Source organism: Hylaeus volcanicus, chromosome 4 (assembly GCF_026283585.1).
Source record: "Hylaeus volcanicus isolate JK05 chromosome 4, UHH_iyHylVolc1.0_haploid, whole genome shotgun sequence".
NCBI lineage: Eukaryota > Metazoa > Arthropoda > Insecta > Hymenoptera > Colletidae > Hylaeus > Hylaeus volcanicus.
Window position 1 is genome coordinate 20,010,205 of NC_071979.1, and position 144,179 is coordinate 20,154,383.

Genomic DNA, 144,179 nt, shown 5'->3' on the forward strand with positions numbered 1-144,179 from the left:
GGGTTACCCGAGGAATTTCTATGTTTAAGCAGACCCTGTCGTAGACACGACGTTCGCGCGAGAATTTTATTTCTTACCCGCGAGGGAGCTGCGCGAATTCGCTGGGAAAGAGCGTGGAGAATACTCTGGGCGATGACGCAACTAGGACCGAGGATATTAGTTTAATTCGAATTTTCGTCTACATCAATAAGTCGTATATTTAATAAATATGATTGAAATACTTGACAAGATTAATTGAAGTACCTTATTGTTCGAATACTGAGATATTAATCACGGACTACTCGAATACCGTTCCAATATTTCAGTATTCGATACTTTCTGTATTGGTGAAGTATCTGAATAATGACGAGATTTTTAAATATTAAAGTAGTATTAGTCGAATATCCATAAAAAGTGTGAATACTGCTATTCGAATTGTTATGAAACATTCATATCTTGCGCATTACTCGAATACTAGTACTCGAGTGCTCATTAAGTATTTGAATGCTAATATTGAAGTACTAATATTCGAATTTTACATTAATCGAATTGTCTCACGTCTAGACTCAATGCGCACTGGGTTTGCTCATCGCACATAACGTGTTCACTGGAAGGTGTTTCAAAGTTCATGCGCGATTCACCCGGAAGCTGGTCAATACATTTTGAACGTGTGCTTGCGATTTGCGGGTTCATCGATTCAAACCCACAGCATTCAGGGAACTCGCCCCGGATTTCTATATTACGTTGTAGGCAAACGTTTCCATCATCTGAAAACAAAGCCCTCCGGAAGTTTTATATTCGAGGTTAAGTTTTGTAACGTGATTTTTATCTGCGCCTGACATTTCACGCACACACATATTTTAGGTGAGTATATATTCTTTCGTATTCATTAGTGCATGAATGCGTGCCAATGAAAAATGTCTATTAATAATAACGAATCATAGTTGGCAGAAGAAACGATACATTTTGAAAAATATTCTAGGTAATGCTAGTTTATATCTATAAGAATGATCGTCCAAAGCATTGTAGCGTCGTAGTAAACACAACAACTATTTGATAAGTAAAGTATTTCATTTCTTTATACAAAGTTAGAAAGAAAGGTCATTTTGCCAACACTTTACGAGTGTTTATTTCTTTAATTTGATAACATTCCACCCTGTATCGCGTTACAGAGAGTCTCGGTAGTAACGAAAGCCGCTTGCAAATAAAGCTCCGTTTACGAGGTACGCGAAAAAAGAATGATTTCTAAGAACTAGCGAGCGCTTGTTATTTATTGAGGAAAAAATACAGAAGAAAAGAGTAGTCAACCTCAGGCGGTGCGATAAATTTCGTCGTTTATGGTCGCTTTACGACCCTACCCACCGTAAAATTGACCATTAAAATTAGCCCGGAGATTTGCTTAGAACTAGCTTCGTCCTCTACCAGAGTGCACGAAATAAAAATCGGAAGGTCGACGAACCAACGCTACAGGGTTCGCGTGCAAGGAAAGGGCAGGAACGCTTCACGCATGCACAGGTATCCCAGTTCGGCTACCTCTCGCCATCTTTTCCATCGGGCTCTTCGTAGCCCCAGTCACTCACATTTTTGAAACATTTTGGTAATTGCGTTACTCGCAGGTGTTGCTAAAATAGATGTCGGTACCTCCTGAACCAGCTGTACAAGTAATTCGATTACGTTTTCATAAAATTTTTGATAGTGTAGTGAAAGACCTTCGTGGATTGGTACTCCTGCGTTGCGTCAAAGGTTGCTCTCACCCTATCCTTCACATTGAATCAACTCCGGCTTAAACATTTTTAAAATATACATCAGTAAAAGTGGTTGTAGGTAAAATTGTGCTGCATTTGCTGCGCAAGATTACTATAATTTTGTCCATGAATTGAAGCTATAATTTAACGCGATCATCCATCGCACGCACGGTTTTCATTGACTAAAAGTTTCCATAACGACGCCGACGATCGAAGACTGGAAAGTTATCACGCGAGATCGTTTAAATTGCCCCGACTGTCTAATCGTTAAACGGGAATGACTAATACAACGAGGCCACGTCATCGGAAAGAGGAAACGCGTCGGGTAAGAATGACGTCTGGCGTTCGTATTACGTGTTGATAACAGCAAAGGAGATAAGAGGAAGACGTAATCCGCGGCACGCGTATCCGATCGACTGCCGCCTCCAGTAAATTCTCGATCGGTTCATCCACTGTCTCTTCGGGTTTCCTGTCGAGCGTCCGTTTGGCTGTCGTAATCGCCTTGCTCTACTTAGAAGTGTCTGATCGGAGCCCCACTTCCACTTAAAACCACGTCGACTTAATTTTGCCACTCAAGGTCGTCGATCTGATATACTCCACCAGGATATATTATTTCCCCCACTCTCTCGCTTCAATTTCTACGCATTTATTCAACAATTTTTAATTCCACTTGCAAATACAAAATTAATTTAAATCGACTGATACAAAGTGAATTAAAGTTGAATATAGTTCGAGAAAATACAGTAATTAAACGATCGAAACGTGGTCTGGGAACGACGAACCGAAACATTTGCAATTGTTTGTTAAACAATTTCATGCCCGATGTTTTCCAAAGTTGCTCGATTTTGCGATTGGTTGTTGAAATTTTCACCGCCACAAACAATTGCTTTACGTATTCCCAGATGAATCGGGGTAAAGGGGGATGGTAAATAAACTGCATAATGGGAAAAAAACGCATGTGCGGTGGCCACTCGTTAATTTCCTGTTCATGGAAGGTCTATCGGGACCGTCGACGGACGAAATTACTCCAACCAGTAGCCGCAACCTCGGTCGATGTTACGCCGCTTTAACATGACGAATATTTAAAAGACCATAATGAGATGGACGCGCGTCGATTCCTGTTCAATTTCTAACCTAACCCTGCCACTTGTCGAACAGTTTCATCATTGAGCATCAAATTATCGTTTACTTAACTAAACGATAATTTATTTGTATTTTCTACATTGCAACAGTCAAAAATATAAACATAACAAATTTAATATTTACTTGTTCTTCAGTATAGAATATGTGCATACACGTATATAACATAAAAGTGTTCTACATGTACGTAAATGTTCTTTCTTTACATTTTATTAATATACATTTTTAATATTCATGTGTTAATATACATTTTTGTACGATTAAATTTACATAGTGTTCGACGTAAGCATAATTCGATTCTACAAAGGTATGTAAAAATATTGAATCGGATCTATCTAATTTATAGTTATATATAATAATTAACAACAATTTAGAGATTCTACCGAAGATGCGCGAAACGTGTCGCCAACCGAACTCCTGGCGTATTCGAGTTCGCGGAAGATCCGGGTCACCGGAAACAATACTTTAAACCGATAGTATCGTTAACTTCCTGCGTCACAGCGTATACGATCGCCGAAAAAAGTATGGCTGGCGAGTCAGACGAACGAAATGCTCGCTGGGAATAACTGCGGTCTTCCCAAAGAGTCTCAGAAAGCGACTTCCGGCGACCATCTCTTCAAGAGTGCACTTTCGCTTTAATTATTCACTTTTTACATTCCAAATTGACTCGCATCTCTCGAAACTAACACGAAGGGCTGCACGCGTACCTCCTTGCTTGTGCAAATTCAATCTCATAAGAAGATTCTCTACTCCAAAGTAATTCTTGCTTTGATTAAAAATAATTCGAGTGATACATAGAATTAATTTTTAGACGATACCATGTGCATTTGATTACAAAATTGAAGTACATATACTCTATAGAATTAATTATATTACTTTTGTCAAGAATGGGACACTAAAATATTTTTAAAAAATCAATCACAATATATTTTTTTTAAATTCTCAACATCGCAGCGTGATAAATAACGAAGCCAAAAGAATGCAGTGTACAGCCACCGTATTCAAAATGGGAACCATCGAAAATATTTGGGAATCCCCCGAAAGACTCTGCAAATTTGCCCAGCAGCTACGCCATTTGGGAGATTAATTCCAATTCAAAATTTCCAAATCAACATCGGTGTATCGCCCCCGCGGTAACCGGGACGTGGGGGCAGAGGGAATTTAAACTTCGTTGCAACCCGGTTCCCGGAATTTCGTGCATCGGCATGTTCCCCGAAATTCCTGCGTGCAACAAACCCGAAGAAGAGCCCTGGAAAATGGTGGTCCGTCGGGCACCCGTATGGGGAAGTTGGTCGCCGAGAATTCTTGAACCTGGGGTACCCATAAACCATTCCCGCGTATATCCGCAGGGGGTGGGATCGATTTAGATCGAACCGTCAAACGGGATGGCTCGCGAGGACGGTCTCGGCTAAAATGCGCAAGCAACTTCCTGCGGGGGCCAAAATGGAGTCCACCAACTCAATTTTGCGCAAGTGTTCTCTGCGGTTCCGTTCCAGCAGCCGTCGTTGTTAAACCGTCAACTATCCCCGTGGCTCGTTTTCCAGTAATTTCGGAGACACGTTTTTCTAGAGGCGTTCAAATTTAATATGGAGGATCGTGTTAAGTTTCTGGTACCTTTTTCTGGTACACCACGAATTTAAACAAATGTTAGAGTCAAACTTTTGTAGACTGATACATTCGTAGATTTGGATGAAGAAAATCTGTATAAAAATGAATTATAAATGTATATATAGTGTATGTAGATGTTGACTCTTTTATTTAAAAGAGTTTTATTTAAAAAGTGTTAGAAAATGATGGAAATTACTTTGTTGATTATTATTTAAGATTTCTTTAATAAATAAATGTTGATAAAATTTTGATTACTTTTCGGCCCCCCTAATATTTACAATGAAAAATTAATTTAAACAAATGTCTTCAATAGACATAAAAGGTACGAATACTATTGACTATAAATATGTTGTATAGGTGTTTATTTAATTGCGACCAGAGTAGGCATGTATCATATAATACGATCGCGATTATCTAGACAACAGCGTCGTAACGCAACAACAAGGAAAGAAGTAATAAATTTATATATTTTTCAATAATAGAAGACTTTGTGTGTATACCTCGTCCTTGCGTATTTGTGAAGTACCTATTTTAAACGATATATTGACACATGAAGTTCCTTGCAAATTCCCTATAGTACCAATCCAATAAAGTAACTCGAAAACAGCCATTTTCCGATATCGATCGATTCGAGTTTTACAACACGCACTCCAAGTTAAAAATTCTAAAAAATTCGCGCAATTTTTCGGAGGATTGACGCGACTAGGGCAACCTGCCACGGAGTGAGAGAAAGAGACGTGGGTTTCGAGGTGGCAGACGCGCGACCCCTTTTCCACGTGTTGCTCGCCCCTTCGTCGTCCCAGTGCACCGCTGGAGTACCGCTAACGAGGACCCCGCCCTTGTGACGTCATATCTGCTCGCGCTTGCGTGTGCGTGACCCATCCACGCACGCACACTTGCCCGCGACACGCGTGCATGTTTCGTGGTCGTAGGCGTCCCGCTCTCACCCTTCTCGTTTCATTTCTTGCATGGTCTTTTCCCTTTCTCATCGACTCGTATTTTTGCTCTCCATTCGTTGTTCTTTCAGCTATTCACGTGCTCCCTAACAAGAGTCCATCGCCATTTGCCAGGCGTCGATCCTGCCGAACTATTATTAGGAATATTCGTCGAATTATCTCGTTGACTTCGAGGGAGAGAACCCTTTGTCTTTGAACTCGCCACTTCACTTGCGTCGATGTAACTGCGAGATTCTTACAGTCTCGAGACTTCCTAAGGAGTCTCGGATCGTTTTGCAAAATTGATTGGATCGAATACGCTTTGTCGAGATCTTTTTTTTCATCGATATCGTTTTCCTTTGATCCGATTTCATACCACGAGCAGAGAGAAATTCCTCTGTGTCATGGCGACAACGACGGACAATGTCGCGGATGTTAGAAGCGCAAACGTTTCAAAAGGGAGCCGAGGCTTTCAAGACTCTCGAGACTCTCAAGACTCTCGGAGACTTTCGAAGCATTTAAAACATTCAAGACTCCCAAGATCGTCGAGAGTATTTTATTCTCAAGACAGCCTCAAAAGTACTCGCAGCTCCATACTCTTGACTTGCTTGAGAACCTGCGAAGGTAGCAGAGCCCCGCCACCCTGGTCTCTCCCTCCCTTAATTTGCTTACGCTTCTTCGTTACCTTCCATACATACTTCTGATGCGACCTATCGAGAGACTTTCATGAACCCGTGCTTGCGTCATGCTCCTCTCGACAAGAAGCTGGTAGGCCTAGAAAAAGTAATTGGGTTGGAAGGGATTAATAGCTCGGAAGGTATACAAAGTGTGCTATGCAAAGCCTGCTACATCTAGAAGTCTAGTCCACCCCATGAACGGATCGTTCGAACGATCCAACCCCGACATCTACTCACCCCTTTTTTCCTTCTCGAGAAACCACTCCCAAGTTGTGTCATGTACATTATTTATTACCTCGCTCCCTTCTTGCCCTGACGTCTACCTCTCCCTTCAGCTTCTACAGTTACAAATCAACACCGTTTATCTGTCCCCACGACCCTTCATCCCCAACGTTTCCCTCTATTAGGTTAGAATACCGGCATTAATTTCTTACCAACCTAATGTTCTAGCACGATCACGGTGGTGTGACCTATCTACATTCTACCTATACTTCAATTTCCATTTTCCGAGATTTCTGACAACAATATCGTATGTTAGTCACAAAGCACCCCAATCATAGGAAAAGTTAGGTCCAGCTTTCTTATTCCTGCCAACAAATAGTCCTGAGAACGAGCGCCGTCGTTGCAGCTGAGTTCGATCCCCATAGTTCCAGCATGTACGAAAGAATTGGGTTGGAAGAACGCTATGCAAAGCGCATCACACCTGGAATTCAAAGCCGCCATGCCTATGAATGATCGCTCGAACGTTCCAACGCCGTCATCCCTTTCTTCGCAGTCTCGAGTAGCGACGTCTCGAGACCATTCCCAATCGTGTCATGCACACCAGCCGTTGTTCCCCTTCGCTCCACCGTGCGAGCATCCTACGTTCGGAATCCGACGGCGTTTATCTGTTCCACCCCCTCGCCCCTGTAACGGATACAGCTCCATTCGACAACTCTCTGGCAGGCGCAGGGGATCGAAGCAGGGCGGAAGACAAACGACGAAGAAAACGAGAAGCCACGTGGATCAGGAGAGAAGTCCAAAGAAGAAGCCAGGGTTAGGAGGGAGGAAGCGAAGGGTTGGTCGAGCGACAGAGGGGATGGGGGTGTATCGACCCCTACCAGATTCTTTCCCTTCCCCTCTTCGATGGAGCAGGGATGCAGTTGCGTTGGTGCGGCCGTTGGTAGGGGTTACGGTGACGTCACGGATACCCGAAAGAAAGGGAGGAACGGGCCAAGGGGTGAGTGGAGGTTGAACTTCGCAGGCTAGGCCAACTCAGGCACACACACGCGCCCCGGTTACGCGCATCTCTCGCGTCGGAACCGACTCTCGATCCCTCGGATCGATCCGTGATCATGCACCGCGCCACCCTTGTCGGTGAACAACCTCGCTGATTGCTTTTTGATGATTGAAACACCTGGCCGATTTCGAGGGAGTGCTCCCGCTGATGAACCCTGATGGCCGATAATGGCGGGAGATCAGCGCGAGATCCACGCCGGAAGAAAACGTCCAGTCGATAATCGAGGCGCTCAACGTTGAAGGATCGTACCGACGTTTTGGATTCCTGTCGTTCCAGGGAGACGTATGGCAAGCGAGGATCCGTGATGGCGATTCTTCAATCATTTTACGGGGCCATAAGTTTCGGTTTGCGACGTCGACGCGAATCGGTTCGTTAACGAGGAGCATCGCTCAGTTGGAGAGCTCCGGTCTGGGATAAGGGTTGGAGGGTGGAGCATTGAAAAAGTGGTTGATAGGGATGTCAGCCTCATAGGTGAGGATGAAATGGCTGGTTAGCCGGACATCGCGGAAATTAATGGTGATGGAAAGGCGGGAGGGTGTGAGAAAAGAATCGGTTTCTAGGAACTGGTAGATGGCGACACTGGACGCGATCAGATTGTGTTAGACAATTGAGCCGTTCACTGCAGAAATAGATCGACTCCACTTTTTGAAAAATCTTAAATTTGTTAAGTGTCAAAGCACTTGGTATAGTCAACTTTCTATATTTATAATGACTTTCCTGAATAACAACGATTAACGCCACTAAACACCAAAATGGGACTGAAAGGTGATATCTGCTGATTAATATTGGTAACATTAGTCCTAATACAAATATGTGAAAATGAAATTAAAACGTATTTATTTTCACCCTAGTATATTCAGGAGTGGTCTTTTCTCCAGGTAAAGCTTGCCCGAGTTATCTCGGGAGTGGTGCTTAAGCAGTTAAACAAGACAAGTACCCAGTACAAAACATTCATGAATAATATTTCCCAAATATCCAAGATGCAATATCACGCACGTCTTACTCTCAAAGAGCCCTTTGTTGTAGCGAAGGTGAGGCACAGGTTCCTCTCTTAGATCGAAGTACATCAGAAAAGGTTCTTAGGTCAGCCCCAACCGACAAACGCATTGCTCAGTGTCCCAGTTAATGCCTCGAAGACAGCAAAGTCGCTTCCCTGACCCAGGGATTCCCCGTGGCCCTGAATGCTTAATTTGGCCCGCGACAGAGACACTCGGTGAGCCATGGTAGGGTCCAAGGAGTATTATTTTCCAGATAAAAGCGCCTCCGCGATGACTTTCCGAGTCCTCTTAACTACCGTCTCTAGCTCACGTCGCGGTAATTCAATTCTTTCGACGAAGAAACTTCCTCGAGACATTCGAGCGTCACAATTTTGGAGTCGCGTCCCTTCCCCTTCCTCGTGCACTCCGAGAATGCACTTTCGCGAACGCATTCCCATCTGTATAAACGCATTTCAGCTTTCTCGCTCCCTCGGTCGGGCAGAAGTCGCGCAAACGTTCGTTCAAATTGACGGAGTGGAAAGAGTAACGTTTATTATTGCTGAAACTCGGGAATGCTTTCAGGAGATCGGCTATAATTAGAGGGCAACCGTCCAACCGAGAACGAAATGTACTCTACGATGGCGTGAAATAAACATGATCGGAGAGGCGTTAATTGTTTCTCCAAAGCGCCGCGGAACAGCATAAGGGATTGTTGATAAACGGGGAACAAAGATTATCGCGAGGAACCAGCGACAGGTTCGAGCGTACTCTCGCGGAAAGTTCGCGGAAACTGCGGACTCATAGCAAATTTGTGTGTATAACGATATGGGGTTGTAATCTACTGCTCCGAGATACTTGTTTCGTGGCTTTCCTTCCAATTGAACGTTTCGCGCACGAAAATTTCATTTTTCTATTTATTTTTGGTAGAATTATTAAGCATTTACGAAAGGTAGAGCGTATATCGTGGTGTTCTTTTCTGTGGACTCCACTGTTCCATTTCAATTTAGTCGAATACACTCACTCCTCGATTTAAGTTTCTCTTTACACAGTCCCACCAACGTTCCATCTACTAACTTTACTTCGTTAAAGAAAGTATTGAAATTGTATCGCGTTTAACGCGACGCAAAAAGATGATAACTCCAATATAAATGGACATACCTGATCCGATGCATATATCAAGGGAGGGTTCCAAATACGTCGAAAGAAAAATTAATTTCCCTCGCTACCAGGGGATTCTTTACAAATGAATTTTATTCGGACACTCGAATCAACGGATCACGCGATCACGGAATTGATCGGGCTCGATCCCAGCGCTACCGGGGGTCCTCGACTCTCGACGCAGGGATCTCGAGTCGTCGCGGCGTGATTTCGCGAAATCGATTCGACGCGGTGACGCAAGTAGGGCCGCCTGTGACGCCTCCGCGTTGCACGTGTGTGCGCGAATGTACGTACGTGAAACGCGAGAGCGCGGAAACGGCAGAAGCGTTTCTCGATTAGCTTCTTTTCGCGGTGGCACGTCTATTCGACGCGAGCACTTCCTCGGCTACCGTTCTCGGTTACTGACAGCCAGTAAAAACTCCGCCAACAAGACAAATGCGACCGAGACCGGAACTGGAAAATTCGAGACCAGCTGCGGGCTCGCGAGCGGCCGATTACCTACGTTGGAAATGAAATTGGTCTTTCTCCCTCGGTAAAAAAAAGAACGTTACAGATACTTTAACCCTCGAAGGACCGTGTGATTTTTTTTTACACGTGAAATCGCATATTTGCAGTGAGTAATTAATTTATTCGCATGTAAAACTTTTCTTTCAATTTACGAAATTATTTCGATTTTATTTCAGTTTCTATTCGGGAAAGATTTTACGTAGAGTGAAAATTAAATTGGTAGATTCAATATTTTTTAATAAATGTTAATACTCCGATTTTATTTAGTTCGTGGTATTTTTATCAAGAGAATCTATTTGAATGTTTAAATCGTTTTCACATTAAAGAAGATTGAATATAAGATATGTTGTTTAACCATTTTCAATTTTTATTTTCTCAATCAGTCTTCGATTTCTATAATTGTATTTTGGTGTACTCCAGGATACGATGTTTTATCACAAATTTCACTGCAAAAATTCGCACTTTAAAATAGAAAATATAAATTATAAATGAAACTGGCAATCTTTCCCTCCATTGCCCAAAACCATGGTTATCGTGTTTATTATGCCCAAGCGTATAATAACTCTGTATGCCGAGCGTTAAATGTTTACAAACTTTGGGAGCAGAAATTCGACCGCGGTTATTCAACAACACGTGTCGTGCAGATGTTCGTCGCAAAATTAGAAGCACGGAGTTATTTCAAGCGCGTTCGTCGGGCAAAGTTCAGCGTTTGTTACGCACGCATCGTTCGAAGCTGCGCGACTGTTTGTCTCCTGTCGTTCGAGATCTCGTAAAATGCTCCAAGAGTTCGAGTGCAATCGATACCTCGCGTATCAATGCGACTCCAAGCTCGAGAATATGCGAAACATTTGGAATAGGTAAAGCGTTCCCCACGGTCACATTCAGTTTTCTATAATCTGCTCCAGAGATGGGCAAAATTCCTATTCGAATAAAAATTTGGCACGAACGAAACTATCATTGATTGGTTGAATAGAAATAGAATTATCAATCTGAAAATTTGTTTTCGTATAAGGCCACCCTGTGGATCAATTCTGCGGAGAGACAAACATAAAAGGTTTGAACTTTACTTTTCAACTTCACCTTACGTTTCATACTCATCTTGAATCGGATATACTTCTTTATTTATTTTGTACACTTTATTTTTTTTTTATGTTTAAAGACTATTGCATTAATAACTCAAGGAAACATCGAGCACGGTAAACATTCGTTTTTAAAGCCTTCGTTTTAATATTTGAATAGAAATTGTTACAAAGTCCACAGTTTTAAACGCAATCATACTTGAACGTCAGGCTTTGAAAAATGACACCGCGAGGGACCGAGACATTAGTCATAGAGGTATGCATAACGCGTCTGTCAACGTTCCAAATGACCAGGTGCGCGTAATTACTTCAGGTAGCGTCGGAGAGATCTTTAACTTAATGAAGGAAAAATGTCTACGGAAACGCGGTTTAATCCGATAGCGAAGCACAACTGTAATTTTAAAACGTTAATTGACATGACAGCACCAGAAGTCCGTTTCATAGTAGAATTGACAAACGTGACACTAATGACGAAGAGATGAGAATTAAAGAATTAGGTTTATTTCAACAAAGAATTGGCCTCGTAAATATTTTGAAAAAGAAAAGTGAGAAAAAGGAAGTGTTTAATACTCATTTAATAGATCCAAGATCAAGCAGAATAACGTGTCTATCTTGTTTTCAAATCTTCTGGAGCAAGAAAATAATGGCTTCCTTTGATAAATATTTTTGTTCGTTTATAAAAAAAAAATGGTATGAATAAGTAAACCATGTTTTGTATTGTAAATGGATATTTAAATATTTTGGGTTGGCCGAACGTGCCGGTAACAGATTTGACACGTTGAGCCATTGATTCTACATGGTTTCGCGACCCACCCCTCAACCCTGCAGCATTCAAATTTCGTCCCACAATGGGTGGCTCTGTAAATTACGAGCAAACCCGAATATTCATTATTGAGATAATATTTTGTTCAAATAAAGTTAACCCGTTCTATTATATTCCTTTCGCGTACGTAAAATGGCGATTTTCAGATTTATTTCATATACATTCACACAGCGTACAATTTTTTTATAAAATTTACTTAAATCTTCATTTATGGTAACACATTTTATTGTACTGAATGTGAAGCTTTGCAAGCTTATATGTTTATTAGTATAATTATTCGAAATGTATTAAGAGATTTATATTTTCGTGGAATGAATATGATGGTTGGAAAATTTCAAATTGATTGTAAAATTCATAATTTAATAACAAATTTATAAGACACATTGATTCGTATATCACCTTATCAAGGACGACGAGAAAAAATAAATAGAAAGAGTTACAAGAATATCACAAACACACAGATTTTGAATGAGAGTAAATACCTTTAGTATTAATATATAGAATTTAGTGGTGCCTCCTAGCGTTATAAATAAGACCTAATTCGCTACAAACTTGTGCGTTTAGCCATCGAGGGCGCTGACCATATATTTGAAATCAGTTTCATACGAATGTACATATACATACAGTCAGTGTAATAAGTATTCGTACAGCAACCCATTTAAAATAAATGGTTCTTCAAATCTGATTTCAAATAGTACAAATACTCTCTACTTTACGCAATTTTTAATTAACCGTGAATTAAAGCGTAAATTAAGCGTGATCGCGATCAGTTGTGGCAGGGATCAACTGAGCAGAGACAGGGTCGCTCCGAATTAAATCGTCGATCGAATCGGTAACGCGACACTGGACGAAACGGATACGTCCGCATGCGTCGATCGGCTCTAGAAATTGAATTGCTAATTCGGCCAATTATTCTCTCCGGTTGTCGGTCATGTAAAATTGAAACAGTCTACACGTCCACGTAGCGCGGTTTGCCAAATAAATTCACCGCCTTTCGATCCTCCTATCGATCGTAGATCTGACCCGCGAAGGAGAAACAAAATTGAAAAAGAAAGGGAAATATAAACGCAAACAAATAGCTACGCAACGAACCGTCCTGCTAAGCCGTCATAAAAGAGTTTATCACGCAACACGGTCTTACATTTTCACAACGGCGGACATTTTATGAGTGTTTTACACGAGGGTGTTTCACGCGACGTTCGTTTCGCGTATAGGGCGGTCGCGCGAAATGAAAATCCGCTCGACGAGAAGAAACGAGATCTTTTCATGGGCAGGGTGAAGAAAATTATTTGGGTTAATTTCTCAAATGACGAAATGGAGATAGACAACTGCTTGCAGCGGTACTCGTTATTATTACGAAAGGATTGGAATTTTAATCGTACTTATTTTTTGGGGAGGGAGGGGTCTTGTAGGTGAAGAGAAGAATTTTCAAATGTTGTGATAGACATAGTTAAAGTATGGTCTATTTATCGAGAAAGTGTCATTTTTGTTGCCGAGGAGTATTAGAAGTCGTAAAGAAATCACAAACAAACAATAAATATCTGGCACCATGGCTCTCAAGAAATGGGATGCCGCCGTAACATTGGGCCTTTTGCCATTCAAAAGCACTGACTAATAATGATAATACTAATATTCCCACAAATCAAGTACTCTATAAAGTCCAACAGAGCATAAAGAGGAACTAAGCATAATTCCAACAGCTTTGAACACGAATGTAGCAGGAATTGTACATCATCGGTAATAATTATGCTGCTACTGTCTATCTACCTTCATTTACCGGCTAGTGAAATAAAATGGTGTCCATTCTTGCCTTGAGGTGCTCTGTTCGGAGGACGCCTCTAAGAAGCATGCCAACGGCGACGTAACGCGCGCCTGTAAATAGAGAGAACGCCATTACCTAATTATCCGTAAAGTTTATCCATCGATCATGCCTGTTCACCCGTCATAAGCAGCTCTCGAGGAGCCTTCTCGTTCCGGTTTTCCAAATTTAGACAAAAAAATTCCACGTCGACTTCTTGCAAATGCCGCGCCACACAGATTCGTTTTTCTTTCGATAACTCCACCACGGAGAGCGCCCTCGGCCACGAGAACTTCCACTGAATTTCGTTCTTCGCGTCCCTTTTACCGCCGTTCGAAGACCTTCCATTCGAACGAACTTCGCTGGAACTTTACGCGAAATTAGAACCGAGATCAAGGGCTTACACCGGGCTGAAGAGAGTGACGTATTCATGATTCCGCGGGAATTTATTTTCAGCGAAAGCCGTGCGATCGAAATGCTTTCACTCGAGGCGCACGAATGCCCTTTGTTTGTACGGTACTTCAGTTTGTGCTGGGAGTTAATTTTTTGTTGAAAACGAGGGCTTCTCTTGATGCACCATCCTGGCTTCCATCGTGTCTGTGGGTAATTTTCAATTTTTTACGCATCAATTTCCAATTTGTTGATGGCTCCAAAGCTGGTGTAGTTTTATAGGTTCCCGCGTCGTGAAGTCTCTGGCCTCTACTTATACATAGACGCTTATCGTCACTTCTCGCGGGCCGATGCGTTAAAATATTCAAGGATACCGCGAAGAGGCGTCCATTTAGTGCGGTAAAAATTACTCGTTCATGGCAGAAAAGCAACAGCCTTGATGGAACCGTAAATAACTCGCGCGATGAAACAAGTTCGAGCTGGAGCACGCATAAGCGAGTGTAAATTCTTAAACCTGAGAGTTAATGAATTATGGATCGAGATATTTACGACTATATAGGGGAGCCTTTAAGTAAAGGTATGATCCTCGATAGAGGAGAAAATTACAAATTAAAGAGGCTCTCATGAGTGGATGAAATATAAGGATTAAAATGTATATTGTTTCGAATTGGTTAGCACTAATTTAATAAAATGACGGATAGAGGAAGGAGACAAATTAGTTGTCTCGGTAGATTTAACAAAAGGAATATATATATATATTTCAATAATATAGGAAAAATAATTTTTCTTCCGTGGAGAATTCGATGTACTGAAACGACGCGACGGTCCAAAACGCTGCGAATGGAATATCCAAGACTACGGTGTCGAGAGTGTCGTTCGCAGACATTATTTCACCGTAGTACAGGAACTCCAATATCGGTAAAGTCTCGATGGAACAATAGACACCTCCCACTCAGCGAATTCCGAATATTGAAAAGAAAATTCACCCCGTAGCAATTACATTATTCGTGAAATATTGTGTCAGGGGACTTTTCCGAAATACTGTTCTTTGTACAAGGAAAATATTCAAAGAACGTGGAGCATCATTCGATGTCCAAGCGAACTGTATTCTTTGGTTGTATTTTAGCATTTTGAATGTAGTTTCATTATTGGTTACCATTCTATTCGACTACATTTACATTTAGAGAAGAAGTAATCGAGCGCTGTACAAGTCATTCAAAAGTTTATTATTCTAAGTAGATTCGCCGTATGCATAGAATTTTTAAATTGGATCAACTAAATATTAATTTCTGACGATAGTTACACTAATTATTAACGATACTTATTATTTAAACAATGATGGGGAATATGATTTTTTCCAGTCGCAGCAACCTCCACATGGTGAGGCCTGGTAAACGGAATTATTCGTGACGAACAATCCTTCGTGATTGTTCACCAAGGATTTCTAACTCGCATCATTGATCAGTTCCTTTTGTGCAGCTTCGTGTGCGGACGGCCTAATAGATATAAACGGAATTATAGTAATAAACATAATTATTCAAAAATCGACTACTCCAACTACTACTACTGCTATCTATAGAAAATTACAGAATTGTATTTGGGCGAATGGTGATAGGTTAGGTGTGAGATGACAATTGTTCCAGTAGAACTGAAAGTGAGATATGATATACTACAAACAGATTCAATACATATAAACAGCTAATTGGGCAGACAACAGAGGTTATCCTTTATCCCGTATCGCAGACCATAGTGGCGATCCATTCGGGTGTGTCCATGCAAATTGGTTAAATTCATGCGATACTGAACCTTTCGGTGTCTAATGACGCACAACTGGGCGCGATGCATCGGCCCGATTCGGCACGTACGTCATAAATCTCGAATGCACCGCGTGTATTCCGATGCATCGCCGCGCATCTGAGGCAAACGACTATTCTCGCGGGGGAAATAACTATAATCGAAGTAATTTACCCCCTTTCCCCCTGTCTCCGCTCCTGTAGCCGTTTAATACCGCGTCGAATCAATGATCGCGCACACATGATTACGCTGTAACGCTGATATCGTACTCGAATGCGATTCGTGTCCCTCGTATCTCGCTCGAGTTTCTATAAACGATTCCGTAATTGATTCTTCCCTTGTGAACGGGCTGGGAGCAGTGATTCAGAATTTTCCTAGTATTTGGAAGGTGTACTCGCTTTGGAACAAGATTTCAAGGAAACGAAGCGAATTAATTTAATTTATGAAAGAAAGAATAATAATATTATGGTTATAAGGACGCTTTGATTCGACTTATTTTAAAACATGATATTCTGGATAGAGAAATTAGCACCAAGTTAATTTCTGAAGAGGATTGGATTTTCGTCCTTTGCTTTGACGATGAATAATGTTCGATACTTTGATCTAGAGGGTTCAAACTAGACGAAAATTGTTTTTTTTCAGAGTTAACGATTGGCGTTTGACGAGTCCAAATCGATTTAAGGGGCAATTTACACGCTTACCCGCCAACAGCCTTTCATCGAGTCCCATAGAGAAGGCTCATCCATCCTTTCACGTAAACACGCGCTCTTCCCCCTTTGTTGGCGAAACGCGTGGTCGGCATGCGGATATCCATCGGTATCCGGTGAGCATCACCGATGTCCGACACAGACGTTTATTATACGGGCGAACGAGTGGCCCGAATGGATGCCAATTTTCTGTACGGATGCGAATCGAAGGACCTTGTTTGCGCACCGCGCCGAAGGAGGAACGACGTGTCCGCCTCTGCGCGTGATATTTCCACCTCCTCCAAGAGATTGCCATCCATAAATCAGGGAAGTGAATTTTTTCCACCCTTCTCAACCCTGGATCATCTCGTGGCTTTTAGCCCCCAGCTGTTTATCTCTTCGCACATCCCGTCGTCCGTTCATTCGTATCAATTTCTTTCCTTTCCCTTCGATGCAATCTTCCTCTTCGACCCTTGCATCAAACAGCAGCGATAGGGTGACTAATAGAATTTTTCATTCAAAGCATATATTTCTGTTTGGTTCGTTCTTGTCTCTTATTTCCTTGATTCTATTATCCTCTGCTCTCCTTGTCTTCCTTCCTTTGAAAATTTATTTACAGGTGCACATGTCCTCCGAAATTGATTATATTACCCCTTTAACTTCATTGCAGGAGAGAGAAGGATCAGCTCGCTCCCGTATTTGTTCGACATTCATTTGCCCATGACGCAGACGTATTCGTTGAAAATAATGCTCCATAAATTCAAGGAGAAGTTTAATGTACCATTACCCACGGTTTGTGGTGGGGGTCGGTGGAAGGTAGCTCGAATAATAAATCAGCTTTTCGTCCGTGTGTGCAAGCGCGAGGATGAAATTGGGTCGACTTGTGTTTCGTCATCGTCAACGGTGTCGTTCTCGTCCCTTCGAGGCCGCTTTTAGCGTTCATCGGCGAATCGGAGATATCTTCCGCTGCGTCGGAAGCAAATCATGGAAACTGAATGGCCGCTAAATATATGATGAATTTATATATTCCTGGAAACTGTACGCTTCGACCTTGGGCCTGAGACCTCGACGGAAGGTTATTTCAGTGTGTTGGGGGATTCAGATAATAAATTATTTATATTAGTGGCGAGTTAATCCCCTTTACTTTCGTCAGAAACTACAAATCTGTCTATAGATTCGAGGGAATTGGGGCAATTTTGTTACAGCTGGGTTGTCCACGTCGCTTGACTTAAAATATAGCGGCGAATAAAGAGAATATATCTACACATACATATTTTTAAACAGTTTTTTTGAAGGAAAAATATTTGTTTCCACTCTTTAGTTGCGAATTTCACAAATCTAATTGTCTAAGTGACGCAGCCGTAACGAAAATAAATTTTACTCACGCTGTTCTTCATTTTCTAGGGAAGACAATATTGTTCCATTTCTGTCAGCGACTGCTCCTCTTACAGTTTTACCTTCTCGTCGTCATTGTTTATGTATAATTATTAAAAAATCAATTCTAAAATTATTTCTGCACAAAACTTTCGCCTACTCTCGATTCATTCAGCAAAGAAAAAGATCAATGTGTATAATATACCTGTAGGTTATCAATCTAACTTCGGCAGCCGCCCCGCTTTCAAGTGACCCGGTGATCCCGATCGTGTCTCCTGAACGCGTAAACTATCATATTCCCCGCGTGACGGCGTAAATGCCCCCTCGAAACACGCGAACGCGATGACCGCCATTCGTAATCCTCTTCTGGCACATACGGACGAGGCGGAAATTACAGTGTAATCCTATTTTTGCACGCGTTACGTGTTAATCTTTACCGTGCACGGGGGACCCGTTGCAATAAAGTATCCCCGTTCCTATTGGAATTCTCACTCGTATTCCGGCGCGCGTCGTAAATCAGCCCCGCGGACACTTTGGATTGCTCGTTTGGCCGTGCGCGGCCATTCGTCGTTTGCTTTGAAAATGTTGCGCTGGTTTCCCTGCCCCACGAACTGCAATGATTGAACGCCAGGAACTGACGAAAATTCGCCTTCCGAACCTCGGGCAACAATGGCTTCCTATACGACGATATTTACATTTCACCTATTTCTTCCTTTGCTTATCAGTCACGTGTATCCTAAGAAGGATTTCCGTCTATTTCGATGGGTATCAGAGAACTGTGTGGGTATAATCAATGTTCTCTAAGTGTCACTGGCTGAGCTCTGAGCTGCGACACTTAGACAATTGAGTATGTAAAATTCAATCAATACGAACCGTATAAACACAATAGTAAACGTAAATCGAGTTTATATAAGCTATTGTTCAAATCGTGATATAGATGTTAAGGTCGAGCCGAGTAGCCAACGAGGTTTCGTAGTCTTTGTATGTTGCCTAACTGCTCCTTAGGAACTGGTCTTCTGGTTTCTATCGGGATCGGTTCTCTAACAGCCAACGCCTGTGGTGGCATTTCCCACAGTTGGCTTCCGCCAGAAATCCCCAGTTCTGTCGCAAATTCTGGATTACCTATCTGCTCCTTTGTGTAGATCGTTTCAGTTTTGCCCGTGGCTATGGTGAAACTACGTACAACCTTATCAAAGATTCTTGCGACTAGAATAAAACTCCCTGTTAAAGCTTTACCCTTTGTGCCTGTTTTCGTTTCAGAGAAAATTCTGTGTGCACAGTTCTAAACCTAACTCTCTCATCAGAATTTGATCTCAGTATCTTGTACTACATTTTCCAACAATTCCTACATAAAATAGTATCGGCTTGACCTAGTTAACGTTAAACCAACCAACGAGGCGAAGAAGGGTTATACAGAGGCGAAGTGCGATTCCATCGATGAAATCGAATTAATCCAGCATCAAAATTGACCGAGCTCCACGGTTACCTTAAAAAGACATTAAGAATCGAATTAGAATTGTTAGCACATTGAATGCATAACCGATTCCATTCTCGTGAATCTTGATTACAGTGACTTTGTATCGAAGGAACAGTTCATTCTCATCCACTGTATTCCGTGGCGTTAAAAAGTTCGATCGTCGGAGAGGCCAGTGAAATTGCACGTGAAATTCTGCAGCGCTCGCAGTATTTGAACAGCAGGGAACACGTTTGACACCGAATAAAATCAAAGGTCTGATGAATAATCAAGGGGACTGTCTATTCGACGCCCGAGCACGACGATTTCACCCCTCGGAGGGAAATTCCCAATAAACATTCTGCAAGCGTCGAGAAGCCACGGGCTCCTCTTTTCTTTGGATTCGAGAGTTTAGCTCTTAATAGGATCACTTACTGTCTCTATATTCATTCGAGCGGTGCTTTATTCGGCCCCGAGGGTCCCGAAGTGGTACAATTATTACACGGAAACACGGATTAGCGGCCGGGAGCTAGTTCAACGAACTACTCCAACTACCGAAGCCCCTAGAAGTTTCTACAATGGTGTCTATAAAGGCATCGATTCGTAATGCAGTCGAGGTGATGCCTCTTGAATTAATTCGCGTCCCTTGCATAAAGAATCGTCGCTAGGAGATGGGAAACAATTAAGTGAATCGATCGAGTGCATTTGTAAATGTGCCAATAATCGAGACGAATTTTTCATCTTCAGTTTCTTATTAGGAACGAGGAGAACTTTCCACTCGAGCGCATTTATACACGTTTATATGCCTAATCGTATTAAATCTAGTAATTTGTGAAATTTAGAAATTTGTGAATGTCGTATCATTCTTTCTCCTCACTTAAAACAAGACTTCTTGTATAAAACCGGATTTTTCTTTTTATATACGGACAGCTAATACCAATATCGGATATTTTATGAGGAAAAGTCCTTTACCATTTTCCAATCTGACGCTTCGGTACCTAGATATAAGCAATTAAAATCTCATGGATTACGATAGGTTCGATGTGACTCCTAACGCCATTTTGACCCCAGTCAGCTGGTTGCTGCCCTCCACTCGCTCGGGTCACGTGTCCACGAAATTAACACGCGAAAAAACTTGCAATCTTCATATCTCGAGGACGATGTCTCGTATCGGAAAATGGAAAAGAACTTTCTTGTTCACAATTGCGGGCAAGAATTGAACTCCGCCAAAATCTCACATTTCTACAAACTCTGTCTATTCATATTCGTTTAAAAACCTTAATAGCTCCAAGTAGTATCCGAATTAAACTGTTCGACTATTCCAACACAGTAAAATACAACCAATAGTCTCTTTCCCGCCGCACGGGAAGCTTAATCCAATATTGATCGATTCAAGAGGAAAAAGAGAATAAAAGTTTATTATTGGCGTAACGGAAGGGATGGCCGAAATAGTTTCGCGACAAATACACGAGGGAAACGTTTAAAATCGTTCGTTCCTCTCCTACGCTTCCGGCTACGGACGACCCCATCCCACCTAGGCAGACACTTTCCCTCGACGAATCAGCAAGTCCCGCGCCCGAACTTACGCCGCGTTTACATTCGGAGTTTAATTCAGACGTATGCAGCCGTGCATACCGTTGAATTTCGGTGTTTCGCGCCCGGGACCTCTCCCGTCCCTCTACAATTGTCACTGTTTTCGATTCGCTTCCCCGTGGCATTCAACCCCTCCCCTACCTCGCAACCTCCGGTGCTTGGCTGTTTCCGGCCGAAAGCAAAGATTAATTCCTGGCACACATTCCTGCTCGCATATCAGGGCAAGGTTTAAACGGAATTGTACCCACCGTAGGCGAATCTCGCTCGTGCCAGCGACAGCTACCCGTGTGAGAATTGGATGCTGGTCTCCCTCAAGCATCCCTCGTTTTTCACCTTGGTATTTTGGAAAGGAGCGCCTTTGTATGTAGAAGCGTAAACGATTCGAATCGTCCACTGGTCACGGTTGGTTTGAAATTATTTACGCCGAAGGTGGCTCTCGTAGAGTGTTCTCTGGAACGTGAATGGCGTAAGGGATGCGATTATACATGGTGGTGAGACTGCAGAGTACAGAGGGGCCTGTTTAAGAGGCGCTTGCTTGTGTGCGAGTCATGGTATCAAGATGAGTATGTATTGCACATGTCTTTCTTCAATGTTCGAGGATTTATATTTGTTTCGAGAAGACATGGGAATAACCAGGTGGCTCTTAGAGAGGGACTCTTAGACTGGGCTCTCTACAAGGTACCATACAATATTGTTAGGACTACTTGGAAACTATTAAAATACTCAACTATACGAAACAGTATGTATATTATATTTTACCATTCGCAACACATGATAAATTATATATTATATGTTATACCGTGTGAACATCTGCGATTGAACACACTGCACCACTCGTGAAATATGCCACCCCATTTCGATATTATTATGGAACACACCGCCACATATGCTCCATTTTTTCAGGAACTAGATAAATCTCCCTGAAAGAAGGTATTTCTTTATAGCCGGTATTATATCATAATTGGCAGCACGAAGACTTAAGGAACCACCCTCTATACCTTTCGAGTAAACGTATCGACTAGGGTCTGCTGAAGACGTAATTTACAACCCCACGAATCCCTTCCAGCCATGTGCTTAGGACACCCTTGTCTCCGACCCCCTTTCTTTCTCTCACTTCCGCGCCGACAAACATTACCCTTTGTCTCTATATTTCTGGCCCATAACCAGTCGGCCATGTTCCGCCATTTTTGTTCATAAACACGTGCGATGAAATCCCCAAGATCATACAGAATAAAATATATATTGAAATTTCAATTGGAGGTACACACAATCGCAATAAACGTAAAAAACGAATTTGTTTAAATATCTATCGTGACTTACTCTTGGCAAACCCTTTAGTTCTCCCCAACAACGAACGCCAGAGCGTCCCACGTCGATAACCCGGCGCACCATGTTACGAAACATCGCATAACTCATCCGCGTGGAGGTTCACGCACCTGTAGGTGACGATGTCTCACGTGTACGGCACTCGATTACGCGATGTCTCTACAGGCATAATTCATCCTGATACGAGCACACACGCGTGTGACAAGGTTTGACGTCAAACAGGCGTTTCGACGTGGGGCGGCGCGCTGCCGCAGACGTGTTTGCCGACGGAGACACCGGAAATCGGTAGAATAAAAAAGAATCAACGAGCAAGGAAAAGGCAAACGGCTTCGAGCCGGAATCCCGCTGATTTACGACGGGAGATGTAGCAGAGGCCCGATCAAATATTATTTCGCTTTCTCGGTTCACGTTCCGGTCACGTTCCTGCGCAGCGAGTAACGGACTGGAATCGGTGGGCGGCTTGCGTAGCGCCGCTATTGTAAATCAACTCCTTAACTTCAACGGGAATTGATCGAGTTAAATATTTTTCTGAAAGCCTGAAGAATTCCCGAGCTCGCGAAACGGGGTGGGGGAGTCTCGGCGACCTCTGCGTTCCAGTATTTCTAAAGACTTCGCCGGAGGAGGCACGTCCCGGTGATTGTAGCGAAGAATGGGTCCTTTGTTGATTAAATAGCGAGTGAACTTCTCGAGAATGTAAGACAGGGGTGGGTTCGAAAATTCGAGGAATTTATATTCGAGTATTGTTTAGATACTTCGCCATTGCAGTTCTGTTCGAATACTATTATTGGAGTACTTGAATGACATTGGTAGTGTTTGGACTGTTTTGGAACAGTTTGACCGTTTGAATATACTTGAGGTACTTGATTGATTGAATTCTGTAGGGCGTGGGTTGGTTTGAAAATTTGGAAAATTTAATTCGAATATTGTTTGGATACTTCGCCATTGCAGTACTGTTCGAATACTGTTGGAGTACTTGATTTGCATTCGTAATATTTGGACTGTTTTGGGACGGTTTGACTGTTTGAATATACTTGGGGGTACTTGTTCGGTTGAATACTATTTGGAAGGTTTGACTGTTGTACTTATGTATTCGAATACGATTAGAGAAGTTGTGTAGTTGAATAATATTGTAGCACTTGTTGTTTGAAATTGTATTGGAAGGTTTGTCTATTTGAATACACTTGAAGTACCTAACTAATGCAATAGCATTGGATGGTTTAACTATTGGAGTACTGTTAGATTATTTGTGTATTCGAATACGATTGGAGAAGCTGTGTTGTTGAATACTACTGAGGTACTTGACTGTTTGAGATTGTATTTGGAGGTTTGTTTATTTGAATACACATCAAGTTCTTACGTATTCGAATACTTAAATACTGAAGTATTCGAGTACTCGAGTATTCGATCGCTGAAAGAAAGATTGAGGAAGCTGGGGCATCGAGACACGTCGCTTTGAAGTAAAAAATCGCGCAGTCACGCGGTTGGAGTGGCGGCATTTGTTTACGAGACCTTTATCGGCCGCTCGAGATGAATCACTTTACTACGCGCAGCTCTATCGGGAGCCGCGCCGCGGTGGCTGAGCGTGGAGTGCACGCGATTACGTAAGTGGTGAGCGAGGAACCGGTAGATGTGAAGACGCGTACGTGACGCTGCGAGCGTCGACGTCGTCACGCTTGAGAACAATCGGAACGCGATTAACCGAGGCTCAGACTGCATCTTAGGAGCGGAGTAGCGCCGTGGAATTTCCGTTTCCCAGAGAAAGGAAAATACGCGTAGAAAATAAGTCTTTGAGCGCATCCGTTACCGTAGAAAAATATTCTTCCGCGAGTTGTAGAGAAGAGATAGTCCCAGGTTCGTCTCGTAAAGACACTGATCTTGCATTTTCGTGGGAAAATACTGGTAATTTATTGGCAATACGAGGAGCTTCCTAGTTTCTACACAACAATTATTCTGTTCTTCATTACAGTGGTACCTTGGATATCGATCAAATATTCATGACGATCCTGAATCATCCCTTGAACCCTCCACTACTAACCGATCGTACTTTACCTACCAACCATGCATTGCTAATATTCAGCCGTTTATTTCATGAGCTACGTTTCCTCGGAATTCTGAGCTTCTTACTAAAGCCGGGTCCTCATCAGTTTGCTCAACGCAATCCTCTCGGAAAACATATTTCCGCGATGACGGCTCATCCTGTGATCCGTGAACTCCCGTTCGTTCAATCATTCATCGCCACTCTGTCCTTCGAGTTGCAACAGATTCCACGTGGTCGATACCGCGCACCGACGATATCCTTAATGTTTCCATGTGTCAAATTATTAATCAGTCAAACTAAGCCTCTGTTATCCCCTAAGTAGGCGCGCGGAGGTTTAACAAGCTCCCCGCTGGAATACATTATACGCTGCCTGGTATAGATCAGTTGCATCTTAATTAGATATACAGAAGTATACAGGGCGATCCTTATAAGGTGACCGACTCGATTATCTGTAAAACTAGAAATCGTATTGAAAAATTGTTCAGACGAAAAGTAACGAGTTTCATGGGAGAAAAAAGGTGGCGGTAATTATTTTGTTCTGGGTGGAGGCGGCTCCGAGATATGAAGGTCGTCTTCGTTCTTTTAAACGAAACGCAATATATTCTCTTCGCATTCAAAAGACATAGTGGACATTCATAGTAACAAGAGAATCACGCCTAACTATGATACTGGTTCTGCCTCGGTTGTTGAAGAAATCTGCGTTAGGGATACTTGAAATGGAGTGACACCAACCATAGTTTACATTCCTCCAGCTTGGTCTGTCAACGCAAATAACCAGGTGTCGTAAACAGAAAAGCACCCTGAACGGACTTCGAAGCGGTGCCGCTCGCCTATCAATATAAAAGCTACTAATCCCTCGAAGCTCGGATTTACAAAAAACATAGCTACTGCCTTCCTCTTCAGAAACAATCCAACGAACATACTTAAACCCCCTCGACCTATCGAAAGTCCCGTTCTAAGGTCTCCGAAGATCACGTTCAAATACCCTACCCTAGATGACGTCCTCTAACGAACATAAGCCTCCGTGTACCACGTGTACGGAGAGGTTGTTATCCAGCGAAGGTACAAGGGCCTCAGCCAGCACGAGAACCCCAACTGGAAGGTTAAATACGCAAGGCGCAATTCGGATCCGTCCCCAATTGAGGAATCGATACCGCGAGAAACTACCGCAACGATTACCTTCCAGCGGGACATCTATTATCGGAGCGCAACAAACGACGCCGTGTCTCGCTCGCGATCAGGACGTGATACTGACGGATCGCCCCCACGAGGAAACTGCGGCCGTTCCAAGACTCTGGCTGCGAGCAAACAACGACCGTCGAAAGATCAACCGCCTTCCACCCTTTGCTCGACTGCGCGGTGATCGATGGAAGACTGGTCGGTGAGCGATCGCTGAATCGGTCTAACGACGTGTTTCCCATCTGTTAATCGAAGCGAACTTTCGTGTCCTGGACTGCAGTTTCATCGACTTGAGGGAGGAGGGGGAACGGAGGACTTCGTCGGAGAGTTTCTTTGGCGAGTCTGTTTTTAAGGGAACCTGCTGTTGGCTGAGTCTAATGGAGATATCAGCATCGTTCCTTCTGTAGAGGGATTCTAGGTCAGAGGTTGGCTCAATTGTGGCTGGTTGATCTTCGTACTTAGTTCTTTAATAGATATATCGTGAGATTGTTTTTGGAGATGGTCTTGAGACCGTTAAAGAAAATTACAGTGTTCTGCTTGGAGCAGTGAGACCACTCAAGTTTCAACGATGAGTGCCTTTTGGTTGTATTAGTAATGGCGGATTGGTTGGGCTTTTCCCTGCTCATTGGAGGAAAGTTCTAGGTTAAGAGTTCCCAATAGGCTATAAAGACTATTCAATTCTTTCAAGTCTTTTTTTTTTATTTCATAAGCTTATGGCAACATCAACTTCGGAATGTATCTAGTGTTTGTGAAAATAGCACTATTCTCTAAAATTGCAACGAATTTTGTCTCTCAAGTTGCAATGGTAGCTTGCACGACATTATTTCGCTTTTTGTAGGTTAATAATTAGGTCGAAGCTGAATAGGCCCTTGACGTAAGCCATGCACTCTCGTGAACTGGTAAAGGGGGTCTTGTTCCTAAGGATCCAGAGAAGGCAGAGATGCCTTCTGGTAAGAGGACTATGGCAAACCGCATGGCACTTACCCCAGAACCTTGAAATCGAGACGTATGCTCTGCCAAATAATACAAATTCTAACAGACTCTGGATCAATGATGGCATTGATCGTCCTGCAACATGACAGCCGTGTGTTTGGTTGCTGGCAGTTGTAAGACTAATTGGTATAATAATTATTGTATATGGAAGACACTACTCGAATGATATCGTAATTCTGTTGAATATTGAGCGATCGCGTTGAGGTGAAGGAATTATAGACGCTGAAAAGGATTCGCACCTGCACAGGTGCAACTTTAAAAGAAATAATCGACTATAACGATGCTATTGGTAAAATAATTACGCGTCACTGATAATTAGTTTTCAACAAATGCAATTTCTGGTGCCAATATATTTCTTAATTATTGTGATCCGCGTATGTAAATGAAGCTGCTTTGTGCGGAGAAGAATAGATCTTCGAAACGATTCACATTATCGATTATGACATGAATTTTTCATTTTATTTGGAATTATTTTTAAATACTTTATGTGATTATTACAGGTCTTCATCAATATTCTCTAGGATCAACTTTGGGTTTCCAGAACATTTGAACATTGGTCGTAGACAATTCAATTCCAACTAGTTTTCGAATCAGTTTAATTCAGTTCACTTCGATCAAATACAATTCCATCCCAGTCTTCAAGTCAATTCCATTGAACTTAAGATAAAGAGTTGAAGAACACTACGTGCACGAAATAGGACAGTTATTTTTAAAAACTGATTCCATAATGCTCACAACAGAATTCGTTTCCTATTTCCACGCTTTGCAGGTGTTACCTAAAAGTCGCCACGAATAAAATAGTCAGAAAATGGGTGGAGACGCGTTATCCTAACCGCAGAACGTCGTTCCTCCGTTCGAGCTAATTAATCGGCCAGCGAAAATGGAAAGCGGCCTCATTTACTCGAGAGATTCCCGGAAACTGCGTATCCTTTTTTTTTCTCTCCTTGTCGCTGAACAGCGAGTCTGCCTTCGATTTTTCATTCGACGCGTCCTCGTTTCGCCGTAGCGGCGGAACGATCGCACAATGCTCGCGCGACGAACGTATCGTTTTACCCATTTTCACGCGAAGCCGTGCCGGTACGATCGTTACGCGCTAGAAAAAAAAAATATCTGGACGTGTTAAAAATCGCCGTTCTGCAAAGGCGCGGACATTCGATTAACAAGTGTTCGGTATCATCGTAGCCGCAATTCACCGCGAAGAGCGCCCGTCATATCGTTCCCCTTTATCTCGTGATCGGACTGTTGTTCCACCTCCTGATTCGGAAACTTTGACGATTGCTGCGAAAAGGGCCCGGTGTTCGGTTGGGACATTTTTGGGCGATCTTTTTTTATTGGAGTATTCGGGGAAATAAAATATTCGGCGGAAGTTGGTCGAGTAGTTCGATACTGTTCGAATATTTGACCATTTAAATAATTACTCGAATATTAGATTATTTAAATACCTGAGTATTCGATGATGCTTGAAGTACTCGTTTGTGTGTAAAGTATATTTGACGTAGATATACCGTAATTTCCATGAGTAAAATCGAATCAAAATGGTGGTGGTTATATTCGAGTAATATTGTGTTCGAATTATTGAATAGTCAACTATTCAAGTCTGTATTAAAACTGTATTCGAATTAAATTCGAATAGCCAACGATTGGTATCACATTTGAATAGGAAAGTATTTGAATTATATTCGAATAGTTGAGTATTCGGCGAACTGGTGCTAATATCGATCCATTATGGGCCAAGACAGATTCGTTAGGGGCCTAAACGTCAGGAGAGTTCCCCCGCGGTTTTCGTTAGGGATTTATTTTTAACTTCCCGCGGTGGAAACAATGCACGTCGGGAGCATGTGCTCGTGGACTGTACGTGCCAATAGTATTGCACCGCGGCAAGCTTGTCAGCCGTTCGGTTGGGTCCGTCGTAACGCGAACGTCGCAGCGTTTCTGCTTTTTAAATATACCACCAGCCGAACTCTCTCGACTTCCCAGTATTACGTCGTCGACTGACCACGACGCACGTCTTATAATCCGCGGGAATCGCTAGACGATCGCGCCACAGGAAGAGCCGTCCGTGGCTTTAATCGATCGAGGTTCGTTTCTTTCCCAACTCGTGCATTTCACACCCCCCACCTTTCTCTTCGTCGTCAGTCGTACCTCTAATCAGGCCAGCGTATCAATCTTCTGCGGGTACGTAATTTCTGATACGTCGATCGGAAACTTACCTGGTCCAGCCGTGAACGTAAACGTCTCTGCCTGGAGCTGTCTTCGTGATCGTCACGTGACCGTGAAAGAGACGTGAAGAAATTTTCATTTAAATAAATATTAATAACGAAGGAAAGATTCGCACGAACGGATATTGGAATTTATATTACGAAATTAAATCGTATGTCTGGGACGAATTCGGAGCTCTCGCGAGTTGGGATTCGAAGGAATAATCGTGATGAATAAATGAATGTACGATGTCTTCATTCGTCGTCTAATATTCCAATGAAATGTTCAGCTCACTACTGCAGATTTTTATTAAGTCGTCATCAACTTGGAAGTGATTAAAAAAAGTAAACGTTTCGAGTATTCGAACGATGACGAATATAAGTGACGAATGAAACCATTGTACATTTCTTCAATCGAAGCTTGATTGACTGCAGATTTTTATTAAGTCGTCATCAACTTGGAAGTGATTAAAAAAAGTAAACGTTTCGAGTATTCGAACGATGACGAATATAAGTGACGAATGAAACCATTGTACATTTCTTCTGAAATATTGAATTCTCCAATTTGAATTCCAAATGTGTATTTAACGAGCGACGTACGAGCCGGTGTTTATCTTTCATTCGTTATTCGTATATCCCTGCTACTGACCTTCCCCTTGTGAGTCATCGTTGATTCATGACAATGAAAGAAGTGAGACTAGTGACACGACAGTTCGCTTGAATCAAGCTGTTCAGACAATCAAACATCGCGATTCAGCTTCTATGCTTCACGCTTACTGCCGCTTTGCGTAACCGTGACGGGCTTCAGCTGCGAAAACATTCGCTGGCTCGAGTCCACCATAACGTTTCAGCGACTCATAAATTCGCTCGTCGAGAGCTAGCGTGGTCCCGTCTGTCGTTTGACGATTTTCGAGCTGTTCGAAGAACGGACTCCAGCGGACGAGCTCGTCACATCATCGATGAAATCATGGTTCCTGGAAACACAGATGGGCATGATTCTATTCTAAATAATCGTTTTCGAGTAACGGGTAAGAGGTAAAGGACCTCTTATTCGTTACTCATTGGGTTAATATTAGTATCTGAGTTTCGGTATTAAACGCTTCCGTTGGAATTGAACTGAATTGAAATTGAAATCGGATTAAATGGAATTAAATTGAGAATTGAATGAACTTGAACGTCAAATTTCAATTTTATTTGCTCTTCATTTTTTTAATAGAATATTGTTCCTCCTTGCTTAGAATCGAAGACGATTACGGTCACGGTGGAGAGAATAGCGACGCGATTTCGCGCAGAAGAAGCGGTTTATCGGCAGTCGGTTCATAAATTACTCGCCGGAAGGGATCGATAATGGATCCCTTTCTCCGATTCAACGCGTCTGGGATCCGGTAAAGTGGGCTCGACTACCAAGCCGGTGATTAATATCCGTCAAATTCGTCGGACTTTCTTTCAGTAGAAAATTTCTGTCGATCGATTGCTTCGGAAAGTTGAGAAATTTCGCGCGACTTTCAACCCCCACATTCGATGCGATGAATATAAATTTCACGCAACTTTAAATATTCTTCGTGCCTTATTAATAATTTTAAATTCGATTACGTTTACTTTTTCAATCCGTTTTCATTTTCTTCGCAGTTCCATTCGATTCGATTCGGTTATGCATTGATTTTAATTCGATTCCGTCTCATTTTCTCTGAATTCGGTTCAATTCAGTTCCGTTTAGCCGTCAATTCAATCCTGAATATAATTTGCTTTGAATACGACGCGTTGTAAGAAACGTAAAAATAAAGTACACTCAACTACAGAAACGATCTTATCGAGAAAGGTCGACCCCGTCCAATGAATCAAGCGTGTGATACTGAATAACAAATTGGCTCTATGTAGATCTCCACGCTTCGTGGAAGGAAAATGTTGCTCGGTGACCCGTGTCTTGCTTGCTTCATGGGCACTAGAGAGCTACGGCTCCATTTTTTCTTTTTTCGACTCAGCTCGAACAATCGAGCTACACATATGATCGTACTCTCTGACGCTACGTTCCCTCTACTCGAATTTCAAACACTTGGACACTGGATACAAAAATTCCTCTCCCACGCCTGGCGTCAAAGATGGACGAAATTTTTATCTGGATTAAAATTTCAAGCAATATTATTTACTTGGAGGTTAAATTGAAGGATAAAATTGAAGGGTAAATGGAATTGACTTGCCTCGAATTTAATTTTAAATAGAACTGAATCGAATTCAATTTTATTGAATCATCTGTTCGGTCCAATTGCTTATCTCGACCGAGTTCCAGTTCGATTCGATTAATGTTTCAATTCAGTAAAATTGCATTCCATTCATTATAAGGCTATAAAAAATGCTCAAGCTTGGATTAACGAAAAAGTTTAATTCTTCTCGTCTCCCTTTTGTTTCTCCAAAGCATCAAAAGCTTCTCCCATTGAAATTGAAATCACGGTTAACCGAGTCGATGCTTGGTTAATATTTTACACAGAACTTTCCTACCATTCCCGTACCAATTTTATCGAAATAATTGTTTGTCACTCCTCTCCCACACCCCGTCGCTGTCGTCGACAGACCATAAAGCGTTAACCGTTCCCCATGACTTGGCGAACAAGTCCCAGCCGTTTGTTCCCGTAAGCGGCGAATGGAGATCGCTGGTTGGAAATGGGATTTTTTCGCTGGCAGCCAAGCAAAAAGGTTCTTTGTTGCCTTTGAAAACAATCGCGGGCCGTGACCGAAACCGTTTCTCGATAAACGCGCTTCCGGTCTCGCCCGATTCTTGAGCGCGACGCTGCTTATTGCAACGCAACTTGATCGAGCTAACGAACCAGTCGAGCACCTCTGTTCCAAGGGAATTAACGAGGACGAGTCCAGTTTCATCCTCCTTCGTCCACCTACTGACGACCAGTGGCGGATTTACCCTCCACGGGGCCCTAAACAACGATATTTTTCTGAACCTTGTTGCGCGAACAAACTGGACATCGAGGAGACACTGGCAGATTTTAGAGAATTTTTAACGTGAAAAGTACACAGCGTAAAATGTCTCAATTTTGAATACATGAATATGTATACTTTGAAGTATATTTGGTGAAATTTTCGACGAGAAATATTGAAAAATAGCGGGGCGCCAGGTGTCATCATTGGCGTCCTACTAAAAGAGGAGTAGATGACTTGAATTCCTTTCAACTTTTAATTCAATTTACTTCGAGTGCAAGTTGAATCGAATTCTAGTTCGTGTTCAAGACAGTGCTATTTATTTTTTTAACTCGGTTCAATTCAATTCATCGATGAACACCATTTCCATTCAGTCAAACTAAACATGCCATAAAATACTTTCATGAAATAATAGAACTTCTTTTTTCTAATTAATTAGATTCAATCTGAATTGGAAATAGTTGAAAATACAATTGGTTAATTCTTCTACCAAAGCCTCCGATCCGGCCTTTGCCGTAGTCCGCCACTGAAGTCGATCGCCTCTTCTCCGTTTCTATCTCTTTGACTCCTCTCCCCCACCTCGATTCCTTCTCATCGTATCATTCCTTTTTCGCGCGTCCTCTCTGCTCCTTTCGTTCCATTTTTTGCTACACGAGAGTTCAGTTCGCCCACGCGCCGAACTCGTGCTGACGCAAGCGTTTCTAATCTCGTCGAAATTTTTCTATTGCGAAAAGTGAGTCGTAATTTCATACTTACCTCTAATTTTTCTTCTGATCGGTGTCGTGCACGAGCGTGTGAGAAATTTGTGAAACGATACCTCCTGAAAAATTACAACACGATTGTCTAAAATGAGTCGATTATCATCTACTAAATCCCTTTGAATAGTATCACCGGTTATCAAAGATTGCTCAACGTGCTGCAACATCGAAGCATGCCCTCTGGACCAGGAGTGAAATCTCGTCGCACAAAACGAACCAAATCGAGTCAGGGGTACACGTCGGAATAGTTAACGCAATAATTCGCTGCGTAAGCCAGCTTTGCCCGATTCCACGTGAAATTTCGCCGTTTTAAACACCGAAACTGGCGCACAGGACACAGGGTTCGGGCCATTAACCGACAAACCGAATGGAAATCGTGGACCGCGACGACCCTCGCCAGACGTTCAGGGATCGGTGGAACATGTCAAGTCGAATTTCTTTGTGCACAGATACCTGGAGGTCGACGAAGGACGCTGCTGCGAGGCTGCGAGCAGCGGCGGTGCGCCACTTCGGCGTGGGTCTGTCAGTCGAACGGCTGCTGGACGCAAGGCGCCTTCGGGAATGAGAGGATTGGGCGCGTAGAGACGTTGAACTTGGACCGAGGAGATATCGCAAGGTAACTGTCCGTTCTTTCCTTTCGCGAGTCGAGCGTGGCTTGGTCGATGGAAGCCGAATTAGTGTGAGAAAAATACCCTACGCGACGGTGAAATAGAATAGCGAAACAGGGGGATGAAGGTGGACGGAACTTTAAATGGTGACGGTGAGTCTGACGTGGAGAGAGTATTTTATTTTTTAAATTCAATTTTTCCTTGTGTTCGAGGCATTAGAAAGTACAGTTTTAGTATCGTTCTTTTCTAGCACCACCAGTCTTTTGAGTAACTGTGTTCCTATTTCATAAAATCAGTGCTTCGGTCTTTTAGATAATGTGTTCCAATTTCATTGAATCAGTACTTTGAATACGTGCAACATTTTTTGTATGCGACAGTTTTGTTACACAAGTTAGAGATCGGCCTGTGACAGTTTATCGAACCTACAGCAATCTAACCACAAATTTGTGCAATTCGAGGTCGTTACAATAGTACTAATCCAACGTAACCTAACTGTACTCGGATCGAATATATTCTAACTAAAAAGTTTCACGAGTCAAAACCGGTAGAAGGTCGCACAGTCATCGAACCCGTGATAATCCAACCAAAAATAGTCAGAAAATTTCAACTCCAACCTGAGCTAGCCACGAGGTTTCGGCTAGCGTAGGTCGTCGAACTTCCTTCATCGAGCTACGAGAAAAATTAACGTAATGGGAAAGGAATAATTGCACGTGTTCTGTTATATAATTTCCGCGAACGCACGCCAGCATTACGGAATTAAACCGGGGAACCATTTAAATTCTGAACGCTCGATTTTCGCGATGGAAACGCTGATGGGTTTCCATCCCGTGGATTCTTCCGCGTGCAGCCCAGCTATTTCCGAGCGCGCATTACGCGCGTACACGCGTGCACGGCCGCCTCTTCGGGACGAAACGAACGTACCTACGGATCTCATTATACTCGCAGATTCGTTCGATTGGTAGATACGAATTCCGGGTAGGAAACGCTCGGATATTAACCATTAGCATCGAGAACGCGATCAGCCGTCCCGATTTCAGGCCACGATTATTCGCGTCGCGTGATTTTCTATTGTGATCACTCGAGCCCCTCTGGAAATGCATGACGCGTAGCGACGTCTCGTCTCGGAGACCTAACCCTCGTCCTCCCAGTTTCACCAATCGAAAACAGGCCTCTTCTCGCTCCTTTTTCGCACCCTTTGTGCTCGAATTCACTTCTGGAGCCGTCGCGAGTAGTCACGTCTTGAGAACGTCACTTCAAAGCGGGGTAACAGGTTGGTGATATATCGATCGTGCTAGGGGAGGATTGAATTATATTTATAGGGCAATGTCGAGAAACGGCAACCTTGGTATTGTTGGAATAGTATAATTTTGTTCATTTTGAAGAATCTGGAAACTTCATCTAATTAATATAAGATTCTGATTTTAAAAGTCATTGACTCTAATATACAGGGTGTCTCAAAAATGTTGGATGTCCTTGAAAAGGGTGATTCAGGGGGTGATTTGAAACAAGTTTTTCCTTAGCGAAATTGTTGTCCGAGGCTTCGTTGAGGAGATATTAACAGAAAACACTGACCAATCAGAGCGCGCGGATACCGTTGGAGCAGCCGCGATAGCGATGGCTACGCGCTAGGTAGCGGCTCTCGTACGCGAACACGTGACTCGACGTGCATCGAAGGATATTGACGCGGCCGCTCGGCGCGTAGCCTTCGCTACTCCGGCCGCTCCAACGGTATCCGCGCGCTCTGATTGGTCGGGTTTTTTTATTAATATCTACTTAACGAAGCCCCATCCGACATTTTTGCAAAGGAAAAAGTTGTTTCAAATCACCTCCCGAACCACCCCTTTCAAGGACCTCCAACATTTTTGAGACACCCTGTATAGCCAATCCCAAAAGTATTCGTACCCTCTATGTCTATCGAAGAAGTTTGACTAAATTAAATAATAGTTTTGGTATTACCAAATGAATTTTTCATATTTATATATTTATATATACATCAACATGTTAATGAAAACATCAAACCTATCATTTAATTTAAACAACTTTCTTTAATAGACATAGAGGGTACGAATATTTATGGGACTGACTGTAAATATGCGGGAAAGTCTTGAGCACGTGTGTTGGCCAGGGGACGTGATTGGTGTAACGTGTACAGTGATACAGTGACTGTGTTCGATTAAAAATGTGTCGTGGAGGATATTGACCACTAGTAATCTACTATAAGGATTGTCACTTTAAAAGACAAAGGAAAAGATGAAGGAAATGAGAATGAACTTTCGCGGGAGCTTTTAGTAATTTTATATAAAAAAAATTATAGGAAACATTCCTTGATACTTCTCGTTGAATCGTATAAGGCACGTATATACAGTGCCAGCTTTCTGAAAACGAAACCTGTCTTGGATCATCGTCTTCGTCATGAATATTCATCAACACGTGAGGGAGAATCATGTTTCTCAGGTTTCTAAATTTGTCGGTCCAGTGTACACGTATCTAACGGATTCTCAAATTCGTTTTTCTCATTCGGAATGACTCGTTGGCCTCGTTTGACTCGATGACTGTATTTTGTAAAATCAATATATTTGTAGCACCAAGAATCATCCGCATGCCAGTAGTACCACCTATAATGGCGAAATGATTGTCTAGATAAAAGCTTCTAATAAACGTGTTTTCATTTATTACTTATTTCAAATAAGTCTAAATTATAAAAAGTGAAATAAACGTGGTAAGATTTTGAATGTTTTGAACGTTTACATGGACCGGGTACAAATTTACCCGAATTAATTCGAAACTGTACGGTCGAATAAATATTTCTATTCACCTGTTGTCAAAAGCAGTGTTTCACCAGTCTTTGTTGTAAAGCGACAAAGACTTCGGGCAAAGCAATGGGCAACGGTGCGCTGCCTCGAATAGTGCGAGTTCAAGATCGTCGCCAAACGGACCGAGGAGTCTGCGTTCCGAGTGTAAAAATAGTCATCGATATAGTACGCTCGAGAAATAGACGGTCGAGTTTGAAACTGTTGTCCTTCGCGCGTCACTTGTTTACCGCTCCACGGAGGCGCGTTCTACCTATTGGAAAACAGGTTTGCGTGGAAACGAACTTCCCGCCGGCGCCGTGGAGCCCTGTCCTGGTCCCGGGAGACGAATTAACTCGTTTGTTTCCGCGCACGGTGGCAACAGTCGCGTTGGAGGTCGACCGGGGGACTACTAGTCGAATGTTTCGGTATTAGAGTTCAACACCTCGATCGTTCGAGCATTCGGCAAATATAATTCGGATATTATAATTCGAGCACTCGAAATATTCGAATGCTAGTTGAGTAGTATTCAAATACTTGACTATTCGAATACTAGGAACCATTAATAATGCTCGACTATTCGAGCACTATTTGTATAGTTACCGAGTTCTGTTTAAATACCTTACTTTTTGAATACTATATGAATACTATCTAAATATTTGACTGGTACAGCGTTACTTAAATACATAATACTCAATCCCTCGAAGATTTCCCGCGAAAATAGTAAACCAACAACATCAACTAATAAGGCACCGGATGCTCCGTAATAGGAATGGGATCGTAAAATTACATTTTTTGCTACCCTTAAACACCTCGCCCCCGAGTCTACATCACGAACTAGATCAAGAATTTGATGGTACCGAAAGATATTAATGAAAAAAAATTCTAATAACGGCACCCAGCCAGATTTCATCTTCTGTAACGTGGCCTCCCTAATATCCATACTTTCCAAAGCGGCACTTTTTTCGTCGAGTTCCAGCCGTTGGGTCGCGTTAAAGAACGACGGTACAGGGCTCTCGGCCTCCCCCTACCCCATCACCTAAAAGTTTTCGCAATAATCGTCTATAAAAAGGTGGGCAACGAGCATCAGACGCCATCAAAAAGTCCTTAACGCGCGGCTGTGAAAGAAACGCTGTTACAGCGTACCTTCCCTCTGCCACTTCTTTGTTTCGGCCCTTCCTCGCGCTTCTTTTTACGCGAGGGACCCAAGACACCCGGTTCTCCCCACTGCTTATAGCGCCAGACTGGATTCGCATTACAAGATTCCTGCGCCACGTGATACATTCCCCGCAATTATACGCCAAATGCGGATGAAATGTATCGTACTATTGCTTCGGGCGCAAAACAAAATGGTCTCAGGTTTTTTCGACAGGAAAATGTCTCAGTTTGAGTGTTTAAGTACTATTCAAGAACTATTTGAATACTTGACTGTTTCAATAGCTTTCGAATGATGGGCTATCTGAATCCTTGACTGTTTTGAATGTCATTTGAATAGGTGCCTACTCGAGTATTCGAATGTCCCAATACTATTCGAATACTAAATTATCTCAATGCTTGACTGTTTGAATTTTACTTGAATAGGTGCCTACTCTAATGCTACTCGAGTATTCCAGTGTCCCAATACTATTCGAATACTAAATTATCTCAATGCTTGACTGTTTGAATATTATTTGAATAGGTGCCTACTCGAATGCTACTCGAGTATTCCAGTGTCCCAATACTATTCGAATACTAAATTATCTCAATGCTTGACTGTTTGAATTTTACTTGAATAGGTGCCTACTCTAATGCTACTCGAGTATTCGAGTGTCCCAATACTATTCGAATACTAAATTATCTCAATGCTTGACTGTTTGAATTTTATTTGAATAGATGCCTACTCGAATGCTCCTCGAGTATTCGAGTGTTCCAATATTATTCGAGTAAACTATCTCAAGGCTTGACTGTTTGAATATTATTGGAGCAAGTGCCTATTCGAGTTCTTGAGTATTCGACTCCTACTCCGATGCGTGAATGCCCCAATACTATTCGAATTCTATTCAAGTACTCACTGTAATGGCATCAGAGAAAGTTCTATCTGTATTTATCAATCAGAGCCTCGCTACAGATTCTTATCGAATTCCATCCATTACCGAAAATTGACACCTTTATTTTTATCATTCTATCTTCGCGAAAGATAACAATCGATCGACGACTACCCGATGACAATATGCCCAAACACGGCCCCATTCAATCTATTTGTTTGTATGATTCTCGAATGAGGAAAAAGTTCCAAAAAAGCTTGCCTATTCGTGACAATAAAAATCGTTCGAACAAGGTTGCGCTTGAACTCGTTTTTATCAGGGGAATCTCGCGAACCCGTCAAAAATACTCTTCCGAAGGCCTAGTGATAAATATGACGATTTTTAGTTTTGGTATTGAATGAGTCGTTTTGATCACACTCTAAACGAATGCTTTTATTCTTCCTAGTCAATATTCATGAAAAATCTATCGATAGATTGGCAACATTTCCCCAACGAAAAAGAGTCCAAATTCGATCCCATCTGGACTACATTTAATTATGCGTTGATCGAGCGACAAAAATTCGAAAAAAAAAAAATAGTCAATAAAGTGTAATTAAAAGTCGTTCGAATCGTTGTTTGGACTCATTTTCATTGGGGACATTTGTCGAATCTATTGCCAATACTTTTGCGAAAATATTTCATGATATACCGTAAGTGTAACAAATATTAACTTCAATTTGATTCTTTTAATCGAAATATTCCTAGATTATGGTTAATTAAACGACTCCCACTTGTTGTGAAAATTACCTCTTGCGTATCGAAGTCCTTTAATTCTTTCTTTTAATTTTCTCTTTGATCAACGCCAAGATTTTAGGGAAATTTGTTGTTGTTTTGAAAGCGAGTTCATCTAGATTTTCCGTACTTGTTACGCCCGTACCGAGTGATTAATCGTCCGTATAGGTGTTCGGCGTCGTCCTAGGCGTCCTCCGACAGTTTCGTAGTTACTTGATTCTTATTGTCTCGTGCTTTTTACGCGCGAAAGCCGAGTTCTCCTCGTTTTATTTAATCCTTTGCTTAGTCCTTTAATTAGAACGCCGCTTGTTTCTTGTCCGACGCGAAAAGGGCTGTGTCAACTTTTTGCGCAAAGAGCTTCGACGACAGGGACTTGTTTATTAAAACGGTAAAGCACAGTTCCACCGTCATCTCCGAGTTACAGAGTTGACGGATTAGGACAACAGCGACGATTTCAACGTTGGGACGTGCGCACTCGAAAGGGTGACGTCTGGCGTTAACTTTTTACCAACTTTGCCGGGGGAGGCCTCGAAATGGTTGAAGGATCATCCACTTGGATGAGTTTCTCGCTCGTTATAGCCAGAGCTTTGAAGGCTTCGGTACACTAAATACGAAATATTCCTTTCATTCCCGGTGTTTGAATGAATTCCCTTGAAGTGTCCAGAAAGTGGCGAGTTTTTAATGTCGGACGAAAGTCTGACATCGTACATAAAAGTGCTCTTTAGCAGGTTTACTCATCGTTAGGAAAGAAACATTGAATCGAATCAATACGATCAGATTTTATTACCTCTAGATTAGTTGTTCACCTGGCTAAAATGAGTCCAAACACGACCCCATTAGGACTACTTCTGATTATACGTCGGACGGCTGAAAAAAAGTTTTGAAAAAAATGTGACATTTCGATATGCTTAAAAATTGTTTCAATTAGGTCGTGTTTGGGCTCATTTTCATTGGGCAAACCTCACTACTCCAACAGTAATGTTCATATTAACAAAATACACTTTCTTGCAAAACCTGATATTATGAATAAAAAATTGTCCAAAGTACCACGTGTTTGGCTTCGTTTTCATCGCACAAGTCTTATCAATACATTGACAATTAACGTGAATACTAACCTATTAAAATTGTTAACAACCAAGCGACGACGTCGAGGAATTATCAAAATTTCTCGCGAAATAAATGTTGCATCGACTGATAGACGTGGTAGCGATTGCAAGCAAATATTTGCTCTCGTAGCGGGACATCGAAATCGCGAGTCGAGCGTACGTGCCGCGATTCACGATTCTTGCAAGCCCACGACGAGAATCGAAGGAAATTACAGCAACTGTCGACTTGTTTCTTTGTCGAGCCAGCACATTAATCACGTCCCGCCGCGGTGATTTTTGCAAATTTCTAACATGAAAACTATGCATCATGGAAATTTCAAATTTGAATACATAAGTGTATGCACTTTGCGGAGTATCATATAAAATTTGCATCGAAAAATATCGGACAGCTGCGTGGCACCAGATTTTTCACGTGACGGTATTTTATCAGCTCAACACGAAAAATTCTTGGAGACGTTTGATGTATTATGAGAATGTTTACCGAATCAAGTAGGACAGCAAATAATTTTTGAAGCTGCCTTTCTTTCGTTACACAGTCCTCTCGAGTAATTTTCATTTATTTTGGCCGTCTGCCAAGAACCTCTTCTTGAAATACTCGACCAACTTTCAAACAAACCAGTGACTTTTTACTATCTATCAAATATTTTCACTTCCCTTCTTTCGGGACGTTGTCAAATATATTTTCGTCGAAAATACATGGTTAAACACACGGGAAATTCGAAACAGGAGTGTATACGATTTTCGTTTAATATACAGAGGAGGAATCGTGCCAAGGTAATTGTTTATATTGCCGTGCAAATAGATTCGGGCCTCATAATCGCATCAATTCATTTATACAGCATTATATTCATTAATTATGCGCGTTTATTTTCCATATTCGACCATCTGTAGAGTAGATCACCCAATTATTGAATAATTGATGACAATGCGTTATTTGAAATTCATGTTATTTCGTCGGGGAAAGAACAGGATGGATAAAAGGTATAATAGCTCCTGCATCAAATTCAGCCAAGAATTTCTTTTGTCCTTAATCACCCATTTGTTGCACTTTGTCTAAAGATAATTCGATCAACTCTCCGTACATATCAAAATCAACATTGTCAGAATCCTGTATATTACACAATAAAATTTTAACGCGAAAGCAAAACCATTTCGAATAAAGAATATCAGTTTGAGTGCTTTAAATGTGTTTTCAATCGAAATAATCTATTCAAAACCTCGTTTGCAGCTCTCATACGACCGTAATAAAATAAATGGAGCGCAGAGAAAAACATGAAATGCATCGAACAATGAGAAGCTCACCGATGTACATTATCAATGAAACGAGTCACCTATTGAACTTGCATTCGCGTCAGAAACAAGGTCCAATCTTAATCCATTAAATTTGCATTGTAAAGTTCGTACCTCGTACGGTTGAATACATCCGCGAATTTTCCCTCATTTACACCACCCCCAACCACCACCTGCTCGAAGGGATGCATTTAGGGATGGAACTGCTCGAATAATTTAATATTCGAGTACTTTGTTGGTATGCGAGTGGAACGGATGGAAATCGAACAATTACAAAGTATCGCGAAGCAAGCGCAAAGTCTGTCGAGTCTCAACGCTCACGTGCTGGGTTCATGCGGGTCTAACTCGAGGAAGTATGTGGAATACTGTGCTACGGAAAAGCGTTCGTGTCCACGATGGTTATCTTGCGTAACAAATCTTTCGTTACTAACGGAGCACGATTTTCCGAAGACGAAGGTTTACTATTGTTTATTTTTCCTAGCGTTCGCACAACCGTGCTCATTTCTGACGATATTGCCGCCCCGTGAACTGATTCGAGAAACACGCAGCTGCGTAAACACGCGCGACCGGTGTTTGCATTCTTGAAGCGGCGGGAATTTTTCTGTTGTTCTTGACTTCTAATATTCGTGTTCGGGAGCGTAAACTCCCGTAACGATAAACAGTTCGTCACGTAACCGGAAATATTGTTGGCTGGCAGCGACAACAACGCAAGGAACGACGAGCAGGCGCGATTTTTTTTAGTACGGTGGAGGTTTGGCTAGTTTGGAGTTCTTGAAAATTTGAGATTTACGATTTTTTTTTTCGAAGAAAGTGATTGAATATATTAGGGGAGCCGAAAAGTAATCAAAATGTCTTCGATTTGGAAAAGTTTAGAAACGAAAAATCGAAAGACTTTTTTAGAAAGGGAATCGAACAACCGCCATCGCGCTGGCAAAAAGTGTTAGAAAATGATGGGAATTATTTTGTTGACTAGTATTTCAGATTTCTCTAGTAAATAAATGTTGATAAAATTTTGATTACTTTTCGATCCCCTGATATTAACTTCAGAATTGATATACAGTCAGTGTAAGAAGTATTCGTACGGTAACGAATTTAATACGAATACTTATTACAGTGACTTGTAAGTATTCGTCTATATCTTGTAAAGCTACAAGAATTTTATCAGGTGTAAATAATTAATCTTGTCGGAGTAATGTGAACTCGAAGAAAAAATAACAAACGCTCCAACTAGCCAGATGCTTCCATTCTTCAATTTCCTGATCTGGTCGCTTGGAAAACAGAATCGAACAAGGTTCGAGAAATATTCGCGGCAGTCTCGCAGTTCTTCTCGGATAAAGACATTAAATTGCGTAAAAAGTTTCAGACTTCAATCTTTTTAGAATGCCATTAAAAAGTTAAACGAAGTTATAACGAACGAATTTCCATTGAGGAATTGTTGTGCCACATTTAGTTTACGCAACGGATCGACAAGTTTCGTTTCATATCTAATCAGCTTTGAACTCGTCCTAAGCATGTTTTTTCATGATCACAATGGGCAATCCGATCATGTATACCCCTAACGTCCGTGCATGGAGACCCTGAGAGTTTGCGAGTGTAGAACCCATAAATCATTGCATATTAATCACCAAAATTCATGTTTGTAGTTCCCAGAGATCCGTGTGCGTGGACCGCAGGGATTCGTGCGCCTAGACCACAGGAATCCGTGCGCGTAGACCCCGGGGATCCGTGGGTGTAGAGCCCTCGTTGACACAATCGCAGCTTAATATTGCGTTATCATCAATTATATGCTGTCGATCCTAATGGTCAGCGATTCAGTCATCCGATTGAACTCCAGAAGTGTAAACAGAAATACGAATATCGAATTTTCCGCGAGAATATCGAGAGGATCGAACTTTTCGTATCGACTTCGATCGCTTCAACGTGCCGATTAATTACGATTACGAAACTTGTTACTGCAAACGGGCACCGAGTCTTCACCCCGTTGCATAAAGCGCATAGTTGCTGCTCTCACGTTCAACGATCCATCAACGAGTCAGAAAGCTGCGAAATTGATGGTGGACGTGGAAAGGGGCGTTCCTGGATTCCTCTTTTCCCATTCGTGGTCCTACGGTGAAAATTTATTTAGCCATCGATCGAATCACCTTGCTAAATGCAAATCGGAGATTCGTCGATTGGGCTGGCCTAAAAAATATTGCGCGATTTCATTCACTTTCTTTTTGTAGCTATTTTTTATACCGTCTATCAAAAGAAAGTATATTAAATTTTGTCTGACGAAAAAGTTTTGATGTATGCAATATTTCCCGGGATATTCCTGGAACCCTTAGGTTTTTGGCAGAGATCAATGAACAAGGAGCCTCGCGAGCGATGGACATGTGGCATTCTATGAAAGGATCTACAGAACAGAAATAAAAAGAAGTAGCGTTAACCTTGCGCCTCGGAGAACTGAAATTACACGTTTAGTGCGGCACGCGACGTACCGCTCGTCGCTTCGAGCGGATTTCATCGCGGGTTGCGCAATATTCTAGTGAACGCACTATAGGGTGTCCCACAGAGATGGGATAAAAAAATCATTTCCGAAACATTCTGAGATCTCTATTTTTAATTTTTATATCGTCATTGGTACTCGATCATTAATTACATCGTTTCGAAGACATATCGTCATAGATTCCTTTGTTAATAATAATTGTTATTAATCTAATTCGAGGTACTCACATTTGAAATCGATTTTTTCTGAAAGAAAGCTTCGGAAAACAAATGATTTTATTCCACGTTTTCAATTTGATTTTGCATGTAAGAGGACTTTCATTTTGATTGTACTAATTGGGGACACCCTGTATATTAACGATTAGACCGACTGTTTTTTTTTCTGGGCAGAGCGGAACAGAGCCATTAGAGTATGAATAGTTTCGCACCTGTCTTACAGCTGTCGTCACTTCAAAGAAGAACTTCATGCATCTCAAACTGATCATTCTTGTGAATTTGTATACAGTTTTTTGAGGTCAAGTAATATGCAAGATAATGTGAAGACGTGATTCCTTGGTTATTCAGTAAGAAACGGTATAATATATCCATTACGTTTTGGTTCGAAGATTTTACAATTAGTGTAATTACATTTTAAACCCAATAGAATCGTCATTAACTGAACTATGGTAATCGCCCTCAACTTGAGATGAATTGCAAGCCAACATACTTCACTCTACAGAAAAATTATGACATAACCCCCCCCCCCCTCCCCCCAATATCATATAGATTACAACATATTTCGACATCATAAAAATCCCTGACGTCTAGCTACAAAAACTATCAATTTGACATTGAGTCTCCTTGAATTGATATTAATAAACGAAAGATGAACAAAAGCTCCTGCATTATCGTTGTCACGAGTCCTTCGAAGCTCTTCGAAAAATTGTCCTGACGATTTACGAGGGCAATGACTCCTACCGAATCGGGTCACGCAGCACGATCGTTTGCAGCAAGTATCGATAACAACATGTCGATCTTATCCGTAATTACGCACGAAATCACGTGCACGGCGAATCGTTCTTCACGCATTAGCGACGGGGCGCCTTATCGGTTGTCGAAGTCACAAATAACAGCTAGCTCTCGCTCGCGGGCACTTGTTTATCTCAGTGAAGTACAGGGTGCTTCAGAAGAATGTTAAGACTCGTATCGATGCTACATTTCCAGGGAAACGGAACCGATAACAGCCCGTGCATCGATAGAGGGGCTTGAAAGTGGGGAAAGTAAGGACGCCCAGAAAGAAAATTCACATTTCACTTAACGGCCCCTCAGAAGCCATGCAACTTTCGTATATAACAATTCTACGTAAAACTCATAATTTGCAAGCTATTCAAGGTGGGCAGGTTTGGTGTCCCAAGCCTACGTGTACGCTTCGAAAAGTGAAACCTTGTTATCGCACTCGTCAGCAGCTATTCAACCGACTCGTCGCCTCACCCTTTTTTGAGTCGTTCGTCCCTTCGTGTCAGAATTTCCTATCGGGATCGCGAAGCAACTTTTGACCACCGTTAAACAAGCTCGTAATACCAATCCACCGAAGGCAAAATTGCGTGTTAATAATAAACCGAGGTAAGGCGGTTAATGACAAATATCATAAAATTAGAACTCTGACATATCCACTCGTAATAAGAGTCGACTCTAGTTTCATGCGAAATTTTTAATTAATAATGAACCGTGCTAAGGTATTCAATGATAAATATTGGAGAATCAGAACGTCTACAGAACTCTGTCGTATCTATTCCGATTAATAATTCAATTTCCCACGAATCGGTACGAAATTCTGAATACGTGTTTGCAGGTGCGCCTGCTTCCAGGAAATTCGATACAAAAAGGGAATAGACTTTTTCTAACACACCTAATGGGAATCCCGCCTTAATGGAGGGGTCACGTGAGCGGGAACCGTGCCACCCGCCTCACGGAACTCTATCCTCGTGGATCGAACCAGGCTCCGCTGCATGCGGTATTAACTCCGAAATTAGCGAGTTCCTCGTGAAATAGCCACTCTCGAGCCTGCGCCTAGATCTAATCAGCCTCGGGCCGAGAAGCCGCGAGCCACGCTGTAATTTGCGGAGAAGCGTGAGATAAGTCGCGGCCGTTGTTATCGCGTCGGATCGGCCGCCGTCGTCCCGAATTCGCCACGGTGCACCACGAAATTCCGAAGGAACGCTAAATCTACCCCAACCCCGTCCCCCGGGCTGGAATTATTTTGTCTCCTTTTTTCCTTGTTTTTCCCGGGAGATCTTGATCGCGAGCCTTTGGGATAGAATTTACTCATTCGCGGGCTAGATTGGATGTGAATAATCGTTGAAGACCCCTTGACAGGCTAATCGGTCGTAGCAGTTTTCTTTTAGGGACGTGTATTTTAAACCTGGCTTATCGTTTGGGGCGCACACGAGGGGTGAGATGAATGAAAATAGTAGAGAGTTAAATAGTTTGGGGTTATGTGTACCTGTCTTGTTCGTGACCGAGGAGATTGACCCCTGGACGAGTGCAACCTGCTTGGACTCAAGGTGCAAGCTCTCTGGATGCGAGTATTACAATCAAGTATCAATTTGATATTTATTTTATTTGAATAGTAGGGAGTTAAATAGTTTGAGGTTCTTTGTACCTGTCTTGTTCGTGACCGAGGAGATTCACCCCTGAACGAGTGCAACCTGCTTGGACTCGAGGCACAAGCTCTCTGGACACGAGTATTAGAATCAAATATATTTTAAATTATTATGACCGGTATAAGTGAGAGACTTTTTCTCAGGATCAATATATCATGCAAAAACAAATGAAAATGTCCTTTACTATGTTTAAATCCGAAGCATCGTTATCCAAATATAAGCAATCGAATTTGACTTATGTAACTCTTGGCGGACGCTATTTTCTGCCATCGGTCAGCTGATCGCGCGCATGCGCTTGTGTTCACACGCCTGAAAACTTCAATTCCGTATATCTCGATAACGAAGCCTCCTATTGTGAACGTTTCGATTCATAGTGACACGAAGAATCTTAAAGCAAACTCCGCATACTCTTGCTAAAATTCCTTACGTCATATTTAATTGAAGGAAACCTGTCAAATTTCCATACTTTTCATTCATCAAAACTTGAAGTTGTGGTTAAAGTAAATATCGGTTCGTTATCTAAATAATCACCTTTTCGACGAAAATTCTTGACCATGAAGTCCGAGACAGGTGCGATGAGATGGCGAAGAACGATCGTGAGGCTCTAGCGCGCTCGTTATCTTTTCCAGGCTTTTAAGCGTCGCGCACGCGTCATCCGCGGATGGGTGAATCATTCCATTTATTTTTATCGTACGGGAAAGCTGATAATCGCTCGAACTGACTGACGTGCAGATCGTATCAGTTCTGTTCTTTTTCGGACGAGGTGTGTTGCGTGTAGGACTTAGATTGTACGGATTGCGGGGCACTGTGATAATGAATCGCGTTCAGATGTGTGGGTAAAGGACGAGAAATCTCATCATTGGGAATTCATTCTCTTCTGTAGGGATATAATAAATACATAATGCTATTATTATTACATTCATCGCACACATAGACACAGAATTATTTTTCTATATTATTATATGAAAGTAATTGATGAACATGGTAAGAAAAAATGGTTATCATTGTGCTCATGTGTTTATTCGTCATTGAAGAATGACTACAAATTTTTTGATGACAAGAAAACTAATAGTTAAGAAGTTATAGTCTGCTCAGAGCAACGTTCAGGCCTTCCATTTGATCGACAAATGGTTGAGATTATATTCAAAAACGTCGCGGTTAATTTCCACAGGGATGCGATCCCCCGAACGATTAATCTCTTCATTTGCCAGGGGTTACCGAGGCCGTAACCCCAAATAACATAAATTTATTACATAATTCATACACCGGCTCGACGTATATAAAAGCACCCTCGAATCTTCGTCTGGAAATAAAAGGTCGGTTCTTAATATTCTCCCAGGTGTCCCGTGGGATCTGAAATTCAGATGGACTCGCTTCCTTAAAGACGCGAACTGTCCAAACAAACTCGCTCGGAATTAGCACTTTAAACGAAACCCCGGAAATTTTCGGTCAGGGGATCCTGGATTTCTGGAGGACATGGTTCGATTTAGTGCTTCGAGTGATAAAATAATAAATTAGAAGTGGAGATATTAATAATATATTAGTTATCGAAATGTAGAATTTTCTGCGTGAATTTAACCCGGTCTACTTATGAACCTGTATTATCTTCACTATAACAACGTTCACGAATGACACTAAAGTCTCCCCATCACCTTGCATCGAAGTTCGGACCGCGTGCAAGGAAAGGTTGAATACGAATTATGTTTGCAAACTCGAAGGCTGCAACATCGAGGTGTTTCGTATTTAATGGCAAATATTTGCGCCAATGTAAATATTCGGGGAATCATTTTATTGCTGTGACCTTTTCGAAAATGTGTAAGCTAATAAGCGAAGAGGATGTTTTTCAGCCATCGTTGATCCACAGATCTAACAGAAAGATCTTGCGCCGGCGAGGTGCAATAAATTTCTGTCTAGGTTAATATTTGATCGTATGAAAGAATTCCATCAAGATTTGTACATTTCCGTTGATATTTATTGTCATCGTTGGAAATGACATCGCGAGGTTATTTGAAGGTTGCGTTATACCATAGCGTCGCGTTAATGAATCATGGACACTCTGGATTGAGAAAAATGTGAATAACTTTAACAGAAGTGACAACGAAATTTTTTTGATGCTTCCAGATGATCTTGAAGTGTTGCTGGTACTTTCAACCCGACTTAGAATTAATATGGTGACTTCAGGGGTCCTTGAAACAACCTTGATGTTTCCACATGACCTCATAGTACCTTTGAAGCCACCACGTGACCTAGAAATGCCTCAGATGCCCTTCAAATGTCACTTCTAAATAATATTCTGATGAACCCCTTCAAGTTATCTCTAAGAATCCTTGAAACCTCCAAACAAGTTCCTCCTATAAAATTCTAACGATATTAACACGGATCGGTTCGGTACACCGTTGGCCAGAGATAACCTCGTTCAGATTGTCGGCGGAAGATTGCAAAAAGCAGAAGGAAACGTCAGGTGGGCGAAATCGCTTCGCAAAATGAACGTAAATCAACGAAGATCGTTGTTAAGGGTGGGCCGGGAAGAGCAAGAGCTATATCATCGTCCAATTCCGTCCAGGTCCTTTATATTCTTTCATCGTTCGTGGCAGATTCGCGGCGCCACGAAGTGGCGCGCTGTACACCGCTCGGACCATTTTTATCAATCCGTATGATTTACTCTTGAAATAACTGTAATGCAGAAAAATGCTCCGCCGCGAGGATCACGCGGACGAGGAATCCATTTGTACCGTTTTGTGCTCCTTCTCGGGATACTTTTTCTCGAGCGGTCCCTCCTTTCGTGGATTCGAGCGCTAGGAAGTATCGAGACGAATACCGACTAAGCGTTTAGAACCAATTCCTCGCTATATCCAACCCATTTTACTTGTAATTATCAGCATAGCGTTACTTTTCTGTTCTTTCCTTGGCACAGCAGGAGACTAATTATTTATAGTGAATAAATAGTGTGTCGGAACCTTTTCGAAGACATTTGAAGGCGTTAGGCACTCTCGAAGGTTACTTCGAGGCTTCAAAGACATTCGAAGGTCATCTATAGGCATCAGAACACGTGAAAGTCACCTGGTGTAATCGAAAACATTTTTAATTACATTGTAATCTTAAAGATGGTTCTATCGTCTTATGATAAACAGTATGTTTCGATGTGTGACGTCAATGGATAAAGTGTAGATGGAACGTTTACATTCGTTGATTTTAAACAAGCGCTCGTTACATTTGTTGAAGATCGGAACGGAATTGGATAAATATTTGTTTACCAATGGGACGATGGAAATTTTGTGCCGCTAGATGGATAGGACGATTGATAAGAAAAACATGTGGACAGTGTGATACGTCTAAATGGGTAAAGCGTGTTCGAAATGCTGAACAGAAATCCGCGATGTGTCGATAGAAGTTAGGGTTGCTGTGTTGAAGTTCGTGGAAGGCATGACGGAAGTTTGGAACGATGGTCTGTTGGCTAGAATTAGATGGATAAAGCTAAGGGATGTTTGAATCGAAATTAACAAACGTAATTTATAACGTAACCGGTTATTTTATTGTTTTATTATGGCAATAAAATAATAAACAAATGAACGTTAAGGTTCGAGAGGACAAATCACCAGTCAACACCTCGTGAAGGTTTTCTTCCCAGGGAAGCGTCCTTCGTGAAAGAACCGATGATTTACTGATTTACAGCGAAATTCCCACGTAAATACCACCAATGTGCACTTTTTAGATAAATGACCTTGTTTGCACGATTTAGGAGATATAAAGAGAGAGAGGTCTGTTTTGTTTAATTCTCTAGTTTACTAGGCGATTTATTACCTCGTATGATAACCAATTATTGACGGTATAATGAATCAACGCTCGTGTTTACCAGGGAATGAGTCGATTAAATACTGTGATATCACTCTGTTATAATACGTTGAACTTGCGTAATATAAAATCGCTACGTAGTTGGTCTGATCATGGACCGGGCCTTTCCACTCTGGGCCGTTTCTGCTTGAATCGCGACGTTCACTTAAATCGACACCGCACGCGATAGTCTACTGTTACAAACACTTTGCCTTGGATGGCTTTTCGACCTTTCAAACCTGATATTTTGTAAATAATCATTCATTTCACTTAACATTATTCATCAATCAATAAGGGTATACTTGTTTTTCCTGGTTTGAGAAATGAGCACTATTGGGAATTTATTTCGAATGTACGACACGATGGACTTACTCGAGATTTTTATCATCCATTTAGTGGTGCATTTTGAGATAAAAAATATTTTTTTTTGTGACGACAACGCGAATAGCGTCGACGGTATAATTAATTGAAAGAGGTAGTATCTCTATGGGTGGAAAGGTTATCTGCACATCAAATTCATCTGGGTCAAAAATTCCAAGTTTCTCGATTTACCAGCAAATCTCACAATTTCATTTTCGATATCTACTTACTCCATTTCTTCACTCGGGATAATTGTTTACAGAAACAAATCCCAGAGTTCACAGTGGATACATTGCACGTTTCGTTTTCCATGCAGTCTCCTGATAACGATATTGAGAAATTTGCATTCTCGGAGAAGTTCAAAGACCACTCACGTTGCGTATACGTTGACGAGTAACGTTCCAGGAAGAGCGTCCCGTTCCGCGTGACTTTGCGTTCCGAGATAAATCAATATTGTCCACACCTCCTCGATTTTAAATTGCAAATTAACCGCGAAACGCAGATAAGATTTGCGACTACTGGATAGGCAACACGATACAACGTGATATCAACGACACTGGAGGAAATCACATGTTTCCCAGACACGAGTAACATGTAATTCTCCGACTCGATGTAGTTTCGACTTAACGAGAACCGAGTAAACAATCGATTATCTCGTATTCGTTATTCGAATAGGAATCTCATTCATTTCTGGTTACATTTTGAAATTTCTTTTTCTTAGTTTCTCTAGTGGAACAACAAGAATATGTACTCCTATTTTGGGGGAGGACCAAAATCCATCATTGTCGAAACCAGTAAGAGAGTTACTTTGAACATTGTTTGTTTAGCCTTTCAATGATGATTCACCCGCAGAAATGCCAGTTTCACGACGAAAATAAAAAACTCGGTAAACAAGAAGATTACCTCCGATCCACGTGACCTGAAATTCCTCACGCGAATTACGCGACGAAGCTTCCACGTGAAACAAATATTTGCAAGAACGTGAGTGTGTGGATTAACGTGCTACTCGGTGGTTCCTCGAGAAAGTCGCGAAAGTCCGCTCAATGGGGCAGCAAAATTTTCTTAAGGCCAGAGATAGCCTAGGTATTCGTTTAAATCGAAATTCCAACAATCGAATGAAACATGAAAAGTATATTTCATCGAATAAATGCTTCTCGAGTTATTTATTAAATCGCCGCTCAAATTTTCTCAGAATAGAGTTGCGTATTCCTTATTCCTCGAACAAAACGGACGCAGATGAAATAATTTTATTTAATTACTATCTATTATTCTTAGATGGCGATAGCTTAATTTGTTTACATTCTTCGAAAAAACAGACGCAGATAAAGTAATTTTACTCAATTATCTATGTACAAGATATCCTGCTAGACGATGCCCGTCTCAGGTTTTTCCCAAGTCCATAATAATCGATACGGTTGAAAACCGCAGACCGATCTCTATTTTCCCATGAAATCACAACGAATAACAGAGTCACGGTTTGACGCCATTTAGATCGAACAGCGCACGTGAGCCACATCGCTCGATCGTTATCGCACACGTGATTATCGCACCTCGAAGCAAAAAGTACGGAGACTCGATTCGTTGACGATCACCATTGGGCTGAATCACCGAGTGAAAAACTTGGCGCGATGACGTCCATTCGAATTCATTTATACGCGGTCGATGATCATAGAATGCGGCTGTCGACGCGCGTCAAGTGTTGCCGAATGAATTCATTCGATTATCGTGGACGATTGATTCGCGAGAAATTTCAATTATGAACAACTGTTTGAGTCGAAATTTTTATTTGGTACTAAGTAGCTAAGAACTACGAAGTTTTCATGGGATTATAGAATATTTTTTCTTTCATTTGGTAAACAACATGCCTGACTGAATTTGTTATTTTACACTATTCACTGTCATATTAGTGGGAATGACAGTGATCTCTCGTAAACTGCGACCACCAGCGAAATATATCGATTGTAACTGTCAGAAACAGAAAAGGAAAATCAATTAGTAAATTATAACAACTGGATTATTAGTGTAACTTCAAACGTGATGATAACATCGAGCATTGTTTACACGAAAATGCTTTAAAGCATAATAATCTGAACGAGTTATACCTAGTATCGTTACTCAAACGTCGCGATGCTTTCTATAAATCATGATAGTCAATATTTGTATTGCAGTTATTCAAATTAGCAGATAACGCAGTGGCATTGTCACGCGTACTGCGACCCTGTACGTAACGCGTATTCTACGTTCAACTTTTCGTCTATGTAACCGAGTCCAATTTTTCATTTTCATCCCACGGCGCAGGCATACACTTCATTTCGTCGGTTAGACGCAGGGGAGCAGCGTAATTTTCTTTCCTGTCGGGAAAAATATTTGTAGCTGAAGACAGCCGACAGGATGACTGAAAGCCTAACAGCGGGAGCAGAAGAAGTAACATTATAAATAACCGAGTTAATTTTTGTTCGTTTCTGGATGAATCGATTCCATCAGTTTGGAAATAAAATGGTGCAATCCCCTGGATCCGTGGAAATTTAACAAAAATAAAATATTAGGAAAGGAATGAAAAGGGGAAGGAAGGAAATCATCATTCACTTTGAATCATTTATATTCCTTCGAACAATATTAGATTGGTTACGTCACGGATACACATACTCTGAATTTAATATTATTAAAATAAAAATGATTACAGTTAACATTTCTGTAAATAAATGCAATCTATACTTAAAATTTAAACGTAACGAACAATTAGAAAAGAGATTCATCTGCATTAGACAAAAATAGTGCGAGTTATAATGAAATCACAAGCACGTGAATCCTTAATCCTTGCATCTGATTCCCTAGGTAATGCAAGCTATGCGAATGAATATTTTTGGTTAATCGGTCGACCAAAAGGACTCGAACGTCGACCAAAGTAAACGATGCAAAATACGATCTCGGCGTGGCGTCGATAAATCCCATCGCGTAAATAATACGGGAGCATTTCTCGTCGACAAATTAATTGTCGAAGCGGAATACGGTCGCATCGGTTACCTGCAAAAACGCTCTCGTGTATAATTAACGGCGTCATCGATTGAAAACAAGTCGCCAGACGGCTTACTCCGCGGACGAGTCGAAATTACACACGTCTCATGAATGGGTGATTAGATCAATTCAACGGCACCCTCATTAATAACGATTAGCCATCATGGAAGTCGCTGAATGACTCAAACTTTTGCGTCTATTACATTTTTTGTCAACTTTTCATTCGATTTTCCTGTCTGACTCATTTTCAATTTGGTTCTTTAGTTATTTTTACCATCAATTATGACACACTCATAAATAATGACTAACAACCATGTGACTCCAAGTTTTGCTCTATTCGTTTAAACAAATTTCTCTTTCATTCTTTCTCATTCAATTTTTCAGTTGTAGGCGGTAACGTTTATAAATGAGAAACGAATACTTTAAATTGTTTTTCCCAATTTTTATCGTACTTCTTCATCTACAAATTTGAAAATTTTTTTCATACAAATCGATCAAGCTAATAAGTAACAAACACGATTGGGCAATCAGTAAATGGCGAATCAGGAATTTGCGATCGATCGCAGGTAATCGCGTCTGATTATTCAGTAACCATAATCACGGATTACATTTTATCCAGCACTGTTCGATACGTATCGATACGATAGTGCCGTGTCTCGTGGAGTCTCAAAATGTTCGTAATTATTTCGTTTAATGGATTAATACACGCGGATCGATTTCTGACGTCAATGTATCGATACGTGGTATCTGAACATATTATATTGCTAATCCCATCGATGAAGAAACGCTATCGCACTGCTTGGAATAGGTGAATACGAATTTACTGGTGCTACGAGTTCGATCCAAGGGAGGGAATTTAAATCACGTTCGATGCAGCGCGAAAAGTCGAGACAAACCCGAACTTTTCTGGCTTGATCTGGCCACTATGGGTCCCTAGTGCATCTGGAGGACAGCCAAGTGCAGTGTGACGCAGCGATGCGCAACGATGTGCCGTGGTGCATCGCAAGGATTAAGGGAATAATACACGACGGGGAAGTGTCGTCGGCTACCATTTTTCTTCGTAGGTTACATTAGGTAAATAACAATACTTGTGCTAAATTGTGGGTTTATTGGTACTTTTTGAGGTGTTATTGACGAAGGGACCAATGTACAAGTCGATAGATTCCTACTTTTAAATATAACTTCAACTATAATACTTCCGTTTTAATGGTCGTACTTCGAAGGATAAATTTACGTTCAGCATTCCTTGCTTCATAAATAAATTCAACTTCAGCACTCCCAATATATATGCCTACATCTATTTATTTAATACTCATCTATTTTTCATTGACCATTTATATTTCGAATGGATATACAGGGTGTCCCAAAAGTCGGGGAGGAGCCGGAAATGGGGGGTAGCTGAGACGATTCTGAACAACAATTTCCTTTGCAAAAATGTCGGATGGGGCTTCGTTAAGGAGATATTAAGCGAAAACCCCGACCAATCAGAGCGCGTAGCCTTCGCTACCGCGGCCGCTCCAACGGTCTACGCGCGCTCTGATTGGTCGGGGTTTTCGCTTAATATCTCCTTAACGAAGCCCCATCCGACATTTTTGCAAAGGAAATTGTTGTTCAGAATCGTCTCAGCTACCCCCCATTTCCGGCTCCTCCCCAACTTTTGGGACACCCTGTATTTATTTCCGAATCTGAAAATATTAAAAGTAACTTCCACTTTAACATTCGTACCCCGAAGGATAAATTTACATGTAGCATTTTTTGCCTCATAAATAAATTCAACTTCAAGACTCCCGCTGTACATGCATACATCTATTTATTTAATTACCCACCTATTTTTCATTGAGCATTTATATTTCAAATGACTACATTTATTTCTGAGTGTGAGAATATTGAATATGGAGTTATTCTTGAGAATGGAAACGTTGAAGTTAAAATCACCGTTGAATTAAAAATATTAAAAGTGAAGTATTAAAAGTGCAGTGTCGAGTAAAGTATTCCAGAGTAAAAAAAGTTCGGCTAATCCTTCCACGCGTTATCTCGAGTACGCGAAACGCGAGCGACTATGTAGATCCGCATATGTGTACCATTCGCATTCGGAGCACACATAATCGAAAATGCTTCACGGCGCGAAGAATGCCTATCATTACGTTGCAGTTGCTCAACCGACGAAAATAAACGTTCTGGCAACAGTATCGACACGTTAAATATACGGTACCGACTCTCCGCGTTCTATGCACCGAGAATCGATTCGACTCGTTCCGCGGAAATCGACGTTCGCGGTAGCCAGTCGGCTAGCGGCGCGCGGAGGTCATCGATTGTCCAATGAATTTCATTAGCCCGTGACGCAGAACGGCGCTGCTGCAACCGACGCGTCTCGAATTTTCTGTCCGTTCGATGCCCCATTACAGCGATACTAGAGTTCCCTGTACTGTTATTGACAACGTTGTTAATTATTCCAAATTTTTTATGCGTTCCCCCTCATTTATTACATGAATTCATCTGGCAATATTTCTATTCATCATTCGCGCCGTTGTGTACAGTTTCATTTGTAGAATATCATTTAATTGTGTATATCATTTCATTTATTTGGGAATATTGTATCAAATTTCCTTTGACAAGCTTCTATAAATAACCGATGACAAAGAAATTAGAGCAACGTGGAATAAATTTTCTTAGCAAATATCTGTAAAAATTTCGTACTATAGAAATGAAGTAGGTAAATTATTCTCTGATATAATATCCTTTGTTTTCTGAATAGGTTGTGTTTATCAAAGTTCACCTTTCAATTACTGGTCAACCGTCAGTGTTTATCAACGTACCTATAGTTTTTGCAATGAATTCGAGACAAGGGAACGCCATTGGAAAATACGTACAATCAGTCGGCATTAACAATATCGTTAATTGGGTGATCAGTGTTTATCACCGGGGGGTTTCGACTTCTTGATTAATGCTAGCTCGAATCCCGTGATTGATAGTGGCTACTGACGCAACGAGATCCTCGATCTCGCGCGAGCATAATGGTGCTCGAATAATATTCTTATCGGCGTTAATGAAGTCTCTAATTAAAGTGATATGTATGTTTCCCTAGCAGTCGTGTTGAATCTACGGATGTGGCATGCTAATTTTTTGTTGCATCGGCGTCCTTGGCCATTTTTCCCAGCTCAGAAATTTTCAGAAATAATTTTCAATTTCTCGCGTCTAGAATTTCCATTCATCTTGCTGAGTTTTTCAATTTTGATTCGATCTTGTCAACATATGAATCTAAAATTTTCAAACTTTCCATTTACATTCCATTTATTCCATGCATTATTTTCCTCAAACTAGAACACACACGTACAAATTCACATTCCATAAACCACCAAATTTAAATAATTTTCCAAACTTCAATGGTAATAAAAGTACATTTTTATTTTTATTTTTTTTATTTTGTTACACGTTTGATCAAGTTTCTAATTAAAAGCGGTCAATCAATTGTCACCACGTGATTTTCACTAAACCGCGACAAGTTAATTCCCACGACACTTTTCAACATAAATTTAGTCCGCAGTATTTTTCAAAAGGATTTTTTTTCCACCTGTTTGTAATTCCCCCGCGGCAATAGCATTATTCTAACAGGAATATTATTCGTTTGTCGGATAAACGAGAGAATCGTACGCTCCGTGGGAATCATTTACCCGCTGATGTTTGCTTTCTTATCTGAAGAGCATCAGCTGAAAGGCTCGTTACGTGTCGTTTATTTTTTCCCAGTTTTCCTCGATGTGCGTAACACCACCATAAACAAAATGTTTCAACGGAATATTGTTGCCTAAATATTGCGTCAACGGTAGTACCGCGTATGCACCAAAGACAATGCGCACGCAGAATGATTTAACGAATGTGTACAGATGCTTAACTGTTAAACGCTGTAGCTACGATGTGTGATCTAGACTTCTCTAGTTTATTGCTACCGGAGACGCCTTTCCGCTTTCTCTGGCAGTTGATTTGGAGAAACGTTCTTCGATAACAGTTTATCTGTTTTCTGAGAACCGCGAGCCGCAGTTTAAAAATCTGAAATGCACATGTTGCGCTTTTCGTCGGCAAGTCGTCACCGCGGGAGCGTTTCGTGCCACTTGGAACTTTAAATATGAGATCAGTACATGGAAATAATAAATAGGATTATATAAACATTTCTTTGTTTCGGCCTTGATGTCGAGTTGCAACCATTTTAATCTTGATTTATTTATATCTTCTTCGAAAGTGATAGTAGAACTTCTCGGAAGTTGAAGTGACGAGAGATAATCAATGAAAACTCTTCGCAAAGTATATTAGTAAGGTAGTATTAGTTATAAATGCTTCAGCGCAGTAAGATACTGTATTTACTGAAACATTGAAAACTATCACTGGTAGAATATATGTTTGTATAACCTTTTTTAATCATTTGTCGAGGCGTAAAGGTCTCCAAAAAATGACAGTGCTTTTCATTCACGTCTCAACTTCGTACCATAATTATCACACAATGTTGAATTGAATTTTAGTAGCAGTAAAAAAAAAAAAATGTCGTCATAATAATAGCGAAATAAATCAGAGAGCCGATTCGAAGCGTTCAGATTCTCGAAATTATGCTCGTTGGCCGGTGATCCTGTTCTCGAAAGCGCTTTGATTATGCGTAGCTGGCGCCGGTTTGAAAAAGAAAAAGATGGAAGCTCATGCAATATGCATACAATCTACCAGTAAAGCCTCGAGTGTTTGGCATGGTTTATTGTTAATCTCTGCGGGCCAATTACAAACACCCATCATCGCGCGCACGCGGATACGTGCGCGTTGCGGGGAAGACTTTTTCGTCGAGTTTGTCAGCTGCTGTCATTGGTGGAGCCTTGCCAATTTTTGGGTATTCAAACATTCGCATACTTCGGTGGTTCGAAGCTACTCGAGATACTCGAATGTCCAAACATTCGAATAGGTGGATGATGATAGCACGATGAGTGCTCAAGTATTTGGGTACTTGACTATTTTAATTCCTGATTATTTGAATAAAATTTGAATAGTATTTAGAAACTTTATTATTTGATTTTTTAAACATGACTGACTGAGTATCTTAAGAATGCGAGTTTTGGAATAGATATACATTCATATACATTCATATACATTCATCGATAATTATTCCCCAAAATTGTTTCTGCGTATTACATTTAAAAAATCCAAGTTACTTCTTCATACATCGAATAATCAAAATTTATAAAGTAACCATATTCTGTACCTCGTCCTACAAAATATATTTCCTTCTTTATCCTTTGTTTCGAGAAACACCGCATCCCTCCCCATCGAGCAACGATTCCTTCCTGGTTAATGTGAAAGCCGTCGCCATTTTCAAAGCGTAAATTTTCTCCCTTTGTTTCCCGTTAAAGGGACGCGACGATTTCAAAACCGGTGCCTGCAGAAAGCTTCAATTAAATTTGCAAGCGATCGCCATTTGCGGCGGAACCGCAACATTCGGCCAACCGTAACGGCGAAAAATTGGAATGTTTAAAAGCGAAGTGCTGTGAAACGTATCGAGCCGCTTCGCCGTCTGTGTTGCTCCTCCAACTTTTCGTCGTTAAACGGGTTCCGCCATTGGCCGACGTTCTCCCATTGTTCCTGCTCGCGCCCGCCACCCTCGTGCTACATTTTCGTTTTCTCGCCAACTTTTCCCTCGCGTTGAGTTCACTTTGCCCGGACATCCGCTTCGTTCAAGCCAGCGAAGTGCGACTTCGAAGTAGAACCCTCCACAGGTAGTGTTTCTAATTTGTCCCTTTTTCAGTTCCCTCGGCAACGCCAAGTCGAGTTGAATGAGCTTTGCTGGTATAGGGATACAGGGTGGATTTTTCATTAATATTCAGATGGAATTCGATTCGATTTGGTCTAAGAATTTTAATTGATTTTGATTTTTTAATATAGAGAAAGTCCAAACTGAATGTTGAGAAATAAGAGTGGAACTCCATTGTTTTTTAATTCATAGAGAATATTCATAGGGAAGAATCCAAATTGATTTCTTTTCTCAATTCGTGTGAATGAGAAATTCAACTTGAGGTATCTTTTATTATTATTATTACTATCTTTATTATTAAGCATCTGTATTCGTTCAGAAATGAGGGTTCCATTTGATTTTCCTTTTCGTACCATGAAAAATAGAGAATCAAACCGAAAGTTTTCTATTTCTCCAGAAGTAAGCAGTCGAGTTCAATCTTTCTCTGATTGTTCAGCTCAAAGAAAAATTGGCAGTTTTCCAAAAACCCTCGACCGCTCGATAGGAACGGAGAATAACAGAAAACGTTTCCGCGAGTTTTCACTGGGCCGCAAGTTTTCCCCAATACGATAAAAGATGAAAGTAACGCGGAAAAATTTCCACGCGATGTCATGGAAAACTAGAAATTTTCATTGAACGACTCTAATTGAATTCCTGCAGTCTACGCGAGTGAAAAATGTGTTGGTTTGTTGAAAATCAACTCCGAATGGAGTACATGAGCGTCGCCATGAACCATTTACTTAAAAAGAAATTAATGATTTAATCCGTTTAAGTACAATATATATATATATATTTGTATTTATCTAACGACATTGTTCGTTAAACGAAGACTGAAAATAAGGTGTAAACATAAAAATAAATTTTGTGTGTAACTTTACTCTCATTAGATAGAACGTGTTCGAACAGAGAGGACAGATATCAACGCAAAAGTGGGATTACGTGCGGAGGTGGGTCAAGGTTGATAGTTGTAGGTGGGACAGAGAGTACAGGAAGATAGGCATGACCACAGCGAGCGTGTCAAAACCACGAAAAAGAAACGTAGGATGACAGGAGGTAAACAAGGGAGAGATAATATAAACTAATTATACTCGAAAAAATTCCTGCAGCCTGTCAAAACATGATTAAAAACACATACAAAGTTTGAAATTGATATTCCCAATAGATTCCTCCAAAAAAATTCCTAAATATCATACAATCCTCGAAGTTTCAAACTAGAGATCCCCTTAAGAGCTAACCTAATTCAATAATAAATTCAACAGACTCGCTTGCTAATACCTGACAAAAGTTTCCACATCTACATAACAGAAACAAAGCCATACACAAAATTTGAAATCGATACTTTCAACAGTATCCTTACAAAAAGTCCCAAACAACCCGAAACTACTAATAAATTCAACAAACTCACTTGCTAATATCTGACAAAAATTCCCACATCTACGTAACAAATAAACAAGCCTATTCACAAAATTTGAAATCGATGCTTTCAACAGTATCCTTACAAAAAGTCCCAAACAACCCGAAACTACTAATAAATTCAACAAACTCACTTGCTAATACCTGACAAAAATTCACACATCTACGTAACAAATAAACAAGCCTGTTCACAAAATTTGAAATCGATGCTTTCAACAGTATCCCTTACAAAAAATCCCACGCAACGCCAAACTGCTAAACCTCCAAACTATCGACTCCTACCCCGATCCAAGTAAACTAAGCACCCGAGTGTCAACCCCTATTCACCAAAATCAAGTAGCTTATTCACCCCCAGTGCAACCCTTCTGGCAAAAGAAAAATAACCACCGTCCAAGATCCAACCACTCACCCTTCGTTTCCGTCAGGGGTCGAACCTTCTCGACGAGGTGCTGGAGAAACTCTGCTGGCAACGAGGTTCGGGTAACGCCACGTCACTGGGTGGACCGGATAAAAAGTGTCATTGGTCGGGGCAGCTGATCAGTATCACGCGGTTCGAATAAATTTGCGTCGGCCAGGCCCGCCGCCAATGAATCGCAATAAACGGCCAGCCGCGTCGAAACGGGCAAGCGACGAGTCATGGATTAAATTTGCGGCCCGCCAATTGTTTGTCTTGTGACTACCGTGCTCGTGACCGGTCGGCTTCCGTCAACGGGGATCACGTGCCCGCGAGAGCAGCGTGGCCGGTCATAGAGCGGAATTGTCGCTCTGTGATCGTCGAGATGGAGCTTACGCGAGCCTGAGTCACTTTAAACCGGTGCTGCAACAACCTATCCCATTAGCGAATCGAAAAAGTAAGGATCGAGTTAAGCGTATTGTTGAAGGGTATAAGAAAATGAACGAGAGGATAGCATTTGGATCGAGTGTATATTTTTTGGATTAATAGTAATTTTTAGGTATGATTCTTAGGCGTACGGAGAGAATTATTGATTTTATATTGCAAGTGAATGATTGGAATTGATGTAGCAGTGCTGTCTTACGTAATACTATTACGTAATACGAAACACCATGACTTTGATGAGACGGGGAGAATATTTCTGATCCACCGAGACTCCTAATGGGGTCTTAATCGCTGGCCAACTAAGCCAATGTTTGCCAAGAGAACACGGTGCACGCGCGCGCGTGATCTTCCGGTTCACTTGCCCGTGGCCCCTGACATTATCGATAAGAATAGTGGAAAGTTTCCCCGTTAACGAGCCCAGGGGAGAGTTGCCTAATGCATACCGGTCCCCTAAATTCTACCTCGTCATTGCCTTTATGGCTACCGAGCACAAACACAATCTAACAGAAAATACATGAAATAAGTGAACAATACAAATTGGTTCGTTTTTGTACAAATAGGTTCGTTGTGGAATATTTCACATTTACTTTATTATGATAGTTATCGAAGTCCTTATTGTGTAAGAATAGAGTGAGCAATTTCTGGGATGAACATAATTATATCGCATAATCATTGTTAACGGTTTAACATATATTTAACAATATATTAATAATAACAATAAATTGATAGACACGAATGATAAACATTATTCGGTATGTATCAAACTATATATATATACAGGGTGTCCCAAAAGTCGGGGAGGAGCCGGAAATGGGGGGTAGGTGGGACGATTCTGAACAATAATTTCCTTTGCAAAAATGTCGGATGGGGCTTCGTTAAGGAGATATTAAGAGAAAACCCCGACCAATCAGAGCGCGCGTAGACCGTTCGAGCGGCCGCGGTAGCGAAGGCTACGCGCTGGCGGCCGCGCTTGTACGCGAACAAGTGACTCGACGTGCATCGAAGGACATTGACGCTGCCGCCTAGCGCGTAGCCTTCGCTACCGCGGCCGCTCCAACGGTCTACGCGCGCTCTGATTGGTCGGGGTTTTCTCTTAATATCTCCTTAACGAAGCCCCATCCGACATTTTTGCAAAGGAAATTGTTGTTCAGAATCGTCTCAGCTACCCCCCATTTCCGGCTCCTCCCCGACTTTTGGGACACCCTGTATATACAAGTTTTGATACATACCGAATAATGTTTATCATTCGTGTCTATCAATTGTAGCCTTTTTGGCATAGGTCATAGTTTCGCACATTTTCATTCATATAAATAAACGTTGTTTAATTGTATCGAATGAAATAATTTGAGTAATAATAAAATAATATTATCGGAAATGCGAATTGAATTGTTTTTATAGCCACGAAAAATGAAATAGATCTCGAGTAGATCTGGAATCTTTTGACGAGTACGGGGACAGAACGACGAATTTCTACTGTAAACGTGTTTTATCGCGCATGATAAATTGGATGGCCTCATACTCTCCCTCTATCGTACAGTTTTCAGTTAATCGCGCGTTGCGAAAGAGTCGTCGGTCACGTGCGCGTCTCTTTTCATCTCGCCTCCCCGCGAATACCTCGTCAGGGCCTGTCGCTTTTGCTCGAGGACGTCGGGAAACGTGGAAGGAAATAATTGAAAAAGATGGGCGGGAAAGGTACGGCCGGCATCGGTGCATCTGCAACGCGGAATTAATCTTCGTGTTTTCTCTTTTTCCTGTTTCTCGGAAGACCTTCGGGACCATTAGAATCTCTCATAGTAAATACGTTGTTCGATCACGTATTGGAAAGTCGTGGCTTACTGGTGACAAGGAAATTTGGGAAAAATGGTTTCATCGATTTTCAGAGTTTAAAATACTTCGAAGGAAACGACTCCCACGTTTGAAAATAGGAAAATATGGCAAAGCAGGAGGTGTAAGAGGAAGGAGAAAATCAGGAAAATTGGGCAAAATTAGGAAAATTTAAGAAATTGCTATTATACATTACATTATTATACACAAAGCCGCGGATTGGAAAAAAATAGAAAACCAAGGGAAACAAGGGAAATACGAAAAATTAAAAAGCTACAGAGAGTCAGAAAAATTGTGGGCACGCAGAAATGGATGAAAATCCTCAAAGGGTGGACAGTTTTAGAAATACGCAAAAATAAAGAAAATCGTTATACCGGTTTTTTGTGAATACAGCTCGGAGGGCGTTTCAGCGCGATAATTTCGAGCGATTCGTGGGTTTCGCAAGTAGCCCCGAGCTCGGTGCATTGCTGTGCATCGCTGACGTTCCTGCGTTTTTGCTGATCCCTCGACCGCGATCAAAGATCGCAACGAACGCGATGCCAGCGCCGATACACACGGAATAATCGTCGAGAGGCGTTTCGCTCGACTTGGCTGCCAGTGAAGTCCGACGTGCTAGTCGAGTTCCGACGGGGGCAGCTCTGAAAACATTTCGTTGCGATTTGCACGCTCGATCGGATCGCTTTTGATCTAGCCACGATGCGCGCGTATCCCATTGGGGCCGCATCGTTCGCGTTCCTTTGAATCGCTAAAATGACTTTCGTCGAAAAGAAACCTCACGGGGAACTTCTCTCGAAGAAAACACGCAAACGCGACCGAGAGAAACGTATTCGAGGAAAGGATTGGTTAAAGCACTTTGGCCACTTCTGAAAGTGGTGTGGATTCAAGAATTGTGAACACGTTTATAAATTGTAATTTATAACTGTAATAAATACAGATGCATATAATTTATACAATTTATGAATGTATAATATATATTAATTTTATGGTATTCGTGTATTTAACACGTTGACTGCCAGGCTATATTCTTGAAAATTTCTGCCAGGGTTAAATATTATTTAAACTATTGGACACTACGTAATCAAACGTTTATGATAGCATTTATTTTTGTAACTTCACGAAAATTCATTAGCTTTATTTAAATTCGTTTCCTTTGATGCTTGACTGTCAGAATTAATTGTTTTAGTTCTTCAGTGAAAAGCCCATATATGGGTGAGATGGGCGATCCTATTTCCTGACACGAGCTGGGTTGCTTAGCATAAAGAATTCTTGACGTAAGGAACATTTCAGGATCATGAAAGTTTGCGAAACTATCGTAGAAGAATTTCGATAATTAGACAAATGAAGGGAAGGGAAGGGAAGGGAAGGGAAGGGAAGGGAAGGGATAAACGTGTGTATAACTGGAAGATTAGAAAAAGTATCGAGCAGTATGGTTGACTCTAGTGAGAGGTGCGACGTCGATGGATGACTTATCCCTGGAAGTAGTAGCCTGTCATCCAATCTATACCTCAACGAGTTAAATTGATTCACGTGTCATCCTTCTATAGTCTTATTTGCTTGGAACAGTATCTGATGGCACTCGCTAGCCATAGGCCAAGGCGATAGTCTAACAGCCTGATCTCCTCCCCACCAACCACTCACTATGCAACTCATCTATGCTCTTGATTCCCCGTCTCAGTCATACGAACCGATGCTTCGACTTGAAATAAGAGTGTCATTTGACCCTTGAAGAAACCAGCTTGCAAGTCCGACGAAACGATACCTTGTCTACGTTACACAAATTGCCAGAATCGGCTTCGTGGATGAATCCCAGATCGATTTATCTCGAAAACACTCGAACACCCACTCTGCTACACGTAGAAAGCCTACAGTAGAACAGCCTAAATCTACGTGTTCCTATCGCCCCGGAACACGCCGGTATTCGGGACGGCGGGCAACGAGTTGCGGTACAATTGCGAAAAAGATTAATCACAACGCGAGACATCTCGTAATGACAGGTGTTCCTGTCCTTGTGCAACAGAGTGTACATCCGAATTCGGGGTTTACACGGCACATCCCAGCGTGCGTTTCTCATCTCTTACCCATGCCGGAGCCTGTTGTTTTGAACCTCACGTTACCTCACGCCAACCGAAACAATGCGAGCCGCACAATGCGAAATGCTGACGAAAGACTCACATGGTTGGCGGTTGTTTTTAGCGAGGAAGCAGCCAATGAGACGGCCAACCGCGGCGCTGGATAATGCGACCTGGAGCTCATTGTGACGTGCACTTTGGAACAATGAAACGATGGCCTTCCTCCTTCGCGGACATTTGTCTCTTCCGTTTCTCCTCCTCTCCAGCCCACCCACCGTTTCGCCTTTCGACACCTTCCTCGTGTAAAATTTTTCTTGCGCCCTTTGTTCCTCGCCTCTTACATTTGACACGAAGACAAGGGAGCTGAAAACCTTCGCGCTCGCGCTGATAGCGCGCCACTTTGCCGCGAATCGGTCTGTGTGAAGCTTTTTTGTTCCCAGCCAGCGAACCTTTCTCGCTCTCGCGCTCGTACAGGACGCGCCACTCGCAGCAGTCCAGCCGAGTAACTTCTTTATTTACCGCTTCGGTATCGAGGAAGCATCGAAACTCGAATGAAAGATGTCTTGTATTCTGAACGGTGTATTATTGCTGATATTTTTATGTATTCTTGCATTTTTAGGACATACTTTCATTCGCCATAAGTGTATCGATATCCTCAGGCGAATTATAATTGAGTGAGGTGGCTGAAGGAGTGTCGAACAAGTACAACTGTATTTGATCTAGGTATTCTTATGTTATACTACTGTGGAGGCTGTATTTTTTTCATCATTATCGTCACGTACACGTACAAAACAAGTACAGTCGCAAGTATTCGCAACCTTCCATGTCTATTGAAGAAAGTCTAAATCAAACGATAGATTTGATGTTTTCAAATCAATTTAATATCAAATACATACATATTTATAATGAAATATTTATTTGGAAACATGGAAAAAAAAACACTTTCTTGAACAGACATAGAGAGTACGAATACTTACGCGACTGACTGTCAATCCTAAGAAGCCTTATATTTTATAGTCCGAATCTTTCGGTTGTCGACGATAATTCAGAAAAAGTATCTAGTATCTAACAATGACGTATCATTAATGATTAGTCCTACGTGCCGTTTTACCGACCGCTCGCTTGTTCGTTGCATCAGTGCACCTTGGCGACGTGAGTCACGACAACGATAAAGCTTCACAATGATTTCCTGAAAAGATCTTTGGTACCAAGAAGTCATTAATAGTTTCCCTTGTCAGAGCACACGTTATAAATCTCCCGAGAAGTTGACTTGTTCAACTCATCCTATAAACACGACGAATTATTGATCGTGAAAGCAGGAAGACAACCTGGAATTTCAGAAAATTTCATGAGACATTCATGTATATTTTCTTGGCGTCTCTGTTTTTTCCTATACTTCCAACTACCCATATTTTTCAAATTTTCTTCATTCTCGTACAAGGGTTAAGGATTCCATAAAAAAAAAAATCTGAGAAGGTATTAATCACTTTGCGAGAAAGTAAGACAGCGATGCTTCTTACCTAGAATTGCATGAAAATGTGTAATACGCAATAATTGCTTCAAGAGTTATTTAAATTAGGGAAATTAAGTGATTTAGAACGCAATAGGGTAGGAGAATTCAGGCGCCGATGGATTAGTGTTTTTCAGAGAAATTTCCACGTGTAGCGCCGCGTGTCAGTCACGCGTCTAAGTAGAAGGCTGGCGCCTGGTCGCTCGGCTGTAGAATCAGACCTTGATACCTGTGCGGACAGACCAGAGTCGAGCGAGGCGCCATGCGTTTCGTCGTGTCTGCGTCTGGCCGGCACAAGTGGCTCGTTCCCTTCCTTGTGATTTCACGTTAACGCGCCCATGAACAGCTAACTTGTGAGTTCGAGCTGAGACGATTAAAGCCAGGAAAGACACCCATTGACTTGGATCGAAGTTTCAGGATCGAACTAACACTGTAGAAACAATCGTTTCCAAATTCATTTATGGAGAATCCATTACTGGTTCAAATATAATTTTTATTTAAAAAAGAATTTTATATGTTTGTAGAAAGGGGTTGTAAACAAAAAACAATGAAGGTGAATTTTTAATAGGCGCATAAGGAGCACATTTTATTATTACGTTTCTAATATTCATTAACATCGGAGAAAAAATTGATAAATAAATGTTTTCAGCCCGAACGTGTAATTTTTATTTAAAAGAGAATTTTATATGTTTATAGAAAGGGGTTGAAAATAGAAAACAATGAAGGTCAATTTTTAATAGACACATAAGGAGCACTTTTTTAATACATTTCTAATATTCATTGACGTCACAGAAACAATTTATAAATAAATATTTCAGCCCCGAACAGTGATCCTCATGTATGGCATAGGAATTGTTTCATCATATAAAGAAATGGCACCTTCTTAACGTTTATTTATATCATACATATAGTAGAATGAGTATTTTCAACCTAAACAGTCATCCTCAGACAGAAATTGCTTCACCATCTATAAATATATGACGTCTTCAATACCACGTGAAAGATTCAAATTCCAACTGAAATTAGTATGACTATTAAATTTCGCATGAATATAACATGGGAGCTTTTGTAGAAAAATTGCAGAGATTCTGTATCGAAGGACATATTCATTTTTCTCCTTTGTTCGGAGAAAGTGTTCCTCAGTTTTTTCTCTTAATCGTTCGCGGTACGATCGTCTTTCCCCGATGATTTCATCGAGCGATGGAGGCTCGAGAATTAATTACCATACTAAACGAGTTTCGATAGGCACGCAGAAAACAAGTGGCTCGTGTGTCACATGCCACTGGGAGATATTCGCTGGGTTGTTTATGAGACCGATGTATCAGCTGAACTGGAGCAGATGAATTCAGTTATGGCATCGTTATTTGCATAATTTGTCACGTCTTCGCGATCTTCGTATCTGCACTGCAGGGGGTGGAGGACGAATTGCGAATGTTTAACGAAAATGTGGTTTTTCTCACGTTTCTCTTTCACCTTATCTCTTCTCGTATTCTCTTTCTGTTTTAATCAGTCTTTTTTGATTTCATAATTACTTTCTTTTGGTGGTTTCTTTTAATTTCCTTTAACATACTATGTTTTATGATTTTACTTACAAGCCAATCGACAGAATAAATATTTATACGTATTTGCATTCATTCGATTTTCACGCGATTTTTGTAGGTAACTTTTATTTCCAGGAAAAATTAATTTAACGTGTAATGGATATATATGGTAGATTTTCGCGCAATAATTCATCCTGAAATCAAGCGATTATTGAGATTGTAATATATGATTAAAATTCTGATAATTATTCAACGTTCCAACTTTATGCATCCCATCCGATACTTAAAATTGATGGTTAGGACTTATGGATGATTTCCTTATGCGGCGTTATTAATCGCTATTGGTTTGTGTTTTCTATGCAACGCATCGACTGAAATTAACATATTGTTACATATTCAAGCATTTAGACATTGTTAAGTTGCACAATAATCGAGCCAGTAACGTCTCCATCATTTTGGAAAGATTAGAAATTATTTGACGTACTATGTTTAACACTGCAGTAATTTAGAAAAGTGTTTGTTCCTTTTAAATATATTTATTATTTATACTTATTCATTAAAAATTTTCAAATATTCGATATATATATCTTATTTGTTTTTATTTGGAATTTAATGATTTCCAGACATTTTTATTGCCTCAATAATCGTTTCTTCGAAAAGAATTTCCTCCTCATGCATGCCCTTCTGTCGTCGAAATCAATGGAGATACTCGAGGTTCTATTGTTGAGTGAATATGCAAAAGTTTAAAGACCAGCACGAACAGCTGACCAGAAAAAAAAACAACACGCACACGCGGTAACCAAGTTTCTTTATCTGGAAGGATTCAGCTTGTCTCGTTAAGACATTAAACAGTTGAATCGAGATGCACAAGCATCCTCAACTCTCGAAAAATTGAGCTCCTCCGATAACCGTATCCTCGACTTGTCTCTAACAGCGCGAAGCTTCGCGCACAAGTCCAGACAGCTGTTTCTCGCTTATCGAAATTCAGGGAACAAGTTCTCTTCGGAGATTTAAGGAGCACGTCTAGTTTTGAGGTGACGCAACTACGGCTTATCTTGTACTCTTCTCGGAATTTCAACTGTTGAAATTATAATTTTAAAGTAACAGAATTGAATTTAAAAATGTTTACTATATATCAAGACTTCGAAGCGAACGATACATTTTCTTGAAAAGAAATAACAACACTCTCGATTAATGATTGAAGTAACATCGACTTATTGTCCACTCCTCTTCGAGTTTCAACTGTTGAAAATATAATTTTAGAATAATAGAGTTGAATTTAAATAATTCTACTACCTACCAAAACTTTGAACTGAAAAATACTTTTTCTTGAAAGGAAATAACAGAACTCTCGATTATCGATTCGTATCGCACGTACTCGAGGGAATACTGCATCGAGAATTCTATGATCCACGTATGGAATACCCACGGTTCGACAGGGTAGCGCGTTGAAAACACTCGCTGGGTCAATCGGCCGAGTGAAATGGGTTAAACGCAGCAAGGTAAATAGCCGCGATTGATTTCGCATTGTAACGTCGGAAACGAGAAGAGTCGAGCTCGAGAATACGTTACGCATGAGTTGGGAATGCTTAAAGAATTTTTGAATATTCGTTTGTTACAGCGATTTCAAGTATTCGATGAATATTACTCGTACATTGTTGGAATACTTGATTATTCAAGTACTAATCAAATATTATTTGAATACTGTTCAAATATCACTCGAATATACATCGAATACTGGATTATTTGAATGCTATTCAAATACTGTTGCAACACTTGACTATTCATACATTGTTAAAATATTATTGGCGTATCTAATTATTTAATTACTACTGGAAGATTTTACTGTTTCAATACTACCTACATATCATTGGAAAAGTCTATTCGAATATTATTAAAATATTTAGCCGTTTGACTTCTACTCGAATACTCGACTATATGATATAACAATATTCAAGCAATAACATTTAAATATCGAACAACTCGAACATCGTTCGTAATAATCGTAAAATATTCAGAAATTAAATTACGCAAATAGCTCTAATAGAGGTGGATCGTCGAAAACGGTAACGGTCGAGTGGAAAATTTTCGATCACCCCGCTCCGCCACCCCCTGACGGTAATTGTTCGCCTCGACGCATTTCGGAAACGAGCCGGGACGAAACAATAGAGTTGGCCCGTGGCCTTAAGTCCGTTGTTTAAATCCAAATTCGAGGTGAATTGGGAATAATCTCCGAAGGTTTATTGCGCTGGCTTTGTCTGGTCTCTTTAACAGTGAACTGCAATTCGTTCGCAATGAACCGTAACAGAAGTCAACGACGGGGACAGGAATTTTCCTTCGGGAAGCATGAAAATTCAATTTTCCGTTCCGCGTATCCGATGCTCCGTCATATTTTCAGCGCGGTTTGGAAAATTCGAAGCAGTTTGGAAACTCGTGTTTACGGTAGACAAGAAAAAGGTTACGCGTGATTGCGAAACAAGTAAAATCTTATTATTCAGATTTTCGTTGAGTACTCGACTACATACACATCACAGATACTCGAATGCTGTGAATGTTTGAGTTTTTATTTTCCTTTTAAGAATTACAAAATTCTGCGAGATAAATCGTGATCAAAATTGTAAAAAAAAAAAAAAAACCTTGTACCATACCGTTAATAAATCATCGTCAACTACATCGAGCTATTTTGCTTATTCGGAATATTCAATTTCATTTCGGTTCACTCGGCATGGAATACTAAAACACCAGAACAATTCTCCGTGACCCCCAAGTCGCTGGATCCGAACCGCACAGTCCACGTCCACGGGACCGACTAACGATCCTCGCCGGATCCAGGGGAGGCTGACGACATGCAAATGCCCCCGGCGAACGTTCACATGAACCGCCGCGACAAAGCGCTGATAAACAATATCGCGATAGACGCGATATGAAAAAGCTCGTCCCCTACCACTCTCACCCCTGACGCGCCCCTCCACTTTCATTCCGTCATGATAGTCAGCGTGTCCGTCCTCGTCTCGCTTCAGCCGACGATATCTCCGTCTCGCTTCGAGTCTTGAGCATAATAACGTGACGTGGTTAACGGTCGGCGTTAGTCAGTACTCGTGCCGTCGCATCGATCGTATCGAGAGGGACGCGCAAAATTGCGTAACCGGTCTCCTATACACACGTACACGCACACGGGCGCGCACACGAACGCAAACAAAACGTGCAATCTCGCACGACGCTCGTACACAAACCAATCCGCGCGCCTCTTAACGCCGGTTCGCGTGAAACCGTCGAACACTCCGCGAAATTTCAAGCCGTCGAGAATAGTCGAGTCGATTCCCCGCCGGACGGGAGCCAAGTCATTCGAGTTGTCACGCGGTAGATTCAAACACGAAGTCGTTAAACCCGAGCTGGACGGCAGCGGTTAACATCGACACCCTCCGTTTTCTCGGTACCACGAAGGACTCGAGGAATAAGGCAGAGGCGATCCAGCAGGAGAGTCCAGGATGACGATCACCGCGTCGTCCATGGTGGTGGACTACCTGATATTCGTCGCGTGCATCGTCGCCTCTTTCGTCATACCGTTGTGGGGAAAGTTGCGGGGTCGTCGCAAGGAAACCACCAAGGCCGACTATGTGTTCGCCACAGGAAGCGTATCCATGGGCGCCATGATGCTCTCAATCGCTAGAGGAACGCTGGGAGTCAGATCCTTCCTGGGCTACCCATCCGAACTCTACTACAGGGGCAGCGCCATGTGGGAGACCATCTACGGCATGCTGCTCGCGTACCCCATCGTGTGCTTCGTCTTCGTGCCTGTTTACTACAGTCTCGGCATCACGTCCGTCTATCAGTACCTAGACATGAGGTAATTATCTACTTGAGAATCGTGTTGTTCCTCTGTCAAGGGGATGGGGCGGATGGAGGACGACAGGGTGTTCCAGTATATATTACGCATTGCGGAAGCTCCAGTTTTTAACACGTTGGCTGCCGAACCGATTCAGTCTGCAGCCCTTAAATTTTGTCTCGAAACGATTACAGACTATAGAATCTAACATTTGTCGTATTACTTATTTTTGTATTCTCATAAAAGTTTACGAATTCTATCCCAATTTGATTTCGTCAACACTTAGCTTTTAAAATGAATCGTTGAAGTTCCTTAGCGAAAAACTCTGTCATCTATAGATGGGTGACGTGGCGGCCAACGTGTTAATGGCTTTGTGGATTCAGCTTTCCTTATTTATTTCGTGTTTTGGAGCAGTTTGTGGTTGGGCGTGATTGAAAGGCCTCAGTTAACAGGGTGTTGGAGATTTTTTTTAAGAGGATATCATTGAATTTGAAGAGTTTTTGGTGTATTTATTTATTCGCGTACTGTACAAACATTGAATATTTATTTTATTTCTTTAAAGAATACGCTTGAAAAGCAACAGAAACTAATGTGATTATAATAAAATGCTGAGTATTTTCTGGAGCACTCTAACAGTACATTTACAATACTTTTTTTTTTATGTAACGTTATTCATATTTTAATAGCATGTCTTTAAACACGACACCACAATTGCCGAAACATTATTGCCATATATAATATGCATGATATAGCGGTGAACGTGATAAGGGGTTACATCGCATACACTGGACTCAAAAGTAACATAATTCTTGGAAATGTTTTTCGAAGGCCTGTAAGCAATGCAATAATTTTGTTTGTCTATTAGACAAAAATGTGTATATTACGCTACAAAATCTATTAAATATTTGTGAATGTTGTGGTTGACCATGTAGATTGGCCAGAAATTGTTCATTATATTTAAGTAAAATATTGAAACATATTTATTTACAAAATTGTACACTTTTTCTTTGTTTTGTGGTTAAAAAGGTTCCGATCATGTACAGAGGGAACTCTATTGTCCAATTATAAATCGGTTCCAACGATCGAAAGACAGAGATTAAAATAAACACTAAGTATGACGAGATAATCACTAATGCAGATTATAGAAGTTTCTTATTTGTCATTTGTGAATAATCTCGTGATAAGATATTTTCTTTTTGGGTGTGTCGAGTAGATCTAATTGAGACATTCCACGCGATGAATCATTTCACTTAAATAAAAATTTCGCAATTAAAATCGAGAACCTTGTATAAAAGTAAAGAGAAATATTGGACAGTCCTATACGAGCTTTGCTATTTTTATGAATTCAATTTAATCGATATGTAGCTCGCTGTACATATTCTTAGATAACAGATAAATATTTGATGTAAATACCGTAATCGTCTTTCAAAAAAATGTCCAAGTATTAGATTAATTTTCACCCCGTGACCTTTTAATGGCCACGAAGAATAAATTCTCGAAGGAAGAGGGAGAATATTTGAAAATAGCACTCTTCAATCACGCGTCGCGACGAGATCTGATTTTAATTTGCTAGAAAAATTGATAAGTGTTGCTTTTTCTTTAATAAACTATACGGTGTAACATAGAAACCTTTCCCAGTTTGTTTTCATCTTTCCATTTGAATATTTCGCCAAGTTTGATTGACGCTATAATTACGTGTAAATTAATGAAATAGTAGATGGTACAGTTTGCATTCTCCGGCACAAGTAATCTCCCACACAAATTGCTTTAAAACTTTCCATCTTCAATATTTCACAATAATGGAAGTTACATTGTCCACGGTAGATGAAATATAACGATGAAAATTGCATTAAAAAACGGTCACAATTTAACAGAATTTCATTTAATATTTAAATACGTCCCTTGAAAATCCAATTCGATTTCGTTTTTCAAATCAGTTTGCAAATTCCATCGTACGAACAACGGAACGCTGTTTATTTTTTATTATTTAAAATTTTTATTTATATAAAAGTAACAGTTTCGGACATGTCTGTATTGGCACGATAGCAGAAGGAATATCACGATGGTTGACAGAAATAACACCAACGTTCAGAGCTTGGAAATCTCGTCCTTTTCAAACTGAATTCCTTCGCGAAATTTACAAACGTCTCGCTTCCAAAGTGTTCGAAGTTAATCTAACCTGAAAGAATTTTAATATCTTCCGTTCGCTGGCGCGGAATTCTGATCGAGATATCAACTTTCATGAGGGAAAGGGATCCACCCACTAGCTTCGCTCTGTTTTTCTATCAAAATGATGACACGTGACGGTTCGCGGAAAAATTTACATTCACCGCGTACGCGTTGCTCGTGCTGCGCGATACCGGGTTCGGTTCTCCAAAATCGAAACTGTTTTACATTTTCTGTTCGTCTCGAAACGCAGCCATAAATCGAGCCAACCTTCGCCGTGCGGACGATATGTTTCCACAGCTCCTCTGCATAAATAAATCGTCTCGTATCGCCGTCGAAACTTACAAAATAACAGTTACAATAATTGCTTTCTTGAAAGGAATGACCCACATTCGTTGCGGTACAAATTTGATTTTTATTAACCTCTAGTTAAAGAAAAAAAAAGGAACCGAATACATGAACTGGAACCTTGCGGATAATTCTGTTGAGTTGTTTTTTACTTCTTTATTTGTTATAATTTTATTGAACGCTGGGAGACAATGTAACTTTCCATATTAATTTTTCTTGCTTACGAGAGTGCAAGTAAATAAGTAATTTAGAAGGAGAGATATACATACATATATCAACTACTCGAGGGAAATTAGTTCTTATGAAATTCTAAATATTGGATTAATTAATGAGGTAGGTTAGTACTATTACTAACTCTAGTTCTGTAAAACTTTACTTACCACGACAGTTCAACTGTATTTATCTGTAGCTCAATTATTGTACAAGTTAAAATATCTATAATCAGCCACTTTTAAGAGCTACTCGTAATGAATATTCCTTATTTAAATTTAACTAATTACTGTAATTTTGAAGAAAGATATGTAAGTAGAATAACCAACAATATTAAATTGTTCTTAAAATGCCGTTGTTATCACACGAGTTCACGCACTGCAATTTACAATCTTTCCATGGTCTGAAATTTTGTATTGTTTCAATCTACCACAGAAATCAGAATGTATCACCAATCTGAAATGTTCGAATAAATTCAATTTTCATAAAATAAAAATAAATAATACGTCGTGGAAGATTGACCAGCATGGTTCGATTGCGCGCGATCCTTGAGACCGTCTTAGCGCTTAACGATTATGTCCGGAGACATCTTGCAATTATGCTAATCCCGCAGGTTCAAGTCGAAGCTAGTCAGATGTCTCGCGAGCTTCTCCTACGTGATACGCAGCCTGCTGAACTTGGCGGTAACGATATTCACGCCATGCGTCGCTCTGAAGGCGGTGATCGGGCTGCCATACTGGGCCAGCATCATCGGGATCACGACGATATCCGTCGTCTTCTCCATCATGGTATGTACGACATCGAACAGAAACACTTTGCGCGTGTCCGTCGCGAGCGTACCCGCGCCTTCGAGAAAATCGAATCATCTTCCCCTGGAAACTTTTTCCTGAGCGTTGCTGATGCCGACACTCCGGCCAACTTCAGTAAAATTTCGCCGAGGCGACGGAAAATCTATTCTTTTGATTCTATGGGACACACGGAGACTCGAGGAGTCACCAATTCCTTAACGCGACGAGTTTAGACAGGGTTGGGTGGTTGGGGAACTCGAGCGGCGAGAAACTGGACGTGGAAATTAATTTTTAGAAAGTTTTATTGGGCAAATGCATATTGGCGATTATTTCTGATAAGGGGCATCGATAATGAAAAATGTGGAAAGAGATAAGAACATTTAATGTTTCAAAAAAATGGGACAACCCAAACATATACTTTTCTGGCTCAAAAAGCAACCGAAAAGTCTAGTACCATTTTCGAATCTGAAGACTCGTTTACAAAATACGAGCAGTTAAAGTTTTCGCGTGTATCTGTCACGAGCACGGAACGCGCGCACGTGCGCCACGTGATCAGCTGACTGGGGAAATGGCGCGAACCCATGAGCCACAGCAATTCATTTCAATTAATCATATCTCCCGAATGAAGACTCATCATCCAAAATGGTTCAGTACTTTTCGATTCATTTTTGATCGAAGGATTTATATATACATTGTGGGTCACAAATAAGATTATTCATTCATGAAATATAATGAAATATAATTTTAGAGTCAAACTGATATTCTAATATTCCCTCTCTCTTTCCTGAAACTTGTACAGAATACAATAAATTCTCTTAATATCGAAATTTGTCGATAGAGTTTATCATTATTAAATATTAAAGTGAACGACCATGGAACTTTGAAACCGTTCGCGCCACATTTACGAGACATCAATTATTCAAAAATTGAGGAGAGGCGCAGCGTTCGTTGGGCATTTCCGGTGGAAAGGTTCGTAAATACGACACGCGCGTAAAGTTTCTCGCGGCGCGGAAAGAACACGTAACTTGAAAGCGACGCCGTTAATTCGCACGCATCGTCGCGAGGTCACATTTTAATTCGACGTCAAATCGGCGCTCGCGTGCGTCATCGAGAGCGGTTATCAATCTTGTTAATCGAATTAAGATCAAGTTCGACCACTTTCAGCTGATTTTGTCCCATTAACTGAAAATGATCCGTTTCAGGTGCACTGTAGACTACGTCGGACAGATTTTTTTCTTCGATGAAATTGTATTGCGTAACATGATGCAGTCTTGAGAGCGTAAAAGTTATTTTTGAACTAGAATGTTATCTATGAATTATTTTAATTTCATTAGAAAATGAAAGATCAAAGAAATTTAAGTCGTTTGGGGCACGTGCTCAAAGAAAAATAATAGATATTATGAAATAGTTCCTTGTTTAAAAAAAGAAAATTAACACTTTTGGTTTTCAGGGAGGACTGAAAGCAGCCATCCTCTCAGACGTTATTCAAGGCCTGACGATGATCGGTGTTTCGTGCGTGATAATCATTCATGGCGCAATTGAAATCGGCCCCGATAAAGTCGTGAATGTGACGCACGAGCGTGGTCGACTGGACTTCTTCGAGTAAGTGTACAAACATACAAATCGTCTTTCTGAACTTGAGGTTCGAGAACAACCTTTCTTATGTAAAGGCATTATACGGAAAAAACTAAGTAATAATTGATTCTTGAACTTTAAGATTATGAAATGAAATAATAGGTTTCTACCTTAAAAAAAAAGAAACAAAATTGATAAGCAAGAACTTTTGGAAAATTATTTAAACAATGCACGTGACGGTAATCGTGTAGAAATATATGCTTCGTTATCTTTTGCTCGTACTCAATTATGCAGTGCCAGGGAATGAGGGAAAATTAAGCCGAGTTTGAATGTATGAATTTCGTGCAGTGAACGGGGGTGACTTTGCACTCGTAGTGGAGTAGAGGTGGGTTCCTCCCTGTCGTTCCGTCATTTAGGTACGGAAAACCGAGCGGCAGTTGTCGCTAAGACCGGTAATAAAATTACCCGACATTCATCACGTCGTTCCAGTTCAAAACACCATTCGTACGAGGGAACAAAGGAGGAGGAACAAAGTAACCCCGATTTACGGCACGGAAATGAATAGGGTACCTGGCGGATTAGCCTCGGTCTACAGTTACTCCGAAACTTCGTGAATGGCTAAAACGATTGCGGCCATTCTCTTCGTAGAACCTCCTGTATCGGGGCGTCTTAGGTCGACCGTTCACGCGAACCCGCGAGAGAGGATTTATCCGAGTATTTTCGTTACTAATTGCCGGGAACGTTTTACTTTCAGCATGAATCTGGATCCTACGTTGCGAGTGACGACCTTATCGGCGACGTTAGGCCAGCTATTCATGAGCTTGTCCATCTTTGGGTGCCAGCAGAACTTTGTGCAGAGATACTGCAGCATGACCAGTCAGCGCAAAGTTGTCAAGTAAGTAGACATTTCTTTTGTGGAAACGTATGAAGTAATTAGCATGGAATAAGTGGAATTTGGTAATAGTAAACACTTCACGAGGGATCATTTGACACGCGAAGGCAAACAGAGAATCCAAATTTTCTGGTGAAAATTAATGTTTTTATTGTTGCTATACCATCCAAGTGGAAGTGTCACCAATAAACTGGTGAGATTTACCCGATGAAAATGAGTCCAAACACCATATAACTGGGACTACTTTCCATTTTTGTGAAATTGGAAATTTTTAGTCAAAATTTTGTTTCTGTCTTTGAACAACCTATACTTTGAATTCACACGAATGGGGTCGTGTTTGGACTCATTTTCTTTGGGATACCCTCACCAATTCATTGATACCCTCGCGAGGATAATGCAACCAATATACAAATAAGAAATTCTTCCAAATATCCTGTTCAAATCGTCAAACGATAATATTTTTCTAGGTAAAATAGGACACTGCAGTAAATATTTGGGCATTATTGGACCAGTACGTCGAATAACAAAAGTGCAGTTGGGATGTTTACAAGGATGAGCCAATATGTATTACGCGTGCATGTTTGTTTTATAACGCGTTGGGCAAAGTATCGGAAACCGAAAGAAATGAAACATTTTTGTGCAAAAGGTAAATAATACTCTGCTCCGCATTTTACAGCCTAGCTTGCGCATCATACATATTAGCTGTTCCTCGCAACCGTTCCAACTGTATTTTTCGTTATTCAACATACTCTCCGCATTCTATGCGAATATTTCCTGTAACATGTGAAACTTGTTTTATTTTTCAATGGCTGAAACGTAATATTTCACTTGCTATTCAAATATCGCCAATGGAAATAAAGTCTTTATCCAAACGATGAAATAGTATCAGCTCTGACAGAAGTAATAAAAAAAAAAAAAAAAAGACACAATAATAGTGGAGGTTTATCGCATAAAAATTTTGACAAAATAATTGACAAAGAGGGTGAAATAAAATAAAATAAAATAAAAAATGACTACTCGGTAATATGCAATCACTTATGTTTTCTATAAGTACGACTAAACAGTGACGTATTTAATTTAAATTGAACGTTGCTCGCAATTCTTGTCAAAATTAATTCCTCGGCCAGTGCTGACTATAAACATTCCTTTCCTCCGTTCAGAGTGCACTATCTCGTACACTGGGTATATACATTAACGGTAAAATTGCAAAACTCTTCGAGGAACCGTGAGGGCGTTTATCCGAAATCTGCACCGTCCTATCCGCAATTTCGTCCCGAAATTACACGGCTTTCGGGGCCAGGCCGTGAATACAGAAATTTCCAGAGCCACGGTTTCCCCCTTGTACGGCTTCGAAGCACGCACAACATTAGCATTTTACGCGTCAGATATGTAAACAAGTATCGCGGGGAGATAAACCGACGTGTTACGACGTGCAAAGATTAGCGCCGGAACACGCACGTGAAAACCACCGTTTCGGAAAACTTTATACCCAACAAAAACCACAGGCAACGTACTCCTCTGTTTACTCTCAAGACTGGACGATATTTTGGAGCGATCAGGTGATCGCCACAATTAGCATTTACCGATCGTTCTACGTGAGAAATTGCCTATGAGAAATGAGCAATATTTGGAGTTTCTTTGGGATGAAAAGTATCCGATATACCGAATTGAAATTTTGTATACTGTTTGGTGTATCCGCAGAGATATTGTGCGATTTTCTTTTAATGAAATTTACTCTGATAGTAAATAACTTATTAATACAATGATACCGAGAAGATTAGTTTCTACAGTCACGAGTTAAATACTCTGGAATTTTTTTCTTAAAATGTCCCCAAGATATTCAATCGAAACTTTGTCTACTAATTAAAATGCTTCCAAAGACGCGACATGAATTTTTGCACGTAGTTCATTCTAGTACTAACCGAATTATTTGTATTATCCTGAACTCAAAGTGCCCTCGAGTTTTAATCTGAAAAGTGCCTGCGATTCTTTTTCCTTTTTCTAATCGATACCGTGGGAGATACGCGTAAGAGGGGTGCGATGTATCGTTTTGCAAGTTGAAATCACGTCGATAGGCAAAGTGGGTTATCGAGAATGTTCTACAGTAACGTTGCCAAGCGCTTCTTCTTTGATTCACTTTGCCCTCCGACGCAGAAGAGTCAATTGTCCCGCGTGACTCTCGAAGTGGTCGTCTGGACTGAGTTTCAATTAAAAGGTCAACTGTGCGCGGGGGAGTTCTCGAAGTGAGTCATCGTCACGCTGTCGAGGCGCAAGAATTTTTGCCTGCCGCACGTTATCTTATCGGTTATTATTATGATCCGGTGGCATGCGTCGCGTGACGTTACATGATAACCAAGTCATTCGGAATTATGCAAATCGTAACACATATCGACTCGTTAATTTCATTTCCGATTGGCCCCTATCCGTTCGGCCCTGGTCCCCCGCATGGCACTTTCTCGACAACACATCGATTACTTTCCTCGAGTTCACCGATCGAATCGCTCCAGAAGCTCTTCTTTGAGAATTAATTCCTAGGAAATGAAAACAAATTATGAACTTTCTTCTTCCACGATATTTATATGCGTCGCAGAGACTATGAACAAAATTTTTTAGTTACTATATCTGCCCTGTAATTTCATGGATTACTTATTAACGGAAATTACTGTATAAAAATGTTTAACGGTCTCGTCGACGCTTCGTTATATGATTTTAGAACGAAATACGCAAGTTTACAGAGTAAAGCAGAGAAAGACAGAGGCAACGACCGGCCGAACGATCAGAAACAATTTATTCCAACTTTTCGAGTGAAATATCGACGCCACAGAGGCACGCGGAAATTTTTCCGCGCGGACGTTTATTAGAGTGTAAATCGCGAAATACGTCGCGGCGCACGTTGTCACGGTACAAACGTTCGGACGAACGGATTTTTATTAGAATATAATCGCGGCACGTCCCCGCGTTTCCTCGCGATAAAAATGTCCCGTGGAACGGATTTTTATTAGACTATAATCGCGAAACGCGCCGTTCCGTCAGTTTATTGCGCGGTTTTGAAAAATTGCCCAAGCGTTTCCTGATAAAATTTCCCACCGGTAACAAACAGTCACAGAGAGTTTCCCATCCGTCGATACATTGGGATTCGTTCAATTTTCAAATTGAAACTAGCTTTATTTGTGTATTCTGCGAACTGAAATAATTATTAATCAAAGGAAAAAGTAATTACAATTTCCATCTAATATTTTCGAATATTTCACAAGCACACAAATTAAAAAAAAAAAAAGAAAATATCGATGATAAAGTATCCCGATTCGATTTGTTTATTCGAGTAATTCGTTTGCCTAAACGACGTCGATCTGTGCCGTATCTATATCACATAGTCCCATACAGGAATTCCTTGGAAAGGTTTCCAGTTCACGAACTTCTGTCCGCACTTCCCGTTACCACATATTCAATGAGTCCCTTCCCGCTGCATAGGGGTGGAACGGGGGTTAAATGGCACGCAGCCAAACTCTTATCGGTAGATACTCTTGGACCCGAGTAAGGTCAACACTATCAGCACTCGACTATATAAGGAACGGCATACGGTTCCCGTTGATAAAATCTACTCACCTCCGGAGCTCGCCTGATTTGATGCACGAAAATAAATATCGATTCGCGGTGGTTATGAATTAATTATATTTGCGATGCAATACGGGACAATTTGATCGTTCTATATCGGTACCACGCGAAGGGAAATTTCGCTGACACGGTTGCGCCTATGGAGATCGTTTTTAATTTAGTTACTCGAGAACGAACAGTCATTAATGTTCAAGAACACGTACATGGATTACTTAAATTTGTATAAATATGTGTACAAAGTATTAAATTGACGGTTATTGTACAATTTTTTTTAATTGATGAACAATAAAAGACGTTTATGGACCCTCGTGTCCTCATGTGTAGAGTCAAGGGGCAGTGGTTGAGATTTTCTTTCTGAGAACGTCCAGAACACATAAAATTCAAACTTTCTATGCTTATTGGTATACTTGTCAAGAAACTAAATTAATTTTTTCATTGCATTTTCTTTAATATTATATTAGTTATTAATGCAGGAGACTCTACGAAAAATAGGGTACGGAGATTCGAAACCAACGGCCAATGTCACTGCCCACAATTTATCATTAAGTTTTAAAACAAAGGGTTAATAATATCTCAGTGTGTATCGAGAATGTCGCCAAAGTTATACAGCGCTTCGAAAGTACACTTAATCCCTTAACTTACATTCCTTAACCATTTTTAACTACGACGTTTGTTTCAGGACAATGATGGCCAACATGCCGATAATCTTCATCCTCTTCTCACTCTCGTGGGTGGTTGGAATGGTGATCTTCGCCAACTACGCTGACTGCGATCCCCTGTCGCTCGGCTACATCTCCAAGTTCGACGAGATCGTACCGTTCTACGTGGAGGACAAGTTCCTGAACATTCCTGGATTGCTGGGTCTGGTGATGGCCACGTTGTTCAACAGCGCGCTGACCCTGGCGGTCTCGAACCTGAACTCGCTGGCTACGGTTACGTTCGAGGACTTTTTCGGTCAGATGCCTTCGCTGAGGGATCTGAAAGATAAGCAGCAGCTGCACGTGATCAAGCTGATCAGCGTTATCTACGGCGTGCTGATAGTGGGCATCAGCTTTCTGGTGGCGATGCTGTCTGGTGTGATCGAGTCGTCGATGTTGATGACGTCCGCGACGTCCGGCCCGCTGCTGGGCGTCTTCCTATTGGCCATGCTGGTACCGTGCGCCAACTGGAAAGGCGCTGCTGCTGGGATGATCTTCAGCCACGTGACCACACTTTGGATCACTTTCGGGCATCTGACGATGACCAACACCGTGGAAACGTTGCCTTTGTCGACCGAGAACTGTCGCAACGACACGTTCTCGCCCTGGATCACGAAGCCAGGTTACATGGACTTCGGTGCTGTAAATGTGTCCGTGAACAGGACGGGCCTCTTGACCGAGTCAATGGACACCATGGGTCCCATAGAGTTCCTCTACAGTATATCCTACATGTACTATGCGCTGATAGGCAGCATGTCCACGGTAATCGTCGGCATAATAGTCAGCCTGATCACCGCCGACCCCAAAGGGGACATGTACGAGGAGCACCTGCTCCATCCCCTTGCGGTGAAGATGTCGAGATACTTCCCTGGAAGACGGAGACTCTACGCGAGCAGCACCAGGTTGCGGAACGAGCGCAACGGTGCTAACGCCACCTCCTCCTCCTCTGTGACCTCGATCGCGAATGGGGTGGAAAAGAACGGCACTCTCCAAGGGATCGTGGATGATAATGGGAAGCTTCACATCGACAACGGTTACATCGAGAAACTCAATGCTCTTAAGGCCGTCTCGTTGGACGTGACCAACGAGGTCAACAAAGGTACACGGCTGTGAGGTTCGCGATGGTGACTCGGGATGATTCAGGGATTGTTCGCCTCTGTGGCTCTGCTGTGATGATCGATGAACATTGTTAAGTAGCTGCGATACGGGAGCGACGAGGCCAGGACTTGTGGAGGATGGCGTTTCTTAGGTTTAGTTTCTGGTAGTTGAGACACTTTTAGAGTAGGACAGTCGGGGTGTGAAAGGGTGTGGCGGTCTGGCGGTTTTCAGGGATGAAGGTACCGTTGAATTTGATCTGAAGCTGTGTGGCCATAACCTGAAACTATATGAATCTGATTTGGAGCCTTCTGGACATCACATGATGCTACATGGTTTTCACCTGAAGCTACAAGGACATAAAGTCAGTCTCACGAGTACCCTTTATGTCGATAGAAGAAATTTCTCTAAATTAGATGATAGGTTTCATATTTTCAAATAAATATTTCATTATAAATACACACAGTCAGCCCAATAAATATTCGTACCCTATATGTCTATTGAAGAAATTTGTTTAAATTGAATGGTAGGTTTGATGTTTCCAAGTGTATGCTTGTATAAATATGTTGATGATTATGATGTCATTCGCAAGCTTCTTCAATAGACATAAAAGGTACGAATATACATTCGTAAAGTTTACTCATTTATAATGAAACATTTATTTGGAAACATCAAACCTATAATTTACTTTACACAAATTCTTCGATAGACATAGAGTACTTATGAAACTAACTGTATATGGTTCTAATCTGAAGCTACATAAACCTGACATCAAGTATGTTTACAACCCGTACCGTCGTTTCACCCTCTTTGACGGTCGCTGCCGTCGAATCGCTCTGTAGATCTTGATCCACGAGGATAAGCGAATCCACGCGTGGTCATCCTAACTCGTTGTAGAGAGTATATCCTTAGACACGTTGCGAGCAGAATGTTACAGGGTAGGCGCTAGTACAAAGACGGGGCTCGGGGCCCGTCGAGTCGCTTAAGAGCTGACACGTGTACGTGCATACGATGTCAGAACCTGTACATACGCGTATACTTAAAGAGAGTAATTGCGTTAAGTGGATTTCTAGAAAGATGCGTCCTAAGGACTACGCTCGCTCGGCTCGATCAGTTATCCGAGTCTCCGTATCGCGGTAGCTGCAGAATATACCGGGGATCCGAAGAAATTGCATCTGATTAGAATTTGGTGACATCAACGTTTCTCGGAAACATATTTTATTTTGCTCAGAATTTAGTTAGGCACCAATTAATAGTATCGTTATTATGAAAATAGAAAATTGCGGATTGGAGTCGCGAGGATAGAACCTGACATTTACCCTCCGATTTCAATCTGGTTTTGTAGGGTGGCGGAGTGTCGGGATATGTAGGATATTAGATGTAGATACTCCATAGTTTTAATAATGGAAGTTCAATGTTCCTTAGGTTGTGGTATCTGTATATTAACAGTTGCGTAAATGTAAATTGTGTAATTACCTTCATCGAAGTAGAGTTCGCGCCTCTATGAATTCATCAAGTATCTACACCTAATGTTCCAGGTATCCTATCAGAGATCCATGCTCCACCATCCTGCGAAAACACGTTCAAATTAAAGGAAAACAGTTCTTCTTGGATAGATGCATTCTTTGCAGGTCCTTGCAGTAGAAACGGTGGCATTTATCGGCGCGCGCAACGGTGGCGTCGCGCTGCGCTGCGACTACCGCTGACACGATTTCCCACCCTCTCGTTTCCTCTTCCTTTGACGTCCTTTTATTCGTCTAGGCTAAGAGACTGACGGCCACTTCGATCGACGAACTTCGTACGCGGAGCACTTAAGAAAACGTAGTTTCGAGTTCAAGGAACTTCCCTTTAACGTTTGCGAAGCCCTTATTTTTGTTTTCGCAAATATTGCCATACGGACACTGTACGTTATACGTACACGCGCGTGAAATACTCATTGTTCAAAGTCGGGGACAGGGTCGGTGGCTTCCCCGGAATTTAGAATATTACCGTGTGCCAAATAATCTCCACGCCCCGGAGACACGATAGAGAATTAAGCGGAAAGTGATTTGTATTAATTTGTGACTTGGCGAACGTTGGCACATGTGCCCGAACCTTGGCGAACGTTGTTGGCACATGTGCCCGAACGAAGCGCTTAGATTTCTTCGCTCTGATAACCAAAACATTTGCGCTGATAATATAATTTATAGCAATGAAATCTCTGCAACACTGATTCAAACCCCTTTCGTTCGACAAAGGGTCACGTTCTACGGGATTCTCTTTACAGGAGAAATATTTTCCTCTTCGTTCGATGGATCCGACACGAAAGGAACTGACATTTGGATTTAGGTCTCAAGTAATAGAATTCCCGACGTGAAGCACGCAGTCTTCCGTGCAGCCCCGTGTCCCGACCCGCCCCCGCGTTAGCGTGTAATGAAAGTATTGAATCGTGATAAGTTTGCGAGGAATCAAGTGGATGTTAATGCGTCGAATTCAGATTCTTAAGGTCAGAGTTTCTCGCGATGAATGATTCGCTAAACGAGTGCGAGAAACGCGATGACGTGGAACAAAGTTTCGCTTCGGTATGCGTGTGTCTCGCGTGCGGCCCCCGCCATCGACGATGTGAGGGGGAAGGGGTGCTCCGTTCTCACGATATTATTAAGTTTTATATGTACTTCCTAGAGCTAGGCACTATTTTTATAACGGTAGCGTGTAGCGGTCGTTAACGACGTAGATTGCGTATGGATCTGTACGAAATACTGTGAATATTTATTTTGTTCTTTTTTGCATACAAATATATAACGTTTTATAAGTGTTCTGTTGAGAAATTCCGTCTTCTTATTTTCATCGATTCAGTAATAATTTGTTGTTAAATTCATTAGAGAATCGTTACGTGAATTTCACAAATTTCGCGCTCCTGGTTCAAATTCCCACTGCTAATGCTATGACGATGGCTTCGGGCGGTAGATAATATCGTTTCGTTAATGCTTCATCGTTATTATTTAGAAAACATGAATTATAATGACGTGGTTTACTCTGTCGGTTATCATAGATACAGTTTTGTATGAAAATAGTGTTCGTTTAGTGCGTAGGAATTTGTGAATAAACGTCGACGGTAGTTATAAACGTTACTCGTGAAATAAGAATTTGTTCATGAATTATATCGGAACGTATAGTGACAGTTAACGATCACGAGAACATGCCATTAAGTCAGAGATATTCTGGGTGATAACGAGAAAATTTAGTGAAATAGAAAGGAGAATTTCTAGATGAAAGATCTGGCGAATCTTATCGATCGTGAGATTAAGTATTTAAATACCTCGGTGTGTAATTACATTCCAGTTATCGATCGATAGATTAGATATCGTTATCGCCTGTCCTCAACGACCAACTGTATTCAATACGCGTCTCTCAGTATATCACTATGAGATCCCTTCGATCGAATTTCCGGCATTAAATTTCATTCAATCCGCATCGATTAAAAATCAGCGTCAAATTGGTCGAGAGAGGCGAGACCGACCACGAACTCGCAATCAATCTAGCGCGCTTTAAATCGGGAACGGGAACCATCGTCGAAGTTCGCCAGGAAAGTTTCTCACCGCAGACCTATCGAGCACGTTGGTAGCGATAAATTTCAACTTGCAAATTTAGTGTCGCGATAGAGGGCTCGAATTCAAGGCGGTTCACCAGAAGATCGACAAAGAGCTCCTGGAAACCAGCCCATCTGTCAGAATCCACGAAACTAATCGCGTTATCGTCCGCCGCGACGATACCAAAATTCGATATAGGAGAACCATGTACTTCTGAACAAATTTATTAGGACACACGATAGATAAATTAAGGTAACGCCGTTTTTTACTATTGACATTTAAAAGGGGGGCGCATATTTATTTGGGCTGATGGAACGAATGTATTCGTTATTCCTTGTACTAAAGAAGGAAAATATATTCATTATTTTTACGACAACCTTCGATGGCGAGTAAATAATTTTCTCGCAAGGTTTAGTTGTCTTTAACACATCAAATAATATACAGCTGGTGAAGCAGCTAAACTCTTACAGAGCAATGACTAAACTATCATGGATATAAAAAAAATCTTACAGGAAAAAGTTAGAAGGTTCGAGGGGGTCTATCTTATGTGACTGTTGCTTTTTTTTGTGGTCCAGATGCTGAGGCTGCATCAAGGCCAGTGGCATTAAAAAAAAAAATGTTTAACCTTGAATGACTATGTACCATAGGTCGATGGTTTCGTCTCAACGTCGGATTTCATAATGTCCAAACAAAATACCATTGTTCCATTTAAAAAAATGGCGGTGGCCTTTGTATACCCTCAGTATCTGGATCAACGAGAAAAGCAGTGATTATACAAGACAGGTCCCTTCGAACCTTCTAACTTTTTCCTGCAAGATTTTCTTGTGTCCACGATAATTTAGTCCACGCGCGCCGTGACAATTCACCCTGTATAACAATTTCGCAAGCTGAAACTGAAGAGCCTCCACAAATATAAACAAAAAGATCATTCCATTTCCTGTACATTTAAGCTAAGCAACGAATTAAATCCACCGATATTACGTTAAAAGGCGATCGTCGATAGAATAAGTGATCACCGACGCCGCAGTCACGATTCGAGGCCTTCCTATCAGGTAATCTGATAACCCAAAGAGCCGTCGGCGAGGAGACCTCTGAAAGGAGCCAATCGCGAGGCTTTCCGTCAACTGGAAAGTAAGAGCAACCGAGGATCCAAGTGCAACGATCACTTCAGTCTGAAGCATGGAGCGACGAGCGTCGATTCGTCGCTGTTCTGTTTTCTACGGTTCGTGGCCACGTTTCGAGATCTCGAGATCGTGGTTTCCGTGTCTCATCTCGACGCCGAGGATCGTCCCTCTGGTCCCCAGGATTTTCATATCGCGAACGAACTTCTGCGATTTGATCTCACGTCGTCGTCGCGGTTGGAGCTGAAGGTTGATCTCTGGAAAGCAGAGAAGAGTACTCGGGAACGACGTCCATGACACAGTGTGGCACATCATGGCGGTGGAGTCGAGGTAAATTGTGCGGGGACCGCGATCGAGGGGTTACGTCCAAGGAAGATGGAGATAGGGAATTATTTGCGAATTTTCGAGAATGGCTCGACTTTATCGAATGATTGCTATTGGCGCTTCGAAGTGGGCACTTTCAGAGTTACAGGAGATCGAGCGTGTCAGGTTCTCGAAAGTAGTGGTTGACGTATTTCTTAGTTTTTAAAGGAAGACAAAATATTTCGTTAGGATCGATGGACGTAATTATTATTCGATTATTGAAATAGTTGGTGTATGCATTACTTCCATTATGAAAAAAAAAAAATGCAACCGAATTCACATTCAAATGCATATTATATATCCTTGAGAAATACAGAATTCAACGGGTTCAACGTCCCAGAAATCATTCACAATTTCCACCAAAAAATGTGTGATCGGAATCAGACGCCATGGGTACTCAATTCTCATGGTCCACCATGTATTGTTGAAGTTTGTGTCAGTTGACGAACGTTCCCAGCGGTCCCAGGATGGAAAGTCTCGTTCGTGATTGGCGACAAAGACAAAAATGTTTCAAATGCAGCGAGTTGAGGTGCGATTCAATGTCCCTGCCCCACGGGAGCGATTCGCTTGGCACACTTACGTCGCACAAAAGGATGCCGCGAGCCCCCTGAGTGCGAGGCTGTTCCGCGGCCCGCGAAAATGTCCCAGGAAAAGTGTCTTTCAACGTCGTCATGGACGCGTCTAACCACGCCGCGTGGGATTCGTTCCGCGGAAATAAACGAGAATTCTTTTAGAAAGCCAGCCATTCTCGCGGAATTTTCCTCGGGAGTGGTTCAGACAGGTAACACAATCTCCAATTTATATTTCAAAATACGGTTAAGGAGTTCTCTCCCATTTCTTTCAATGCTACTCGAATACTCGATTGGGTGAATAATACGAGGGCACCCGAATACTCGTGGTATTCGAATACTTGAGGATTCTATTATTATTCGAGCGACTATCTAGTAGCTTATATTTGTGTACATTTTCTGATAATTTATATTTTTTGAGATGTTACATTGCTTGTTTTCATAAAAATAGTAATCGAATATTCCAGTATTTGAGTAGTAGAATCCTCGAGTATCCAAAGGATTAGCACCTACTTGAACTCTTCAAGCATTCAAAAAATACTCCAACATAAAAAAAAATTAACCGAACAACGATTCAATGAGTATACGATTTTCCAAGGAAGTAGTATGAACGGAGGATTCGTAGCTAAAATATCTGAAACAGAGATGACGACTACCGAAGTTCCCAAGCGATGTAAGAAATGCGCGACTCGAAGCGTGTTTCGTGGTAAATCTTTGGGAGATCCTTTCAGCCGAACACTCACTTAGCGAACTGTTCCCCCGACCACTCGAGAAACACATTGGATTTATGTTTCGCGAGATTCGTATCGCTTCGTCAAAGTTGGGTAAAAGGTATCGGTTTAACATCGACGTAGATCGTTCCGTCGACATCCACCCTTTTAGTCTCTGCATCAATGTCCTGTTGAAAAACAAGAAATCACGAAATACTGTCCGCGCCGTAACTTCGCTACTCTTCTACTTTGATGTCGAATCGATACTGTACTTCACTTATTCCACTCTAATTCTTAGGGTTTCAACCGCCTACTTGTCGATACGTGTCCTCCAGAGCTCCTCGCGGAAAAACATCTGCGAGGAGTTCGTGGCCATCTCCTTAACGCATTCTCGCGCGTCAGCAGATGTTCCTCGTCGTTCTGTCGTTTTAATATCAATCTTGACTCCGTCCCACCATGATGGATTCCCTCGTTGGACCGCTCCATCCCTCTGTTCCAATTGTTCACTTATTCCACTCTAATTCTAAGGATCGAATTTCTCGACTCCTTTTGCTGCTACGAATCTCTTTCGATCGATCGAGCTACCGAATTCTTGGCCAGATTCCGTTTACCAAAGCACAACAATTCAAACTTTGAAGTATCACTGAAATCGATTGCAAAGGTTCTAGAATGGACCTCAATTCTGATAATTAGCTCCGGAGAGAATAGAAATCGAATGCTTTGTTTCTAGGGATTCTTTTCGGTTCGCCTGACCTAATCAGGCTACAGGTAACTTTATATCCGCGCGGAATAATTATTTCGACGCAGAAAAGGATTACCGCGTATCCCGTTTCAGATGGATGCCATGTCAGCTGAAAATCGAGCTGAACATCTGCAGCTGCGACTACGACGGCATAATCCTGGTGTCGGGCTGTGCGCCCGGCTTCGACGAGCCTGAACCCTTCAAAACGGTCCTGTACGCAGCGGCTCAGATCGATTCCGCTCTGGGCGTGATCGGAGCCGTTTTGCCCATCAATCTTCCTGCCAAAAGGCTTATTTACAGTCCCACTGGCCCGCTCAACATGGATTACCACGACGTCAGAAGCTTCGCCGAAGCGGCCACCAAGGGCGTCCAAAGGTATGCTGCACCAAACGTAAGTTTTATATAGTATTTCGAAAAATATGGATTTCCGCGTGCTTCGTTCTACTCTTCGTGTCTGTGTATAATTTTCGTGGACGAATACACACGTCCTATCAAGTCAAAGGGTTAATTGGGCGGCTTAATTGGAGGGGATCAGAACGCAGGGTCATTAGACGAAACTCGGATTACTTGTTTGCCGAATAACGAAGGAGATTTCACCAGCTCGATAACGCGGTTAACTTCGCCGTGTTAACGTCGTCCCGAATGTTTGCCTTCAGTAAAAGGGCGCCTTCGCGCGACCCCATCGAGGGGGTTGATAACTGAATTCACCAACAAACCGACGTCTAACGAGTCGCGCGAGTTCTCGAATCACCAGTTCGACCGAGAGATATCGCTCTTTTTCGCGAAAATCCCGCCTGGATTCGTCGAAACTCACGACACTTCGTCGGTAGACTATAATAAAAGATGTCTGAATGAGCCGTTCACAAATCGATCGACTCCAATTTTTCAAAAATCTTCAATTTAAGGGTTAAAGCACGTGGTGTAGTCATAACTTTTTGTATTTATTTTAATTTTTTTGAATAATAAAGATTAACATCGTTACAATATTTTATTTGGCCATTGAATAGTAAATCATTTATTTCAGAGGCCATTTCATCGCGTTTCTCAACTTTTTATTTGATGGAGTTAACCGATTTGTGCAATGAACGGCTCAAATATGTATCGCAATAGGTATTCTCCCTTGAATTGTTACACATACTCCGCAGGTTATCGTAAGGTTCCTGTAAAATGGGGTTTCAGCTTTCGGACGCTTTCAGACGTGGGGTCCACAATCGACGACACAAAATTTACTATCACGACGAACTATCGTTTAGAGCGCATGTCCTTATTTGTGCACACGAAGAAAGACCAGTTTTCGTTCTAAAAGACGCTGTTATAATTTCTGTTTATATTTTTTCCGTACTAGTTTTAGTCAAAGTTAACCCTAAAAATTAAATTAGATTTGTACGAGAAACAAAATAATTCAGGTCTGAAAGGGTTAAGACTATCCCAAAAATGAATCATTTGCTCGAATCAACTGGAATAATTTCAGTTATTTTCTCCCCGACGAACATTTAATTTCAATCGCGAAACCTATTTCATCAGGTACTATATTTTTGGTAGCACGGATTGCGCGTACAAAAGAACAAAAATTCCCCGCGTGTCGCGTGTCGCATTCGCACGAATTTCAGGTTGAAAAATGAAATTCCGCGATGTAGAGGATCCAGCTGTCGTGATCTTACACGGGGATTCCTCGTTCGCGTACGTCTGCGACACTCGCGATCGTGACAGGCACAATACCGTCGCGAAATGAAGAGGAAAGAATAACTTCCCGCGGCTCCGCATTGCGCGTCACTTCCTCTCCAATATTGGTTGCGTCTTTTGATTCCGTTTCTTGACTCCGAGCGACGGGGTGGAGCGACATCTGGTATTGTTGGTCGTCCAACCATCGAATAAAGGATCTTGGGGAAGACAGTGTGTCTGGGGAGGGAAGGGAGTTCGTAACTTCCGTTCGGAATGGGATATTGTTCTATTTATAGCGAATGTTTTACGTGGAAATGAGTGTTCAGTGGATTGCTGGCTGTTAGGAAACGCGGTAGTAATATCTCATCAATTGTCTGAGGTTTGGCGAAATCTTCGAGTTTGGTGGATCGAAGATTGGTCACTCTGCTAATTAATTTTATGAGTCGTTGCTGTTTTAGTGGGGAAAGCAGATTTAGCGAAGACTGGTCTATCTAAATGTTATAGATTTATTGTTTAATACTTTGTTCGATGATCGATATCCTCGTGGCTCTCTTCATCCAGGAGTTAACAATTAAAATTGTCGAAGTGAGGTAAACTTGCAATGTTTCCCCTTTCCACTGGGAATAATTGATGGTTTGGTAATTCGAATACTAATGCCAGATGCTTTCGTACCAGGACAGGGATTGATTTCGTTCATGGATCGATGAGTATTGAGATTGATCGTAATTTTCTCGTTTCCACGTGGGAAATTGACGTCGACACTGACGTGGACATTGATGCACTGTAGTTTTTTCGGATTCGTAATGGACGACGCGGGTTTCCGTTGGTATTTTCAGTCTTTCGGTTTATTCGACTCTTTTGTACTGAGATTCGATTTCTGTCGTTGAATTTTTTTTCTCTGCGACGCGATAGACATCCACGCGCGAATGTCAGTTGACCAAGAATTTCTATCGACAGAGCATTGAAAGCCGGCGTCAGGTGTCCGCTGTTCGCGCTTCTGCCGGACATCCGCTTCGAGAACGTCGAACTCGTCACGCTGCTCGGCGCTCTAGAGGGTCTGTATGTGGTGAGTGTCCAACTTACGTTTACAGAGCGATATAATTACATTTTCAGAATTTCAGAGTTCCAAAGTTTCAAAAATCCAGAGATCCAGAGTTCCAAAGTTTTAAACTCTCAGAATTCCAGAGTTTCTGAATCTCAAAATTTCAGAATTTCAGAATCTCAGAATGTCAGAATCTCGGAATCTCAGAATCTCAGACTCTCAGACTCTCAAAATCCCAAAATCTCAGAATCTTGGAATCTCAGAATCTTAGACTCTCAGGATCACAAAATCTCAGAATCTCGGAATCTCAGAATCACAGAATCTCGGTCTCTCAAACACTCAGAATCCCACAATTTCAAAACCCCAATATCTCAGAATCTCAAAATCTCAAAACCCCAATATCTCAGAACCTTAGAATCTCAGAACCCCAAAATTTCATAATCTCAAATTTTTTAAATTTTATTACTCAAAGATTCCGTCATTAATGATAAAATTAATAAAATAAATGCCTGCGCGGGCCCTGTCTTCGCAGTCCTGCCCGCCGGCCGTTATGGACAACAATTTAAAACAAAGGGAAGGGGTGGTCGGCCTCGGTATTCGACAGATCGAATTCCTTCCAGGGAAAGTAGAGCGGATGAAGATTAGTGAACGTCAACGTCGCTGATAAACGCGCGGCGCTCAATTGTAGGCAACACAGCTGGTTAAAGCGTTTCCCAGATAGTGGGTCGAATTGCGGTCGCAGAAGCGCCGTTTAAACCAATCAAACAGTGACAACCCGGGTTCAGAACGCACCATCAGCCTGTGCTAGACCAGGCTAGACAGCGACTACTATCACTACGATACAATGGCAATAACAGCGTCAACTACTACTACCAAAATACGGTAACCACAGCTGCAACGGATATCACTGCTACTATACGAGGAGAGGAATGGGGAAATGGTTGCTACTTATAGTATACCGACAGCTATAGCAACTGCAATCACTGCTACCACAATTAGAATACAATAGTTATTAGTATGATACAGTAGTACGCATCAGAAAAATGCATAGCAAACATGACTGCAATAACAGCTATGTACAACAACAGCAGCAACAGTAACATCGAAAACGAGAAGTCGAGAACTATTTTCCTGAAGAATTCAGACACGTTGTTCTGTTCGTGGCAAGTTTGATAGGCTGGTCGACTCTCCCCCGCTCAAACAATTTAAATCGAGCTCAGTTGAGCAACCAACGATGTCTTAATCCATAACTAATGACGCCAGTGTGCTCTCGAGTCACCCTCATTACATGAAATAGTAATACTTAGCAAACTCTTGGTCAAGCTGCTCTCCGTTAGTCTCAAAGTAAACGAGCGACCCTAACCGACGCGAAGCGCACACTCCGGATACACTTCGTTATCCCCTAGATGGTCCACGTTAATTGCCAAATGGAAACCAATCCCGCTAAAAAGCTCGATTTCTGGCTTTACTGCTATCCACGGGGTGGGACGTCACGAGCAATTTGTGGAAAGATACTCGAGTCGTTCTGGGTAGTATTGTTAGAGGCCGAAGACTGGAAGGGTAATTAAAATTTAGGTGGTTTACGAAAGGGCCATCAAGGCGTTCAAGATGATAGGATAATTTGACCATATGGAATAGAGAGTTCCAGAGTTTCAGAAAATTCCTCAGTTAACAAACTTGCAAATATTCGATATGAGTAAGAATCGAAAATGTGGAATCAAGGACAAAATATAATAGAAGCTTCAAATATTAGGGGGACCAGAAAGTAATGTCTATTATATATTTATATTTTATAATATATTTTTATTTTAAATCAACAATGTAATCGTCCTTGTTATCAACAATCTTTTGCCATCTAGTGTGTAAATTTTCAATACTTTATCGATAAAAATCAATTAGTGCATAGAGAGTTGATAAATAATAAACAATTATCGACATGGTCACCCCTAATATTTAATTACTCCTGCTCTGCAAGTGTTTCGAATGAACTTTGTACAGTACAATTAAAATTCACTTCTCTTTGATACTGCATTTTATCTGAGTCTTCTAACTCTGTCAATTTTTAGGGTTTCAACCGCCTACTTGTCGATACGTGTCCTCCAGAGCTCCTCGCGGATAAACATCTGCGAGGAGTTCGTGGCCATCTCCTTAACGCATTCTCGCGCGTCAGCAGATGTTCCACGTCGTTCTGTCGTTTTAATATCAATCTTGACTCCGTCCCACCATGATGGATTCCCTCGTTGGACCGCTCCATCCCTCTGTTCCAATTGTTTTCGCGGCTGAGGCCGACGGAATCCCACGCACTGGCCGGTTCGACGACATTTTGAGTAAACAGCGGCGCGTGACAGGTATCAGTGGCGGGACGCGCGGTCAACAGAGCCATTAAACAACACCTGTCAACGCCAGCGCGACCTGCGACTGATTGATAAGTGTATCTTACGACCAGAGTCCCGGCCGACTCCTGCTGGCCATTGTTCATCGATGTCTTCACAGCTGCGTTCGGACACGGTCCATTAGAAGTCGACGTAGCTGGCTCCAGGCGATGGAAACTGTGATTGAGAGTGTCTAGCCAGGGCTGTATAATGCCGATGAAGTGTCCTCGAACACTGATCAATCGTAGCTTCGCAATATTTCATCGATGGTATCAGGACGAGGTTTGGGAATGGATGACGTGGATGGATTGGTAAAGTGTTCCCGTTCCTCTGATGGCAGTCCGAGGTGAGGTTTGTTAGTTTCTGAGAAGCGAGGGTTCTTGTTTAGCTCGATGTCCATTCGTAAGTGCACTTAATCTAGCAGCATTTGTAATAGCTGCAGCTAAGGCGGCATCTATTGATGTACTGTCAACTGTTGGGCGATGCAGTGTCTCCTAGGGAACCACTAATTCATCCTTAACCGTCTCTGCGTATCCACTAGGGGAAGACATGTCGGTTCCCTATGGTATACTGCGTATACTGCGTATGTCTGTTGAATGCATAATTGCAGAGTTGATGGCAGTTGAGATTGAAGAATCTTTTTTATGTAGACTGCAACCGAAAGATATTTTGAAATTGGAGATCTGTAAAATAAGCAATGTTAATCCTGCGTCTAGCCCAGATCTGACCAGGCTAGACCACTCTTGACCAGACTTGGCCAGACCTAACCCAGACATACCATTCCTCCCACGCAATAACAAACTGCCTCCAAATTCACGCCGACTCCAACTCAATGTCAAGATTGATAACTAAGGAAAACTTACAGGCTCAGCCCCGTGCATCTAGCCCTGAACTGATCAGGCTTGACCAGACCTAACCCAGACATACCATTCCTCCCACCTGTCAACGCAATAATAAACTGCCTCCAAATTCACGCCAACTCCAACCCAGCGTCAAGATCAATAATCAACGAGAGCTTGCAATCTCGCCCTCGTGCTTCCGCAAGCACACCCCCGCCCCAGCGGCAGCGACGAATATCTTCCTCGTAAAGACACCACCCAAGAGCCCCGAATTCTAATTCCGTCTTACCTAATAACGGGACCAAAATGCCTGCCATGGTGAGCGTCGAGGTGCCTCCGGGATATCAGCGATTTCTCAATAAGCTCCCCCGAGCGAACGTACCCTACCGATGCATCCCCCGTCTGTGGAACATTCCACGGGACTTTCATCCCTTATCTTCGACACGAAGCTCTCGTCTCCCGCGTGCTTGGAAGCTGTAACTTTAAGCCCCGCCGATGCAAGGAAGGAAGGAGCACACGTGCCTCTTCCACGATGAACAGCATCGTGAGCACGGGGCGAGAGGGGGGACGGGGAGGGGGGCTGGTTTCTGGGCGTTTCGACTTGGCAAGAGTAGCGGATGCCTCGCGTTCCTAAATCCTGACGGTCGGCGGGGCGACCTAATTAGCGAAATACTCGAGCCCCTGCCCCCCTCGTTCCCCTCCGCATCCTCTGCGTCTGAGACGACGAGGCTCGTTCCTTCTTTCGTCTTCTACGGCCGCGCTTCCTACGTCGCTCGAACCCCGCGCCTCTGGCGGACCTGGCGAATGCGGGCCGTCGTTTTCCAAATACCGGAAGACGCCGTCGGAATTCCGACGCCGCGTAATCGGAACGCCGTCGTCATCGTCGCCTCTTCGTCCTCTGCGAGCTTCCGTCCTCTTCGCCTTCTTCGCGTCACTTTTCTTCCTGCGATGATCGCCCGGCATCGCGTCGAAGAACGGCTCCCACTACACAGAGACATCAGCGACACCTTTTTGTCTCGCCATTTGAGAGGAGCGGGGTGCTTTTTGGTCGGTTTAATTTCGTCCCGAGATTCCTCTTCGTTTGGGAAGCTTGCGCGATGTAGGGGGTGAGGGAACGAGAGGGAATGTTTACGGTCTACGAAACTGGAAATCAGGATTTCCGAAAATATTTAGTGAAAGTTCCGTGAATGATAGTGAGTCATGTTCGGTCATCGTTCAAATTGACGTTCAATGAGATCCCGGGGGTGAGGGGGGACGAACCGAGTCCAACATTTCCACGAAATCATCTCGCCGAACAATCGTCGGACGAATAAAGCTCGTTAATCGCAGCAATAATGCGGCGTTCCGCGACTGGAAATATCCGCAGCACTGCGGTCTTCGGGAAACCAATATCACCGTCGATTATTGCCGACGTAACCAACAGCCCGGCCCCAGACGTTCCTGTTGCCACTGTCTCGGCGAGCATTTAACGAAACGTTGGCGAATACGCGCCGGTCTCGATAACAACGCGACCGGAGCCTCGAGGAGGAAAAAAGAGTGGAACACAATTTTCTCTGCAACGGCCATTCAGGTGAATCGACCGTCGAACGGAGGGATAACTGGGGACGGGAAATCCCCAGGAATAAAAGGAGCAGGGTCTTTCCAAGAATCACCGAGGACTTCCACTCGAGACTGACAGACCAGAGGTGGAATGTAAAGGTTACATTCTGTCTTTAGAAACTTTTGGGTGGTAAGCTCTGGCAGTAAAATATGACCCAAGAGAAAACTTAACAATGAAAGGGTTAAGTGTTGCAATCAGAGTCCACTGAATCACACAAGAGTCCACACGGATGAGACTTTTCAGCGTGGTTCAGGTCTGAGAGGCGATAGACTCCTAGGCTTTGACAGTACCACTGACAACGACACTACGGATAACGAAGATGCGCTGAAATCGATGAACGAGCCATCCTTGATAATCCCATACTACGGTGGCAAAAAAAATGAGCATCAAGTAGGATAGAAACGTACGCGGAAAGAAACGCTTGCTGCGGCGCCTTCATCCAGAAAGAGAAAAATAAAAGGAAAAACAGAGACCAGCGATAAGCCTGGGTGAATTATTAAGGGGATTAATTCGCGGTGAAGACTCTCGAATGAAACATACATCTCCCGGTGATCCAGTAAGAGGATTATCCGCTTTAATATTTTCTGTACGGTGGAACAGAGTCGCTAAGAAGCTGCGTCGAGAACTCGACTTGCCCGGGACGTGCGCGATACGTGGAGAAACCAGCGAAAACTTGAGTCTCCCAGGCTCGTGAAATATACCAGCGGAACTGGTGTCTTCCTCGATGTCCTTCGTACTCCTCTCTTGTTCTCTGGGGGGAGTTAGGTTCAGCCGTATGTTCACATTTAACCCGCGACACGGTGCCCTTTGTAGAATCGATTTTTCTGGTTTTGTAAGCGGCGGATTGTTCCTTCCAATTTGATAGGGAGAGTACAATGAAACGTCCACGCAGTCCTGAGCACTCCTCTTTCGCGTCTACGCGAAAAACGAGATTTAGGTTGATCCGTAACTTTTACGAAACCATCACGTTTTATGAAACATGCTCTATTTTCCTAAGCAATTCTTGCCATTTCACTTGGTGGTTTTTCGTTAATAATTCAAAAACGAAACACCACCCGACATTTTTACAATGGAAATTATGGTTCAGAATCGTCTCACCTACCTCCTACTTCCTGTTCGTACACTAATTCTAAGACACCTTGCATATTCGTATATTCCCATCTCAAAAAATGATTTTCGCCATTTCACATGATAGTTCACCCTTCGATCTACGATTTACCGTAGGATCGTGAATGCCATAATCAGGTATAAAATTTCTTGCGCCCTTTCACACGACGTGTCTGACTTGTGTTGTTCATGTTCTACTTAAATTTTGTACCACGAGTCTCACACGTTGTTGCAGGTTAAAGGGTTAATATCGCCGTCACATGCAAACGCTTCCCCGTATTTCATCCTGCGTTTCCGTCTGTCCAGCCACTGGAGGTACGAGAGATCTGCCCAGACCGTTGTTACAAGGCGTGCCAGTTGGCCGTCTGGAGTCCGATCTGCAGCAAGAAGCTCCAGGGTATCGTGAAGCTGGCCTCTGCTCTCGAGAGCGGAAGATACGTCGCTAGGGATATCGGTGAGTCCCCGTCTCGAAGCCGAGACTCCTGTTGCTTTGTTGAACAGAATCAGCGAAGAGTGGCCACCGAGCTCTCGTTTCGCGGACCTTTCAACCCTGAAGTAGGACACGAAACGTGACGAAATCTCGCGGTTCCCCTCGACTCGCAGCTGGTCGAACGCGACGCTCCGACACCTACGAGGACGCCTGGCTTTCAGTGAAACGGTCCTCGCGAGATTGGTCCCCGACTCGACCGCTTCGAAAGTTTCCTTCGTGGATGACGTTATCCAACACCCCATGCGAGTCCGTCGAGCGTTGCCCTGGAAAGTGGTTTGTTTTGCAACTCGGGAAACCGGACAGCACGCTCGCCAGACAGAAGTATAGAGAGGAAGGGGATGTTTTACAGCGTTCATATTTGTCACGACTCGAACGCAAAGTTTCCGGGAGGGCGGTGGCGACCCTGTAAGTGGCGAAGAAACAGCCCTCGACGCGCGCGGAAACTTTCCCGTTAGACGAAACATTTTGTGTGTGTGTGTGTGTGTGTGTGTGTTTGTGAAAGTGCATTTACGGAAACAAAATTGCATGGAGACACAGTATACACGTACAAACGTCTAAATATGAAGACAACGATAATGATGATAGTATTGACAAAGAGGACTACAATTATTGTATTGAATGATAATCATAAAACATTCTCAATTATTCGAATATGAGAATGCTTTCTACATTCTTACCACTCTTCAGAAAACAATCAACATTCACGGAGCAACTTCCGGCGAAGTGACCCCAATTGGTCCACCGTGGCCGTTCCCTTTCAGAAAATGGCGTTTAAAAAGATTTCTCGCATAGCTTTTGTTCCAGCTCGACCACCGTGGAATTCCTTGTCTCGAATAATCCCTCGACAGACGATTCCCCGCGGAATCGTCGTCCGAATTCTTTTTCCACGGGGCCGGACGGTTTGACATTTCCGCGCGTTCCAAGCGGGTAGGAGAATGTAAATTTCAGCTCGCCCCAGTTGCATGTTTCCTCAAGAATCTCGGGCGTTTAATTAAGCGAGAAAAAGTTGCGTACAGTGTGCACTCGCCCTCGCGACGTTGCGTCGGGACGCCTTTACACCCTCCCCCCTCTTCCTCCTCCGTCCTCGTGCATTTCCTTATTTCGCGACCGATGCGTTACCCGCCGTTTATGAAATACGCGACCGCAATATTCCGCGCGGGATACACGAGAAATAATGAACGATCGAGTGTTCTTCGACGCAAATTTCGAATACACCTGTCTCTTGATTTATGCGCATGATACGCTCCGCGCTGCTTTTTTTTACCCCGACCGGTTTTTTACCGCATAAATCGTGTCTGCTACCGCTAAGGAAGAACCTGTAAAAAAAAAGCTGGTGGATGTTGGAGTCGTTTTTTCTTTTAATTGAATAACTAGCACTTTCGGAGACTTTATTCCGTATAGAAGGTAGAGTCAATACATTTCAACTATTTATCCTTTGTTTTGCATACTTTTGCAATGTGGGAAATATTTTTTTTTTTTTGTGACGATAGAGTAAACAATGTGGATGGTATTGTGGAAAAGTAATGCCTTTGTTAGAAAGAGAAAGCTCTTTTTGGCATGAATGAAAATAGAAAAAAAAATTATTAATATCTCTTGTTTTCAGACGAATTCGGTCATTGCAGATCGCGCACATAAATTTAATCAGCGTTCGTAATTATTCAAAGTTCTGCATAATTAATATATCGTTACATAAATTTTTACTCGTAGTCGAATGAGTTACTTTTGAATTTCAATAACGAGTCGTCTTCCAATCTTTAGAACATAATAACTATGAATGAAATAATGTAATCTGAGTTAAAATTCAAGAATTTCAAAGAGATTCAAGTCGCACTTAATAGATAAAATAAGGAAAAGTAGAGTTTAAGCGACTACCATTGCACCTCCTTTTGAAGTTTTTATTAATTCCAAACAGCATTAAATATAATTAAAGCATGAAATGCTGCGACACTGATCCTTTCCACCGGCTCGCTCGCGAGGAACGCGATATTAAAGGGAAAAGGACCGTCAGTGGTCAGACACATGTTCCTTTCAGAATAAAGGGGGATTATGTTTCTCGACAATTTTTGTTTTGTATGTGTGGACGGTACCCAAGAACACACGTGAATGTACCGACGACTCTAATTAGTTTTAATGCGATACTGAAGACTCCTTTATGCGACAGAATTAAAACGGAAAATCATGGCGCAGGGAAAAACACCTTGCCGGCGTTTGTTGGAGATCGTGTAAATTTACATTTGAAGGAAATTCTCGCCCCTCGTTAGATCTCGCCTTGGAACATAATCATTTTTCTTATTTTACTGGGAAACCAGAGTGTACAGCACAGCGTACAGAGACGGGCGAAATTCTTACTTAGATATTCATTTGAAATATTACTCGGAGGCTGGTAAAATTTTTTGTACAATTATCATAACATTGTATCTTTTAGAGTAAGGACGACTCGATGCACTTTAACTTAATTTTCTATGTTTGGTAGTACAACGATAACACGGTACTACCCATAATCGTTGATTTCGTAAAATCAACAACTCACTTTGTCCTATTTAAAGTACAACAATACCTCGACTTCCAACAAAATCCAAAGCTCAATATTCCCCCGAAACTCAACGCCCCCGTTTGTCCACGTTTACTCGCAACAAAACCTTCCACTCCCTCTAATCACGATGATCTCTGCTATAGGTGGTGCAGATCCCGAAAGAATGGCGCCACCAAGAGTGGAAGAGTACCTCGCCGAATTGTTCTGCGGCTCCAACGTGACGATGCAGGTGGTGTCCGATCAAGACACCCTGCTGCAGGAGTATCCCCTGTTCGCGTGCGTGAATCGCGCCGCCTCGATGATCCCCCGCCACGCGGGGAGGATCATCTTCTTGACCTACGAGCCTCCTAATCCAGCCTGCGTCTTGGAGACGATCATGCTCGTGGGAAAGGGTGTCACCTACGACACCGGCGGCGTCGACCTCAAAATCCAGGGCGCAATGTTCGGCATGTCGAGGGACAAATGTGGGGCGGCTGCGTGCGCTGGATTCATGCAGGTACTTTAATATCCCATGCGTCGTCGATCATTCCCCAGCTATGTCATTTTTGTACGACTGGTAAACCCACGACGCAGATGTTTACCTGTTTTTTCAATATACGTGACGAATGTATGTCATGATTACACGTATGTGATCATGTACGCTGAGTATGACTATCTGTGACAATGATGACTAAATGTGACTATGTATGACAAGGGTGACTATGAATGTGACTATGTACGACAGGAGTGACTACGAATATGTCTGCATAAAGACCAATAACCAACAATGACCATCTGTGATGAGTAACAAAGGCTACATACGATGAAATTACCGACGAAAACGTCTACGTATTAAGACATTGAATAAGCCAACGATTACATACGATAACGATTCCTGTAACGAATATACCTGCCCATTTTGCGTACACCCTGCTCAACCGCATCCTTTCCCCATCCAAGACATGCATTTGCTCGGGCATCCGCAGTCCATTCACCGTATTCCCTCGCAAACGATTCCCGCTGCTTGCCAACGCCAACTGTTATGGTTTTATCGCGCAGCAAGAGTTACCGTTAAACCACCATGAACACAGTTAGTGCTCGTACGCGGCCAGGAGCGCCGCGTGACGCCAGTAATTCAGAGCAGTAAAACCGCGCGTCCCCTGGACAGCATTCGCCGCCAGCCGCGTGTAAAGCGGGAAAGAAATGGACTGTGGGAGTCGCGACGAAGCTTGCCGCCCCCGGTCGAGGGTCGCGGTTAATCGTCCCCGTGTCCGCGGGCGGGCTAAGGGTGAAATCACGCCTTTTGCAGGTCGTGAATTTACTGCAACCGCCGACGGTTAAAGCGGTGGCGGCTTTGTGCGTGGTGAGAAACAGCATCGGCGAGAATTCTTACGTTTCCGACGAAGTGATCACGGCGAAATCCGGAGTGAGGGTACGTGTGGGGAATACGGACGCCGAGGGACGAATGGCGATGGCGGACGCGCTGTGTCACATCAAAGAGATGGCATTGTGCTCGGTTAATCCCCACATCTTCACCGTCGCGACGCTCACCACCGCCGCTGTGCTCACCGCTGGTCGAGGATACTCGGTAGGTTGGAAGGATCAGGTCTTTGGGTCAAGATTGGTTAGGGAAGGTCGATGATTACTGATAAATATTGTTGCGCCGGGGTAGTGGTGCTTCGCGAGGTACTCATTACTTAAAACAGGATAATTAAACAAACAACAACTCGAAGCTTTTATCAACAGAAGGTGAAGTGTATCGGTACGTCCGGACTGTTCGAAGCTTCTCGCTATTCTGATCGTTCAAATATAGTCGCCGGTTCTTCGATAGCAAAGAAGCATCTTCGTGCCGTCGCAACAATATCACATTCGGATCGTTAACTCCGTTTTGAAATTTGTAATATTTTCAGATCGCCATGGACAACGCCGTGGCGCGTTTGGTCAGCAACGCCGAGAAGCTTCAGGCGTCGGGTGAGACGATGGGCGACCCCTTCGAGATATCGAGGATACGAAGGGAGGACTTTCGGTTCCACGAAGGTCTGACAGAGGGTGACGACGTCATCCAAGACCGTGACAAACTGTGCACGGGGACGGAAAGGGGCCATCAAGGCCCGTCCGCGTTTCTGATCCTGGCGTCTGGCTTAGACCACGTACGCGAACTCGTTCGTTACCCTCGTTCTAGGTCTCCGACTGGATTGGATGCACATCGAAAGTTGTGCTTCCTAAAATTTATTTTTCAATTTGCATACCGTTATCGGTATTCATCGATGGTCCCGTTATAGAATTTGTTTCAGTAGTCGAACATAAATTGGGTTACAGAGGGTTAAGGCACCAGTAAAAAAATAATGACTAGCCGCGTATTGGAAATGCCTGGGAATCGTCGCTTGGAAGTTACGGATAGCGCTGGCGACGTTCCCGCTCTGCCAACAGGTGCTCCAATTCCGATGCTGGCCAAATCCTCTGCCACGTCGAGGAATCGAAGGGACTTGATATTTATGTTCTAGCTTCCGGATTGAAAACTTTCATTCCTCATCCCTGAGAGGCCCTAGTTACATGTTAGAATAATCCTGCCTACTGATTAGGCATTTCTGGTGACAAAACGTGTCATCCGTCAGTAATCTAATCTATCTCTGACCTAAGATAGTCTTCAAAGCCTTGAAACTCGTGAACCCCACGAAAGGAAGTCGCACTAATCGTATTACTAGGTTGGTAAGGCATTAATTTCTTACCAACCTAATACATAGCGCCCAACCCTCTGTAACATTCCACGCAGGTCAACATATTTTCCGCCATAAAAGAACGATGAATTTTTTATAGACGATCAGCTTAGCACAAGTACCACGAGGAGGCGTTAATGGCAGATTAAAAAGCTTTTCCATTACAACGACATTTAAAGCCTCGTTTATCGGGCCTTCCTCTCCGTTTCTCCCTCCAGCATCCTTTCTCACCCCCCTCGTATCAATTTCAGCACGGCGCCTGTAGCTGCTCCCCTTTAAAGTACACGCACATCGACATATGCGGACATCTGCCCAAGCCTCACCACCTACCCTACAGCGGGAATCCCGTCCTGGCACTGTCCTACTGCTACCTCATTCAGGGCAAGTGCCTGACGGTCAGGAACGACCTCCCCTTCGAAATGCAGTACGTCTGCGAGGTGGATTGCAAGCCAGTGTGTTTGCAACCCTGTCAACCTTGCCCGCCATGCCCTGTCCCGTGCGAGGTTAAGGTCCCCTGTTCCCCGTGCGACCCCTGCTGTTTACCAAACTGTTATCAAGCCCCGCCTTGCCCACCCTGCGTTATGCCTCCGAGTTGCCCGCCCTGTGGCGTCGAACCAGTGACCGTCGTCGAGCCCATATGCAAACCCAATGTTCAGAAGAACGTGTGCGGTTGAAAATAGTTTCTTGAGGCTATGGCTTGGTAATAAAGCGACCTTAAGAATGATTTTGACGGGTTTTATTGTTATCAAAAATGTCAACAAAAATGTTTCTCGGAAGAATGATGTTATTCTGTAGAGGATAAGTTATGCATGAAGATTACTATTTTATTATGATTGCGTGCTTTTTGATTGGCTCTACCAGAGATTAGGAGATTCCTGTATTAGCTGGTTTACTATCAGTTGCGAAGGAAGGAATCTCTGCTACTTTGGTTACCAAGCAGAGTTACCATCAGCAGGGTCGGGTGCATTCCTACTTACCTACTGTCTTCCTGTTTTACCGATTCATAATTTGGGCTTTCGGTTAATATTTACTAATATTTCGGTTACAATTATACTCTGCATAAAAAGGAGCTTAGAGCTTTGAAGCTATTCGAGTGATACTTTTGAAGGTAGGAATCTGTACTACTTTTCTTACCCACCAAGGATGTCTTCAGCTGCACTGTGGGAAACGTAGGCTCATCAGTAGTTAAGGTAGATACCTGTTGTAGGCAAAACAGTACAAACCTCCTTCTATATCAACTACAAGTAAAACAGGTACATCAAACAATTTCTTCGTACCTAATGTAAGCAAAACAGACTAAAGCAAAGATGACACCTGCAACGCCTGGCACACAGCACATTCCAGTTCTAAATTGCACAGACAAAAGCGTCCCACTTACGACCAGGCAATAGCAATACTTTTACGCATCCAAGGTAATAGAACGCAAAGTTGCAACAACGCATCGTTACAACATCCAACAAATGTAGCAGCGTTCGGATGACATTTTAGCCGCGTTCGAGCGCGGATCCTTATATATAGATCCTTAGTAGCGTCAATACTCCCACAGTTGATCGCGTCGTACGCTTCTCACGGGCGATCCGCTAGGAAAAGCACGCGATCGGCTGAAAAATTAGAAATCATACGCATTCCTTTTGGAACCGTGACACGCCGCGACATATGCCAATAAGTATACGGCGTTCCCCCGTCGGCCAATCTATGGAATGCAATCTAAGCAGCCGTTGGCGGGCACGGGAATCATCGAACTTTCCAGACTGTCGATCAAACGCATGACAGAGCCGCAACGAACGCTTTGCCCAACGTCGAAACGCGCGCGACATTCGCGATAACGCGCCGCGGTATTGTCGTGCCGCGCCCCCCCTCGTCCCCCTATCAGGAAGTCGATCGACCAGTCCTGATAAGGGGACAAGGACTACAAGCCTCGACTCGACGGACAGAATTGTAATATTATCTGGCTGATTGCTAAATTAACGCTTCGCCAGACCGATAGCGTTGTCGCGAGCGATAGCCGCGGAGAAATGGCGACGTATGCTCGCCACGGGATCAAGTTGAATTCTTGGAATGAATCCTTTGCTGAAGAACGACTTCTGAGGACTTCGTATATGCTATTACGCGGAGCTTTGCAATTTTTTATCGTGGGATGGCAGGTTAGTGTTGTGGGTGTCGCGTTCTAGGCACGAATAATTACGAGTTGCAGTTTCACAGTGGAACTGTCGAGGAGGCAAATTAATTTATCCGCGTGACTGGACTTGAACCTTGTTTAACGATTGTTATTAATGAATGACCTTGACTCCCAAGTAAAAATTTGCTTGGACGAATTTTATATAAAATATCACAATGTATAACGATATTTCTTTTAAATTAATTCCTGTGTAAATTTATTTTATAATACCAACCGTTCCAGGCTCACCAAATATTTCCGAAATGGCGTTCAATTAGCCACTTCGTTCTGCCGAAAAGATATCTTCAATTCCGAAGTGTTAATTACAAGTCTCCCAACGAGTCGTCGAACCAATCCTCCGTTTTGACGACGCCGACGAGCGAATGCAACGCTCGAGCCTGAAACCGGCGCGGAGAATAACGTGGAAGGGAAACTTAATTACGGCCACGTCCTTTCTTAATTAAGAGAAAATGTTTGGCGTATCTTGGCGAAATTACCGTGTACGAGTCAAGCTTCCGTTTGCGCTACCTGCTCGCCAGCTCACAAAGTCCTCCGCCCTCCCCTCTAACGCTCCCCGATGAACCGATCGTTCTCTCCTACGTTCTCTCCCGGAACCGTCCGTCCAACCACCGACCCGTGTTCGTTCTCACCGTTAAACCGTGCGATCGTTCCGCGCCGTTCGGCGAGGACCGCGCTAAAACGTCGTCCGTGGCGGGAATAGCATGGTTCGGCTAGCATACAGCCCCAGGCCGGTAAACACGGTGGCACGGCGGTGGCATTATCGGTCGTGGCGCGGTCGCGCGTTGCGGTGCTACACGCGAGTTGACATTGTTTGAAGAACTTGAAGCGAGCAAAGTCGTCGCGGAGAGTCCAAGTGGCGAGAAAGGCTCGCGAGGTGGGGAACGCGTTGCCCGCGGTGGCCGCGGGCGGCGGCCAGGCGAGGGAAGCGCGACGGAGATGGCGTTCGCGAGGTACGAACGTGCTGGAGAACGAGCGAGGGAGAACCGCGAGGCAGCGGAGGGGCAGGGGGTGGTAGGGGGCAGTGTGGCGGGTTCGACGGCCGGCTGGTGGCCCAGTGACCGGGACCGGTTCCCTCCGCGGTTCCTCCTTCCGCCTTCCTTGCAAACGCACAACTGCATCATCTCGACTCCGTCGTCACCCCTTGCGCCCCTGGCCCTCCTATGCAGCGATCCTTGCACCTCTTCCTCCGCGTGTTCCCTTCGCGCTCGTTCCACGGCGCGCTGTCTCTATCGTCTTTGCCATCGTCGTCTTCCTTCTTTCCACTTCGTCCTCTTCGTTCGCTCGGTTCGTTCGTTCTTTATCAGCGGTGCGTTCTGGTTGTTGTTGTTACCCGACGTCAACGTCCTCTCCTTCTCTGTCGATCACGCGAAAGCGTCGCCACACGCGCGAAACAACCCTCCCTTCCTCGATCCCTCCCGCTCGTCACCATTTTTGTGTTTTCAGGCTCTCGCTTCAGCACGTTGGGTTCGTCCGTCCTCGTTCCACCTCGCTACCATCGCTACCATTGTCGAGCCGCGTCCCCGTCCATCTATCCCTCGTTCTCACCCTTTTCTAGCCACGCAGACTGCGCCGCGGCCGCTACTCTCGTCGGAGAGGTCACGCCAGCCGCGTGCGTTCCCTCTTTCATTCTTCCGCGGGCTTCGTCCTTCTCCTTGCTCCGCCTCTGCTCGAGGCTCGTTCAGTGATCGAGCGGCAACAGCCGCGGATGGACGCAACTATTTATCCCACGCGCTTCTGGCCCCGCCGGGATGCGGGATGGAGAGGCTGGGTCGAATCGAGGGCGAGGAGCCACACATTGGAGGTCGGAAAGTCAGCTTCGATTGGAACTGCGAGTATCGGGTCCAGGGATTCGAGGCCAGGGGGTGGATAGTTAGAGGTTATTTATTGGTTTCTTGATGGACGAGTACTCTCAACTCTGTGTCTTTCGATTTGGGGGGTGGGTTCTAGTGGGTCTGCTCCAGTCTATATGTGGATGTTTGATTTAGTCTCTTCAAGAATATATTTACTATCAGGGATTCGGAAGCGGGAGCGCATTGCGTTCTCTCTCTTTTTTGTTTGTTAAGCTAAAGACAGATTAAGGATAGAATAAGGATAGTATAAGGATAGATTAAGCAATATCTTGTAACGAGGTTGTAAGTGGAGGCCATGCAACCCTTACGGGAGTATGAGAATAAATATACGTATACATACTGTCGGGGGTTGATCTTTCTCTACCTGATGAAATTAGACTTAAAATTACGATTCCGCGTCGTAAGTTCTCCTTATGCAATTCTGCAACGAGATGACTCCAAGTGCAAAGACTTCTCTTTCGTATCACCCTTTCATATCAGTATAATTCTGCAAGTGGCCACTTCTCCCCCAAGTAAATCGTTAGGTAATGCCCACGCAATGGTATCGGATTGACTCGGATCCATAATACACGTCGAATCGATTGCGTCGCCAAGATGAATAGGCGATAATTTAGATAGCGGATTACGCTGTAAGTCGACTCGCAATCGCATCAGGGTCGACGCTGGGACGTGGAAGCGAGGAAGACCGTCGATGGGGTTGCGTAACGCCGATCTGAATTGTTGTCTCGGGGTCAGCGTGCTTCTGGAAGAAAATCACTTTCCTTCCCAAGAGCCGAGCGTCTTCCTGCCTCTCTGCGCGCGAGGCCTCTTCCTGGTTTCTCAGCTCGTTAATGGCGAACCCGACAAATTATCGGCTCCGCTGCCTCGCGACGGAAAAAGGAGGAAGGAACGAAAGAGGAACGACAGCACGAAATCTCCGATGCGCCAGCAACGCAGCCCTCCTCTCTTACTTTCACTTCCTTTCCCCCCTCGAGCTCTCTTTCTCTGCCTCCCACTGTTTTTCTGCCTCTTTCTCACCCGCGGACGGTTTCTCTCCTTCCGACCCATGGTTGTACTTCTCCCTCGGACATAGAACTACTTTTCCTTTCAAGCCCTTCGCCGGGGATGCCTGACCACGTCTATAACGACGATTCTGTTGACGAGCTGGAGAACTCTCGGGCTTTCGGGGGAGGGAAGTCGTGGTAGGAGGAGTAGGAGGACTCGAGACGGGGATTAGCGGTGTTTTATCAGGATTTTTGCGACGAGTTGGAAAGCTCTCACTCTCGTATTTTGTAGAATTATAATTTTAATCCTTTACGGATGCAATGGATTTGGTCGAACATGTGTTGATTCCAAATCGGAAGATGTAGGGTTGAGAGGACTGGTGATAGAAGAGGTATAAGAGGGCTAGAAATAATGAAGAAAATAGAAAAGGGTCTCCTGAATGGGTCTACAGAGGTCTTGAGCTTGGATATAGTAGATGTATAGGCAAACCATACGCTATATTATTATATCAAATGTAAGCGTTTCACACTAGTGGACTTCATTCAGCTAATTGGGAGTTATTAAGCGCTGATCCTTGTGGGGGATTGCCCTCGCGCCTTGTCAGAGGGGGAAAGGTGCTCTGTACATATACATGCCTTGGGGTCGATTCGCGCTTTGCTACCTGCTTCAATTTCACACTCCCCCGTTGCCTGTTCCATTCAGTGTTGGAGTTCCTCGAACCGACATCCGCAACAATTGAAACATCGCAACAGAAATAGTTCTCTGACGCCTCTCGTATATTTTCCTGTATTCCTATATTTCCTAGATTTATTTAAATTTGTATTATAAAGGGAATTTTAAAGAACCAATGCACATTATTTCGTCGCATTTCTCAACGTTTTGTTTTCTGGAGTTAATGGAGCAAAGATTTTCGCGATCTTAATAAATAATCAAAGTCAACAAGTTCAAACGGCCCTTCCTCGAGTATCAATGAAGGTGCTACCGAGTCCATTATTCCTGGACCTGAGGACCCTTCTCCAGCTCAAATAGTTCGACTAAGAAAGCCCTGAAGAGTTAGTTATGTCCATCGAAACAGAAAACTGCCTGGTAACGCCACGAAACAGCACGCTGGACCAACGATCCCTCGATGGCTCGCGAAGTAGGTGAGGGAGGTCGACCGGAGGGGGGAAAAATCGAGTTCTCTCGATCATGGCGAACTATTCGTGGTCAACGCGATAACGGTACATCCCCGAGCAGGGATCCAGCGGCGCTCGAACGCGTTTGGGATTTATTCGGTGTCCCCCTTGTCGAATCTGTTCTTGCCGGGCCCGGTTTCCGTGGTCCCTCGAGCGTGCAGCGTCACGTGCACGCGTGCCCCCCTTCCCTCTGCTGAACCAGCCACTAGCGAATTAGCCTTCTTCTCAGGAAAGTCACGAGACCGCGTTGAAATATTCCCAGACCGAATGGAACGCGAGACGAATTTTGAACTCGTTGTTTCGCGGTACGATCCGGGGCGCATAATTACTCGCAGCTCACAGACGAATCGATGGGGTCTGCGTTAGAGGAAAGAAGCCCTCCCCCTCCACCGTGAACGTAGGTTGGCGGATTGATAGTCAGGGCCGAAGTCCAGGGAATAATTCATGGCGCCATTGGACCGAGAATCTACCGACTTGGAGCGGAGAGAGGATTTGTAAGTGTTCGTCGAGTTCTGGGAGTTGTGGATATGGACGTTGCGATTGGAAAAATGGAATAGTTGAGTACGGGGCGTTGGTGAGAATTCTATTTTTAAATTCTGATACTCTTAGGAGGGAGGGATGAAATTACTCTGATGCGCGTGTAGGGTTATTTAAATTATTACGTGTTATTTTCAATGGAAAGACTTTGAGGTAACTTTCATGTGACACCGTCACTCGATGACGATGGCTTGATTGCTCGGGCTATAATGAACAGGTATGAAGTCCGAACGAAGAACCACGAGTTACACTCGTCGTTGTAGGCCAAAGAGTAAAAATGTACCTACTTGTAATTAAAATACTTCTGAATTAAAGGTGTGTCTGCAACTCAATGTAAATTGGAACGATGCTTCGATTACATTCGTCACCCTTGAGCAGCGAATAATCGACTAAATGGATTACATTCGTCACGTTTCCGCTGGTGATACGCGATAAATTTTATGGAGCACCGGTGGCATAGTTTCTCAGCTCCCGATGTTCCTGCGCGTGGTTACACGGTGCTCGCGGAGTCCGGGCATCGAAGATCAAGATCTCGGACCTTGGGAAGATCGATTGAGTAACCGAATCATTAATCCGGGCCCACGAGGCCGCAATTATTTTTCCACCTGCCGCCACGGCGAGCGAGCGCAGAAATTCGAAGATCCGATGTAATTCAAGCGAAGTTTAATCGCCGCTCACTTCTCACTGTACCTCGCATAAGCGAGCGAACGCCAGTTCGTTCTTGTATTTTCCGTCCGCTTATCGGCGATCTCCCCCACTCGGCTTTCCCCGGGAGCCGCGTACAGTTGAATTCCATTCTCATAAATATTTGAAATTCGCAGCGCGCTTATTAATCGCGCGATTAATTAATCCCTACACGTATAGGGACCGTGGTACGGATAATAACAGGGTGAAGCAATTCCGCGATATTTAACTGGGAGCCGCCGTCAGACGTATCCCAAAGGGAACGAGTGAGCACATATGGGTACGCGAGGAGTACATAAAAATATATATACAGGGTGCTTCGAAAAAATATTATCACACGTATGGAGATGTCGACGTTAAGCTAGCGTTAACTCTGAAGCGTTAGAATGGCGTTTGAAGGAACCAGAGCCACAGGGATTTTTAAGATATATGTGTGATTGGTCATTGGTAATTTTCTCATGTATTGGAAGATGAGTTCAGGACTCGCTTCAGTGACAGTTTTGCTCGAAGCATTTATTTTAGAGATTAAAGAAACTTGTGAAAGAATATTTGAATTTTTTGTGGGGTTTCCTATGTCTGTCACAGATGACAGAATAATTCATCTTCCTCACTCTGTTAGGTGCCACCAATAAATTAATTAAAATCAAATATAATCATTCGACACTCCAAAGCAGTTAACCTCCGTTCGTTACATTTCACCAAACATATTCATCAAACTATACCGTGTTACTATACCACAATGAGATATTAAAATGTCAATCATCCGTGGATAAAATATAGCTCGATTGCTTTAGAAAGTCCCAACAGTGGTACATCATCTTCTAGTATCGATAGCTATAGAAGAAGCTACCACCACCCGAGTGTTAACATTTTTCCGACCCACCCTATGTGCATATAAAATTTCGCCCTAGCTTCCTCCGTCCTCCCCTCGACGCGCTAACGAGAATAAAATGTAATCGCTCGAGAAGCTGAATCTTCGCCGGCGTCGCTGCGAATACGCGATCCCAGATGACTTGTTCCGCGGCGCGGAGTCAGAGTCTACGTGCTATTGACCTTTACGCTCAATGATTCGCCATGGGCTCGCGTCAGTTCCGAAGTAATTGGCCGAATAAATTTATCGCGAGTGCCGGGTGTATCGCGCGAGATCGACGCTCTCTTCGTGTCTTCTCGCGCTGGCTGCGTCTCTAATTAGCCGTCGATCGCGCCCGAACCGATTATTCGGGGAGGCTCGCACGGGACCGCCCGATACGCCTCGTGCGCCACCACGCGAGTATCGGGGATGGTCGACTTTATATTGACTAAATACGAAGTCGATCTATTCAGGGATTGCTTTGGGGAAGTTTCAATTGTGGCGTGGAAGTGAATTGGTACTGTATTAGAATTCGAATGTTGCTATAGAAATGAAGGTGTGCTATACTAGAGCATGGATGTTGATATAGTAACGCACTATTTCTCTTCTAGGGGTTCAAGATAGTTGAAGGATGGAGTGGCACTCGATTATCCTTTCAGAAATCAATTTGTAGTCTAATGAAGTTTACATTCTGCTATAGAAGTGACTTGATAATCTATTACAGTTCGAATGTTGCTATAGAAATAAACTTCTGCTCTATTAATGGTTGATTGTCGTTATAGTAATTATCTATTACCCTTATACAGAATCAAAGTACGTAAAGCAGTGAACGTATGCTTTAATAGAGTATCTATGATACTATAGAAATAAATGAATAGTGCAATATAGTATGAAGGTTGCTACAGAAGTGAACTAGAACTCTACCAGAGTTTGAATGGCGCTCTAGAAAAAAAATCACTACTCCGCCACGACTCGAATGACTACATTTAAATGAATTGACAACTCGTGGAGGATTGCGGAAGTGCAGCGATTGTTGCTAATTTTGATAATGAGATATCACTGAGATTAGAAAGTTTCGTACACGATACGGAGGTTCTGTTGCCACATTGTCCCGTTCGCAGTCGACAAGTCACGCGTAGATCATAGCGAATACGTTGCATTATCAGCGAACATTATTGGCTACTTCGTAGCAAGTGCGAGGGACAAGTGTTTTCCTGCAGGCACACACGTTCAGCGCACATGGTCGCAGAAATGTCACGCCTAGATTAGACCGAATACATTACATTATCAGCGAACAATATTGATTACCTGATGAAGATTGTTAAGTGTTCTCTACATGCATGCACAATGAGCACAGGAAAATTCTTCTCTTGCACGCAGGGTGTCAGAAAAATTAACTCCACGGTGACAACATCATCGAGGCGTCCGCTTTCGGTGAAGTTTTATTTCAAGTCGTCGAGTACAGGCAGAAAATAAGTCTTCGCGATAAATTAATTCCCCCCAGCCTTCGCTCCAACTCGTTCCCTACGTTATTAAACAGGAAGCTCCCGATTCACGCCGATTCCCTGAAATCCGAGCTCCTCGGAATTTAAATTCGCGATTCGTTCGCATAGTATCCAGGACTCGGCGCTTTCCAGTGCCTTTAGCCGTTGGTAGCCGCGAGTGGAAGTCGATCCCCGGCTTCCTCGAACAAAGTAGCCATAGTCTTTGAAGAATCCTCGATTCCATTCTTCAGGCTCGCGCGGAACACGATGGTTCGCGACTGGCCAGACGCCTCGAGGATTTATCTATCCCCCCGCGTTGGATCTGCGTATCCCGCGATCGAACGTTCATTATCGACTTTCCTCGAATTCTCTCGCGAGCCAGCCTGGCCAGGTAGATTCTATCTCGCCTGGTGTCCCGTGTTCCGAGCGTCTCGTCGATTCCTCAAGGAAGGACACACAAGGGATTATATAAGAAGCTCTCGCACGGCCGAGAAGGAGAGACGGTCCGCGGAACGGGTGAGACAGACGGATAGAATGTAATCTATTAGTCTCGGTCCGAGGCTGCCTGGCACAAAGAGGAGTCATACCGATCGCGGAACATCGCGGAACCGGTCCCAGTCTCGAAGATTAACGAGAAGGAAGGGAGAAGCCTCGCGGCCCCTGGCCGGAAGCAGTTTTCATCGGGACCCTTAGCATCCCCCCTCCCCCTCACCCCTCCCCCTCACGCCACCCCGTCCCGTCCCGTCGCCGAATTGCCAGCACGCTGGTTCCGAAAGAACCCGACAACGGGCTCTCCTCCAGTCCCCGCGCGGCCAGGAAGCCGGCTTTGGCCGATCGTCTTCTTGCCGAGGTTCTTTAGGCGGAAGAAGATCGATCCTGAGGGTATGCAAACTGTTTCGTATGGCGGCTATATAGGTCTTGAGCTTGGATATAGCATGTACATAGCAAGTATACAGCAAATTTTAGACTGATTCTTCTTGAAGCAGGAGCAGATCGATCTTGAGGGTAAACAAACTGGTGTAGACGTGTCAATAGAGGAGCTAGGGCTTGGTTATAGCACGTGTGTAGCAAGTTGTAGCCTGGTTTCTCTTCAGGCAAAAGGAGCTCAGTTTCGAAGGTAATTAAAGTGCTATAGATTGGTCTAGGGTATAGGTCTAGAGCTTGGGTATAGCACACTTCTTACTGCAGGCAGAAGGAAGTCAATGCTGGGGATTACCAGACAGCTATCTATGGATCTATATAGTTCTAGAGCGTGGGATATAGCAAACGTATTCCAAAATATCGTGCACGAAGGATAAAAATTTTGGAAGACTGTCCTGATGAACACTAATGTCCTGATCTACCGAATCAGCAAGCAATTTTCCAATAAATCCCCTTGTGCATACTTAGCATTGAGTGATTGAGTCGTAAAGCGGTCCCAACGTGGCCGCGGTTTACGAAAGCTCCATCCGCTGTCAACCAGATTCGTGGTCGAAGGAGCCATAAACCCCTAAATGCATAGGCTGCTCAAGGTGACTCTGCAGGGCCAGGCTCTGGGCCTGAATCAGCAGGTCCGTACACTTCAGAAGTTTATCGAAGGCTTGCATGCAGATTTAAAAATTAGTTTGCAACCAGTGATGAGAATTGTCTTCTTTGGAAATGTGACGTCTTCTTCATCCAAGGTATCTATACTGTATCTAGGCTCTAAACCTGTAGCAAGAGGCTTACACTCTTTCTCATCAAAAAGGTCAGTAAGCAAACATCCAAGTAAACCTTCCACGAACCTTCATACGTATACAGAGCTACATACCGTGATTGAGCCATGAGGTGGCTCTGCTATCTCTCTGCTCTAGGCTCATCCATAACGCAATTTCCCCAGAGGCTTGCCCGCAGGTTCGACCAACCATTTTCCTCGCGAAAGAGCCCAGCAGGAGCAACAAAGTCCACGGACGAATGTATGGCGCTACATACGCCGTATCGAGCGAGATTGAGCCACAATGCTCCGCTATCTCCAGCCTCCGGGCCCACACCAGCAGCCCCAATGCAAATCGGCGGTTTACCGGAGCCTCGCCCACTGATTTATCCCCCTTCCTGACAACAACAAAAAAAAAAGCATAACGAAAGCGGCTAGCTCCCCGAGCACACCTCTAACAAGCTTCCGCCACTTCCATTAGGTCAGCCGCGAGAGACAAAGGCGGCCACGATGGTCCCAGGGCCAGAAAATCGCGGATCCTCGCGGAGGATCCACGTCTTCTCGCTTCGAGCACCCAGTATACACACCGCGAGACGAGGAACCAGGGAACACGCTCTTTATCTTCGTTCCTCGCCCTCTCCCTCCCCTTTCGGATTATCTCTCTCTGTCTCGCGGGCTCGTTCCAGGTCTGGCCGAGCGAATCGGTCTCTGTCGCTCGTTCCCGCTCCGTCCCCGCCTCCTCACCCCGGGGGCCCTCTTTCTCGCTCGCTCTGTGCAAAGTAAAGAGGAGCTCTGCCTTGGGTCGTTGGCCGCAACTCGCCGTGACCCAGTGCGAGCGCTAGGACATTGACTCTGCCATCGCCATCGCCATCCGCGATACCGACTTCCCTCCGTCCGTGGCCCCGCGAGCCTCCCTCCCCCCGCCTCACCGGGCCCCGCGCCGCCGCTCCTCGCCTGAGTCCCCGTGGCCAGGGACCGCCGCCTCCTCCCTCCCTCGCACGCTCGAACTCCCCCGCTCCCGTATCGCCTACCGATTCCTCTATACCTTCGTTCGGTTTGTACCGACGACTTGCGCGCCTCTTCGTCCTCTTTTCTCCTCGTCTTCTGCTCGTCTGCCTTCTTCAACCTCCTCCTCCTCCTCCTCCTCCTCCTCAGCCTCCTCCGCCGCTTCGTCCTCTTCTTCTGCCGTCGCCGCCGCCGCCTCATCCTCCGCGTTCGTCTTCCCGGTTTGCTCTTTTTCGATCGTTCGCTTCCTCCTTGCACTCTGTCCCATGGCCGATCGATTCGCACGATTTCGCGCCGGACGAAAGAAGATGAACCAGCTGATGGCGCGGCGAAGCGTGGGCGGCGGGGACCGAGGAGGGCGACGAGCGTTCGGTAGCCCACGCCCCGACTCGAGTTTCGCCCCCGATTCGGGGGCCTGATGTCGTTCGGCACCCTAGTTTTCGAACGTATTCGATTAATGTGGGTGAATGGGTACAAAGGTTGAGACTACAGGGTATCCTAGAGAATATTATTTACATTTGAATACCCTCCATCCTCAGATTTGAAGGGTACCTGATCAGTCTACATAAAGTACAGGCGATCAAAGATGAGGAACTAATGTGTTCTCCGAGTTTGCAAGTGATGGAGAGCCCGAACGATTGGATGGAGGGATGATGATAAGGTCAAGGGTCGCGGTGTGAATAGTAGTTGGGTGTAACCAGCGGTCAGAGAGTAAGCAATCGGTGCGAGTGGTCTGGTGAGAAGAGGAAGCATGATCGAGCTTGTTGAGACGTGCTCTCGTACTGTGTCACTGAATTTGCATTAAATGCCACGGTTTGAATCATACCAGTACTTGATGCTGACGGTAAATGGGCAGACACGGACCGAGGTCTGTGGATCTGATCGTCCGAGGTCTTTGATCTCTTCCAAAAAAAGATTTTTGAACGAAAAACGTCGAGTACCCGCAGCCAAGTAACTATCTACTCGCAAAGTTATCCCCGTGAAAAGGGCACCATCCCCGTTTTCAAGTTCTTGGGGCCCAAATTCCCCTTCTTAAGAGCTGGATATATCGCTCTACGTTGCTTAACTGGTTCAGGACATTTCCATCGCACCTCTGACCTTTCCTTTCCTTCCCACCCTTCCTAAATCCCTTCTGAGGAAGAAATTGCATAAATTGGGCACAGTTTGCGGAAGGGCCCGACAGGAACTATCGCGTTCCTGACGGGAAGCAGTACGCTGCGGTTTCTTGGTTTATGAACCGAAGCCGTGGTAACGATCATCCTCTCTCTTTGAACACTTTGTTTCAACAGGGTATTAATCGACTACTTCCCTCGAGATATTGTTTCTTCGTCTGCATCTCGAAGGGCTACGTATGCTTCATCGACGACTGGAGGTCTTTTGGTATGGGTTTCAGGGGCCCGCTCGAGAAGGAATTCGAGATTTTCTCGTGGCGTTCGCGGCCACGGCTGAACGATCCAGAAGTCGAAGCTCGTGGGGGGGGGGGGGGGGCACAGCGAGGAAAGTAGAAGGGAGACTTGACCCGTGCCAGGGAACACTCGAAGTCAGCTGACCACGGTCGACTCTCAGCTGAGACGACATGTCGGGCTATTGTGGGAGACGTTTATCGATTCCGATCGTCCTGACAGCGTCGTTCTCGGTTTCGCCAGGCTTGAATAATATTCAAACACGCCGGGCGACGCGGTCGCTGCTATTGGTGGGATGGAAACTCGTCTTAGACCCACGTATTATAGTTTCAATGTAATACTTTTATTTCTTTATTTGTAAATAAAATTGGAAGGAGGTATGCTATGTTCTGCTATGGGAGCAGGATTAGCTTCGACAGACTAGCTCACACGTGTAACACTGAACCTATCGACATTTCATTTGTTCCTATTTGTATCGTGATCGGTCAAATGACTGGTCTTAAAGGCACTTTTTCAAACGGGTGCATAAATATTTCGCCCGATACAAAATGCAATAATACATGGAACAATTACAGTCCCACAAATATTCGTGCCCTTTGTGTTTATTGAAGGAACTTGTGTAAATTGAATGATAGGTTTGATATTTCCAAATAAATTTTTCGTTGTATATATACAAGTGTAAAGTTTATCCATGTACATATTTATAACGAAGACATTTATTTGAAAACATCGAATCTATTATTGAATTTACACGAACTTCTTTAATAGACATAGAGGGTACAAATATTTATGAGACTGACTATGTATAATTTGACCGATCGTGGTAGGTTTAGCGCTAACCTCAGACTAAATTAACAAATTGTCCGATTTGGCATTGGACTCTAATGAGACTTGATGAGGAAATGACTTCGTAGCTAGTTGGTTAGGAAGTGGCTACTGTTACTTTTTGGATCGGTGTTGGTCATGTGGGACATGGGTTCAATGATCGTTCGTTCATTCACAGGAGAAGTCCTCATGCAATTTAGCATTGAATACTTATGGCATAGGGCCTACCACCTTCAGGATACCACCTTTCCACAGTTCATGAGTCCATCCTCCAATCATTCTTAGTTCTTCTTACGTATTTTTTCCAACACCCGTATGGCTATCGCCCTAATTCGAATCGAACCAAGGTTAACGTCGACATCCCCAGCCTTGGCAGCTACGCGAAGAAAAACTCACGTCCCCCTGTTGATTGGATCGCGTCCAATTGACTCTAGCTCGATTCACCGATGGACAATACTCCTCGGGCTCTATCGGCCTGTCTCGAGCGTCGTCCAGGAGGAGGTTCGAAGGCTGGTCTTCGAAACCTGATTTTCTCCGTTTCACTTTCACGGATGCGCAGCGAACGCGGGCCCGCGCCTCGCGTCACGGCGTTGGGCTTCCTCGTCGTTGCCCTGGGTGAACGGAGGGAAGGCGAGAAGGAAGGTCGAGAGAGGAGCGTATAACAAACCAACGGAAGCGAGAGAGGAAGGCCAGACAAAGAGGGAGCTGAACGCGAATGAAGACGAGAAAATGAAGATGGAACGAGACGAACGGCGTTTGTGTGGCTCGGTTTGCTAAAATCGAGGGTGAAATGATGAATAGGCACCATTACTACGATGGCGACTGTTTATGATGCTTATGGTATGTAATGCGACGACTACTTTGTATGGTGACGTTGATCGGGGTAGTGTATGTTAAAGATGACGATGATTATGGATGATGACGGAGATGGCGATTAGGGTGGCTGTGTGACGACATTGACAATGATTACATATGAAGACTTTAGATGGCGACAACGATTATGAATTTTGTGTACGATGACGATGACCATGTATGATGATGTACGCTGACAATGACGAAGTATGATATCGATGACGATGATTATATGTGAAGACTTTGGATGTCGACAACGATTATGTATTGTGTCTACGATGACGACGGGCATGTATGATGACAATGGCAATGATGAAGTATGATATCGATGACGATGATTATATATGAAGACTTTGGATGTCGACAATGATTATGAATTGTGTCTACGATGACGATGACCATGTATGATGACGCTAATAATGACGAAGTACGATATCGACGACGACGATGGAAACGTGAAAATTTTGCACATATTCTATGTGAATAATCACAACTTTCAAATAACAGTGTAAACATCAAACGAAATTACGTGTCAGCCTAGGAAACCATTAACAATCAATGTATATCGTTTAATTAGATTCTGCGCTACGTTGTCGTTTGAAAAATACCCAGTGTCTTGAAAAGAATTCTGTTGTTGGTGGTGGCCATTCCCGAGTCAATCGTACCAGGAAGAGGCGTCCAATTAGGTAGCCGCCAACAGGAAGCATCCCCAACTTCCCGATCGTAAAATATATCCATCCTGATAAGCGACAGAGGTCCTGGCTCCTCCGGGTGTCCTAATGAGATGCACGGAAAAGGACTCGGCTTTCGCGTCACGTTTCCTCGTGCGCAACAACAACCGGGCCTACCTCGTGCATATAACACCGAAACCTGGCGGACTCGTCGATGCTCACTCGAATTCTGGATTCACGGGAAACCGTGCATCTTCTTTTCTTTTACTTTTTTTACACCCATAATCTACGCTCCTCGAGGGGTTGGCCAATGTTCGGAGCGCAGACGTTCTCCGAAGCCGTTCCATGTGTCACGCGTTCCCTGATCGATGAAAGGAAATGTGACCCTGCGTGAGATTTTTTTTCTTTCTTCTGGGCAACATTGGTTCCTAGTTGTCTTTGGTAAATTCGAAAATACGTGTATTCGAATACATCAAACAGATGACTGACGAGATCTTCGGAACAACATAAGTTGAGATACCTTCGTTGAATTAATTCTTCTTGTCCTCAGGATCCCTTCTGTAAAAATTTCGGCGATACATATACCGTAGATAAGTCCCGGACAATGAACGTTTGGCGTGTAGTGGTAAAGGCTGCTGCGCTTCCTTCGAAGGGGGCTCGGAATTAGCTGCGCATTCCGTGTAATCTTGGAATCAAGAGTTTGAACGTTTCCACAGTGTTTTCCTGGCTCTCGTATCCAACCAACAGGAACTGATTGACGCAAGATGGCGGTGGAAGAAAGAGGATTATCTGCTGCTTACTCACTGCTCTCTGGGAAACCTTGGAGGTCGATCTGGTTGACGCATCCGATGAGAAAATAACTTATCCAGGTTTTGCAACGCGTGGACGTTCCTTGGAATCCTGTAGAGTAGTTCCTGGTCTCGGGATGAAAAATCAGGATGACTGGTTATTTTGGAACGAGGGGAGGTGCAGTGCACAAAGTGGATTAACTCCACTTTTCAAAAAAACCTTACATTTAAGTGTCGAGGCGTTTGTGTATAGTCATAACTTTTTTATATTTATTATAACTTTCCCGAATAATAAAGATTAACATCATTACAACATTTTTTTTTTGCCATTCAATAATAAATATTTTATTTCCGAGGCCATTTCATGGCAATCCTCAACTTTTTCTTTTACGGAATTAATCGATTTGTACAACTCTTGAAGCGACGCGATCTAATACGAGTTTCTATTTTTTTAGTATTCTTGTTGTTTTTCTGATATACATACCTCATTTGCGACAATTTCAGAATGTGTCCCAAATAAATCTCAAAAGGATCTAAGTTTTCGATAAAATAGCTATGTAAGTTTCCCCTCCATCTCTTTTAACAAAGACAATATTTTATAAAGGAGCGAATAGTTCTCCTCGTTAAATCCCCCAAACACAATTTCGTAATTTCCGAGTTCCTTCTCATTCTCAATATTTGCCACCAGTACTGAACACCCTCAATGTTCGTGACTCCCAACCTCGTGTCCTTCCAATTTCCATCGCGGAAGGACCTCCGCAGAAGGACGCAGCCGAACTTCGCCAGCTTGACGATGCCGCGCACGTTCAGCCATGTTTCTCGTGGGGCACCCGGTCCGCGCGTCCCGTTATGCATTTTTCCAGCGGGAAAAAGGGAGGAGAGGCCGAGCAGCGGGCCGAAAAAGCAGGAAAAAACGAGGGAAGCAGGGAGAAACGGCGGTGAAAAAATGTTGCACGGCAAAAAATCGGTGCATCCTGTGCCCTGACCTCTCGGAGCATTCTGGTAACGCGGATACCGTCCGATCGGCCTGGCCAGTCCGAATACACTCCTACGCGTAACATCCTATCCGTTCGTCATATGTGTGTGTGTGCGTCTCGTTTTTTTCATTCTTCATACGCCACCCTCTCTTTTTCCAGTGTCCCGTGGTCCCCTTTGTACGAGTACTCTCTCGCGTATTCGATTACGCTGGATCTCGTGTTACGCGGCTGGCGCGTGCAACGTTTCGACGGGGACGCATCCCTCCGCTCGTCGAAGCGCCACTGGACGATGTGACCTTAACCCTCTATGGTTATCTATGGTCTATTTATTGCTTAAGTAGTTGGTAATGGGTTTGTGTTTATTCATTCCTGGTACAGTAGATAGTGGATACGTAATTGATAAGTAGAGTCTTCTTAGGCTGAGATTCACCTTTGAGGTCTGATTCACCTTGAGAAATTCGTTTCATAATTTTAGAGCAATCAATACTTAATAATTGAATATCTCGAAGCTCCATTTCGTTTTAACGATAGAATTTTTGGATCAATTTTTTATATAATAACCAGATTTCATGAATTACATGTAATTATTGGAATTCAATTTCTATCTACCTGTCAGATTCGAATAAAAAATAATCGTTCTTCTAAAATACATCATTTCCATTTTGAAGCAACTTCATGATATTGACATTTCGTTGATATTATTTGATTATTTTTATATACTTCTTTATACCGATGAATATTTAATTAATTAATTTACATATATGTAGTATAAATATTACATTTACTTACGAAGGCTCTTTTGCTTCGAATACTTCAGACCTTCGGAAGATTTGCCACCCCTAAACGTTTACCGCATGACAAACGTCTTAATCGCGTAATACAGGTTCCTAATGAATTTTTCTTCTGTTTTCTTTCCTGCTTTGGCCCAAAAGATATAAGACAAACGATTTTCCAAGGGACACGGTTCGTCCAGTGGACAGTTCTGCGACCGCGCCAGGCCATCGGTCCTCGTAAAAGACTTTTACGAGCTTGCGAACCGCCGAAAATAGCTACACAATCGGAACCGGTTTCGGTGTAATCCTCACCGATTTCTGTGGGCCTACAATTTCAATAAGTAAACATCCCGTCGCAGTGGTACACGCTGCGACATAATTATACCGGTTCGGCGAACGTTTCACGGATTTGAACGGATCCGTGCGAGGTATGCAGTGATAACCATCAAACATGCCACTTTGCCACGCAATCGATTGACCATCGTTCCCCTTTTTGCGCGAAAAAAGGTGTCGGTTGTGCAGGGAATACGAATGCTTTCATTTCCTGATCCTTAAAAATGAATGAAGAACAAATTGCATGGCACACTATACTCGTTACGTTAGTTATAAATGACACAAGCACGTATATTTATATATTCGTCTCCATTCTTTTGATATTCCAATCTAATACAGAACAAATTATATGTCCCATGCAACATACTCAATTGCACAGTTTGAATCATCCCGAAAAATACTTTGGAAATTCGAAGCAATCTTTAATATATGCAAATTGTAAATGAATATTTCAAATTGTTCCACATTTTTTAAGAGTACTAAGAACAAACTTAACCTCAGGAGAACGTTACACGAACTAAATAAAATGCTCGATCCGACCGTGCAGGAGATATAAAAGTATTTTATTCCCTTGCACGTGTGCAGCCGTTGTATTCGTTTCGCCCGGTGATAAGAATCCTGGTCAAGTTCCGCGAGAAAAAGAGTTTCTCGTTTCGCGAATCGTTCCCCGAACCCGAAGAACCGGGTTACCGTGAAATTATCGCGTCCTGTCAAATTATCACCCTTTGGAATCTGCGAACTCAATTTTCACGGTTAACCCTGCCGCGATAATGGAAGCGAACTTTGGACGGAGAACACGCGTTGCCATAAATTATTATCACTGCACGGGACTTCGTAAGAATTCCAATAGTATCCATATTTATTTTTTATCGAAACGTACGGACGCTCGATGTGAGATTAAAAATGAGAAGGTGGTAAGAGAGTAAGAAAAATAAGGATTGGCATAATAACTAAATGTAGCAAAAAATAGCTCTAAAATTGAAAACGAAACGTTACCATAAAAAATGGAAATGTACATTAAAGGCACAGACACGTGTAAAATTAACACACAAATTAAATAACTAGCATAAATAAAAGTAAAATGAAATCAAGAATGTTCTTTCACTGCAAAACTGAACTTTCAAAAATTCTCCATTCACGAGGGGAAGGGTGTAAAAATGGTGGACGAAGCGAGAGAAAACGAGCAGATACGCGAAACAGGAAGTGCTGGCGCGAATCAAATTCCCGGGTAGGGTCACCGGCGATCCCATGGCGATGGTGGCAGCGGTGGTGGTGGAGCATGGGCGATCGGCGGTTACGGTCAAGGACTCACTGACGTCACCTTCTCGCCGGTCGTTAAAGAATTTAGGTCAAAAAGTCACTGTTGTGTGCTCGCCGTTCGTCGCGGAACTTGGCGAGACTCGACCCACGTCCGATTTTGCCACCAATAGGCGTTCGTTGTGTGCATTCGTCGGTGGCAGACCAACGAGAACGTTTTTTTCGCCGAGTTCGCTAATTATTTGAATTGCAAATTTCGCTGCGAGGGAAGCGTCATCCCGTTACTGGGGCATTAGGCACGGCCGTGCCTCGAAAAATCCTCAGCCACGATAATTGGGAACGATGGGGCCTCCAGGAACCAGGGCCATTTTGCTTCTCCCGTTGAATTTTCTGTTCCTTGAAAAGGAGGAGGATTCATGGTTCGGGGAAACATGGGAGAAACGTTCGAGGACCATTTTACCTTTCTTTTTCGTTGGTGGAATATCCTGTTTTATATTGACTGGGGCCCGGGTGGTCACTTTCTTATTATTGGTAAAGGTGAGTAATATTTCAAGGTATATGGATGCAAATTAAATATATTTTGGGAAAATCCAATGGCTATTGTGTGGAAGTTAAATTATTTATGTTTAGAATAAAGTGTTGTAGTGGGAAGTAGGAAGTGATGGTGATCGTACCATTGGTACAGTGTTGTTACAATTTGGTATGAAATCGTTTTAAATCTATCTTGAAACGAGCCAGGAATAAGGGACGAATGGTAATAAAAGAACTTTATATCAGTTCATAAATTATGGATGCAACAAATGCAATAAATGCATACGAATACATTCGACACGTAGAGTAACTGGAGAGAATGTAGTAAATAAAGTAATTGAAACCCAGCTGATACAAACGTCAGCTTTCTCGTAGGAAAGTGTTGACTCTGGGAGTCGATGACGATTATCGATAACGAAAAAGAAAGGAGCGCGAGCGTAACGTTAAAATAATGGAACACGGAAACGGGCAGCGGACGAAAACCGATGGCAATTAGAATTCTTCTGGCCACGTAACATCTGCGCCTAATACAGGAACTATCGCGTGGGTATAATCAGGGACAACAATCGCGCGAAACTTATTTCGTTCTACGTTACGGAAGAACCTTCGCTACAAGCGGAGTCTTTCGCCGTGAAAAGGTGGAATCAATTTGCCGGTCTGACGTAAGAGGATATAATATCCTGCGTGCGAGTGTATGCGATTCATTGTACCATCACCGCGGAAGTTTATCAATGGAATGCAACCTCCGTCGTGTGGGCGTCGATTTTGAAATACACAGATGGCATCGACTCTCCGGAGAACGATTGCTCTCTTCTGGACGGTAATCGTAGACACTTTTTTACCCGTTTCCGGTTAGAACCCGGCCGAAAATAGCGGAATCCACGTAGGCCGAGCCAGGAACGAGCGAGATTGGTGTCCAGGTGAAAAGTTTGTTACTCGTAGGTATTGGGTAGAATTTCAATTTTACACATGGAATGAAATTATGTTTTACAAGACTATACTGTATACTATATTCATTGATAGTGAAAAGCATTCACAATGATATGACAAAGAAATTAGTGTGGCGATGTGATTTTATAGCAGCACTTCCACAATTCTTATTATTTTCATTCATTCTTATAGAAAGTTCCAAGTACCGAGACAAATAAAAATATTCTGATAAAAATTAGTGCATATGTGTAGCATTATGTTTTTCTTTTCGAAAGTAAAGCGTCGTATGAAAAAATTTTATTCTACATTTTCAATTTTTTACGTATAATCACCCTCTATACGCTTGTAACACCAGTTACGGGACACCCTGTATGGAAGTATCGCTAAAAAAAATTCCTAAATGCATGTACCAGAATTTTCATCCTCCATGGGATGCCCTCTCGAACCCCTCTCCGGAAAGGTCAATTCCCTAGCCAAGATCCCTCCGCCCTGGCTCGTGACTGGATATAATTAACCTTTTCCCTGACACGAATCCATCGTCGATAAGAGCGCGCCCGCGGAGACAATAAATACTCGGGGGATCCTCGGCGAGGTCACGTCGATCGTTTCCAACGTCCACGCGCGAGAGAATGACGAACTGCCATTTGAGACGACAGAAGACAGTCGGCGATGCCGTGCGACGACGAAAGGCCAAGGGAGAAAGGAAAAAGAGGAAAAACACGAGGCGCACGTGGGCAGACCGGCACCTATTTTCCTCGCGCTCAAGGGTCACGGCGTTCCCCTCCCTCCCATCATCGCGCCGTCGTTGCCCCCTCTCCGACTTCGACACCTTCCCCTACCGCCCCCACCCAGGTGGTTTGCAACCCCCCTCGTGCGCGAACGCGTACCGCGAAGCGCAGGTTACATAATTATTCCGGTCGTGCCTCGCGAGCGTTTCTTGGCCAATGGGATTGTGGTTCTATGGGACAGTGGACGGTGTCCCCATAGAAGCCACGCCTCGTGACCCAGACTCCCACATAACTGTTCTCGAAACATCATCGGCAGTCCGAATGAATCGACGAAGGAAAGAAAGTAGCCGACCGACCATAAGGTGGCGAAGGGGGTTGGCGGCGGTGGGGGAAGCGAGATGGCAACTGCGAAACGAACGAAGATGCACGGATCCGTGCGGCGAACAGAAGGACGAAGAAGACACGCAGGCGTTGCTGGGTATTAACGATTCTCGCGACGCCTCGGCGGAGTCGCGCAAGTGTTTGAAATTAGACTTCGCCATAGACGTCGCCTTTCTGTGTTTATTCTAGCTGCCGTCGAGTTGCATTCCGCCTCGACGCTTAGGCGAGTTTTGGGCCAAGGGTATGATAAATTATTGTACCAAGCGAAACGGTTGAGATGGATCTAGGAGATTGCATTGATTGATCAGGGATATAGTTCCTTCGTGATGTGGCTTGAGGCGTTGAAAGATTCTTGAAATGTCAGAGGTGGTAATGGGTTACGACAGGGTTTTGGGGAGAATTCATGGCGGATGTGGGAGAAAGGATGACGCTAGAGTTTGAAGACCATCAGAAAAAGAAAAGTTCAGTCTACTAAGACTTATAGCTACCAGGTGTAGCTTCGTCCCAATGTTTGTTACTAGATTCAATTGCAAGTGGAAATTCTCCAGTTAGCACTGGTCCGAGAAAAATTCAGAGAAACTTCTCTAATCAAACCTTTTTTTTTTATAATTCCAGACCTAATCCAGACCTAACCATCAATTTCACGATGCTCAAGGACTGGTACCACACCACCATTAATGGGCCACCTGGATTGGTCCCAAGCAGGCGGTAATGGCGGACGCGACTCGCCTCTCTTCCAGGCGGAACAGTCGTTACGTTTCGAGAATGAGAGGAACGTCGCGTAATCGTAGAACGCATAGATCACTAGGGGTAAAAAGCGCGATGTATGCGGCTGGTAGACGCACACACCGTGGTCGGTGCCAAGTGGCCGCGTAATGGCAGAACGGAGGTGTGCCAGGCGCAATTCAAGGTCCGTGATATGCTGCCTCGATTCTGTTATCGCTTCCTAAGCAAGCGCTCCTTCCCATTGTTCGTTCGACGATATTTCTCGAACCGGTGACCGCCGGGCGCTGCTATACACGCGTGCTGGAGATATCGCTTTTCCGGGACCAGCGTCTTTTCTCCATCGAGCATGGGAACGCGTGGGCAGTCTTCTGAAATTTTTTAGGTGTCCTCGATTTTAGACATAGTTTGTTTGTTTGCCATAGGGACAGTGTGACGTACTCGAGGATGTTGAAGATTGAGTTGTAAATTCAATGCAACGATGTTTATGTGTACATTCTCTTTGAAGTCACGTATATCCGGAGGTAATGGTTGTTTCTTTCATGCCTCGGTAGTGTAGAACAGGTAGTTGATAGGACAGGTCGCTCTGTTGGCAGTGCAGAACACTTAGTCGATAGAACAGATTACTGCGTGATAACGTATGCTGTACAGTTGATAAGACTAGTTATTTTGTTGCCAATGTAGATTAGTATTAATCACTATAGTGAACCTTATTAGAGAAATCCTCTTTTCAATAATACTCTTTCCAGTTTCTTGTCCTCGCCATATAAGATGCCATGCAGTAACCCCCTTCTAATTCGAACACAGTCTTACAGAACCTGACTACAGTATTAATGAAGTGGAAATTTAACTTCTTCCTGCATCAATCTTTCACATATCCTAGAAAGGAGCTACAGCTTGTCCCAGTTTCTACAATCACCGTACCCGCATATGTCCTCGTCTCTATCATCCGGTCCTATTAATCCTAGACCAAACATTTTGAAGTAACCAGTACGTTATCCGAAGACTTCGCTTAATCGTCCCCACGTACTCCTATCGCTAAACAGCTATCACCCAACGTCGTCAAAACTTTCGCCACTCTCGGCCGGTTAGCTTAGCAAAATTTTTCCCGGGCATCGCGTCTTGTGAAAGCGACCACGAACAAAATGCAGCGGCGGCATGTAAAACAGCACGACTGAAAAGGCTACGAGCTCCTGAATCACTCTCTCGTCTATCGAGGGAAAGGACGCACGCCCGTCCGTCAAATTAGGGGATGAAAAATGCCCACGGTCCATCGTTCACCGCGGCGAGTTCCACTTCATGCCACTTTCGACTCTCATTCTTCTTTTTTCGCGTGGCCACTCGCCAGAAAAATACACACCGCACCGTGTCCCGGGGATTAACGGAGAATGCCTGGACTTTCTGTGTGGGCTTTTTAGTTAACCTGGTCCCCCATTCAGTCGAAGGGACACACTCGATGGCGGGCGGTGAAAGATCACCCGGAGGGTAGGATGACAGATGCGAAAGGGTCTACGTCGCGGCTAATTGCCAATTAAAAAGACATTTTTCGTGGACTGACCACCGTTCCTTCGTCCGTGGACATCTGCCTACCGATTTTCCGGAACGGCTGGACGTCGATCGAGCTGGACGATGGTTCTTTCATTCCTCGATCATTCTTTGGTCAACGAGTCCACGGGGGAGGATCGACGGAGGTCCTGCATGAACAGAAATTTTTTTCATATATTTTTAAGTCGTATTCTATGGCGGAATTGTGCTGCCTTCTGGTAGCGTATGGTATACCGGTGTCCAGTTTATGAAAGGAGGGAGGAACACCTTGGGTTTGGCGGTTTGTAAGAATGTGGAGCGAGGAATTGCTGCTGCGTACGAATGGTTGACAACTAGCATTATTCAATTGTTTATTATGCTCTAAATGTGATATATGCTCTAATGTATTTGAATGATTTCATGTACGTGGTACATTCTGTGAATAGAATGTTTCAAAAAATGTGCGACGTTTCTTCAGAATCAGTTCCTCTAAAAACTATTCCTATAGGTTGTACGACGAGGAAGGCAAAGTCTATCAATTAGAGACGCGCAAGCCGAGTCCGAGGCGCGGTCGTGAAAGCGGAACGCGTTCGATCGAATATCTCCGATGATTATTCCGCCTTGGCTGCGACGAGCATGCATCCCCGCGGCTGAAAGGTCTAGCGTCGCGTGGGCCGCGGTGGCGTGCACCGACTTCCGGGTCTCCAGCTCGGTTGTCGATCACGTGGATCAAATTCGAGCGTTTCCAGGAAGAAATCGATCCCGTGGAGGCGCGTACCCGGTCTACCGTGGAGTCGTCCCGTCGAGGCGTGGATCGCCATATGGACAACAAAGCCGGGCCCCACCGAAACATCGTTTTTTCCCTTTTCCTTTTCCTTCACTTTTATCCCCATCCTTCGTGGAGTAAAACCAGTTCGATGCAATACGGGATCCCGGAAGAAGGCCTGCTGTCTTCACGGACAGAAAGCTCGTGAAAGGGTTCTCGAGAAAGCGGGAGAAACAGCTGCGCCCCTTTTTCCACCGACAGGAAGACGCGCTAAAAGAAAGGGGTGAATGAAGAGCAGAGTGGAAAGGGAGGGACGAGTGCGTGCACCATGGGACAGGATACCTTTCTCTTCGTCCGCGCTTCCTGATCCTCCTGCGGATCGTCGGAGACCACGGGAGTCACGTGTCGCGTGCCGTGGCACGTGATCGTCCCGCCCGGCACGCCTCTGCGAGACGTCGACGTCGATCGTCGCGCTTCGCGGACCCTATCGACAATGCCTGGAGAATCGGGAAGGATTATGTCGTCCATTCACGGCGGGCCCTTTCAGCGAATGCTACCTCGCCGAGTTTCTTTCTTCGTAGCAGGAGAAAGACCGCGTTGCGTCATGCCGGGCGTTCCAAATCTTTTTCGGAGGAGGATGAGCTCTCGAGGACCCTTTTGTTGGTCAGACTCGACGAATTTCTCGATTGTGCTGGGATTGTCAGCTTTTATAAAACAGCTTGCGTGGAATTTGACGGTGATTTGTAGGTAAAAATTGTAGGTATGTAGGTAAGCGGAAGCTGGACAATTTGAAACGAAGGGAAAATTTCTGATAGTTTTCTTTGCGTTCAGTTGCCTAATCGTATACCAAAAGTTAGAGAAATATCTTTTAAGATTTCATATAGGATACGCGCAAGTGTTCAGACCCTGAGGTATTTACATATTGGCACTATGAAAGACTATAATCGCAAGGCAAGGTGGACAAAAGATCAAATATTGGCGAACCTGTTAGAGAAGTACTCTGTTCAGTAGTCTCTTTATTTTTTTACCTACGCCATAAGTTCTTTGAAGCCTGATTTTCCAAATTAAATTTAAAGAAATTTCGATGTATTTATTATTTGAACAATTTTTACAGTTGACGTTTATTTCTTTAACTTTTGTTCAAAAGAATACTATGCAATGGTAACATACATACAGCCAAATATTAAAAACAAACCAATCGCAAGTGTACAATTTGATTTAAAAGGTATCAAATTTGAAACTCAGGGGATTTAAGGGTGAAGTACATTACGAATAATGAAGACACTTATCTGACAAAGATCTTCATTATTAATCCTTTGCTCTCGAAAGGTGACTCTCGGTCACCACTAGATTCGACGCAGTGAACCAACCAGCAATGTTTGTTTAGCTTTAATTATTTTGGAACTCGAAGTGCGAATAAAATGGTTGTCGACGAGGTAAAGACGACCTGATTTTCAAATCTCAAATTAGTTTCATCTGAGCTCAGCATTCCTGGCAATAGAATGCTGAGAAAGCGTCTCGAGTTGCTGATAGCTACCAGAAAAGTCCTCGAGTGAAAGGGTTAAACGAACCTTGGAGTCACCAGGCCCAACTCGTTTCGTTAACCAGGATCCATACTCGTTCTTTATCGTCATTTTGTAAGAAACACACGAATCCTAGAAGGCGCACGAGGATCTCCGGTGGAGGGAGCGTCCAGGAGACGGCGAACGCGGAAGATCGCGCGCAGCGAAGACGAGAAGAAGAAGAGGAAGCGTTAGACAGCTAGTCCCTTTCCGAGTAAGAGTGGGTTAAGGCCCAAGGTCCTGCTGTCGTCTCGAAGGCGATCCCCCGGATGCGAAGGATATACAGAGTCGGTCCGCGCGTCCCGCGGCTCCGACCTACAGAGTCGGTGGCCACCTTCCACCTAACTGTACCTACACTCACGCCGCTGCAGCTCGGCGAACTCACACGCTGAAAACGGCGCTGCCTCCTATCCGCTCTCTTGCTCTTTCTGTTCCGGGTTCCTCGTCCCCTCGTTCCACTACCAGCGGGGCATCTCCGTCCCACCTTCGGGGGCATCTGGTCCGTAGATGAACAAACTCATCGCCCAGATACGAATTTCAAACTGTGGGATAGGAAAGGATAAATTGGACGAGGAAATGATAGGGTGGAAGACCGACCGGAGGATTTTTGGGGTCGGTAAAGGGATCAAGGAGTTTCAAAAATTGATGTTGAAATTAGGCGAACTGTACCGTGACAATGGAGTGTTTTAGTATTTGTTGATTCTTGATTTTAACCTTTCTATTCTACGGTGATTTCTGATCACACATTTACTGTGGTTAGGTCTGATCCGACCTTTCCATATTTTTGGGCCATTTTTTTACCTAAAAATGTATTTATCCCATACAAATAGGGGTATTACTCACTAAAAAAAATTCCTTTTTAAAACCAAATTAATTTTTATTTGTAACCTTTGGGTGATTTCAGTCTTCACTTTTTGTGTCGTAGACTGGTAGGAGAATGAAAGTCTCGCGGCACCCTGAAAAGCAGGGAATTCTTAACAATTTTTTAAAAAATTCACTGAAATACAAGACTCTCGTGCCCTATATTATCCTCTCCAACCATGGGTCATCCAATCTTTCCCACAAACTACAAGAACATCCTCCAAACATGTTCGCAATCTCAAACCAAACTCCCACGGTAAATTTCAAATTCTCTGCAACCTAGTCCCCCCTTCATATCGTCCCCTACCATATTACACCTCACCTTCATCCCTAAGTGGGACATCCCCGCAACTCGACCACCATTTTCAGCCAAACTCGCACAGTGAAACCGAATGGCCTGAGTCCTCGTTCCCAGCACCTCCGCCTATTTATCTCCGCCGCGGCCGTGCTCGGGAGCCAGTGTCCGCGCGCACCAGGACAAGAGGGGCCCGGTTTACGCGCGTCGAGAGCTCCTTTTACGTAGGAAGCGTTACACGCGTAAAGGCTCCGAAGTAGAAGAGCGAGGCATAGAGATATGGGCCCGTTACTCCGGGGTGTCGCGCGCGGTGGAGCCAGTTACCGTGTTACCGCAATTCAGGCCACAAAGTCAAAATACAGTTAGCCGCGTGCGAGCGCCTGGCGCGCTGAGTTCTCCGCACGAAAAAAGGAGATCCGGCTGCGCCCTGGCGCGAGCGCGCGCACTCACGCTCGCCTCTTCGCTACATCCCGCGACCTCGTCGTCGGCCGCATCCGGCTGTAAACCCAGTTGCACGCACGGGGTACATCCTCCGCTAGAAGGGATCGCCTCGGCTCGCCTCTGGGTTATCCGCCGACTGACCGATCGTGAGAAACTCGTCGTAAAGGAACCGGCTGTTCGATACAATGGGTTACCGTTGCACGCTCCGCCTGATCCTCCGCGCAGATTTTAGAGGGGCACCTCTCTCTCGTTCCGTCTCGGTCGGTTCGCTTCTCTGTTGGTCATTTGCATACGTATCTGGGGGAACATCGTTTGCGCCGGCCGCCAGCTATCGCGTGCATCTTCCGCGCTTGCTTGGGCCGTTTCGGTGATCGATATTGCCAGCTGACCTCGGAGGATCGGTGATCGATGACGGGAGGATTGAAGATGCGTTACTCTTGGGAAGTTGAGGACAAGTTTGGCTCGGGAGCAGAGACAGTCTCTCAGGGTCAGAGTCTCACAATCAAAATCTCAGATTCAAAGTCAGAGTGTCAGGTTTGAGTCTCAGAGTCAGAATCTCAGACTCAGAGACAGAGTCTCAGGGGTCAGGGTCTCAGCATCGGAGTCATTTGTCTCGATTTGGAGTTTGGTAGTTCTTAAAAGGCTGTTGAGCCGAGGAGTTGAAGAGATTAGGTCTAGTTTTTGGTGACGGGGAGGTGAGGATCACTTCTGAGTATCGTGTAAAGACGTCGATTGACACTGTCGAGGGGCTCCACGCCTAAATTCCACACACAGCACGGCTACGTAAGAAATGGAGACGTGTAACGGTTGTTACCAAAGTGGAACAGCACGTGATCTCCGACCAGAAGCCCTACGATGACTTCAACTGAGTAGATTAAAAAACTTTATTCAGTAAACCAAAGTACACCCGTTGGTGTATTTACACTGAAACTAAACAGTGGGGAACTGAACTTACAGAACTACTAGATATTACCCCAGCTGAGAAATAGGGAGATTTATTAATTACCTTATTAGTAACAAAAAGGGTGAAAGATGCTCATGTGTCCATGCAATCCCAAGAGAGTCAGGCCCATAGACCAAGTACTCCTTAAAATACATGAATCTTAACTTGAACAGTTTCGTAACAAACCTGGAGAAGGTGACTTCCAACCAAAGGAACTTTCAACAACTCCAGCTCCTGGAATAGTAAAATCCTCGACTGATCTCAACCAACGTGGTCGACCAAGCTTCAGAACAAAGCGAACTTCACTGTTTCTAGAAGCAAATTTTCAAGAAAGTGGGACAGGAAGTTCAACGGTCGATCCGCAAGGTAATGGAGCGATCAGTCGGCCACGGACCCCGACACCGTAGATCAGGGCCGCGAGTTATCGCGCGTTGCCACGGACAGTCGAGCTCGTCTCGCGTGACGTTTCAACTGTGCATCGCCTCTGAACGCTGGAACTATCGTCCTGTCTGGGAAACACAGTCGTAAATTTCACGTTTGAAACGGTTTTCGGACCTGTCTGCCATGACTGGTATTGCGGAACGCGTAAACACGAGGCGCATTGCCTTCGAACGGTGCGTTCGAGCTGGCTGCTAGTTGAAATTTAGTACCTAAGCCAGTGACAGTCTGTTAGTTCAGAAATAATTTGTTGGCGAAGGTGTTGACATTGGATTGGCATGGGGTCAGGATTCTGACGCGGAGAGAAGAGAAGAATGAGAGATGCATTTAGGATGATCGAATATTTGCTTCCCAGAGGATGTTAAGTAATACATTTAGGAAATTTGCGATAAGTGTGAGGAGTCACTCGAGGATAGCAAGTTTTCACGAATTTTGATTTTCCATTGTTTATAGAGACAAGTCATTTGACAATGTTTAATACTACCAAACAGTTTAACCACATCGAACTTCTTCTTAAAATCACTGGATTATTAGCAATGTTTTGTCACCATTAATAACGACAATTATTCTCGGTTCTAGTGTTAACAAGTTCCTCGACTGCCTCAGAAAAGAAATGTTTTTTGACTGTACCGTTAACTGATTTCGAAGCACATCGACGACTTCTTCGTCGGCCTCTCCCCTCCACACGATGAGGTTCCGTGTTTCAAGTAGTTTGTTGCACAATGCATTGCTCTAACCTGAACCTGCTACCTCTGTCTCGCGTATTTTCTTTTCTGTCACCTTAAAAATTACTGTACATTTAATATTATTTATGGATTCAAGACATTTAATAATGTTATCGTGACAAGTTGAACAAAATGTGGGGGACCGGATGGAATTAAAGAAGGGCGCCTAACGGTGTCCTCCTTCCTTCTTGGCCTCTTTTGATCCTCAAACTGCTAATCCACCTTTTCAAACTTAGAACTCACGCAGGATTAAAGATGGTCAAAATTCTGGTTATTATGTAGACATTCTTATCCAGATAATAGGCACGATAATTTTTTGGTTCGAAAGACTATAAGTCATCGACATGTGCCATCATTACTCCTTGAAAAATATTATAAAAGTACTCTACGTAAGTACGATGTATTTTAAGTTCAAACTGATTGACTCAAAGCTCAACTCGATGCTGTCCCAAATACGTGGGACAGACCTCGAACGACAATCCACGCATTGACACGCCTCCGACAATCGATTTACGTCATCGAGGCACGTAACTAAGCCCAATGAACCTGAAATCACCTGGATGGTATAGTGGACGAAATAAACACAGCGACAGTGTAGCGTCACTATGGCATAACTGTGCAATGTAATCATATCGTAAACATCAGTCCAGAATGTCTGAAACGAAAGGGGCGTCAACTACTAACTAGTGAGGTCACAAGTAGAGCTATCTACTAAACTCAATTCCAAATGGTCCATTAAACGCTACCATTGCTGGGTACCCAACCGCTAAATAGCTCCTCGCGTGATACGAGCCTCTCAACCACAGAGCCACAAACACCTCTTTTCTGCCTACGTCTGGTTGCCTTGGCTCCCTCAGACCTTCATACTTTTAGTATTTAGGAAAAACATATCCAGGCCCGTCTACAAAATCACTAATCATAGGTTTCGCTAGTCCCAGAAAACTCAATTCGCATAGAAGTGTGCTCTGATCACTTAAGAAATCACACGAAGAACCGAAGAGCGACTCGTAAGGCCCAGTCATAGAAGGTAAACCCTGAATGCAAGATTGCAACACTCCCAAGCAGTCCACGTGTACATTCGAATTTTCAGAGCACCAGTTGCTCGCTCGCGAGCCCCGTCTCCCCTCTCCTCGCATGCCACTGGGCATGATGCCTCGTCCGGCGTTCGGGCCCACCGAAATCGACGCGGTAAGGTGGGAGGAAAAAGGTTTTCTCGGGGCCCCGCGGGTCCCACGTGGCATTCCACGCATGCTCGTCGCTCGACCCGGCATCAGGAGGAAGCAGGCGGAGGCCAACGCCCAATTCGCAACCTACGGGACGCGGCAGCGGCGTTGAAATAGTCCCCAGGGAGTGGGCGTCCCGACTGGGCCTCGCTAGTCCTAGAACGGACAATTGTTTCCCGGCTGGGCGGGGAACGAACCGCGCGGGAGGTTAACGACACCCGGCCTGTCGAAACACTCGGCTGAATATCATTTCGTGGCACCGCGGGGCCGCGCTTAACAGGGGCCCGCACCGCCTCCCCCTTTTCCAACGGGCCCTGCTGGTACATACGAGCCGAGCACCTGATGAGCAACTCGAGCGAATTTCTGGGTTGATCGGACGAAAGACGAATGACGTAGAACGAAAAACTTCGTGGACCCATGATTTGAAGGATTGGGACAGTGGTGTCGTTGGAAAGCAGGGGGAGGAGTAATGGTACTATTGGAGCTTATGATTGCAAGAGCTTAGGGATAGAGTATTGATGATATGTTTGTGTATATCAGGATTTGATAGATGGAGCTAGATGCTTAAGTTTAGGGACGAATTAGAGTGGTATGTACTTGGCCCTCTTGGGGCCTGATAACCTCAGATCGTCATTCGATAATTCGTGGTTACTGGACTGTGGGGAAATGTATTCGTGCCCTTGATGTGTTTTTTAGCAAATAGTAGTCAAAGTAACTGAATTGATTTGAGGATAAACAGCATTGGGCCCAATTGAGTCTTGAACGAAGAACTTTGGGAAGAGTGCGTTGACCAAAAAGTTACGAATCCTCCCAGTTACGAATCCTCATAGTTACGAATCCTCGAATTCAAGGAATCCTCCCTGCGTTCCCCAAATTTGTGCCCCCGCATGTGCACTCGGGCGACGCACCTGCACGTCGAATTTCGTCCCCTGGGCCCCTAAGGGTCGAGGAAGTCGCTGCAGGCTTACCTACGCACGCTCGTTCGCTATAAATAATGGTTGAGTAATGGGACGGTGTAATTTCTTTATGAATGACATACCGGTACGACGACCGGAATGCTTTAGCGACGGTACACGGAAGAATTCGATTTTCGAGGACGTTACGTGACTGCGTTACGGAACGCAGTCGCATCCAGCGGCATGTTTGGATATGAATTTTTTAACAGCCGCTCCGCGAGGCAACGCGATAATTGGCTTGTTTATCGCAGCCTGAGTCCACGCCGCGACGACGTCCCTTTAACGGCGCTCGACCCTATGGTTCTCTTCCTTTTGCTCCTCCCATTGTGTGGGCTGTTCGTGAAAATGAACTTTGAGCCCTGTCTCGCTCGATACGTTCGAGCGAGCCTTTCAAATCATTTTTACGAGGCGTTGCGTACTTGATGGCGATGTCCTGCGGAAGACTGGACTGACAAGTTGACCTACTATCGAGGATAGAGTAACGGGACTCTGTCTGTAAGTAAGTGTGCATATTTACTGGAATATGTAGAACAGACTTCGGTTATGTTCTGTGAAAGATTCAGTGTACCGGCGTGACCCCGATTAGGAGTTGGAGGCTTTGATGCGTCACTCTGATGCGAGTTGTGTGGTTTCAGCGGTGAACACAGGTAACAGTAGTCACAGATGGACTCTGGGACCTCTGGCATCTTTGACTAATCGCGTTCCATTTACTGTAGCATGCGGAACTGACGTTGGTCGTGTTCTCTAAAAGACTTAACCTGGTTATTATCACCTGAGTTAAGGGTTACATATAGGTGAATCCCTCGAATAATGGATAAGCATAGTCGACTCATCTGCTAATATATGTATGTAGAGTATTTAGTTAGCTAGGTAGAAATTCTATTTGGTTTATGTGCAATAGAAAGTGCGATTCAAGCTACTGCAACCATCATCAACCACGTCAGAAGATGACTCACTGACTCCGTACGACTTTCGCGAGTCTCTCAAATAACTAAGTGCCACGTGTCAACCTGATGCAACGTTTACGAAACTGTTACGTTTAAAACGCTTCCTAGGTAGCAGTATCCCAACTGCAAACAATTGCATCTCTTTATCGAAATGTATTAATTCAGTCACTGTCTAAGACTGCGACATGTTTTCTAGTCCGTTGTATCCATTTGCGTTCATAGTCCATCTAGACCATGTCCTCCAGAATAAAACTACTCCACCCACCAAGATCCGATTCATAGATAATCCACCAACTACATTCTGACGATGCCTTCCAAACAACCATCCTCCACGTGTCAACCTGACTGCACAGTCCACGGTTGCAACATGTTTCCCAGGTAGCAGCATTCCACCTCTATCGAAGCGCGCCTCCTTACCGCGACGCTGAGGACGGACTCTAAAGCGACGTGCCGCGCTGGTCGGAGTTAAAATTATAGACCTAGCATCGCACGTCCCCAGTACCAACAAATCGACGTCGTGAATCCCTGACGAGTACCCGTGGCATCCTCGAAACAGTCGCTTCCACCGGTGCCAACAGGCTTATGTACCCGGAGTTGTTGGATTTTCAACACAGTTCCCTGTCAGCATTCCAAGCCACCCGAAGCGGCGTCCACTCCCCGTGGCGAAGTATTACAAAACGAAAGTAAGAAAGTGCAGTGGAAGCCGGGACAAGAAACGCAAGCGAATATCGCTTTGCCGGAGAAAGGCGTCACCGGAACGCGTCACCGGGTTTTCATTTCCATGGAAAATCCATCGACTCGTCGTTCCTTTTGCCTTTCACCCCGGACATGGCAATTGAAACGGCGTGTTTGTGCCCGGCGTGTTCGCGAGCCGTGGCGTGGATATCTCGGGCTTGTTTACGCGAAATAGTGGCACATGATGGCGAGTCGGCCGCGAAAGAAGAAAGCCCTCGTGAAAGTTGATGAGAAGGGAGCCTAGCGAACCGCTCCAGCTCCAGTCATCGAAGAAACGAGGAAGGGGGGTGACGAGCCCCCTTCTCCAGCGGGCGCCCCCTCTTCCGCGTCGCCTGCTCGCAAATGTGCCCGCGAGGCACCTTGACACTGTGCCAGTTTCGCTAGACTGGACGGCGATCTCTTTCTGTGCCTCCTGACCGCGGTCGTTCATTCTTTTTTCTCGCCACGACGTGCGAGAAATCCGCGCACTTTCATTCTGTTTCTTCCAGCCGTCGTCCATTTCACCAACACCAGTTGGTACGGGGATGAGAAACCCCCGGGTGCTTTCTAGGTAATTGGTGCTGCCTTTTTTCCATGTCAGCTGCGACTTCTTTTTGTTTATAAATTGGCGTTGATAGTAGAAACCATTGAATGGTGACGGTGAGAGGGAATAGAAATTCTTGCTGAATGTGAGAATCACAGTCAGTCCTGTAAATATTGAAGTAATTATAAATATGATTGGTTTGATAGTTTCAAATTAATGTTTCATTATAAATATGTACGTGAATAAATAGCAAATCTATCATTTAATTTGGACAGATTTCTTTAATAGACGTAGAGGGTACAAATATTTACGGAACTGACTGTATATTGGAGTTGATTTTTGTTTACGAATTGTTGGAAGACGGTGGTGATGTTCTTGGGTAGGACACTGATGTAATTGCACCGAAACAATTCACCAGTTCAATGTAAAAAGAAGTATGTGGGGTCTTGTAATGCTCCATGAATTATTCAATATGGAGTGATAACTTAAATATCAAATCTTCTATCAAGATTGATTTCTTGTTTAAAAATCAATCTAAAAGTCATTTACCATTTTGCGATCTGAAGCTCCTTTGCTTAGATACAAGCAATTGAAGTTCACTGATGTGACTTTCGGCGCGCGCCATCTTTATCGCAGTCAGCTGATCCCTTGCCGCACCGCGCACACGCTCAATCACACTGCTCATATCTCGATAACAAAACCCTTGATTAGAAAATGAAAAAGAACTTTTCGATTCGTATTAACATAAGGAATTGGTCTCCGAGGAAAAGTCTACATTTTTTATCAAAATCACACCCTGCGATCTTGTAGAAATTAAGATCTTTCGATTCAGACCTTTCAATATCAAAAGACCAAATGCTTTCGCATCCAGCCCCTTCATTCCCAAACACATTCAATCCAACTCGTATCGAATTCAGCAAACACTACCCACTCTTAACTCTTCATCTACGTTTCAAGATCGCCATTAACCTCGTCATTTTAACCGTGTCGCAACAGCGAAGGTCAGTAAACGGTAAAGAAAAGTTAGACAGCGAAATATACTCTTGATTCTTTCACTCTCGTACAATGGCGATCGTTAGCGGCGCGGATCGCGAACTCCGCGCTCGCGTCGACCCTGTTTCGCGGTCGGCTGTCCGGTCGCGTAGCGTAAGCGCACGCGCGGTGCTCGATCGAGATTCAACTCGCGTGCCGATCACGCGTTCGAGTCTTCGAGTACGATCGACCGAGTGCACGCACACCATCGGCTCGGACGATTCGCGCGTCGTTGCACGCGACCGGCTACGTCCGCACACGTGCACGCCCGCTTCACACACGCCCGTCGAAATGCAAATGCGCGCTGCACAACAGTTCTGAGTCATGGACTTCGCCTTCGCGCGGACGTGCCTCGAAAGGGTGAAAGGGGTGACGTTCGCTTGACGTTCTGCTACCCCTCTGTCATGGTGGTCGAGCTTTTGGTACGTGCTTCCGGTTCTGTCCAGCGGAGTTGGCCACTATTTAAATGAATTTTTCTTTAAATAGTTATACGAACGGGAAATTATCCAACGCTTGAAAGTTTAAAAACAAAATGGAATAATTACTTCTTATTTCGAGTATTAGAAGGTTGCCTGAAAAATAACGAATAACTTCCCTATTTTTACACAACCTAGAGTTGAAGCTAAGATCGATAGCTAAATAGAGAGCTTAAATCTAGAGTCACACTTAGAAATCTTTGATGAGCGCATAGAAATATTCTCCTGTACGTGGAGGATTCAATCGTTTTCCATTAATTCTGCGGGAAGATTGAGTATTCGGTGTTTGTGCTTCTATGAAAATGTCTATCCAGTTTTTCGTTTTTATTCTCGCTTTAGCTTGGCAGGAGTCTCGTTAGGTAGCTTCTTCGACGCTCGCCGCTACCAGTTCCATAGGAATGCGCGATCAAGTTTGGTTGCTCGCTCGTCCGTGAGTATTATGGGAAAATTCGTGCTTCACGGAAGTTTGGACGCTCGATGGTCGTTTTATGGGAATGACGTTAGGTGGAGACGTTACGTCGTAAGACGAAGGGGAGATAAATGGTCCCAGACACGCGAGAGGAGATGCTTTCGGAGTATACGCGATGAATGTGACGGCTGTCACGTAATACTTGCCCGACCAGTAGGGAGAAGTGGATGCTATAATCGGTGATTAACTGGTAGGAAAAGGTATCCAGTGAAGAGAAGCTTGCCCAAATTTTAAATTAAATTAATTACTAAGGGAGCCTGGTTTTTACTACTCAAAGTCACTCAGTGGTAACTGAGACTCTGAGTAATTACTATCATTTCATTTCATTTTTGTTTATAATATTTGAAAATACTAACTATCCTGTATAGCACAAATTTTCAGGAGAATAAAATTTATTTTGTGCGAGTCCTTTTAAATAAGTGGAGCATTACGCTGGTCGCTGTCCATTCATGAGAAAATCGTAAGATGGGTGATCCCACCCAGAGACACGCTTCTGCTGGCCGAGGATCGATCACTCGGAAACGCTGGATCGCTGTGAGTCACGCTTCGAGACACGGTGATTAAACGATACAAATTCTGGGCCGGCGATCGCGGAGAAAATCAGGATTGTCGGCGATTCCTGGAATTCGCGATCGAGCTGACTGTTTCTTGCGTGGATCTTGGGTAAGCCTACCAGCGATAGGCTCGATAAATTAGAGAACCGTCGACTTTTTTCCTCGGGTGGTCACCAATCGCACGGTTAGACTAAATACGAACGCGGATCAATATAAAATTGATAACGCGAGCGTTGGGCAATTTCCAGCTCGCGTGGACTTTCTAGCAATTAGCGGCCACACAGGGCAGGATCAGGATTTCCTAAACCCCTGGGCAATGGCGACGGCAAAGAGGGAAAAAATCGGTGAAGAAAAGGTGCTGCACTAATCACTGTTTACTATTGCATGTTTAAGACAAAATAATTCTTGTAAAATTGTATAAAGTTATCGTTTTGATGAAATATTTACCATTTCTTCACTTTTGTAAACCTGAATAATTTTTTAAAGAAAATTAAGTGATTTCGTTTTAAAGTAGAAGAACGCGTTTCGTTCAAATATTACAAAATTGTGATCTGGAATAATATTGTTATCTACTTTGATACATGCAACACTTGAAACTTAACCCTTTCTTCGCTGAATTTCTCAAAAGTTTTTTAAATCTAGGAGTCCATTTTGGTCTTACATCATCTTACAGAGTTGTCTCTAACAAGCTTCCAAAAGAAAAAAGCTTGTTCTGCCATCCCATAATTAAAAACGAACTTTATAGACGTAGACTTGATGGTCGCAATAGGTTTCAAAGCGTTTCATTATTACAGTACCACGAGAAATTGACGGGACTTATAAGTCCCGCCAGTAAAGAAAGGGTTAAACCGTAATGGGTCTCAGCACACGCAGAAGCCCTCCGACTGCTAAAGGCCTCTGACCCCAGAAGCCCACGGACGACTTTGATCCTCATCTGACGTCGAAACTGTCTAATCGCGTAAAAGGAAAGCGATCCCGCGGACAGCCGATCACTTTCTGTCGCCCATAGTGAAAGAGAAACGCTTTGGTCCGTTCCGCGTATCCGACGATCGACTTTTTAACACCTCGCTTCTCCGTCTCTATATCTCACGGTTCTCTTTTACTTTCCCCGCGCAGTAGAGAACGAAAAAAAAAAGCGAAAGAAAGAGACGGAATAGAGGGAGAGGCACCTTCCACGTCGGGGAAAGTGAAATCGGTCGCC

At 43.4% G+C, this 144,179-nt stretch overlaps 3 protein-coding genes across 7 annotated transcripts; all 3 read left to right on the forward strand.

The window, feature by feature from the left end:
- The first annotated feature begins 28,502 nt into the window (after nt 1–28,502).
- Nucleotides 28,503–83,693, forward strand: LOC128876033 (sodium-coupled monocarboxylate transporter 2). 3 transcript variants are annotated; one of them, XM_054122132.1, is made up of 7 exons: nt 28,503–28,609; nt 32,865–33,031; nt 71,733–72,135; nt 75,452–75,626; nt 77,077–77,228; nt 77,956–78,096; nt 82,388–83,693. In XM_054122132.1, the coding sequence occupies exons 3-7, from the start codon at nt 71,777–71,779 to the stop codon at nt 83,517–83,519; spliced, it is 1,959 nt and encodes a 652-aa protein (XP_053978107.1). In that variant the 5' UTR covers nt 28,503–28,609; nt 32,865–33,031; nt 71,733–71,776; the 3' UTR covers nt 83,520–83,693. The 3 variants fall into 3 exon arrangements, with proteins under 3 accessions (XP_053978107.1, XP_053978106.1, XP_053978108.1); XM_054122131.1 differs by having other exon boundaries at nt 28,513–28,706; XM_054122133.1 differs by lacking the exons at nt 28,503–28,609; nt 32,865–33,031 and having other exon boundaries at nt 70,781–72,135.
- Nucleotides 83,694–83,701: 8 nt separating this feature from the next.
- Nucleotides 83,702–105,206, forward strand: LOC128876034 (putative aminopeptidase W07G4.4). Of its 3 annotated transcripts, XM_054122135.1 has the most exons (9): nt 83,702–87,322; nt 88,060–89,335; nt 90,564–90,601; nt 90,669–90,950; nt 93,195–93,303; nt 99,504–99,651; nt 102,364–102,716; nt 103,509–103,787; nt 104,110–105,206. In XM_054122135.1, the coding sequence occupies exons 4-9, from the start codon at nt 90,673–90,675 to the stop codon at nt 104,479–104,481; spliced, it is 1,539 nt and encodes a 512-aa protein (XP_053978110.1). In that variant the 5' UTR covers nt 83,702–87,322; nt 88,060–89,335; nt 90,564–90,601; nt 90,669–90,672; the 3' UTR covers nt 104,482–105,206. The 3 variants fall into 3 exon arrangements, with proteins under 3 accessions (XP_053978110.1, XP_053978109.1, XP_053978111.1); XM_054122134.1 differs by lacking the exon at nt 90,564–90,601 and having other exon boundaries at nt 88,060–88,521; XM_054122136.1 differs by lacking the exons at nt 88,060–89,335; nt 90,564–90,601.
- LOC128875204 (keratin-associated protein 16-1-like) lies at nt 104,566–105,621 on the forward strand. The gene is made up of 2 exons (XM_054120591.1): nt 104,566–104,629; nt 105,070–105,621. Exons 1-2 carry the CDS (start codon nt 104,566–104,568, stop codon nt 105,588–105,590), a joined length of 585 nt encoding a protein of 194 aa, XP_053976566.1. The 3' UTR covers nt 105,591–105,621.
- Nucleotides 105,622–144,179: the final 38,558 nt, after the last annotated feature.

Excerpts from the sequence above, each read along its gene's own strand:
- LOC128876033 (XM_054122132.1), top strand. The coding sequence starts at position 71,777 with ATGACGATCACCGCGTCGTCCATGGTGGTGGACTACCTGATATTCGTC. Across the intron at positions 77,229-77,955 it reads GGTCGACTGGACTTCTTCGA|CATGAATCTGGATCCTACGT; the intron begins GTAAGTGTACAA and ends TTTTACTTTCAG. Across the intron at positions 78,097-82,387 it reads AGTCAGCGCAAAGTTGTCAA|GACAATGATGGCCAACATGC; the intron begins GTAAGTAGACAT and ends CGTTTGTTTCAG.
- LOC128875204 (XM_054120591.1), top strand. The coding sequence starts at position 104,566 with ATGCCTGGGAATCGTCGCTTGGAAGTTACGGATAGCGCTGGCGACGTT. Across the intron at positions 104,630-105,069 it reads CGTTCCCGCTCTGCCAACAG|CTTTTCCATTACAACGACAT; the intron begins GTGCTCCAATTC and ends CAGATTAAAAAG.
- LOC128876034 (XM_054122134.1), top strand. Across the intron at positions 93,304-99,503 it reads CTCTAGAGGGTCTGTATGTG|CCACTGGAGGTACGAGAGAT; the intron begins GTGAGTGTCCAA and ends CCGTCTGTCCAG. Across the intron at positions 103,788-104,109 it reads CCGCTGGTCGAGGATACTCG|ATCGCCATGGACAACGCCGT; the intron begins GTAGGTTGGAAG and ends TAATATTTTCAG.